This window comes from Anthonomus grandis, chromosome 10 (assembly GCF_022605725.1).
Source record: "Anthonomus grandis grandis chromosome 10, icAntGran1.3, whole genome shotgun sequence".
NCBI lineage: Eukaryota > Metazoa > Arthropoda > Insecta > Coleoptera > Curculionidae > Anthonomus > Anthonomus grandis.
In genome coordinates, this window is record NC_065555.1 from 11789690 (window position 1) to 11931419 (window position 141730).

The 141730-nt window shown below is 31.6% G+C and overlaps 7 protein-coding genes and 1 long non-coding RNA gene across 11 annotated transcripts; 7 read left to right on the forward strand and 1 right to left on the reverse strand.

The window, feature by feature from the left end:
• Positions 1–6770: 6770 nt before the first annotated feature.
• Positions 6771–8540, forward strand: LOC126741700 (polygalacturonase-like). Its single transcript, XM_050448229.1, has 4 exons — positions 6771–7139; positions 7549–7760; positions 7843–8185; positions 8250–8540. Exons 1-4 carry the CDS (start codon positions 7019–7021, stop codon positions 8510–8512), a joined length of 939 nt encoding a protein of 312 aa, XP_050304186.1. The 5' UTR covers positions 6771–7018; the 3' UTR covers positions 8513–8540.
• A 1744-nt stretch (positions 8541–10284) lies between these two features.
• On the forward strand, positions 10285–12041 carry LOC126741697 (polygalacturonase-like). The gene is made up of 4 exons (XM_050448227.1): positions 10285–10654; positions 11050–11261; positions 11344–11686; positions 11751–12041. Exons 1-4 carry the CDS (start codon positions 10285–10287, stop codon positions 12011–12013), a joined length of 1188 nt encoding a protein of 395 aa, XP_050304184.1. The 3' UTR covers positions 12014–12041.
• A 17333-nt stretch (positions 12042–29374) lies between these two features.
• Positions 29375–30933, forward strand: LOC126741696 (uncharacterized). The gene is made up of 4 exons (XM_050448226.1): positions 29375–29765; positions 29850–30061; positions 30190–30535; positions 30598–30933. The coding sequence occupies exons 1-4, from the start codon at positions 29399–29401 to the stop codon at positions 30858–30860; spliced, it is 1188 nt and encodes a 395-aa protein (XP_050304183.1). The 5' UTR covers positions 29375–29398; the 3' UTR covers positions 30861–30933.
• A 4657-nt stretch (positions 30934–35590) lies between these two features.
• LOC126741698 (uncharacterized) lies at positions 35591–44912 on the forward strand. Its single transcript, XM_050448228.1, has 4 exons — positions 35591–35979; positions 43857–44068; positions 44157–44502; positions 44586–44912. Exons 1-4 carry the CDS (start codon positions 35616–35618, stop codon positions 44846–44848), a joined length of 1185 nt encoding a protein of 394 aa, XP_050304185.1. The 5' UTR covers positions 35591–35615; the 3' UTR covers positions 44849–44912.
• A 7883-nt stretch (positions 44913–52795) lies between these two features.
• Positions 52796–53487, forward strand: LOC126741701 (uncharacterized). The gene is made up of 3 exons (XR_007662291.1): positions 52796–53192; positions 53261–53333; positions 53391–53487. It is a non-coding gene; the product is annotated as an uncharacterized LOC126741701 (long non-coding RNA).
• A 3335-nt stretch (positions 53488–56822) lies between these two features.
• Positions 56823–77252, reverse strand: LOC126741693 (transient receptor potential channel pyrexia-like). 2 transcript variants are annotated; one of them, XM_050448222.1, is made up of 7 exons: positions 77120–77252; positions 74612–74907; positions 62773–63019; positions 62012–62307; positions 61568–61796; positions 60940–61125; positions 56823–60884 (listed from the first exon to the last, which is right to left on the reverse strand). In XM_050448222.1, the coding sequence occupies exons 2-7, from the start codon at positions 74718–74720 to the stop codon at positions 59207–59209; spliced, it is 2745 nt and encodes a 914-aa protein (XP_050304179.1). In that variant the 5' UTR covers positions 74721–74907; positions 77120–77252; the 3' UTR covers positions 56823–59206. The 2 variants fall into 2 exon arrangements, with proteins under 2 accessions (XP_050304179.1, XP_050304178.1); XM_050448221.1 differs by having other exon boundaries at positions 62773–63073.
• Positions 77253–85403: 8151 nt separating this feature from the next.
• On the forward strand, positions 85404–117031 carry LOC126741389 (TWiK family of potassium channels protein 7-like). The gene is given in 8 exon segments (XM_050447784.1): positions 85404–85610; positions 93316–93486; positions 93687–93758; positions 93760–93790; positions 93913–94081; positions 103564–103745; positions 111354–111574; positions 116842–117031. Coding segments are annotated over 8 exon segments (1221 nt in total). The 3' UTR covers positions 117010–117031.
• Positions 117032–125792: 8761 nt separating this feature from the next.
• Positions 125793–135817, forward strand: LOC126740954 (cytochrome P450 4g15-like). Of its 3 annotated transcripts, none has more exons than XM_050447153.1 (7): positions 125793–125931; positions 126630–126857; positions 133873–134011; positions 134097–134338; positions 134391–135119; positions 135179–135370; positions 135434–135817. In XM_050447153.1, the coding sequence occupies exons 2-7, from the start codon at positions 126641–126643 to the stop codon at positions 135613–135615; spliced, it is 1701 nt and encodes a 566-aa protein (XP_050303110.1). In that variant the 5' UTR covers positions 125793–125931; positions 126630–126640; the 3' UTR covers positions 135616–135817. The 3 variants fall into 3 exon arrangements, with proteins under 3 accessions (XP_050303110.1, XP_050303111.1, XP_050303112.1); XM_050447154.1 differs by having other exon boundaries at positions 125844–125935; XM_050447155.1 differs by having other exon boundaries at positions 125895–125914.
• The last annotated feature ends 5913 nt before the right edge of the window (positions 135818–141730 follow it).

Below are 141730 nucleotides of genomic sequence, written 5' to 3' on the forward strand. Positions count from 1 at the left end.
ATTAACCGTTTATGGACAAGATATAGAGAAACAAATGATATTAGAGAACGGCATCAAGGCCCGTCGCGAATTACCACACCTGCCCAAGACCGTTTTATAACTTTGCAAGCTCAAAGAAATCCCACGGTAACAGCCTCTGTTTTGGTTCAGCAGCTCTCACGAGTGAAAATCAAATCAATTTTCTATCCTGGCCCTCTACCTCACCGGACCTTAATCCAATTGAGCATGTTTGGGATTGGTTAAAAAGGCAACTTTTTCAACGATTTGACTTTTTTCAATGCGCTCTGGAACTTCGTCTTGCTGTGACACATGTTTGGGAGGAGTTGCCCCAAGAATTAATTGATAATTTTATTTTAAGTATGCCTAGGCGATGCCAACGTGTTAGTAATAATAGAGGTGGGCCATCTGGCTACTAGTTTAATTTGTATTTGGTAAATTTTAATTTTTATAATTTTTTTTAATAAACAGTAATAAATGGGATTTTGTTCTTTATTTTTATTTGGGCCCTAAATTACGAGTAAATTATAATCTACAAAAAAAAGTTAATAATTATATTGTTATTTTATTCGAATAATGTAAAAAAATTATTGCAATAATTAACTTTTTTCCAATCTTCTCAAAAATATTAACATATTTGTATGTGTTCCCTAGACCATTTTGATGTGTGTATATTCATTTGGATCTTCGGTTCAGCCTTAAGAAGAAATAAAGAAGTAATACTGAATGGTTCCATAATCTATCAGCTTCTATCAAACACATGAATACTAATTAAGCCTCAATTTTAATTCAATTACGTGCTAATTTTCAATATCTTACCTTTTAGTGGTGATGCACCACCTTCATGACAAGCTAAAATGTAAAAACTAAAAATTTTGAAAACAAATTTTGAGCTCTGGAAGTTATATTATTGATATATAATATAACTTCTAAGATAATTTTGGGTATATCTGTAACAACATTCCGATAGCAATATCATGGCTTTCGTAGTAATTCAGGAAATCAGAAACTATCTGAACTCAGTTAATGGAAGCAATCAAAGTAAATATGTGGTCACTATATCAAATCCATCAATATTCTTATGCAATAGTACTCTTAAGAAAAGTCGAGCTTGTTACTTTTTTACATATAAATCAGTTAAATATACGCACTTCTTTTTAATTAGACTCCATTAGTATTAAATAGGGCTTTAGGTTCTCCTGCACGGTTACCTTTCAATAATTCAGAAACTTTTATTCTTAGAATGTATATTGTTTCTGTGAATTTGTGACTAAAGATTCTGTATAGATCAGATAGTGGTATTTTGTAAGTGTATTGGTCAAGTGTTGAAGAAAATTATTTGTTGTACATCTTTATTAATTATAATAATAATAATAATAAGACGTTTATTAGCCACCAATATAAAAAAAAGCATAATTACAGAAGGTAATACGATTATATACATGGAATTGAATATTAGAATATTAAACAAAGAGAGCATATTAAAAACAATAGGTTATATAAAGAATTTAGTTAACACAAGTAAGGCAACTAAAAAGCCATGCATTCAGACTTCCAGAAAAGAAGGAAACAACTTCCTGGATTCTGTTAAGGCTTATAATAGAAGAAGTGAGAGAAAAAAAAAACAATTTTTAAAGACAAACTAAAAAAAAGAAAAACAAATAGGTAGGCATATACTTATGAGTGGAAAAAGCAGTAGGGGGAAAAATGGATGAAATGGAATGAAAAAATTCTTCTTTTTTCTTTTTTTTTTAAACAGTTAATTTTTATATAATATATGTTAATAGAATATTTTACGTTGTATTCAGTTAGTTAGCATGTGCGTAGTATTTTAATAAATAAAGGCATTCAAGAAAAATTAAGTTTAATTTAAAAGAAGAAGCTTGGCTTTTAATTGAAAAGTTTTTTCAGTGGCAGTCAAATTAATTATTTTGAACTTATTAATCAAATTTGGTACGACATAAGAAAAGGATCGTTCTTTGCTATGGCTAGGAATTGTTAAAAGATTTTTACGTCTTATATTAAGATTATGCACATCAGTACGATAGGTAAGCTAAATTATTACATAAAATATGTAATATTCGTCTATTGTGCATATTTAGCCAACCTGCTTCTTTTAATTTATAAGAAATATGTTGCCGTCTTCTTATACCAAATATAAGTCTTAAGCAAGAGTTTTGAAGTTTTTGAATTCTACCTAAGTCGGAGTTATCGAGACATGGTCCATAAATTGTGTCGCAAAAATTTAACGGTGATAGTACTAAAGCATCACAGAGCAGTTTTTTGATACTTGACGATATATTGTTTTTAAGGCAGAATATCCATTTTTTAGTTTAAGGGTAACATGTTCTTTGAATCTAAGTTTATAGTTCATTACTAGTCCAAGATTTTTTGCAGAGTTTTTAAAACTTATTATATTGTTATTAAGGTATACATTTAAATTATTTAAAATATTAGTTCGATGATTGTCACTACAAAAAAGAATAGAGAAGATTATTATTTTACATATCTTAGAACCTGGTGTCCCCAAGATGCCCCATCAGTAGATTCAGGATAGTGGCATTCGTGGTGAAGAAACTATATCATATGAGTAGGCTTCCTGAGACCGATATTCCTATTTTAATTTTTCACCACAACAGCCAGAATGGGTAGATTTAAATTAGTCCATGTCGGCATTATAAATTTAATTGTGAGTCTAATTTTATTGTGGTGGTTATTCTAACCAACAAGATCATATTTAATTTTATCTTTAATGAAATGTTGTGTTCCATATGTAGCAACAATTTTTCGAAAGATGTGCTTAAATATTTAAAATCTTTTTAAATGTTATCCTCGAGGGAAAGTTTCTCAACACATGTACTACTTACTAAAAATAGTTTATTTTTCAAATAACAACTTGAGTTTTGCCATTGTTAGACGAAAAGGTAGAATATACTTTAATAACGTAATCCTAGATAAGTCTGAGAGTAAGCTTAAAGACAATTTTTTTTTTGAGTGGTTAATGTTTACCTAGAAAATAATATTATCGTATAATATTAATAGCAAGCTGTTTTAAAGGTGATTAGCGTTGTTGAGTTTATTTATTAGCCTTACATTTTATAAAAATTAGTAGTGCATAAATCAAGAGAAAAGAAATATTAAATAAAAATCTTCAATTTTTTTACCTAATAACATTTTTTTTAATAAAAAATATAATGAACAAACATTTCTCTTAGCACCATAGAACTTGGCATTAGTGATGCTTACACTGCTGAATGCAATATTGGAGCAAGCACTAGCTCCACAACGAATACTAAGAGCATATGAATATTTTCCATTCATTACGCCAGTTATACCTTGGTATTTGCTATTAGAAATTGGAACATTTTCAGTTGGATATCCGGTTGAACCTTGAGCAGAGTTGGAGAAGTCTTGCTGAATCATGATTCCATAGTTAGAAGGTCCTATCAAAGAAATCAATGTTAAATAAATGTAATCATTTATTCATTTATTTTAAATGTTTTCCCGTCAAAAGTGATGTTCTTATAAACGATATTTTTTACGTACCCAGTACCACCATCATTGAAGTTAAAATATGAAGACCATACATTCCATTATACAATTTGAAGTTCTGGAAAGTGATATTATTTATTTTAAATTTCTAAGTCGTGGAAATGAAACTAGCCCATATTAATTTGCGGTCAATGAATACAGTTTTTAATAATGTTAAGACTTTGATTGTAAATTCAAACAATTTCGATGTTTATTCTAGTAACAGAAACGGGCTATAATTTTTATGTGAAAAACAGATATGATAGAGGAAAAAGGTGATAATTTAGATGTAGACTTATTTTCCTTTCATTTTCTAACTAAAGAACTAGAATATATTTTTATAAAAATAAAACTAAAATCTTGTTCTATTGCTATTGGTAATATTTATCGCTTTTAAAATATAAACATAAGTCATCTTTTAAAAGGTTTTGACAACATTTTATCTGTAGTTGTTTCAAATTTTTATGTAGTATTATGTTTAGGAGACTTTAATGTTATTTTATTTATTTTAATAATGTTTTCCTAAACTGTTTTGACTGTTTTGATAATTTTGTATAGATCAACTAACGAATCAACTCGCATAACTCAAAATTTAAGCAAGTCTATAGATTCAATCTTTATTGATGATACCACATTAGTTATCATCCCCTGGAACACTCTCTGCCAATACAATTTTTGATCATATACCCGTTTTTAATGACTTAAATCTAAAATCTAACGAACCTACACCAACACTTGTTATCGTTGTTTTAAGAATTTTAAAGATCTTTTTTTTTAGATCTCTACAACTTACCCTAAATATATATTATTTATGAGAGTGACAAAAAATTAATTCTTTTTACTGATTTTTTAAACATAGTTATTGATATTTATGCTCCCTTTAAAAGATCTAGAATGACATTCTTTATGCTCTATTTAAAGGCTGTAATAAAAGAGCGAGATGAAGCCTTACAAAAATTTAAGTGCACCAAAGAACCTCAAGATTGGGACTGATAAAAGAAGCTGCGTAATTTTATAGTTTCTACGCTGCGATGCGAAAAAAGACGTTTCTCAATTTTATTTCTAGGCAGAAAAAAATTAGAAAAAACATGGTCAGCACTAAGGTCGTTAAATGTTCTAAACTTACATGATAGTAAGTTACCACCTAGTTTAACAAATCCAAATTTAATAACACAGCTTTTTTTAAATTTTTTAACAATAGATTCTGATGAAACTATAGAATTTTACAAAAACAACAAATTCAGCAGGGTGATAAAATTTTAACTTTATGTGTTCTATAGAAAATGTTCATAAAATATTTAAACATGAAAACTAATGCTTGTGGCACAGATAAAATCACGTCAACTATGTTAAAATATTGCAGTTCATTTATTGGTCCTTATATATTTAATAATATTTACAGTTACATAGAACAAAATTATTTTCCTCAAAGTTTAAAAACTGCAATAGGAATGCATTTACCAAAATCAAAAAAACCGGAGGCCTATGACTTGCGCATTATAGCAATTTTACCTGCCCTTCCTAAAATCAAAGAGAAAAATTTTATACAGCCAGATGTACTCATATTTAAATGATAATGGTATGATTTAAAAATTGCAAAACGGGTTTCGTTAAGGTTACTCCAGATTCTCCTCCTTATCTGTGATAATTAATTCTATAATTGAGGCCTTGGATCATGGCCTTAAAAGAATTCTTATACTCTTAGACTACTCCAGGGCGTTTGATTCAATAAATCATCAACTCTCATTGGCAAAGCTCGTATTTTTCAAATAGGTCGCAAAAAGTGTGTTCTATCAGGAGTATCTCAGGGCTCAATCCTTGGTCCCCTTTTCTTTATTATTAACGTCTGAACTTATCAGCTCTCTTCAACTCGGAAAAAGGCAAGCTTTTGCTGACGACACCCAGATTTACTATCACTTCTCTGGTAAAAGGCGAAATTATTAATCATGAACGAAACAACCGTAAAATTCCCTCTAAAAAGCACGTCCTTCAACTGAACCCCACTGAAAATTGAAAGTTATGATGTTTCAAAACAAATACAAATTTAAAAAAAATAAATTAAAATCAAAATAGACGACTAAATATTACCGTTTTTGTGAATCTGCTCGTAATCTATACTTGATTGTCAGCTTAATTTTTCCGATTATGTTAAGCAACTTCTACAAGGTTGTATACAGAGTGTCCTATAAATAACAGTAAATATTTAATGTAAAATTTAACACCAGATTCCTTTTGAAAAAAAAATTGGTTAGTTAGCAATTATTCTTCGTTTTTAACAACATTTTGACAATATTTTTTGTTTTATATGGAACATTTTAAAATTAATTTTTTTTTTAAATTATGTCATAGAGGGCGCCACCAGCAATATTTGATTTTTTTTATTCCGTAAATTTTTTAGGCTTTACATAATTTAATTTCTTATTAAGTTATTACCTAAAATTAGGTATTTTATTTATGGTAAACGCCTAATTATTGATAAGCGCACAAATTCAAAAAAAACATAGGTGCCAATAATTCGGAAAATTGGTCCCTTTTCTAGTTTTATCTAATCATAATAAATATGACTTTTTTTATTATAAATCTAATTTTATTTTTTGAAAATACTATCTTTGTTGCTTCAAAAAATTTACCTCAATATTAGAAAAAAATAATTAAAAAGCTTAAGAATCGGACTTAGAGATAGAACTTTCCTTAAAGTGCCAAACATTGTGTAGTTTACCTTAGTATTTGTAAAGTAAACGATGCTAATATAAAATAAAATATTATTAGACTTAAAAACTATTTTTTCTACTACCGTGCGTAAAGTATTTATTTTACACACTTCACGGGGCTTATAAAGTTTTACTTTTTACTCACTAGCGCCTAAAAAATTCTTTTTACCTTTTTTTAAAAGGTCTTTTCACTTTTTTAAATAAATAATTTGGTATTTTTGATTTTTCATTGGTAGTAGAAAAAAATGTGTTGTAATTGTAAAGAATTGACAATTTTCCCATTTAAAAAAAAGGATTATTTTACACACTTGTTGCATATATAACTATTCTTTAGGGTTAATGTACTATTTACTTATAAGTTAAGAAATGTAATTAAGCAATAGATTGCGTTATCGATTTAAAACTATTATATCTTTTCTTTAAATAAAGTCCAAAAAACAAGCTGATAAGTGGTACGTCTCAAGAGGCTTACCTAAAAGATATAAAAAGCGTCCCCACGCACAATTATTTTATCACACAGTTCACACACTATGTTCGCACACGATTTTAAAATCATTTTTGTAACTTTTATTGCTATTTTGGGTGCTTCAGCGCGCCCAAATCTAGAGCAAACTTTCTCACACACTAAAGTTGGGTATGCTATACTTAACGAAACCGTGGTACCAGCTCCAGATGGTTGCTCCGTCACTAATGTTAGTGAGGTAGCTTCTGCTATCTCCTCTTGCACCACCATTAATGTCGGTTCCTTTGAAGTACCTGTCGCCAACCAGCCTCTGATTATGAATTTACAAGCTGGAACTATAATCACATTTACTGGACAGCTTGTCTTTGCTAAGAATGAATTTAAAGGCTACTTGATTGAGATTATTGGTAACAACATAACGGTTGTGGGAACAAACAGTAAGTAAAGCAGTTCTTTTTACCTTAATAAATTATAAATAAGAAAATATAGCAAAAATTAATACTTTTGAAATGATCGTATTTCTTTTAAATTTTTGGCTGCCACAAAAAATTATATTAAAATTTCATCTTCACAAATGGTCTTTGTGCCTAAAAACTTTTCCATTAAATAAGAAGACGTTCTCTATGTTAGTAGAAATACAAACGTTTTTATTTGTTTTAAAACTTTGTGTTTTTTGATAAGTAAGTAATTTTATTCATTTTTTTTTTAAATATTTGGTCACTCTATAAACGTTTTGCTTATTATTACGGAGCGACTCTGAAAACATACAAAACGTCGTCGTATTTTATCCCTAGAGTGTACAACTTGTTCTTCAAATTCTCTATTAAAATTGTATTTATTTTCTAGCTCATCAATTCCACGGTCAAGGAGAATTATATTGGGATGGCAAAGGAGGTGCTGGTTCCACCAAGCCAACCTTTATGTACCTAAAAGGAACTAAGGGTTCATCATTTACAGGACTTAATCTTTTTAATTGCCCCATGAGATGTGTTGCTATCGATGGTTCCAATGATATCACCGTTTCTGGTTTCTTAATTGATAACCGTGCGGGAGCCCCAGTAAGCATAATTCGTTTTTCAATATACGATTATTTAGTATATTTTTTCCTGTTTATGACGTATGTATCCTATTCTAATTTAGGGCACTGCAGCTTCAGGCAAAGAGGGTCACAATACTGATGGGTTCGATGTCGCTAAAACTCAGTTCCTGACTTTAAAAGATAACGTAGTTCATAATCAAGATGATTGCATCGCCATCAATGACGGTGCTCACATGATTATTGACAATTTAAACTGTAATGGAAGTCATGGATTTGATATTGCTACTGGAATGTCCTCGAATTCGAGCAGAAATCAAGTTAATAATATAACTTTCCAAAACTCTCAGTTAGTCGATGGAATGTATGGCCTTCATATCCTAACTTGTAATGACGGCGGTACTGGATTCGTCAAAGACATTCACTACAAAAATATAACATTTAATGGTAAGTTTGCCTTGATAATTAAAGTTAGTATATTTGACTAGATTGTCTGCATATTCAATTTTAGGACCATCTGATTATGGTATCATGATTCAGCAAGACTTTTCAAATACCGCCCAAGGATCAACTGGAAATCCCACAGGAAATGTACCAGTTTCAAATGTAACCTACAAAGATATAACTGGCGTTATGAATGGAAAGTTTTCTAGTTCTCTTAGTCTTCGCTGCGCAACTGATTCGTGCACTGATATAACATTTGATAATGTTAGCATCACAAATGGAAGTGCCGCTAATGAATGTTGGAACTATACCATTAGCGGCTGGTGTTAAATTAATAAAATGCTTTGTAGTTGTATAACGTGTTTTATTTGTGTAACTATTTTGAAAATCTTAGGAGTATTGGCTAATTTTAAACTCGATAAAAATATGTAAATTTTCTTTAGAGAACTTGATATTCTTAAGATGAGTAATATTTTAAAATATTACAATAAAACCCTTTCAAAAATTTCAAAAATATTTGTTTAGTAAAAAAATGTTAATAAATCTTTAAAATATTGAGGTGCCAACTATAGGGACCAACAAATTACAAATTTTCGTAATATTGGTACTCTCCTTTTATTGTCCTTTTTTTCCAAAAAATTTAATTTAATTTATGTTTTTAACAAATACTATGCAAAATTATGATTTTTATTGACAAATGCAATCCTACAGTATCAGCATGGGGAATACATTTCAGAAAGCTTACAAACGATCATTATTTTGCAGTATTATCTGACGAAGAAAAACGAAAAACGTTAACTGGATTGTTTAAAGCCAAACTAACATGAGAAAAGTTCTCGTTCCAAGAGCAACTAAAAACGTGTATGACCAAGAGTATTTAACTGTAATGTTTATTTTTCCGGTGTAGAGCTACTCTTTCTAAAAGTTCCTAGACTTTCCTTAATTCCTATCAAAGCATTTTTTTAAGTTTAATATTTAAGAATATAAGTAATGTTCTTATGTAAATATTTATATGTTTTATGAACATAATTTTAATCTCTGTTATTCACCAAGGTAATGCTTTATTTTGATAATCAAATTTTTGTTAAATCAATTTTTTCAACTCAATTTCTTTGTTTTTTTTTTGATGCAAATAATTTAAAATTTTACTATAAATATATTTGGTACGATAAAATGTTTGTGTTTTAGATTCAAAATATGTACCTATTACTTTTCTTAAAAAAAGCTTGGTATAATAAAGAGTACCTAAAATAAGATTTTTATTTATGGTAAACGCCTAATTATTGTTAAGCGCACAAATTTAAAAAAAAAACATAGGTCCCAATAATTCAATAAATGTGCGTGCCAATATTAGGTTAAAAGGTGCCAATCATTGGGCAATTGGTCCCTTTTCTAGTTTTATCTAATTATAATAAATATGACTTTTTTTACTATAAATCTAATTTTATTTTCCCAACATAGTATCTTTGGCGATTCAAAAAATTTACCTCAATATTATAAAAAAATAATTAAAAGGCTTAAAAATCAGACTTAAAGATCGAACTTTCCTTAAAGTGCCAACCGTTGTGTAATTTACCCTAGTATTTATAAAGTAAACGATGCTAATATGAAAATAAAATATTAAAAATAACTTTTTCTACTACCGTGCGTAAAGTACTTACTTTACACACTTCACTGTGCTTATTAAGTTTTACTTTTTACTTACTAGTGTCTAAAAAATTCTTTTTACCTTTTTTTAAAAGGTATTTTCACTTTTTTAATTAAATAATTTGATATTTTTGAATTTTCCTATGTCAAGGTGGTAGAAAAAATGTTGTATGTGTTGTAATTGTGAAGAATTGACAATTTTCCCATTTATAAAAAATGATTATTTTACACACTTGTTGCATATATAACTATTCTTTAGGGTTAATTTATTATTTACTTATGAGTTAAGAAACGTAATTAAACAATAGATTGCGTTATCGATTTAAAACTATTATATCTTTTCTTTAAATAAAGTCCAAAAAACAAGTTTATAAGTGGTACGTCTCAAGAGGCTTACCTAAAAGATATAAAAAGCATCCCCACGCACAATTATTTTATCAAACAGTTCACACACTATGTTCGCACACGATTTTAAAATCATTTTTGTAACTTTTTTTGCCGTTTTGGGTGCTTCAGCGCGCCCAAATCTAGAGCAAACTTTCTCACACACTAAAGTTGGGTATGCTATACTTAACGAAACCGTGGTACCAGCTCCAGATGGTTGCTCCGTCACTAATGTTAGTGAGGTAGCTTCTGCTATCTCCTCTTGCACCACCATTAATGTCGGTTCCTTTGAAGTACCTGTCGCCAACCAGCCTCTGATTATGAATTTACAAGCTGGAACTATAATCACATTTACTGGACAGCTTGTCTTTGCTAAGAACGAATTTAAAGGCTACTTGATTGAGATTATTGGTAACAACATAACGGTTGTGGGAACAAACAGTAAGTAAAGCAGTTCTTTTTACCTTAATAAATTATAAATAAGAAAATATAGCAAAAATTTACACTTTTGAAATGATCGTATTTCTTTTAAATTTTTGGCTGCCACAAAAAATTGTATTAAAATTTCATCTTCACAAATGGTCTTTGTGCCTGAAAACTTTTCCATTAAATAAGAAGGCGTTCTGTATGTCAGTAGAAATACAAAAATTTTTATTTGTTTTAAAACTTTGTAAGTAATTTTATTCATTTTTTTTTTAAATATTTGGTCGCTCTATAAATTTTTTGCTTATTATTACGGAGCGACTCGGAAGACATACAAAACGTCGTCGTATTTTATCCCTAGAGTGTACAACTTGTTCTTCAAATTCTCTATTAAAATTGTATTTATTTTCTAGCTCATCAATTCCACGGTCAAGGAGAATTATATTGGGATGGCAAAGGAGGTGCTGGTTCCACCAAGCCAACCTTTATGTACCTAAAAGGAACTAAGGGTTCATCATTTACAGGACTTAATCTTTTTAATTGCCCCATGAGATGTGTTGCTATCGATGGTTCCAATGATATCACCGTTTCTGGTTTCTTAATTGATAACCGTGCGGGAGCCCCAGTAAGCATAATTCGTTTTTCAATATACGATTATTAAGTATATTTTTTCCTGTTTATGACGTATGTATCCTATTCTAATTTAGGGCACTGCAGCTTCAGGCAAAGAGGGTCACAATACTGATGGGTTCGATGTCGCTAAAACTCAGTTCCTGACTTTAAAAGATAATGTAGTTCATAATCAAGATGATTGCATCGCCATCAATGACGGTGCTCACATGATTATTGACAATTTAAACTGTAATGGCAGTCATGGATTTGATATTGCTACTGGAATGTCCTCGAATTCGAGCAGAAATCAAGTTAATAATATAACTTTCCAAAACTCTCAGTTAGTCGATGGAATGTATGGCCTTCATATCCTAACTTGTAATGACGGCGGTACCGGATTCGTCAAAGATATTCACTACAAAAATATAACATTTAATGGTGAGTTTGCCTTGATGATTAAAGTTAGTATATTTGACTAGATTGTCTGCATATTCAATTTTAGGACCATCTGATTATGGTATCATGATTCAGCAAGACTTTTCAAATACCGCCCAAGGATCAACTGGAAATCCCACAGGAAATGTACCAGTTTCAAATGTAACCTACAAAGATATAACTGGCGTTATGAATGGAAAGTTTTCTAGTTCTCTTAGTCTTCGCTGCGCAACTGATTCGTGCACTGATATAACATTTGATAATGTTAGCATCACAAATGGAAGTGCCGCTAATGAATGTTGGAACTATACTATTAGCGGCTGGTGTTAAATTAATAAAATGCTTTGTAATTGTATAACGTGTTTTATTTGTGTAACTATTTTGAAAACATTGGGAGTATTGGCTAATTTTAAACTTATGTAAATGTTCTTAAGAGAATTTAATATATTTAAGATGAAAAGGGTCGAAAGGCTTTGAGTCTCATTAAAACATTTTTTTTTTGGAAAATATGCAAATTTAACAATTCGTTTCAAATAATCAAGAGTTTAAATGGTCAAAGGTATTTCAATTGTCAAATCAGTGTAAATTTTCCTGACTAGTAAGATGTAGATATTAATACTCTCTTTTAAAAAAGTCGCTTAGTTGCAGCTTTTGACTCTGTGGTTTTAAAGTTTAAACTAAATCCTTATTATTTAATTGCTCATTACGCCCTTTAGTTGTATTTAATGCAGATCTAGAGTTTAGCGTATACTATGTTTTCATATAGTATATTTAAAGATGATAACATATTTTAAGAATCGGTGTATCTCTGTATGATGAAATTAACCTTCTGCTGTTTAGAGCATTGAATGGCGATGTAGAGTAAAAAATCAAGACTAGAGATGTAATCCCTTTGACTGGTCTGTAAACTTACTTTGTCATTTGAGAAAACCTAAGTCAACTTAAACTCTATCCTGGGGTTTAAGTGTTTTGTAATTCGAGAGTGATTTATTTAAAAAATAATCAATATACTAGTTTTTGAAAAAAATTTGCTGAATATAAAACAATTTACTTAATCGCGTTTTTAAGATAATTGATTTGAAATACGAGTTTCAGGACCTATTTCATCCAAGTTTATTACTCTCTATGCAGTTATTTGATAACTTGGAAATGGTTCATTTAAAATATTTTAAATTGTTGAACATATTTATGAAAAAAATTTGCTAAACAGGGTGTCCGGAAATAACGTTCGAATAATTTAAGGGCTCCCAATAATTTTACCCCTGAAAAAATTATTTGCGATGCCTCAAATCAGGCGTCTATTTGTTAGAAGTAACCCTTCAGCAAAAGTACCTGTTTTAAATTATTATTTGTGGCCTGAGTTGTCTATCAAAATCTTTTAATTTAGGCACTCGCTGACCGGTAGACACCTAACTTGATCGTGAAATATAGTGCTATTGAAGTGGACTAAGGTAGACTTATAGCATTGATTAAATCATAGCATTGATATAATATACAAATACTTAATCAAGGCTCATAAAGTAAAATGAGAAGAGGAGTAAATCAAATGTTTACCAGATGGCACCACTTTTAGGACGCGACTACAGCGCACCCTTCGGAACTATTTAAGGAACTAATATGAAAAATAGGTATGTGGCAAATGTGTATGTAGCAAAAATAGGTACTGAGTCATGTCAAGAAAGACTCGCGTATCCGCTATCCGCATTCTGCATAAGGCGGTAGATTTAAATTTAAAGTGTGCAGCTGCGGTACTCCACATTCATGACCATTCATGAGAAAATATGTGTATATTAGAGCAAAACGAGTTTTCAAATCTTTCTGAGCAGATTAAAAGACAATGTATTTTTTCTCACCTTCATTTATGCTTCATTTTCATAGTTCTCACTGTTTATCATCTGATATTTCCCTTTTGAAAATATATAGCGCTAATAATTTTTTGTTTTTATTTTCGGGCAGTAGGTCCGCTATAAAACAATTTTTTCTTTTTGTTTTTAAATTTATACTCATTTTTTTGTGTTATTAGCTAATTAAATCTACCATATATTATTAAGCATATTTAAGTAGAAAACTATTGTCTGCACAAGGGGGAAAATAACTTTTCTTACCTATTTTATTTTGTTCTGTGCTATTCCTTAAATTATTATTGCTTTGCAACCAGAAGCACACAAGGAATTATGAGACCACTGACAATTGCTCATATTAACATTAGGTCTTTGCATGCCCACTTTAATGAACTTAGGCAGTTAATCTTAGATTCAAATTATGATATTATTGGATTAACTGAGACCTGGCTTAAAAAGTCTTTTGTAAGTAAGTTTTTTGAAATTCCTGGAAGTGAATTTATTTTTTCGTTAATTAAATCTCCACTTGCAATAGAGCACTTTGGTTTAAACTATTGATTGAAGCAAAAAATATTGTTATAGGGGTTGTGTATAGGCCACCAACTTTTTCATGCATAAAGTTTTTAAATAATTTTGAGAATACTCCGATAAATCTTATTCCAGTACATGCATGATAATATTTATTGTGTTGGGGATTTTAATATAAATCTACTTAACAATGAAAATTCGGATGTAATTAAAATTAATGAGTTATTTAATGCATTGGGTTCGACTCAGGTAATTGAGGGACCAACGCGCATAACATCTTCCTCTGCTACATTAATTGACTCTGCCTTGACAACAAACAAAGATTCTGTAATAGCTAGTGGAACAACGTCCTGTGATGGAAGTGATCATAAACTTATTTATATAAAGACTGTGTTTTATTCAACTAAAAATACGCCTATTTTTAAGACAACACGCTGTTTCTAGTAATATCTAAGTATAAATCTGCGACAGTTTGACTCGGATCTTCGGTCTATACCCTGGAACAATATATATCATTTAACAGATGTTGATCAAAAAATTTCTTTTATAACCGACCACATAGTGGCGTTGCTTAATTTACATGCACCACCTATAAAATTTCGCATTACCAAGCCATACGCTCCATGGTTGACTGACGCAGTAAGAGCTATGATGCAGGATAGAGATAGAATGCTAGCAAAATACAAAAAAAAATAAAAGTATTGATGACTGGAATAGTTATAAACTCCTAAGAAATATGACCACTCTTGCAATACGTAATGAAAAAAAATCATATTTTAACTTACAATTAACTGCTACAAAAGATGTTTGGTCTTCAATAAAATTACTTAACCTAAAAAATAAACAAAATAGAAATAATATTTTTTATTAACTCTATTCCAAAAATTAATTTAAATAAAAATACTCTAAATTATTATAAAAGTGTTAAAAATAACTTATTTCAAACGAGTTTTGGGTTTTTGGCCGTGTCGGAGTATGATATTGTAAAGGTTATTAATAACATTAAAACTACTGCCACGGGCATTGATGAAATTAATATACTTACCATCCGACTATGCCTGCCTTTTCTACTACTTTATATTGTTCATGTCATAAACTTCTGTCTCGAAAATTCTGTGTTTTCTTCAATGTGGAAAAAAGCGAAAGTTAACCCTTTACCCAAGACGTTAAATCCTCTTATATTAAGCGATCTGAGACCAATAAGCATTCTTCCAACGCTATCAAAAATATTAGAAAAAGTAAGTAATGTAAATGCAGCTTTAGAAATATGTTAAAGACAACTCAATTTTACCAGTGACACAATTTAGGATTTAGATCAAACCACAGCTGTTGTACGGCATTGGCCTCTATAACTGATGATATTTTATCAGCATTTGATTCCAATAAACTAACATTACTGGTAATGCTTGACTATAGCAAGGCCTTTAATACTCTCAACCATGATCTTTTAATAAATATTTTGTCATTTGTTGGTTTAGGGGAGGGGGCATGCGCGTTGATTGCTAATTTTCTTCTTCTCTAAAATCTTAGAGATAGGTATCAAGCCGTTTCTTATAATGGCATAGATTCTGGTTTTTTAGAGATTTCTTCTGGCGTGCCTCAGGGCTCCATTTTTGGGCCAATCCTTTTTTCAATCTATGTATCAAACATGGCAAAAATATTCATATTATCTAAGCAGCACTATTATGCTGATGATACTCAAATATATCTCTCATTTGAACCAGGTGAAAGTTCACAAGCAGTGGCTGCCATTAATTATGACCTTGCGACGAGTTTTCTAAAAATCATTGCTTACAATTAAATTCTATGAAATCAGCATTTATGCTGTTTGGGGGCAAGGGTAGCCGTAAGAATTTTTTACAGTATTATAGGGACTTAATTCATCAATAACGAGCCTATAAAACACGTCGAGCACTGCACTCGGGTTTGATTCTGGATAGTGACCTGCAATTCATGCAGCACGTAAATTCATGTATTCAAAAAGGATTTTTAAACCTTAAAAATATTTATACACATCGTTACGTTTTAAATAGAAAAACAAAAATTCTACTGTGTGATTCGCTAGTCCTATCACAGCTTAATCATTGCGATGCAGTGTATGATCCATGCTTGAGAACTGGTGAAGAGAGCAGGATTCAGAAACTCCAAAATGCCTGCCTTAGATTAATATATGGCATAAGAAAGCGCAACCCCATAAAACACAAGCTTAAGGAAACCAGGTGGTTGGCTATGCACAATAGAAGGATTTTTCACGCATCTTCAATGTTTTTTTAAAATAATTAATTTAAGAGCTCCACCTTACTTATATAATAAAATAAAATTTTGCACAGATGTTCACAATATTAATACTCGGTATAAAGGAAGGCTAACACCTCCGCTTCACTCAACCGAAACTTATAAAAGATCATTTTCTTATCAAATTTCAAAAATTATAAATAGCTGCCAAACTAATACCGAGAACATTTTTAACTTATATTTTAAAAAAATACATTTTTAAGAAATTACTGGAGCAACAATAAAGCATAATTTAGTGGTTGTTTCGTTTTTTTTTACTTTCTTTTCTCTATTCCGATGATGACAACAAAAACAATTAATGCAATAGACTATATATTATGATATAACAGACTCTATCTTTTGCTTTGTGATGTGTTTTGTTAGTGGGGTTGAATTTGTTTCTTTTTCCTTGTGTAGGCGTATATGCTTTCAGATATTCTCTTTTTTTGTTGCTGGTTGATATACTCTTTATAATTTATAGCGTTTATATTATTCCTATTTTGAAACTTAGTATAGTATAGATAGTTAGGTTAGATGGAAGAACAGGCATTTAGATATATGAATCTTTGTGCGCTGAATCTCGCCTTTAAACTATTAATTTTGTAATTGTATTTTTTTTCCTAAATAAAAAGACCTTTATTATTATTATTATTATTATTATTATTATTATTATTATTATTATTATTATTATTATTATTATTATTAATATTATTATTATTATTATTATTATTATTATTATTATTATTATACTTTTTACATTGCTGCCCATAGGGATCTAAATCCAAATAAGGATCACTGACAAAATTAAATGATTGAGAGAAAAAACCGATAAAAATTTCAAAATATTAAAAGTCTCTGCGTCTGCTTCTGATCATAAAAGTAAAAACAAACGTTATGACATAACAAACAATAAGAGAAAATCTATAATGAAAAAAAAAACAAAATTTAAGCTTTTTAGGAATATAAACATCTTGGAACAATAAAACAATATTTATATTTTCTTAGATTTAAATATATTTAGATAAATTCATTAAAATGTTAACTAATTTTGTCTACCTAGGGATTCCATGTCCACAAATCCATTTATTTTATCAGTAAATGAACATTTTCCTATTTTGGACATAGTTCTCAATTTAATTTTTTTTATAATTCAATTTTAATTCGTGGACTTCCTTCCTCCACTGGGAAAATGTCGGGAATTTCTATTTGCTTGTCTTCATCTAGGTTAATTTATACACTAATTTGTATATTAGTAGTTGCCCACACGTCACAGAAATCACAGATTTTTAAATTTCCAATAAATCTATCCTTACAAGAAATCTTGAAGGGAGGACACTCATGTAAGTTTTAGAAAAATATCACTAATTATCGACTTTGCTGATAATTCTGTGCGACTTAGATGGGACACTGTACCAATTTCACTACATAAAGTTGAAATGCAAAGTAAGCATAATTACTCAAAGGCCCCTTCCAAAGTGTGTCACAAGATGTATTTATTGATGTTGCTCAAATTGAAAGAGAACATCTTTACTTAGTTAATAAAGAAGCTCATTTCAAGAACAAAAATCTTCAAAACTTACAAATACTACAGTTACAAATCTTAAAAGTTTTAATTCATCAAACATGTCTGCAGACCTTGCTTCAGATACTGAATCTGCATAGTACTTCAATATCCTTCACCTCTGATAAACATATGCCATAGTGACAAATACTCTTTTCTTGTGTTTCACATTTTCGTCTCTTCTGTTTAAACATAGTCCCAGACTGTACATGTATTTAGAACATTTTTCCAATTACTATCACCTCTTCAATCAATACTATCCAATATTCCCTTTCAATGTGGACGCATGAAGCCTATTCTTGAACGTCTTAAGTCTTAGTAATTCTTGAGTCCACGGGTGACCTGGTATGCTCTCATGTTCTATCGAATATCTTTTATTTCTAGGCTTTTTTATGAAGAATCTTAATAATCAGTGAATCTAGTAAATAATCTCTGGTTTTGAGGAATATCCTTATCCTCTCGTTTTTATGGTAAGGGGCTAACAAAACCTTACAAGATTACTGATTCTTATTTTTTTACAAAAAACACTATCAAAACTGAAGCTTTAAAAAAACCTATAGTATCTTATTTAATAGATTTACAATCTATTGGTTTGAAATGCTGCACAACCATTTGCGATCAGGATAGAAGAAATATAGCGGCCTTAAGGAAAGTAATTAGAGAATATTTCGATTATAAGCCAACTTCCTCCTAATTTGGTATAAATGGACAGTGCATCAAACAGGCTAGTAAAATTTCATTAATAATTTTTAAAATACTCAAGCTAAATTACTTGAGACATTTCAATAGTAAATGCTATGTTTTTTACAGTATTGTTTTATTTATTTTATTTACTGACCAATATAATGAAAATCATGTTATTTCCTTAAAGCAAAATAATAGATTAATATATAATTCCTTAAAGTATTATTTACAACCTTAATTGTAATCATAACTACTTTGATAATCAATACTTACTAATAATAAAGACTATGGATTATTAGGATAAAATACTTATAAGGATAATTAATTTTATTCCGGTTAGGATTTATTGTTGTATACACAATATACTGCCTTAATCTATTTTATTATGTTTCATATTCCATACTTACTGGATACGGGCCCGCTGGCTTGTGACATCTTTACCCTATTGTGACTAACCAAAAGCAACGTGTAGAAATTTAACAATAATGCAAACTTTTGAAGTTGCATGAAGAAATCTTTATTTTATTTTGTTAGAATGTATATTTTGTTTTTATTTGCATACGTTAAACAATATGAATAGTAATTTGTACATATGTACTTCTGGTATATTAAGTCATTATTAATTCATTTATTCACAATGAGAAGTCAGATTTATTTTAAAAAATAGGAACAATTTTTCTTTTTAATCAATTTTTTCTTTTGCACTCAATCCGAGGTGCATTTAAAATCTTTTCAAAATCATGTTTTTTATTTAAGCGTGTTTGTTACATGTTTCTTGTAATATTTATGAAAATGAAGAAAAAAGCAGGTAACTTTTTCTGAAAGTCCAGAAATTATTAGGATTTTCAGTTAAGATATGCTTTATACCTGCAACAATTCCATATTCGTACATGAGAGGTCTTATTTATACCATGCCTACAGCTTATAGTATTTAAATATATCTCTCACCACTCTTCAGTTGATGCATCAACTTCTGTAATTCTGTGACTGGCGATCAGGTTTAAATTTCCCGGCACCCGCCACCCAAGCTCAACAACAACAACGTCAATAGAGTTGTTAATGACATTTATGTCTGATCATTAGGCAACACGCATTTCTCTATTTTTGTATTCTGTGCTTTTTCTATAGTTAGCATGTAAGTAGGTATGCAGCTGATTATATGGTGGGAATCAGAATGACAAAACTATAGAGAAGTGGTGGTTGCATACAAACGGATCGAAATTCTCTCGCTTGATAACGAAAATCATTATAACTAACCTGAAAGTTTGACGTGCTTAATTGGACCAATCAAAATGGTAGAAAGGCGTGGCCAAATTAGGGCGCGAAAATCAAATTTCATTTAGTAATTTTGGTATTTAACTGCAATATCTAAGGCAAACTAATGATATTGATAGGATAAAATAAAACTCTTCAGCTTTATTTTACATGTCTAAATGAGTCTTCCTAATTTTCCTAAAAAATTATTACTTAAAATTATATACATAATATACAATAATTTAACATATAATAAACAGACATTATATAAATTGCATTAATCTAAAAATGTTTAAAAATAATTTTTTTTACATATATCTAAAGACATTATCATTAGGTTATTAATATCCCCATTTTACTGAGACAAATATAGATTCAATAGGTGATAATAATATATTATTAATAAATGTTTTTATTTGCAAAAATACAATACATAAAACATTTATAAGTGAAATATAACACTATAAACTATAAATGCAAATAAAAGACTAACAAGTTCAGATTTCTGCAGAGCAGATTATGGTCTCAACATTGTCACTTAAAAAATAAGATCATTTTATATACTATACAGGGTGTTTTTTATATATTACGCCAAAATTCAGGAACGTGTTCTTTGGACAAAAATTCGCAAAAAAGTTCCTATAAACATAGGTCCTAAACCGTTTAGATTTTGGGCTACTTTTAAGATTTTTATATGCTCCAGTGGCATGTGTGCGGGTTTTCCGCTGAATACTTTTATAAAGAAAAATGGTACGCCAACTGGTTTTTCTTGTATTAAAAAATATTTTTAAATTCCCCATTTTATTTGCAACATTTTTGATCCCTTGGACTTTGTCCGTTAGATGCAGGGTTTTCGCACAAAATATTAAAAACCATGAACATGTTGCTCAGATTTGATTAGACTTTCTTTATTCTAGTAATTATTCGTTTTTTTTAGTTTATTGAAATTTTAATAATAAATAATAAAATTTTTATTTATTTAAGTAATTATTATTTTTACAAAAGTTGTTCAAAGTGAGCTCCTCCAACATCAATACAAGCATCTAATCGACGTCGCATTGATTGGCGCACACGTTCCAAAAATTCCTGGTGTCTGTCGAATTATGTCACTAGACGTTATAATGCAATTACGCAATTCCTCCACATTATCAATTGGATTTCTATAAACCAGTGATTTAACGTGGCCCCACAAAAAAAAATCCAACGGATTTAAGTCGGGAGACCGTGGGGGCCAAGGGTGAATACTTCCCCGACCTATCAAACGATTTGGATACGTAATATCCAAATACTGCCGAGCCACTAATCTAAAATGGGCTGGAGCACCGTCATGTAAAAAAAAATATTTGCTGTCTCAGCTGAATGGGGACATCTTCTAGTATCGCTGGTAATTAATTTTCAAGAAATTCTTGATACACTTGTCCAGTCAACCTTGCTGGTAAAAAAAATGGACCGATGAGAAAGTTTTTAATAATGCCGACCCATACATTAAGTGAAAACTGGTACTGATGACGGTTTTCTGCCACAGCATGTGGGTTCTCATAATGCCATATGTGGTTATTGTGGAAGTTCATAATTGCGTCCCTCGAGAAATTAGCCTCATCGGTGAAAAGTATTTTTCTTATAAACGGTGCATCTTGCCTTGTGTTCTTGCATCCAACGACACAAAGCCGTTCTTTTCGGAAAATCGCCTGGCAAAAGTGCCTGCACCCGCTGAATATGATACGGGTATAAAAGGTTTCTTTTAAGAATATTCCAAACTGTAAAATTACTAATGTGTACTGTCTGAACAATTTTCCTAGTGCTTGTGGTGGGATCTTCCTCGAATTCATTGAGCACCTGTTCATCAACTTGACATATTATATACTACAAAGAAATTTTTAATAAAATAAAAAAAAAACTTTTTATAACGATCATAGAAAAAATAAATTTTAGTGATCAAAGTAGAAAAATTTTTTGTGCGAAAACCGTGCATCTAACGGACAACCAAGAAATTAAAAATACCCTGTATAGTTCAACTAGCAGACAATTAAGACAATGTTTTCGGATAATACTTCAAACCAACGACTAGTACTAACATCCATATACTAAACCTACAAATGATAAAAGAATGCATAATCTATATCACCTAAAAATAATTTAAAAACAAGACATGCCAGATCCAGATACAAAGAGCAAAAAAATTCATACATTAAATATAACACCTTAATCAAATATTCTATAAAAATTTATAATAATATTCTTTGTAATAAAAATCTGAATTTCACTCTGATCCATTATGAGTATGAGTGAAAGCTCTCTTAGACTCTAAATCAGCACTCTTAGGCTCCAAACCTCTGTCTTACCTTAGTGAACACGGGAAGTTATATGATATGAGCATGAAATAAAATAAAAAAAAAAAAACAGTGCAAACCTTCTAAACAAATTCGCTAAATGATTCATGTGCAAAATAATGAGTCTCAATAAAATTTACATGATTAATGTTTATCAGAACCATTTAAAATGTACATACTCTTACAGGATAAATATTTACATGAAAATTTTAATCTAGTTATAAGGTTGTGAAAAAAATGAGGGGGTCAGACAGTTTGAAATTATTATTTATAATGATCAAATTAAAAACTAAATAATTGAAAGGTGAAACGTCCTGATTGAATTCAACTCAATTGACAATACAAAAACATAATAGTAATAAATAAAATCACATTTTCTTACCTGTAACTTAGAATTTATTGCTGCAAACGAATTAAAACATTACTTTTGGTATTAAAAGAGACAGTTTTTAGGAAAAAAAAGACATACGATCAGAATCGTATGTCGAATAATTATGTTGTCATAACTTCACAATTTATAGTGTGCTAATAATTTAATGAAACTAATGCTGATGGACAAGCATCTGTTTACGCATCCTTACTAGTTGAATATTTGAAAGGGCAACTTCGTTTTACCTGAAGCCAAAATATCCATCATTATTTATTCTGATGGCTGTACTGTAGCTCAAAATAGAAATAGTGTGCTTGCTAATGCCCTCCTTTAATTATTAGATAAGTATGATGTGTTAATTACACAAAAGTGTTTAGAGAATACTCATATGGATTCTGACTCTATCCATAGGGCTCTTGAAATATGCTTGAAAAATAAGGAAATATATCTGCCTAGTGATTAATTGAAAATCATTAAGTTAGCACGTGAAAAATCCCTATTAGTTAACCCATCCTGTGGGCTATATTTTTTTCAAGAACTATGGCCATAAAGACTTTTTAAAGTATGCTTCGATTCGATGGCCTTCAAGAGTAAATATTGATAGGGCTATTATGACTAATATTACAGCATTACAAAATTATAATATATAGAATATTTTAGTTAAGTTGGCATTTTCTGAAAAAGACTTTCACCCACTTCCATTAAGGCCAAAAATGTTGATTTTAAGAATGTAATATTTCCATCTCTTTATTATTCGCCTATTCCAATTACTAAAAAAAGTATGATCATTTACAGAATATTAAGTTTATAACTCCTAAAGATTGTTGGAGTTTTTAAGAACAGTGATCTTATAAATAAAAAGATTGGTTAAAAAAAGGCTCTTATCGTTTCTGTTTAAATATAAAATTCTTACTCCTCACCAATTTGGATTCTTGAGTAACAAGTGCACAAATGATGCTATGTTTTCTCTTTATAATAATGTTTACACCAGTATAAATAATAATCATTCAACAGCAACAATTTTTTGTGATTTCTCCAAGGCTTTTGATTGTGTAAACCATAACATCTTAATTGACAAATTGAATCACTATGGGTTCAGAGGAACGTCCCTTGAGTGGTTTAAATCGTATCTCAGTTACAGAAATCAGCTTCTAAAGGTTGATAAGACGAAGTCTTCTTGCAAACCAATAGAATGTGGGCTACCTCAAGGTTCAGTCCTGGGCCCTATTTTGTTTCTGATTTTTATAAATGACATGACCAATCTTAACATCAGTGGCAAAATCTGTCTTTTTGCTGACGATACTAGCTTTACATGGAGCAATCCGGATGTTAGGGCACTACATGCTACTATTTCTAATGACTTAATTACCATTAAATCGAGGTGCGATTCTAATCTTTTGTGCCTAAATGTCTCAAAATCTAAAGTCTTATCATATAAAACTACTATTCAACCCTTTGTACTTAACAACACTAGTTTGGACGTTGTAGAATCTGTGAAGTTCTTGGGACTTAATGTTGACTACTCCCTAAAATGGGACTTGCATATTGATGCCTTATACAAAAAATTAAGTTCACCATGTTTTGCCTTAAGATCAGTTTCCAGGGAATTAAGTTTTCAAACATCAAGAACAGTTTATTATGCCCTTTTTGAGTCACATCTACGTTACGCCCCTTCCATTCTGGGGCACATGCGGTGTGACTCAATTTGAGCGCATCTTTAAACTCCAAAAGAGAGCAGTTCGGTATCTGCTTGGACTTATTAGCAGAGCTCACTGTCAAGAAATCTTTAAAAAATACAAGATACTTACTCTTCCCGCTTTATTCATATTGGAATCTATTTGCTTAGTACGCAAACATAAGTCAGAAATGCCATTCACTTCGCAACTCAGTGCATGATCTTTATCTGCAAACCCCTCGGTCCGAGTTAGTAAAAAGCTCTATTCTATACAGAGCCAAAAAGATGCATAATCATTTGCCTTTGGAAATGAAATCAATTGCTTCTTTTCCTCGATTTCATAATGGTTTGAAGGCATACTTTCTGGAAAAAGCTTTGTACGCAGTGGAGAAATTTTTTCTAGGATAACTTTTTGGGTATCACACAAACACTGGCTCTTTTTATATCTTAAAATAGAGAATATTTTAGTTTTTTTTTCTTTAGTAAATGAATTGCACTTTCAGATTTTGCTTATAAAAGAAATTTAATTTGTTGAGTGGGAAATTTTATTGACAATTCACATGAATAAAAAAGGGGATTTTACACACGTGTAATATATAAAAATTCTTCTACTACCGAAAAAAACAAATTAAAAATACCAAATCGTAATGTAATTTGGTATTTAGTGCGTAAAAAAAAAGCGTCAAAATTTTTTTTATAACTCATAAATAAAATGTTAACAAAAGTCAAATTACTTTTTTAGGCACTAGTGCGTAAAAAGTGCAACTTTATAAATCATGGGAAATGTGTAAAGTGAATACTTTACGCACGGGAGTAGAAAAAAATGTTACGTGTTTCTTAGAACAAAAATGAAATAGTTCTATTGTTCTCCTAAAAAATTTACAAATTGTTACTTACAAAATCCTGTGTTTTAACCCTCGATAATCATGAATCAATCACCCAATGATTAGTAAAGTATACAGCATACCCAACTTCAGAGAGTAGCAAAGTCTGCCCTATATTACGCATTTATATATACATTAGATTATGCGCCCTGAAGCACCCTAAATAGCAAATAAAGTTACAAATATGATTTTAAAATGGTGTGCGAACGTGAACTGTGTGATAAAATAATTGTGCGTAGAGACGTTATTATATCTTTTAGGAAAGCCTCTTGAGACGGACCTCTTATCAAAGTGAAATCTATATTGTTGTCCTGATTTCATAATTATATACTTATTTTGAGTATTACGTCACTATTTCAGTAAATATTTATTCTCATAAATAGATTTATTATATACCCAGGATTTGAGGTTTTCCCTATTGACATCTGAGCTCGTTTCTTCTTTCAGTATCGATACACGAAAATAGTCAACTAATTTATTTACAAAATTACATTTATAGGAATATTTATTTTCACTGTATTTATATACTACTATTTATTTCCAATTTAAATATCGCGCCTATATTCTAAACTTTACTGCACTGAACTGCTAATTCGGCGATGCAACTCTTTACATACTTGGCCGATTATGATTCCGGAAGATTCGCTGACATTTCACGCGTCTCCAGAGACGTCGTGCGGTGTGCCATTTGTGTCATTCCGGAATGATGAATAATCAGCTGGTATTCTGGGTGTTTCCAATAAGTATGGAAGAAAATTAAGTTGAAATGCGTGTGCGATTGTTCTAGGATCAATCTTATCCAATTTTATCCAAATTTATTACCCGCTGCAAAGGTTTAGTGTGTTGGAAATTGCTATTAGAGTCTCCGGAAATAATGTGTGGTTATATGGATCTCAATAATTTTACCGTAAAAAAAATATTTCAATGCCTGATTTCAGCCATAAATTGTGTGATTTTGAATAAATCGTGAATTTGCTGCAAACGCCTGCGAAATAAAGAAATAACTCTTTAAATATTTGAAATAAAATTAAAACGAATCCAATATCTGGTTAAACAAAAGAATTTACTTTAACTAAATCATTAATTATCAAAACGGAATTTTAGGCTTCTTTACCGCGCTTTCAGTTTTCATGTAAGTTACAATTTTCATAAAAACTGAAAAAGAAATGATGTTATAAATTGAATAAAAAACTAGTTAAGGTAAAGCCTACAAAACCAAATTTTTTACTTTTTATTAGAACATAAAAATTGATTTCACTTGAACAGAGTTTAATAATATCTATTATTAATATATATAGAATTTTCGCATTTTTATAATAATAATAAAAAAATCTACTAGAAACAGCTTTATCATTGGAAAAATGAACTTTACACGTTATTGTGCTGAATAATTACCTAATCATACATAATAGCTGTTATCAGTTTATTCTAAAAGCGTTTTTTTTTTTGTAAAACACAAAATAAATATGTATAAAGGAGCAAAATAAACGATTAAAACAAAAAATACCTTAATTGTAGGGGAGGATGGGGCAAGTGAGACACCTTAAGGCTCTGCGGCGTACAACTTACTTAAAGTTTTAGAAATAAAAAAAAACTTTCATCGTTTGTAACACGAGTTTGGTTTCAAACTAACATAAACTTAAAAATAAACTAAACATTAACTCTTTGGAAAAATATCAAACTTAAAACAAAAAAAGAAAAATGACTATCGTGCCCCAAGTTATAGGAGTAAGTGAGTCACCCACATGGGGCAAGTGAGCCCGAATGCTAACTAATCAACGACAATTGTCACAAACATAATTATTAGTACCTGGCTCATTATTGGAACAATTCTGATGTAACCAGGCACCACATTGCATGCACATTATCCATTCTTTATAACTAGTGTCTTCGTAGGTCTCATGACAGTAAATGCATAATGTGTTTTTCTCTTCGTCCGGCATTGTTTTTATGTTGTGTTGTTTCACTTCTGCTCTTGGCCTGGCACTTTGCTTCTTTTGCTTAGAAATTCCTTCTTTTAATTTTTTTCCATTACTAGTACTTGTCCCTGCTTTGTCGTCTAGTTTCTTTTTTACTTGCTTAGCTTTCACTGGTTTTAATTTTTCTTCCAATTGATCTTTGTGAGGAGAACTGTTTATTATTTTAGATCCTTCTATGCGCCTAGATTTGGATTTGACATTTTCTTTCTTTTAAGAGGGTTTTAGAACTGGGCTTAAAGTTGAAACTGAAACATAACTACATGATGGTTGCTCTTCTTCAAAAATGTTTACTAATTCTTTAGAAGTACTCTGGATATCATCTTTTCTCAACAAGACTTCATCACTTATTATGGGACCCTCGACGGGATTAATGTTTTCTGTCCTACATTCCTTTTGAAGAATGTTCTCGGCTGGCGCAAAGTCACTGTCTTGAAACACATCTGGATTATATGGGTAGATTCCTGTTTTTTCAAAACCGTTAATAATATTTATTGGTATAAAAGCCTTAATAAGCGCATTTTTAATAATAGGAGCCGTATCATATTCTGTGATTCTAGAGCCTGGATGATTTGTAAGCCGGTGATCCATTTCTCCTGGCAGACGTCCAGCGGTTGCAACTTATCTGATGTGTGAGGAGGTAAGGTTATAATAGAAACTCCTGATTTTCTAGCCAGGTTTACTAAATTAATGGACTTATGACTTAAATGTCATGTCCATCTAGTATTAGTAGACCTGTACAATCTGTTATTGTTTTGGTGCAGCCTATAAAATAATTTAAAAATTTGATAAATAGGTCAGCATCCATCCAGCCTGATGGAGCAGGAAATCCTACTGCTCCAGGAAATGAACCGCTCAAAAAACCAGGATTCATTCGAACACGAGGAAAGACCATAAATGGTGGAATAAACGTACTTGTAGCGCTGACACAAGCTAATAAAAATGTGGTTTTTCCTCTCTCTAAAGGAGCTAATCTTCCCACTTACTTTCTTCCCTTTTCAGCTAAAATTTTTCCCGGTTTTTGAACACAGGTAATCCCCGTCTCATCACTGTTAAAAATCCCATGCGGCGGAAAATTAAACTTGTCCAAGGTCTTTTTTAAGTTCTGAAAAAATCCTGTTACTCTTGCAATACTGGTTGCTTCAGGTCTTCGAATGGAGAGGATCTTCTGACGATTTAAAAATGAGCTCACCCAGTCTTTTCCTGCAAGTTTTCGATCTTTATTAAAAGGATGGCTTATTTGATTGGCTTCAGCAAATTGAAATGCAATCCTTCGAAGATCTGTGGTCGAAAGTCCATAAAACAGTTTTTCCAACAAAATTATGTGTTCACATAATTCCTTTTCCATTGTTTCAGTGAATTCGGGTTTGAACCTGCCGTGGTTTACAAGTGGAGTGAGCTGTCGACGCTTTAATCGTGATAGTTAGGTGGTTCTCGAAATACTAAAAACCACACTAGCTTTTTTAATTGACATCTCTTTATTTTGAATCACTTCTAAGGCACCACGAATGGCATCTTCTGAGGATGATCCTTTTTGGGTTTTGCGTAAGATTCTAAGCATAACGCGGTATTAAGCAAATATAAGGTTATGGTATGCACTTTATACACTATTAAGAAAATGCCCTTAAATTGGGAAAAATCCTTATTGATTTCGCTTAAAATATTATAAAACTACACGCAAAATTTAAAACACATACACAATACGCGCTAATAGACATGTACACTACACTGATCATTGTCGTGCTATGATGCTAGTTGCTCGACATATTTCTAGAAACGCTCTTGCCCCCTATGATTAACTTGCCCGACTCTCCCCTATTTAAAATCATACAGAAGTACTTTTAATGTAACATATGACTTAAAAGTGCTAGAGGTTCATCCTAAGAGCCTCGGATTAATAGACCTTCGATGGTTGGTATTGTATAGAAATAAATATGAGTCTATCCACGTTCAACCATGCCTATAGATGTTTTGAAATTCCAGGTGCATAATTTTATAATGTATAATATTTCATTAGTTTTTCACTTTTAAACTTTTTAATGACTAATCAACGTAAAGACTAAGCATGTTCTTTAAATAATACAAAAAAACATCAGTGCTTTAGAAACTAGAATCGCTTGAATTAGTTTTGGATCTTTTTCGATATTTTCTGCTAATAACAGGAAACATTAATCTCAATCAAACGCAATCTAAAAAAAATCATCTTGTAGTACAAAATGTTATTTACATAGCAGTTTTTAGATATAACTTAAGTAGCTATTCGAAAATACACTTGAAATGTTAACTATAAATTGCAAACGAAGTAGCTTTGCAATTCATTACAGTAATCAACTTTAAAATGTTTAGTTGTAAACTGATCTTCGTAGCCTTTGCTCTTTGCATTTTGGGTGCCTCAACGCGCCCAAATCTTAAGCAAACCTTTTCACACGATAAGATTGGGTTTGCTATTCTTAACGAAACCGTTGCACCAGCTCCAGATGGCTGCTCCATAACTAGTGTTAGCCAGGTATCTACTGTTGTTGCTTCCTGTACTACCATCAATGTTGGTTCTTTTACGGTTCCTGCTGCCAATCAGCCTTTGATCATGAACTTAAAAACTGGCACCACCATTACATTTACTGGTCAACTTACATTCGCTAAACATGCTTTTAGTGGATATCTAATTGAAATTATTGGTAGCAACGTAAAAGTAATAGGATCAAGCAGTAAGTATAATTTGTTATTTAGTTAATTTAATGTGGTACTTATTAGAAAAGGTTAGATATACTGATAATTTTTTATTCTTATAGCTCATCTTTTCCACGGCCAAGGTGAACAATATTGGGATGGTAAAGGAGGTGCTGGTACAACCAAGCCAACCTTTATGTATCTTAAAGGAACATCAGGCTCATCTTTTACTGGATTAAGTCTTAAAAATTGTCCAATGAGGTGTGTTGCTATTGACAATTCCAATGACATCACAGTTTCTGGATTCTTGATCGATAATCGTGCAGGAGCACCTGTAAGTTCTATTTAATACTATCTTATTTAAAAAAAAATACTAGTGCAGTTTAATAGCAGATTTTCACAAAAGATTTTTTAACAGCTAACAAAATTCAATAAAAATATAAAGGCCTAACATTTTTTTAGGGTACTGCTGCATCAGGAAAGGAAGGTCATAATACTGATGGATTTGATGTGGCGGCCACCCAATATTTGTCTCTCAAAAACAACGTGGTATATAACCAAGATGATTGCATCGCCATTAATAACGGAGCTCATATGGTTATTGATTCTCTAAATTGCGATGGAAGCCATGGCTTTGACATTGCTACTGGAATGTCTACCACTGATACATCCAAAAATATAGTCAATAATATCACTTTCCAGAACTCCAAATTGTATAATGGGATGTACGGTCTTCACATTTTAACTTGCAATGATGGTGGTACTGGATATGTAAAAAATATCGTTTACAAAAACATCACTTTTAGCGGTAAAATATTTAAAATAAGCAAATAAATAAAAAAACATAATCAACATTAATTTCTTTGATAGGAGCTTCTGACTATGGAATCATGATTCAGCAAGACTTCTCCAATTCTGCTCAAGGCTCAACCGGAAATCCAACTGGAAATGTTCCAATTTCTAATGTGAAATACCAAAGCGTTACTGGCGTAATGAATGGACAATATTCATATGCTCTTAGTATTCGTTGTGCAACTAGTTCCTGTTCCGATATTGCATTCAGCAGTGTAAGCATCACAAATGCTAAGTCAGCCAACGAATGCAGGAACTACACCATAAGCGGATGGTGCTAATAGAAATGTTTAATGATTATATAATTGGATTTAGAAATGTGGATCAGATAATAAAATTCATTATTTTACTTTATTACTTTTTCTTTATCGATCAGTGCACTCCTAATTTTATGAATTGTATGGTTAAGAAGTAAACACTACTTAGCATTGTTATAATAAAACCAAAAAGAGTTAAGAAGTTTAAATTACTATACGTGCTAAGAAGCTTTCTTATAAGATAAAATATTTTAAATAAATAAATAAAATTTTAGAAAAAAATTTGCTATATACTTAACATATTAATTCCATACCACAGTGAATGGGGAAGTATGAATATAAATGCAAATTGAAAGCAAGTACTGGAAATAATAGATAACTTCTATCTATTAATAGTAAATGATAGGTCAACTATAAGAGTCAAGCCACCTAAAGGTAAACCTTGCCCCTGGAACATTATAAATATTTAAAAAAATGGCCGATCCTATGGCATAAAATAAAATAATGCACCATGGCAATAGTGATCAGTACCGTACCAAAAATAGTATGCATCGCGGTTATAAAATTAAACGAATACCAATAAGTAAATGTAAAAAAGCACGTTGGAATAAATATTACCTTCTTATTAAAAATAATACCAATACCCTATGAGATTCTTCAAGCTCCTATAAAGACTTATCTAAAGGAATTTATCACTCAACTGAATTATATATACCAAACACAACAGAAAAAAATACCTACACATAAAATTAGAAATCCATGGTGGCATCAATATTGTTAAATTAAGTTTGCTAAACGGAAAAAAATTATCCAATTACATCGTGAGAATCCAACAATAGAAAATTTTATAACTATGCAACATGTGATTGTTAAGACGAAGATTCTTGAAAAATAAAACAAAATTTCATAATACAGAATCCAACATCAAAGATGTGACCAAGTTTAAAGGTCTTCTAGAAAACATCTTAAAAAAAATTGAAATATGTAATATAAGCCCAAACTTCCCCTTGGAAATGGGAATGAACAGGATGCCAAAACAAGAATTTTTTCTGGAAATGAAGCTGCCTTAATGGACAAAAAATTGAGCATTCGGTATAAATGAGAAAATCAAAAAACCGCATGATTAAATGGATTTTAATCATGAACATCCTTTATGATTAAAAACCTGCCTTAACAACCAAAAAAAACTCTTTTAGGAGAAAATGTAATGCCAGAATATTGAAAAAATAGCGAATTTACTCCATTTGTAAACCAAATAAAAGTTCTTTGTACGCATGAAGCTACAGACCAATAACCTATTCCTCCAGTATGTTAAAACCCTTTGAAATAAAAGTAAAAATAGATTAAGATGGTTTTGTAAAAACCATCAGAAACCAGAAGAAAATGAAATTTACTTAGAGATTGGGTTTAGGAAAAAGAAAGGGGTCTTGGATACTCTAGCTTACTTAACATCATATGTTAACATGATAAGTATTTAATTAAAAAAAATACAAATATATTATCACTGTTAAATCTATCTATGATCATGTCAACTATATGTAAAAGAAAATTCCAAATACTAACTTCTAGAAAATAGAAACCTTTATATTATTGACAAGCTGCAGGCAAATTGATAGGTCCTCTAATTCCTAGTTATAAGAAATATATTATATTTCTAGACTATAAGTCTTCCTCAGGGTTTTCCAATTAGCACATGCCTCTTTATAATAATTTTTCTGGAAATATTCCATTTATCTCTTAATGAAATGGAAATATTAGTTCATGCTGATGACCTGGTGTTTTTTGTCATAGGAAACAATCAGAGATGGCCTGTTATAAATAATTAACTGACTCAGTTTAAACGACCTTAGTATGACACTCTCTAACTGCAAGTCAATTCACTTTGTGTAGGGAAATATGAGAAATGATTCCCCTTTCATAACTATAAACCACATTAATATTACATACAAACATCAAATTAAATACTAAGAAGTATACCTCGATAAAAACTTATAACAAGTATATAAATATATTACATACGGAGAAGGATTTAAATGTGATCACATTTTTTTGTAGAATTCGGTTAGGTCCGTATTCTGTTACACTAGAAACAGTTTTTGGAAGATTTGCGCTTTCGAACTTGAATTATGTAAGTTTTCTTTTGAAACCGATTTAACTAATAAATACACCAAAGATTGATTCAGTGTTACACCAAGGACTTAGGAGTTATTTTGGGGTACGACCAACTGCAATACCAGTATTAGCAGAAGCAGGATTTATTAACTTGAAGTAAAAAAAAAAGTGACTTGCTGGGAGGTTTATATCTACTCATACCTGTTCTTAGGGGTACCAAAGAACATAAAGTATACAATCCGATTTATTGGAAAGCTTTAGATATACCATATTTGGTACAAGCTATGCATTATTTTGGTCCTTTTGACAATAAAATAAAGAAAAAATAATTTTGTATGCTTTGAAATAGAAAAAGAAATACAAATTAAAGGTATTTCCTGAATTAACCTCACTCTTTGAAAAAATGAACAGCAAATCAAAATTTCTAGTTAGTAACGCCACTCATATTTAGTTATAGAGAATTATTAATAAAGCCGATATTTGTACTGCGAAAATTAAGGAGGGTATCTGTTATGCTTTACACTCTAATATGCTCCAAGTTCTAATCCTAACCTATTCTAAAAGTGCAATAGAAAAACTTAATAGGAAAGAAATAGATCCAGAAAACAATGAAATTAACCTAAAGGTTAAGAGAATACTGATACAAGCCAATGAGATATTGAACTCAAATTATAATATAGCATGGATCCCTGGAAACTGCAGCTTGTCAGATGATGAATCTGCTGATGCTTTACCTAATATTGGTAGAGGACTTAATATCCCAAAAATGTTTCTCAATGATGTGTCTAATAAAGTTCCTCTTACCCTTTTTTTTGCGTAGATGTCCGACATCTCATATTCGACGTGCCTTTTATGTCCTGGTACCCAGACCATACTGATGTAGTTCCGAGTCGCCAGGTCATTGAGCCTGCTGTGGCATTCCAGTAGGAAAATTGTTGTATGTTTAGTGTCATAGAGTTCTGTATTCTAGGCCCCACTATTCCAACCCCAACTTTTTTAATTTTTGATCCATCCGTGCATCATATTTGCGATCGATTCCGTAACCACCTTGGGCTTGCGTACTGATGCACCCAGGGCTATTTCCTTGGATACCAAGGCCTTTTCGATTAACCTACCCATAGTAGATATTTTTCAAAAAAACTTATCGAAAATACTGAATGATCAGGCTTAAGAAAACTAAGAACTACCCATAAAAATCGGAAGAATCTACAAAACTTTAGAAATGTAGCTGAATAGCACACGTTTTATTTTAGGTTTAGTTTCTAGATCAACATTTCTATAAATCAAGTAGTTCAACTAAAGCTGAATTTGAAATATGACTATAAATTGCAAGGATATTACATTTGTAATATCAATCTTACTATATAATTTATATATATAATTTATATGTATATAATCAATATACATATAAATTATTTCTTTATGAACTTCAATAATGCATGTATCTCTTGTGATACAAGGGTTGTATAATCGTCTCTGTCAGACCAAGAAGCCATATTATCTGCAATTAATTTAAAAATTCCAATTTCTAATCACCTAAGAAAGCGAAGGTTATATAACAAATCAAGTTTTTCAAGATAAAGATGATTGCAATAAAATTAACTTTAATGGAGTTTATAGGTTATCTAATTCTCTAAATGAATTTAATGTTAAACTCGTTAGTTTATTTGACCAGTATTTTCCATTGAAAATCATATCATATCCATTGAAATTTCCATTGAAAATCATATATAATCAACAATGAGGCATATCAGGTGTTTGCATATTCTTAGGAGCATATTCTTATATAACCCCTCAGAATATGTGATGAATTTATACTGCGAAATATAGCACAAAAGAAATTTGGCGCATAGTGAATGACTTGAAAAGTCAATAACTTTTATTGCACAATTGCTAAGAATTGAGAAGAAAATATACCTATATTCTGATACTGATCTTTTTTCAATTTTGAGTCTTAGAGTTATGCACTGTAGAGTTATGGGAAAACATGAATGTTTCTTTTGGCAGAAGAATTTTGCCTAATAGTTAGTGCACGGCTTTGGTAAAACCTCTTTTTAGTGAAACTAATGATCCTTCCTGTTTTGACCGATCTCAATGCTTCAAACTCTATCAAAAATAATCGGAAAATTGTCAAAATTAAAAACTTCATTTGATAAAAGACACAATTTATTCAATAGCAAGTTTGGTTTTCGAGACGGAAATAGTAATAAGATCTAGCGTCTATCAGTATTAATGAATCCTTTACGTTATTTACGGATGACACTATTATTCGGTTGCAATAAATAATGATTTTAAATTTACTCTAATATATTTAAATTTATTAAATATAATGAACATAAAATTACTAAAGTAAGTACTATTATTAAGCTAACACCTTTTCAATAATTTTTTATATGTATGATTTTAATCTTATACGTCATACCTGCAAAGGTTAAGATTTTATTGAAATACACATATTTATAATTTGTTTATCTAATAAGATTGCAAATCCAAAAAAAAGATTTACTCAAAATTTAAAAAAATCGATTATGTTATCGTTAACTTTGATGATTTTTTTTTATAAGAACAGTAATTTTTAACAAAAAAAAATACCTTAGACAAGTGGTACTTATTTTAAAAGGTATAAAATGCATCTTTGAAATTTTATTGTATCACGTAACTCGCACAATGTGTAGCTGTAAGATAATTTTTGTAACTTTGTTTACGATTTTGGGTGCTTCAGCACGCCCAAATCTAAAGGAAACCTTTTCACATGCAAAAGTTGGATATGCTGTCCTTAACGAAACCGTAGCACCAGCACCAGATGGTTGTTCCATCACTAGTGTCAGCGACGTGTCCTCTGTTATCTCATCCTGTACCACCATTAATGTCGGATCTTTTGAGGTGCCTGCTGCCAACCAGCCCCTGATAATGAATTTAAAATCTGGTACTACAATTACATTTACTGGACAACTTGTGTTTGCTAAGCACGAATTTAGTGGCTATTTGATTGAGATTATTGGCAGCAACGTAAAGGTTGTGGGATCAAGTAGTAAGTACAACCATTTATCCTATCCTAATAAATTATACGTAAGAAAATATATCAAAATAAATATTCTTTGGAGGACTTTGGAGGATATTTATAAGAATAATTTAAAAAAAGTATAATTGACCATAGTGATCGTTTATCAATCAAATCTTTGGCTGCTATCATCGCCAAACTTATCCAAAGTTATTGATCCGATCTTATTGCCATTTCTAGCCTATCTATTAGCAGTAGATATTCTATTGCTAATTTCGTCTTACTAATTTTGATCATATTTTTTAATGCTGCTCTTATAAATTGGCCCTATTGAAGTAGTGCCAAAATTTTCATATATAATTTGCTTAAATTGGCAACGTTGCGCTTGATCGCTAAACCTGTTGTGATTTTATTTCTCTTATAAAATTGCTATAGAATTATTTTTGTGACTGCTGAGCATTATTCCGAGCTTGTTGGTGAGTGTTTTTCACTGTCTCAACAACGCATATGCCAAAAACACTAAAAACATTTATTTAAAACTCGCCACACCCGTACCTAGTGTCAACTTTGTACCCTAACCTGAACCAGGAGGTTTTCACATTGACCAGTGCGAAAGTTTGCCAGAGAGCATTAAAAATATAGTAAAGAAACTGAAAGTAAGCTATGAGTAATGCAGAGGCTTCTTCCATTTAGAGTGCGGTGGTGTCTCCAAGGTCCTATAACCAATGGCTTCATCTAACACTTTTTTGCCTGGTGTTGTAAATATTCATACTCTAGCAATCAATATAAAGATCGACGCATCAGAAATAACCAAATCGTGGAAATCGCCGTATCTACAAGTACCTTATCTAGCGTTAAATATGAATTAATTTAATTTTTTTTTGGTCGCTTTATCAGTAATAGACTGACATAAGGTCTAAAAAATTAATATGCTTATCATCCAGTTCTGGAGGCCACCACCCTTGGGTCTCTTCATTATTTGAAAACCCTAACCTTCTGAGGTAGCAGAAGGTTTCTAGGTCATACTGTTCTTGTCTAATATTATTATACGTAGTACTTACGTAGTACTACATATAATAATATTAGACCACAAGACCAGCTACTTACAAGCTGTACCATGCTATAAATGGCATACCGGCAAACAAAAGTTTATATGGAATTAACTGAACTGGCTGAGATGTATAATCATAGCACAATTGAAATTGGAATGCAGACTTAATGCCAAGAAAAATATTAAACCCAAGTTCATACTCAATCAACTTACCAGACCAAGCGAAATGGGATCAAAAATGGATAGAGCAAGAGAAAGCGAATATCCAAATTTTGGGTAAAAGTTGGAATATACCGTACTAACTTAGGGACATAATTATCTATCTGCCTTGAGAAACATTCGTCGATCTTTCAAGTGGAAGTATATGTCATTGAAATCTGTGCAAGACTGCTTAACCAAATGCAACTTTAAAATAGAACCATCAAAATCTACAGCGATAATCAGGTGGCTCTAAAAGCGCTAGATCCTCTACCATACTCATCTAGAACAATATGGAGCTGCAAAAATGATCTTATCCTACTTAGGGACAAAAAAACAAAATTACCCATCCATTGATACAGCGACATGCTGGGCGACTTGCAGGAACTTAGGCAGCTGATAAGCCTCTAGAATCCAACGTGACAGGGCCAGAACCAGCATTAGACATTGCCTACAATACGGCAAAATATTCAATTCAATTAAAAAAATCACAGCCCTCGGGTATAACAAAGCAAAGCGGTTCTAGGAGAGATTAGCAGGACACAACCATTTGAAGGCTTTCATAGCGGGCGCAACCAAGAAGGTAACAGATACTATAAGGGAACAAAAACTCACAGGAAGTACCTAAATGGGAATATTTACCGGTCACTACAGACTGCGTCACCGCATATCTGCGGTAAGGTTTGGCAATATCTGCCTTACCTAACCAAAGACGGAAGACATTAAGACTTCTTCCAACCAAATTATCGAACACCTAAAAAGGGGGGAATTGATTGGGGAAGTAAAAACCTCTAGGAGTGAGGCACAGTAGACCTATAGACCTAGGGTCGCAGTGGAGGGACACAAGGTACCTCAACCACAACAAACATTATTCAACAACACAAACATTATAACTTTGTTTAATGCTGAATATTTGGCACATTCAAACAATTTTGAATATACCCGACCATATTTAACAGCTGGACAATTAGAAACAATACACCCAACAAATGTTGGGTGTATTGTTTTACTGTTAAGGGGGTGACAAGAGCCCCCAAAATTTTAAATGGAATGGGGGATCAAGTGATTTTTATGTGGATTCTAACCCTAAAGTTTTAAATCGTTACTATTTGCCTAGTCGATATAGGGGCTAATAAAAGTTACAAAAAAAATGTAAAAAGTATAATTTTAAATAAAGGGCTTAAAGATAAAACCAATCAAGTAAATGTTCAAAATGTTGGCTTTCGACTTCCATACAATAATACAGGTTTTGTTCAAACCTTTCCCGTACATTTTGCAAAATTTCTGTGGTGATTTGACGACATTCATCAATTATTCTTTGTCGCAAATGGTCTAGCGATGTTGGCTGACTAGCATAAATTTTAGTTTTTAAATGGCCCCATAAAAAAAATCTTACGGGCTTAAGTCCGGGGAACGAGGAGGCCATTCAATAGCTCCTCTTTTTCCAATCCATTGTCCTGAAAACGTTTGGTCCAAATATTGATGAACCCTTGCAGCATAGTGGGGTGGCGCCCCATTTTGCTGAAATACTAGACGATTTTCCAAGTACTCGTTGTTATTTTCTAGTCTCTTCACAAATGCTAGATGAATTGTATTTTCTAATAACTCCAGATATATGTCTCCTGTTAAATTGCCAGGTAAAAAAAGGGGCCTACGATATGTTTACCAAAAATGCCAGCCCAAACATTTAATTTTTCAGGATGTTGTGTATGCACCTCACGAAATATTCTGGGATTTGAATCAGCCCAATAGCGACAGTTGTGACGATTCACAGTACCGTTTAGGAAAAAGGAGCATTCGTCAGAAAAACATACATTAAATACAAAGTGTGGATCATTGGCGGCTTGTTCAGATATAGTTTCACAAAATTGTACTCGCCTATCAAAATCGTCTTCGTTTGATTCTTGTACGAGATGCATTTTGTACGGATGAAACTTGTTTTTATTTAATATCTTCTGAATGCTGCTTCTCTTAATACCAGACACGGTTGATAACTTCCTTGTGCTCAGTGTAGGATCTTGCACAATATGGCCTAAAATAGCTACTTCTGAAGCTTCATTCACCACTGGATTATCCATTTCGCGCTTTTTATTAGCCACAGACCCAGTTTCCCTAAATTTTTGAACCAATTCCAAAATGTACTTGCGATGGACCTGTCGATTAGGGTGTTGTAGTGTGTTAAAGAGCTGGGCAGATCTATTAGCATTTTCATTGTTCGCAAAGAAAAGAGAAATTATTTCAACTCTTTCAGCAATTGAGCAATCAAGTGAATAAACCATTATCACACTCAATGTTGTAACTAACTAACTTTAAAGAGCTATTTGTTTGACACACTATGATCTGACAGCAGTAATTGACAACCACTATTAAACTTCAAAAGGTTGCTATAATAACAGTCTCAACAATAACCAAGAGTTCCCTTGCAGAATTGGCATAGATACCTACGGGTATTAAAAAAAACAACAGAAAGTACGGTTCACAATGTAGGAGAACAAATTTTTTTATATTTATTTAACTGCTAAATTTACAAGCATTTTAATTTATAAAAAATGTTGACATGTTTTTGTAACTTTTATTAGCCCCTGTATCGACTAGGCAAATAGTAACGATTTAAAACTTTAGGGTTATAATCCACATAAAAATACCTTCAAAATAAGGTATGACTTGACCATCCGTTCCATTTAAAATTTTGGGAGCCCTTGTCACCCCCGTTAGGGCTTTGCCCTCAGGGGGGCGAAACTAGCAAAAAAATGGTTCCCCCTTAAATCAAAAATTGACGGGTCCGAGGATTTTTTCGCAAATGTTCTGAGGGACCCAAAATAGACTCTGTTTGGTTTTCAAATGGCCACCCTGTATATGGAACATTGTGAGAGTGTAGGAGCCAAAATCTAAATATCGTCCAGAAATATTACACAACAAATGCGCCAACCTTTGCGCCTAAATTCTCTAATAACTGGCTTAGTTGTTTTTGTAAAAATATATGGGGCTAATTGGGGAAAGACCAATAGGTAAACACGTGAAGTCATATAAGAAATTTTCAAATTTAAATCTTAATTATTTCATAAATGATTTGTGCACTAGCACTTGGTAGTATGCATTTTTTAAATCGATTGTAGCCATAAAGCTGTTGTCTAATTAACTTTAATAGTCTTCGATAGTCCTCTAACTTAAAGTGAGGAGGGTCAAAAAATTTACTAAGCTTTTTTAAATTTAAAATAAACCTTTTTTGTCGATTAGTTCTGTCCACCAAAAAGTAAATTGACAAAAATTGCTTAGGACTATCAGTACACATAATAAACACTTTATGATTAAGTAAGTCAATAACGTCCAAGCTAACAGCAGAAACTGAGGGCATCTTCAAAGAACATTGAGGTAGCTCCCATGATTTTTTGATAAATTGTATTTTTATCCCTATTATCTACTCCAGCACTCTTTTATTACTAGTTATTTGTGACCAATTAAGGAAATAAAAAACTCTTTTATTTTCAAAAGTAGATTTGCTTACCGCCGCTGCCATGTTCCGTGTTGTATACAGTTCCCTTGGTTCAAATTTCTCTTCGAGCGAGTTGGCCCTTCCTGCCCCTCTCTGAAATGGGCCTCTCCAGTTTAAAGAACCTTTTTAAGAAGTCTTTTGTCTCGTTTGCTGATATATTCAAGAAGATGATTTTGCTTTACATAGGTTTAATTATTTACTCGACTTCTCAGCTGTCTTAGCTATTTTGATCTTTTTCTAACATCTTCTCCAAAATGATATTTATCAATCTTTTAATTATCTGCAATTTCTTTGGCCTGAGTATTTAAGATTGTGGACACTGATCTTTTCTTTTCATTGGATATTTTTGGAAGGAGATCTAATAGAGACACAACATGATTTCTTTCCTTGCGTCTTTATTAAAAAGTAAAAAATTCATCTCCATTGCTAATGCTGAAAGGCTTTAACCTAGTTGAGTTTACCAACCTACAACGTTTTGATCAGCCTTTCTCGAAAAATATGACAAATTGAGATTTAGATCCTCATTTACTATTGGAGGACTTTTATAACTTGTTGGAAAACGATACTTCTTGATAATAATTCATATCATTTCAAATCCCAGATTGTTATGCAAAATAAAATGCCACCTTCTGGCTCTTCCATCATGTACAAGAAAGGACTTTTTGACGCACCTTTGGGAATCCAAATCTAAACAATTTACCAGTTCATGGTCAGTCAGGTCAATAACATCTTCATCCTTTGCGGGAAGTATCATCAAAATAACAAGAGACAGATGGTCTGGTATTTTTTTTGAGTTTCGCCAGTTAGACGCTGTAATTGACTATCAGGAAAGTCAAATAGCATAACATGTAAGAATATATACGGGGTGTTTCAGAACTATGGGATCAAACTTCTGGAGGTTGTTCAGTGCAACAGAAGAATCCATTTGAGTATAGGAACCCATGTCCGGAAATGCGTCACTACGCCATTACGGCCCTAAGACGCGTTAAAATTTATAAAAATCATTAATTACCTAAATAGGATCTGCGGCATTTATTTTTACCTTTTGTACATGATACCATAACAACAATTAATTAAAATCAACGCTTATCAATGTCAATTCTCAATGTCATGTTTAAAAATTTTATAGCTTACAATTTTTAAACATTAATTGCTAATGGAAAACTTTACCAATCAAGAATTGGCGGATATGCATTTGGCATACGGAGCAACAAACTGCAATGCACAAGCAGCATCGCGATTGTCATGAACGTTATCCCGAACGACAGCATCCTGGATACAAAAAGTTTATTGCGGTTCATCGGCGGCTCGCTGAGACAGGCATGTTTAAGAGCAAGATGCAGGATACTAGTGTTGCTCGAACCGTAAGAATGGTCGAATTTGAAGAAGAGGTGCTTCAGCGAGTTGCCGATGAACCATCAAATAGCACACGTGACGTCGCTGAGAATATGAGTACGAGTAACGCTTCTGTCTGGCGGGTACTACACGAACAACAACTCCATCCTTACCACTTCCAGAAAGTTCAAGGTATGACGGCAGCCGATTATCATCCTAGAGTTCAATTTTGTCGATGGCTTCTGGATCACATCATTGCCCAACCAAATTTTTTATGATATGTTTTGTGGACCGATGAAGCCTCTTTCACAAGAGACGGTATTTTTAATAGTAGGAATAGCCATGTTTGGGACGAAGAAAATCCTTATGCAATTTTTTCAAGAAAACATCAGAATCGTTGGTCTGTCAACGTATGGGTAGGCATTGTGGATAATTATTTAATTGGGCCATACCTTCTACCGGAACAGGACCTATTTATTTGCGTTTCTTGGAGGAAGTTCTCCCAGAACTCCTTTAAAATGTTCCACTAAACGTTAGACAGCAAATGTGGTTTCAGCATGATGGAGCGCCGGCTCACTTTGCTGTACAAGTACGCGAGTATTTGGCTCAGCGGTTTTTGGTTCGATTTTTTCTTGTGGGGACATGTAAAGTCTTTAGTTTACGAAACTCCAGTAGAACCAGAGCTATAGACTTAATTGGACGAATAACAACAGCATTTAAAATCATTCAAAACGAGGATCAAATTTTTAGTGTAGTCCGCCGAAATCATATGCGGCGTTTAAATCGGTGTATTCAGGTTGGAAGAAGACATTTTGAACAATTGTGGTGATGGTATCATATACAAAAGGTAAAATGCATCAGATCCTATTTAGGTAAATAATATTTTTTCTAAATTTAAACGCGTCTTAGGGCCGTAGTGGCGTAGTGACACATTTCCGGTCATGAGTTCCTATACTCAAATGGATTCTACTGTTGCACTGAACAACCCCTAGAAGTTTGATCCCATAATTCTGAAACACCCTGTATAGTACTTTCCTTATAGAAATTTCGAGATCTGGACTTATAAGGCGGGCTTAAGGATCGATATTATGCTTGTGTGGAACATCCACGTCGTCGTAGCTCTTGACGAATTGCGGATCTAGAGCTAGATCTTAATGACGAAGAGCTTTGTCGACGCCTTGTATTATAGGAGAAGTTAAAGCTTCAGGATTTTATTAGGGATTTTATATCGCCTGAAAACTTTCGATCCCAGCATGACGTCTACTTGATCTAGACCGAGTTGACCTTTTGCTTTTAGTAAATATTTAGTCTGATAATGCCTGCTCGAGCCACTTAATAAGAGCCTCCAAATCTCTTCAAGTATCCGTTTCTTATAAAGTTTTCTAAAAACCTAGTAAGATTCCTTAAATAGTTTCAGTTCAATAAAAAAAAGTATATGTCTTACCCGTACCGCATAAAAAAGCAGGATGACTGACAAAATGACGGCTGATAATACAGGGGACTGGAATGTTTTTTCTTCTTTAAAATCTGTCCCAATGCACAAGAAGCACTACTACTTTTAACAAGTATAAGAGATCTTAAGAACAAGGCGCCAAAGTATAATTAACTTTTCTGTTGTGGATAGTTGTTGTTCTTGTGATTAGTTCGCAAGGATACACTTAAGAGGGCTGGTGAGGGTAGCGATATACATGGGAAATGAATATGAACCTCTTTTTTATTAAAAGATTGAACTTTTGAGTAAGGACGTAAATCCCGATATTTTCGAATATCTCTGCAAAAAAACTTATGCCACAACGCTTAACCATTAATATTATTTTCATTGTTTTCCAGCTCATCAATTCCATGGTCATGGAGAATTATATTGGGATGGTAAAGGAGGCGCTGGTTCCACTAAGCCAGTCTTTATGTATCTAAAGGGAACCAGCGGTTCATCATTTACTGGACTCCATCTTTATAATTGCCCAATAAGATGTGTTGCTATTGATAGTTCTAATGATATCAGCGTTTCTGGTTTCCTAATAGACAATCGTGCGGGAGCACCAGTAAGCACAGTTTTTTTCTTAAGTTTAATATAAAATTAATAAGCATAATTTTTCTTGTTTTAAAATAATATGTCTCTTTTTAATTTAGGGTACTGCTGCTTCAGGAAAAGAGGGTCACAACACTGATGGTTTCGACATAGCAAATACTCAATATCTCACTTTAAAAAATAATGTGGTTTATAATCAAGATGATTGTGTTGCCATCAATAATGGTGCTCACATGCTAATTGATAGCGTAAACTGTGATGGAAGCCATGGTTTTGATATTGCTACTGGGATGTCCACCACAGATAAAACCAAAAATATTGTAAATAATATAACTTTCCAAAACTCTCAATTATACAATGGGATGTACGGTCTTCATATCCTAACCTGCAATGACGGCGGTACTGGATACGTCAGCAACATTAACTACAAGAATATAACCTTTAGTGGTAAGTAAGAGGGATCAATCATAGTATCTTTTTGTATATAATAAGATTCTTACTTTGCTTTACTATTTTTTTTTCTATATTAGGCCCTTCTGATTATAGTATTATGATTCAACAAGACTTTTCAAATGCCTCCCAAGGATCAACCAAAAATCCAACAGGAAACGTACCAATTTCAAACGTAAAATACCAAAGTATAACTGGTGTAATGAACGGAAAGTATTCTTCAGCTCTTACTATTCGTTGCGCGGTTGGAGCATGCTCCGGTATTGCATTTAACAGTGTTAGCATCACAAATGCAAAGTCTGCCAATGAGTGTATGAACTACAGTATTAGTGGCTGGTGTTAAATTTAAAAAAATGATGCTTTGGTAAAATTTTTATTTTGTAAATAAAAATAAAAAAATATATTTATTTCATGTGTTTTTCTCCAATTAAACAAGATATCGATTAAATTCATATTAAAAAAGTTTCGTGGCTCAGTGGTTCCAAGTGTTTTAATATTTTTTATCATTATCCAAAAAGTAGATCGGAGAAATGGTCAAATTACTGAAAGCAATAAAAGCCATGACTTCGATATGAGACCAGCGTTCCAAAAACTCCCATGGCAACATAGAAATCTTGATAGTTACCTTTGGCTAGCCTCTTCTGAAATTCCAGAGTTTATTGGCTAAAAACCTTAACGTTTAATATAGTACAGCTATCTCGCTCCTATCATTTACGAAGAAAATGACTACCAAAGCAAGTCAATCTCTTATAAAAAAATATAAATTTTAGATTTGGCAAGCGCTTTCGACCGTGTTGATGGCGGGGTTATTAAATGATTCTTAACAAGTTGCATTTTACTGTAAAAATGGAATGCTGTTGTGTATTAAATATTACTCAAGTATTAGGAAGCAAAACATGAAGTAAACGGTGATGACATATCATCTTTCGGATATTATCAAGAGCATTGGTTCTTTATTTTTCTATAATTAAAATAAGGATGTAACGTTATTTACTCTGTCTAGAAAAAACTGAAGTAAAAGTGGCATTGATAAAGCGATAAAAACCTTACTTAAGTATAATTTAAAACGAAATATAATTGAAATTAAGTTGTTGTGCAGGTATTCTCAGCAAGGGTCACTTAAGGTTTTTTCAAAATATAACTATGACGAAATATATGCATGACAGAATAGCTTTTGATAAACGAATAGGTTCACTCCGTTATCAGTGTAAAGATATTTATAGTCGCACTTGTTTAAAAATGAGTATCTGTGGCGCCATTTAAATGATTCAAAACAATAATACATTTTTTGCCACCAACTAATTTATACCTTATTTTATAATATTTACTTTTTTTTTAAGACTTAAAAAAAATTAAACACCAGTAGATTAAATAAATTTTAATACCATATTCCTAACGAAATACTGACGAAATGATTACTTAAAATATAGGTGGTAAAACCTAAATATTCAAAATGATAATAAGTTATTTTCAGCACATCATACTAATGTCATTTTATATTGTCATCTAAGATTGTTACCTACGTGTAGAAAAATTATTAGATATATCGTTTTTAAAAAATCATAGCAATATTAAAAAAAAAACATCGACTGGAGAGATATGAGTATAATGTGAGTAAAGTTGTATGTAACGTTGATTCGAAGAAGAGCAATCCAAAAAGTATACTTTTCGCCTAAAAACTGAAAACATTCCGGAACATATTGTAAGTGCATTTGTACTTCACAATATAGCTAAATATCTACAAGATCCATACCATGATTTTGATCGAATTAAGATGGAAGTTCAGCATCCCAATGAACTAATACCAGAGGGTAATCAAGCACAAATTCGAAATCAAGGTACACAGCGCAGAAATGAAGTTGCTGAGTTTTTATTTCGTAATGATAACTAACATACCTAATAATTTAAGTTATTATTATTATTATTATGATAATTATATATTAAATAGGTAACTTATGAAATGTTCAATAATAAACTAAGTATAAAAAAGTAACAACTAAATAAACTAATTATTTCAATTTTAAGTTTGTGACAAAATATCAAACTATAAAGGAAATAAATGGATACTACACCTCATATTAGATTTAAATTATAGGTTCATACGTAGATTTTATATTGCTGTTAATAATCAAACATGTCCCGCCTAATTAAATGGTCAACTAACTGCCCACCAGCTTTGGCAAAATTTACCAATGCAATCGCGACCCGTTCCTGAGCTTCGGCTGAAGACTGTTGAGCTCGAGAAGCAGAAATTTGGGCTTCGGCTGCTTCAATTTGTTTTCGTAGACAGGCCTTTTGTAGTTGAATAAGTGTCTCCTTCTTATCAGCTGCTTTAGAACCTTTAGGTGTCATGACTTTAACTTGTTTGGAGCCAGATTTAGAACTGAGGAAGTCATCTTCACTGTTTTGGAAGAAAACATCAATCTCATGGCTTACACCCGCCTGACATGCACCTGGTACTCTGTGTAGAAGTGGATTTTCTCCTATATTCTATAAGTCGTAGAATTTTTTTTGCCATTCCGTCAGTACAATTCTTTTATTTCCAGTTTTTTTCAAATCAACTATTTTGTTAACTTTTGTTTTCATGTCATTAAACTTTTTAAAAATTTGTTTTGTGTCTAGGTTTTTTCCCATTATTTTATTAAAACCAGTTGTTAATTTTTTTTAGTGCATCTTCTTTTTCGTTTTTAATTTTTGGTGTCATCTTTTTATCAAATAAAATTTGATAACTTTCAAGTAGAGTAACAAATATTACTTGTTCGTTTTTATCTTGTCCTAGCTCTTTTGTTGCATCGGAATCTGAACAATCACTCATTGTTAAACCAGTATTATAATCACTGAACTTTTAAAAAGTTTGAATCCGAACCGAATTACACGAACACACTTAATACTAATAGACGCACTGATAGAAAAACGAGTTTTGACAAGTGTCTTGTCAATTTTGAGAAATTTGACACGCGCTTACTTCGACACTAGTAGATATTTTTCTCTTAAGTAGTAGGTACTTCTGTTGGGCCGTACAGTGTAGTATTTAATTCATAGGCGAAGTAGATACTTTTATGTAAAAGCAAATGCTACAAAGTAAATACTTTTTAGCGAAGCATTAGCATCTACTACTTTTTATGCATTCCACCCATTATCCTATTTACTGACAGTAAATACTATTGCTCGTTTGTCTGCGCTGACACAACTTTTTCACGAATTGGCAGCTCACCAATAGTATTAATCTAAATTAAAAAAAGGCGTATTCCCTGAAGAATTTTACATTCAACAGTTCTATCTGAACTAACAGCATCATTAGAAACCACTTTGTGAACTCTATTTTTTAAATATGATTCAAAAAGTCGTTCCCATGATACCAATATTAAACATTAAAAAAAATCGTGTGAAATGGTAGCACATGCTTTGGCCAGGTCTATAAAAAACAGAAACTTTTCATGTCTTGATTACGTAGTTCTGAAATTATAGTCATCAGTTCAAAGGTTGCATCTTCCGTATTTTTTTGGGTAGAAAGCCGAATTGATATATAGGGAGGATAGGGAGATATGAATGATCAAACCATAAACCTATTGTAATTACAAAAATGATAATCCAGCTTTATAATTAAAGTAAAATTTATTCTAAAAATATGTCTGAGAGGAGTTTAAAGACCTGATGCAATCGTTATTAAAACAATTAAATTTATATGAGTTAAAAAATTAATAAACAATATAAAGTGGTTTTCGAAAATGACTGTAATTAAAAAAATCTTTCAAGTATTTTTGAAATGTTTGCTTATCATATAAGGAAAGGCATCTTATGTTGTAATAAATAATTTTCAAATCATTTAAGTACCTCAGCACTCCAAAATATTATTGCGTCAATTATAATAGACCTATATAAAAAGCCAGCCCATCCTTAAGGCAATCAATCGAAAATATGAGTTAACTGAAGAAAAATCTTGGACTACAAGAACCATCTAAATTTCTTAGATTTTTTCTTCAATAATAAAAAATCGCACAATAAATACACCAAGTCGACTGGACGGCATGTCATTGGTGAAGGCGCTGGGTACACAAGGACAATATCACTAGAAAAAAAGGTCAAAAATTGATCTTCCCGAAAAGCTCTTCATTGAAGCATATCCCAGGTATGCTCACCAGGGTTCAAATCGAGAGATTGACCAGGCCTGTCTGAAACTCTAATATTTTGGTCTTCTTGGAAACTCTCGTCATCAATAGCATTGCATGAATTATACAGGATTTCACAAAGCGTGGATCTTTATAGCTCCAGAACTCTCAAAAGACATTATTTAATTTTTTTTTTGATTGATAACCATAAAAAAAACCAAGGGAAACAAGTACAAGTACAAAAGGCCAGCAGGGAGTGTAACCATAAAAGAACAATAATTCAATTCTAATACTCTCCAGAAAATGTTAGTTTAAGGTAATTTTTTTTGACATAATTAGAAATGTTGAAATAATTACATAATATTATATAACTTTACATAATTTTTTGTTGATCATTCAATCAGGGGACAATGTTGAAAGGGTTTATTCGATTTTGTTCAATTTGGGCTTGTTTAAAAGTGAAATGTAAATACTTTTAAATATTGTATCTATATTAGTAAAATTGGTAGAAGGCGTAATTTGAAATAAAAACTGTTACTTTGATTTTTCCACAAAAATTTAAATGGCACGGTATAATTTTGATAGCAGGAAAAATAGATTAAATTTACTAAAAAAAAACCTGTAAACCGATGTCGGCTGTCTTTTTTTACTTTTCGAGTTATTACCGAAATAAAAATTTTTAACGGTTAGTATGTGTACGTCACTTGACATTAATAATAACTGGGTTTCTTTTGTTTGTTCAGCACCTTTCTTTGCAGTATATCAGACTTATCCAAGTTATGTAAAAATAACACAATTTCTGAACTTATTATAATAAAAAATAATTTAATCTAATTATTAGAATATTACGTAAATCTAGATAACAATGGAAAATCATGGAAATAAATCTATAATAATAATATCATAAATATTGTGCATTAGTCTAATTTAAATTACCTATTGCGGTTGTATTTTTATTGTTAAAATGACTTACACCAGTGCCAAGGCTTATAACATGCTTGCTGTATATTTTCAGTGTTTTAAGAATACTCCACAATAAAAGCATCACGTGAATATGCTGCAAAATAGCCTAAACGAAGGCATTACGGTAACGGCAAAAAAGTATTTTGACAACTAGCAATAAGTTTGAGGACAACGAGAAATGTACATCCTTTCGTACAATGTTATAAATGTTCTTGCATACGTTGACGCTACGGTACAGCTTTCTTTAATCACAAGAGAAATTTCGCTTTATTTAGGGATTATTTATCTTTCGCTATTCCGAATTTTAAAAGAATTTTGACTTCATCCATATCATGTATATGACATCTAAAAACGACCAAAGCCTGGAAAAATAGGAAAAGTATTTCCAGTTCCTGGAATACATAAAGAAAAATTCTTATAAGAGCTTTAAAGAATTTTTTTTCCAACTCTTGGAAAACATACAAAATAACGTTGAAAATCTGGAAAAATTCAAATTTTTTTTATAATACCTCAAGAAAACAGAAAATTACGTCATGCATAAAAGAGTTTCTATAAGATCTTGGAAGGAAAAGTCCTAATACTCCTGATAAGACAGTTACATTTTTTTTTCTAATTTCTGGAAGACGTATAATTCTCGTCAAAAGCCAGGAAAACGGGAGAAAATATTTATAATTTCTGGTATGGTCAAAAAAAATCCTCCTAAAAGCCTGAAAACAGGAAAAAATATTTCCAATTCCCGATATACGTAAAATATCATATCAAGTACTTTCCCTCTAGTAGTAGTAGCATATGCGTTGACGCGTGCCAATTGTTGCCGAATTACGGGCATCGATACGAGCAGCAGCAATTACGAGCATCGGCATCGACACTGTTTTAGAGAATTATTATACCTTATTTAGCATAAAATAACGTTCAAATTCGAATCACCTTATCACACAAAAAACAAACTAATCACAGTCCAAACTTACTTTACCAAAAGAAAAGTTTATTTTCTTTACTCGAAATTGAAACAGCTGTTATCATTTGTAAGGAAAAATTGAGAACTGTATTTTACAAAATGGTGAACACCTTGAGCATTTGTAAAGTTTTTGTTCTTGTTCTTTGGTGATAACCTGTTACCCTTTAAATAAGCTTTTAATTAATTAATATTAGCATGTTTAAATTAAATTATCTTTTTATTGTAATAACTTAAAAATGTTTAGAAATTTTTACATAATATGAATTAGCCCTATGCCTAGAACTGCGAAGAAAGGTGCCAAATAAAAAAGAGAAAATCAATAATTATTATTAATTGCAAGTGCCATACCGGTAGAAAGGGTCAAAAACTTTTATTGCGGTAATGACTCAAAAAGTAAAAAAGGTATTTGACTGCGGTTTTTCTAATAATTTAATCTGTTTTTCGATTCTGCTATCAAAATTAAACCGCGTCATTCAAATTTCTGTGAAAAAATCATATTAACAGTTTTTAATTCAAATGACGACTCCTACCAATTTCACTAAAAACTTTCGTGAGTTAAATTCAGATATCGACGAACGCTCTTTTAAAAAACATTTATTGATACAAAAGGGCCTTAAAACTAGGTGAACAAAAATATGAACAGCAACGGTATTAGCAGAAGGTTTGACACAATATTAATGTTAACGATATATTTCCAGCGATTTCTTAAATAATATAAAAATAGTCCTAAGCTAAGCATTTTATAATGTAATATAAGCAATTAATTGTGGTTTGAGGATATGTCTCCTCCACCCTCAGTTCTGTCAACGTCCTCGTTGAAAAGTCTCTGCAGGATTCTCAAAGGGATGGCCTTCTTTCTTCCTTGTTTTTGCCAATGGTAGATGATCAATGCTAAGCAGCATAAAAGGATGATTGATATTGTCGTAAGAACATAATTGTGTATTGGAACATGTTATGCTAGGTCATGGAAATGTATTGGTTTGAACTGGCGTCTAGCCCCGGGTATGCAACTAATGATCTTTCTTTTTTGACATGCGCTTGGTGAAGTTAGTCATAAGTTAGTTAGGTTAGAATACTGTTTGGCAAGTTGTGTGTTGTTTTAAAGTGTCGTTTTTTCGTTAGTATTGTAAAACTTTATTAATTTTGGGTAAAATTATACAACTACATTAAAAAAGACTAAAAGTTAAATGTAGTGGATAATATAAAATAAGAAATACCGGAAATACCTTTCAAGTTGGTGAAATTTTAACTTTTATGTTTATTTTTACTTTTATTTGTCAGTATAAATCCACCTTTTGTTAATTTATTTGCTATTATATGGAAGTGCATTTAAGACAATAAAAAAAATGTAGGGGCAACATACGTGTGTGCAGTGCAGCAAAAAATACAGTAACATTAGCAATCTAAGAAAGCATGTCATCAAGTTTCATCCTAATAATGATGATTATCTAGCTTCCCTGGAAATTCGACAAAATAAACATTATAATTTTGCTTGTGACCAGTGTAAAAAACATTTTACGCATTTAAGAAATTTAAAATTCCACATCAGAACACATAGAAGCTCAAATAACACTTCAGCTCCAGATATTACACACCCCAATATCTCGACCACTACCAATGCAAATCAGTGTACTTTGTGCAGTGACTTTTGTGCTAATAGGAAGACCGTTATAGAACATTATAGAGACTTTCATAACATTCCTATTGAACATAAAAAATTTACGTTTCAAAGTGAGAAAGAATTTATTACTTGGAAGCTTACCTTTGAAAATGTCACAAACTGTAAATATGTGGTTAACTATCAGAAATGTTTTAAATCACATGTAGCTACAAGTTTTATTTGCCATCGTTGAGGAAGATATGTTCCAGAAGGCAAAAATATTCGGCACTTAAAGATACTAGGAAGTAAGAAAATAAATGCACTCTGCCCAGCAAGCATAAAAATAAAAAAGCTTAATAATGGCACTTGAGAAGTGACCATTATGGACAAACATGTGGGACATCAGAATGACATCGGCCACTTCAATTTGTCTAAAACAGAAAGAGAGAATTTAGCAGTAAAAATTTCTTCTAAAGTCCCATTTGAAGATATTTTAGACGAAATTAGAGATTCAATCACTGACTCAGAACTAAAACGTCTGCATCTGCTCACAAAGAAAGATCTATATAACATAGAAGCCTGTTTCAATTTGTGCTCCTCATCAGTTAGACATAAAAACGACATAATAAGTGCAGAGTCCTGGATCAATGATATGCAAAGTAATTGAGATGCAGTTCTGTTTTATAAGCCCCAAGGTTCGGAAAGTGAAGAATGGCCAATGTTTAAAAAATGAGGATTTTGTTTTGATTATCATGACTGCTGCACAATGTGAAATGCTTAAAATTTATGGGACCGATTGCATCTGTATAGATGGAACTCATGGGATGAATAACTATGACTTCGAACTTATAACTCTCCTTGTTGTTGATGATATTCGTCAGGGATTTCCTTGCAGTTTTCTTGTGTCAAATAGGTCTGATAAACAAGTTTTAAAAATATTTTTTCACTTTGTAAAATGTCGCCTTGGTACTGCACTTTGCCCAAATGTCTTCATGTCAGATATGGCAGAAGCTTTCTTCAATGCATGGATTGAAATAATGTCTCCACCAAAATTCAGGTAAGCCAAAAAGTTATTATAATTGTGTCACGGGTTGTGTCACTATTTAATAGTACCATTAATTTTAGATTATACTGTTCATGGCACGTTGACCAGGCGTGGCGTAAGAATTTATCAAAAATCAACACCAAAGAAAAGCAAGTATGTTTTGCCAAACTTGAAAAATCATAACATTATTAACATTGTTTTAATTTTTAGGCTTTTATTTATAAGAATTTAAGAGCTGTCTTAGAAGAAAGGGATGTCACAACTTTTAATATTTTAATTAACAAGTTATATACTATGTTACTTGAAGACCCTGATACAATGGAATTTGCCAACTATTTTAATAAGTATTACATGTGCTGTGTAGAATGTTGGGCACACTGCCACCGACTTGGTGCGGGTTTAAATACAAACATGCACTTAGAACGTATGCACAAAATACTAAAATATACTTATTTAAAAGGGAAGAAAGTCAAGCGATTGGGTAAGGCAATCAACGCAATAATGCGATTTGTAAGAGACAAATGCATTGACAGGTTAATAGTTCTTAACAAGGGGAAGCTGAGCAGTAAGCTGCAAATAATTTGGTCCAGGCACAAACAAAGTTTAAAATTGAGGGAAGATTTAGTAGTCGAGTGTGAAAATGAATGGATCATTGCCTCAGAAACAACAGCAGAATTATATGTTATCCAGAAGGTTCAACGAGATTGTAAATGCCAACTACTGTGCAATGAATGTAAAACTTGCATCCATCAGTTTTGCTGTTCTTGTCTTAACTCGTCAGTTAAATACAACATGTGCAAACATATTCATCTTTTGATCAGATATATTTTTCAATGTGTAACTGACTCACTGGAGCATCCTCAAGAACTTGGTAAGTAATTTTGATGATTATTTTCGATGAATTTATTAATAATATTTTATACGATATAAACATGATTTTTTTTTGTATAGCATTATGCTTCATATCCTTAAATGACGACAATTAGGAAAAAAATAGGTATACATTTTAAATCAAAAAACATAGGTAATGGTCTTTAAATGTGTGTGGCTTACTATTAAAAATGAAAGTAATATTTGTATTATTTTCTATTGGATTAGGTAGTTGGGATATACCTATTATTATTTTGACTAGGGGCTCAGTTTTTTAGCTATAAATGCAAGAATAAATTTAGTTTGACCTTGTTTTAATGTATCAGTAGATAAAGATGTCGGCGAGAGTAATCTAATCATAGTGGAAGAGACAATGAAAGAGAAACTGCATACATTGGAAGCAAAAGCGCATTTAACGGAACTGTCAACAAGCACAAAGTTAAAAACTACATCCTTTGAATCTAAAAAACGAAGGGTAGCAAGTTTATTGGAAGAACTGCAACACGTTGTTTCTTTTACTACATCAGATGAAAATGAAGAGCTTGATGCTATAGAAAAAGCACTAGTTCCAATCAAGCATACGTTAAGAGCCCTGAAAAACAGCAAATGCATTCCAAGAGCTAAAAACAAAAAACCACAGTAACCACACAACAAAAATATCAGGAAGCAACGATTTTTCTCAACACGAAAAAAGCCTAAGCCCAAAAATAGAAAAGTAAGACTTGAGACAGCTTTAAATGAAACAGCGCTTCACTTAATTTTTTCTCTTTAATAAAGCAGGTAAGATTTTTTTTAAATAAAAATCTGTAATATTTTTTTGTTATACGGATGTTTTCCAATATTAGAGATATTAAAAAAAAATTCCTTTACAAAAGTATTCTATAAACTCGAGTGTAAACACTCTCTAAAATTGACGAAAAACGCTATAACAAACAAAAATTACCAAAAATTGTTTTTTGCTTGACGCATTGAAATTTAATTTATTTGCAGATTTTCTTGTCAAGGACATGAAGAGTGCAAATCGTGATGCCCAATTTTTTTTTATTGTTTTTTTATCAATAAATGAGATATTTTCAACTTTGTTCTATTTATTTATTTTTTTTTAATTAATTTTTTTTTATTATTTTTAAAAATAAACATAACTAAGAAAAACAAATAATTTTAACTATTTTCTACGTAAAAACATAAAAAAATGACTATCCACCGTCCGTCAACAATAAAATTAGCGTCAGGATCAATAGTTGCATACCCGGGGCTAGACGCCAGTTTGGTTTGATGACATCTTCTTGGATTTTCTTAGGATCTTGAAGATGTCTGATTTTTAGATTGATTGAAATATTGGTGTTTGGGACTTTTATAATTTTTGGAATTATGACTGAAATATTGTTGATGGCTAATGAGTATTTGTGTTGATTCTGGGGTAGTAATCTTACAGGACTTTACGGGAAAGCTATTTTGTTTTACATGCGAATTATGGTTATTATTATTATTATTAGTAAATTGGTTATTATGAACATTAGACAGATTTGAAAAATTTACCTGTGATTCAATCATATTATAGTTAATTACATACGTACATGCATCATCAAGGGTATTAGGGCGTTGTAACATTAACATCCTTTTTAATGTCTGAGGCGAATTGGCTGTCATAATTAAAACCGAAGTTTTTTCTATTTAATTAATTAAAATTATTTTCGCATTTACATCTGAGACTTCGCAATGTAATTTAGAAAACATTCTTTGTACAAAGGATTTGAGTCTATCTACAAATTGTAATATGCTTTCATTTTTATTGATCTTAGACTATTGTAATTGTTGGTGTAAAATTTGATAAGTTAACCGAACTTTAGCCTTAGGGCCTCTTTAATTGAAAGTCATGAATCTAAATCTGGTCTAGAAAGTAAAAAGTCTCGAGCCTTGTCAATTAACTTTGACTTAATGGCTGCTAAAACATTTTTATTTTGTTCAATACCATCATTTGTAAAATAAAATTGGTAAAACTCATCTATAGATATTATAAAACTTTCCAAATGGTTTTGAATTCCAGAGAAGGTTGGTAAGAGAGAAGTATGGAATCTTATGTTTTCCATTTTAATATTTAAATTAGGCTTGGATAAATTAGAATCTAAAGTTAAGTTATCTTATAGGTTACTTACGCTATCTAAATTATTTTGATCGGAAATATTTTGACTACTTAAATTAGAAATGTTAGAATTTTCGTTTTCAACTACTAAGCCTAAAGATGCCCTATTTCGTATTAATATGTTTTTTAATTTTTGCGACGGATATGGACTAGACATTAAATAATGGCAATTCAAACAAAAACTTACAGTACAATCAAGGGATGACCCATAGAGCTTGCACAGTAGAGGTTCACGACCAAAGGAGTCCCTATAAAGGCGTGGCTTGAATCATTCTGATCCAGATCAGATGTTTGGGAAGGCAGTGGCCTTGGATCAGCTAGGTCCCTGACAACACGGTAGGCGGCTTAGCAGTTTCTCGGCTTGGTCTTCTCCAAAAGGATCGCAGTACCAAGGGTTGCGGTACTTGGGGTTGGTCGATGTCTTCAGATTCTTAATGGATAGTGATTTGACAATCACTTTTACACAACGGTGCACCGATAAAGGGGAAAATTGCACTATCCTGTACGCAGCGCCAGTTAAATTCAGATATCAATGAACGGTCTTTTAAAAAACATTTATTAATACAAAAGGTCCTTAAAACTAGGTGAACAAAAATATGAACAGCAACGGTATTAGCCGAGCCTTTGACACAATATTATTGTTAACGCTATAGGTATTACCAGCGATTTCTTAAATATAAAAATAGTCCTAAGCTAAGCATTTTATAATGTAATATAAACAATTAATTCTGGTTTAAGGATATGTCTAGCATACTACTGGATACGATGTTTAAAACTACTTACGTTTCACTTTTGAGCAAGCCCAAATTCGCAAGTTATAACTATTACATTGTCACTACCTTCCTTACTTTATGACGGTCGGTACGCCAATGAGTCTTTGACCAAATTGGCCAAAATATCCCAAGGTTTCTAATTATGTAAAAAAAGGGTACTTTAAGCGGACATTTTTCGCGGAAAATTAGTATTGATTTATTGAACTTTCAACTGCGCCCCCTAGTCAAATTTCAAACTTCCAAAAAAAACTTCCAATGAAGTTAGATTAAGAGTTTCCGAGATATAGTAATCCATGCTTACAGGAATACACTGTATAAATTTAATTAAGCTGTTAAATTACTAGAGCCCATGCTACTCTAGCCATCTTTCTTAAGGCCGTTACACAACAGCTCGAGAACGACAACGGAAAGAAAGTTAAAAGACATTATTTTCAGTATACGGAGGTGCAATGGCTTCCCGCTAACGAGAACATAAAGAATCCCTGGAACAGTAACGAGAAAGTTGGCCCAGTTTCATCTTTTTTGTTCCTGATTCCTTCCCGAAACCAATAAAAATGATTTTGCATTTCTAATGTGATAAATCCCGAGAAATAATTAATGACATAACGGAAGCCTATGGCTCTGAACATCCACCCATGTAAATTTATAAACTATAACACCAGATACCATTAGAACCATACTGAAATATTGTTTGTAATTAAAATATTGGGAATCACTATTTATAGGACTTTCCACCAATAGCTCTCAGGATTTTTGGAAAACTTCATCTGTTATAGAAATGGGTACCAAGGGGCAGTCCAGTCATTTTTAGTTGGTGTTTTTAAATATATGCGCTGAAATATTTCTCATAGAAACTCACATGTTTCTAAAATGATTCTGGAAACAATGGAGTATCCTAACCTAACAAAATATTCTATAATGATGCTCCATGGGCTAAATATTTTATAGTCATTGCTAAACATAGCTGTGCTATCATAGCATTTTTACTGTTTGTTGGGTGTAAATTAAAAGAATCAAAAATAGTAAACTAATTTAATTAAACAATTACACTACTAAACACGATCACTTACTAACACTCAAACTATTTTTTTTATTATAACTATTGAGTTGGGTTGGGTTAAACACTTACCAGCCTTTACACTCTTAAATTTTATATATCAAATGAGAGATCCTTGCCAATTAATTAATAAAAGTTTTTAATTAAAAAAATATATATAAACAGATGTTGCATGTTAAAATACAAACATTGAACAATAGAAAATTCACTTACAACTTCAAGTAAGTAAGTTTTCCAAGAAATTCCAAGTGAAAACCGCAATTTATTCCTTCCACTAACTTTGTTAATAACTGCCGACTTTTACCTAAACTTTATGGACTTTTGTCCAGTATGGCAATACTGCTGTATATTCTCGTACAAAGTTGACATATTGCAGAGTTTTCGCATAGCAATGTCTTGAATAAAAAAATTACGTCATTTTGTAAGAAATTTGTTGCAAAATCGTTGGGTTTTAAATTGCTCAACCACCGTTCTAAAGTATCATCATCATCTACATAATTAATTTAGAGACCATATTCAAAATATATACCAGAAAGTTTATAAAACCCAAGATGTTTATTTTTTAGAGTAAGTATTAAAAAAACTAAGGGTGTTTTGGCAAAAAGGAACCAAAAACAAGAAAAAATATCCATGGATAATACAAAAATTTCTATTATGGGCGTTTAGTTATCTATAATTACGTTTCGTTTGATTGTACATTTATAAAGAATTTTCTTTTTTGTTTCCATTTGCGGGCAATTATGCCGTGGCCTTTAATATCTCAAACATAAAATTACGAAAGCAAAAAACAATTTAATTTTCCTTGATAAGTTAATAACAAAATATTTTATTAAAATTTTAAGATAAAATGCAACAAAATTATAAATATAACCTAAAGTCGTCACAATACAGATATTCTGCTGTCATCACTTCGAATAATAATAATCTGATTATATATATTCCCAAGTCAAGACTAGTCTCCATTTAGGAAAATTAATATTAATTTTCTAATAATTATTAAAACTATTTAAATTTTAAATAAGGGACACATTTTTCAACACATCACATCCATAGCTAAGACTATCAATATATAACATTGGGTTTTACTATTCGGGGCATATGTTGTTATAAAATCAGTTGAACTAGGATCGTTCAAGTATATTATTGAAAATATGTAGATATATTCAAAATCTATATATGAAAATTACAAATCATTCAGTAAATCATTAGTGCCATTACTAACTTTTAGAACTTGCTCCATAAGCACTTGATTAGTTTTTAGAATATTTTGTACGTTTACAATTTCAACACTTAAATTCATAAGCTGCTTTTTCAAATCAGCAATTTCTACTTGAATTTGGTTATTTTCAACCATATTTTCTTGACTACTTATTAAAATTTCTGCAGGTTCTTCTTTTTTACACATATATCCACACCTTTTTCTTCGTTTCTGTTGCTTCCTAAGAATCCCATAAGCTTCTTGTAGTAAATGATGAGAAAGTAATTTACTCCGGCTATAAACTTTAGCTTTGAAAGAGGAATATTCCTCATCAGAAGATATTAATATATCCCATTTAAAGCATTTTACTAAGAATTTTTGAGGAATATGATCAGCAAGCAAAGACTTTTCTATGCAGTTGACTAGCTGTACGACCTTAGTAAGTTTGGTGAGCCTCGCAGAGGTTTTCAAGGATTTAATGTCATTCACTGCAATACCAATTAATAAATTGAGCATAATAATACTAACGCAAAAAACAAATGTTGCATATATTACTTCTGATGATCCTTTTAACATATAAATACTTTCTTCTTTACTAGGCTTAGTAATAAGCTCAAGGTTCATCTCTCCTACAGCCATTACGGAAACAGTTAGAAGCCCAATATATATATTGGAAAATACTTCCGATTGTGGAAAAAGGACACAAAAAGTAACTGTAAAACCTATCAGAAGTGAAAAGAAAACTAAGAGAATTTTTGCAAATTCTCTTTGCACGGAGATATACATAGCAACATAGGTGCCAAAAAAAGGAAATTGTCCCAACATGAACATGAGGTTAACCCAGCTCAGGAGAATAGCGAAAGCACTTACGTGATTTTGCCATATATAAGTCCGACCAGTGTAAACAAAAGATATTAGAAACACTGTGATGATACATAACCAGTCAAGAATATTCTCTATGTAGGAAAAGTAATCAAAAAAAGAAGAATATCCATGAAAGCCACATATTTTTCGAAACATTACACCGAAAGCTAAGACTACCAATATATACCATTGGGTTTCAATGATCTGGGGATTATTTACTGTAAAACGAGCTAAAATAGAATGGTTTAAGCATAACTCTTTATCTTGAAGATAAGAAGAAACCGTAACGTTTTTGCTAAAATTGTAGCAGTACCTGGCTAAACCCGTTACAACATACGATGACATCATTGTTACAAACAAAAAACACCAAAGAGCCTTTAAGATAAAATATTTTTTAACTTTATCCCATTTAAGATAGATAAAAGCGCGACAAACTGGGTGCAAAAGTAGATCTTTATGACCTTCATCAATTAAAGTTGCTAAAAATAAGGCTTCTCTTGGATACGCATGGCGTATTATGGGACAAAAGTCTATTTGGAATTCGAATTCTTTGCTGCAAGAATCGTGATCTTTGTTTAATAATATAATACAAGAATCTAGTTTTTTTCGTATAGTATCTACAGATGTCGGAGTTTTTTGACAAATATACTTTAAAGCCGTTTTTCCTTCTTTGCATTTAGCGGTCACATCTGCTTCGTTCATAATAAGGACATCTACACATTCTGGTAATTGGTTTTGGGCAGCCAAGTGTAAAGCAGTCAAGTTATCTTTATCTTTTGCATTAACATCTGCTCCATATCTAAAATGTTAAAAATTGTAAAAACAGTATAAGTATTAAGTACATAACAACCAACTTTATAAAGGTATCAACGATTTCACATGAACAGTTTTTTTGAGTAGATTTTCGAGTTAATGTTAAGTGTAATGGGGTTCTCCTATCCATGTCTTCAGAATTCACATTTATACCTTCCTTTCCTAGAAGATGTTTTATGGAGGAAATACAATGAGCTTTAGCTGCCAAGTGAAGAGGAGTACGATTTCTAAAAATATGAATAAAGATAAGTTACGGAGTGGTAAAAAGTTCCAAAAAATTTAATAACAATAAGGCAGATTAGAATGTTAGGTTCTATAGGGCGATATAAAAAGAACTGCAGGTTTTTTGAATGAGTAACAATATGAATTAGGAAAGCAACAATATTTCTCGTCTGTTCAGAGAATAGAGATAACAAACAGATATATATACAGATAATATTTTTAAAAAACATTCCAGCAATACTTACTGAAGGTAAATGTTAACTGAACATGTCTAGAACTTTAGTTCTGCACTACTCAGGGATTTTACAAAATGAAAAAACTACGGTAATAGCAAATGGTAAGTGAATTAGAACTATTATTCGAGGAAGCCAGAAAAAAATGGACACAAATTATTTTAATACTGAAATAATCCTATATATATAGTGAAATTCACATTCACTAACTTACTTATGATCCAACATTATGATGCCACCAAATTCCAGCAATATTTTCACACAATCTGGAAATGAACTTCGAGCAGCTAAGTGCAATGCTGTTTGCTGATTTTTCTTTGTTTGCAAATTAATGTTTGCTGTATGATATGAAAGTAACATTCGAAGACATTCAGACTTTCCTAAACTTGCAGCTAAATGAATCGGTGATAGGCCTGAGATGTTTAGTTGGCTTACGTCAGCACCTATAAGTAATATTCATAATTCAGATGAAATTTTGATTTTATTGGAAGAAAATGAAGTAAAAATTTGAATAATATAAGCAGAGTATTAATAAATTTGGAAAGCGCAGTTTCTAAGCGCTCATTATAAATAAAATTTACAATAAAAAGACCATGAACTCTAACTAGATCAATATCAGGTTAAATGTGTGTCCATTCAGAAAATTTATGTTACTCACCATTTTTACATAAGACGTCCAGACATTTTATCGCATTGGCTCTAACAGCACAGTGTAGAACTCCTTCCAAAATACAGCTGTCATTGGTAAGAGCCCTAATATCAGCTCCATGTTCTAAGAGTATTGATACAGACTCTGGATAGCCACCAAGAACTGCACAATGGAGAGGAGAGTAGCATTTATATATTGTGTTTACAGAGTGACCTTGGTTGGATAGAAGATGATCAAGTGCATCTGTGCAGCCACTAAAGGCTGCTAAGTGAATCGAACTAAGGCCATAGGTTTGTTCATAGAAGCTAAAAAAGTAGTTAGTTAATTTGAAAACCTAAATCCTACTGTAGTTTATTTATTTACTTTTGCACGAAAACTGGGTTTCCAGAATAGTACAATATAAGATCGTAAGGAATCAGATAGATTTTTGTCTTTATTTAAAGAATATTTTTTATAATACTTAAAAATATGCAAAATCTTAGAATCTAAATTTCTGATCTGAGAATCTGTATTAATAAAGAAAACGATATAACTAAAATATTGATTAATCAAGTGTAGAACTAGAGAAACTGAAACATCTAAAAAGCAATTATATATCGTGCAATTCATCATATACCAAAACTCTACTGAAAGCCTTTATCAACATATTAATCTGTTTGAAGGAGCTCAGCAATGATCCTTTAAGATACAGAAGCAGATCACGATACCAATTTATAGGAAAAATGATTTTTTACGGCTTTAAAGTTATAACAAATATGTACAATATTTACCTTATATCAGCTCCAGCATTCAACAACTGTGGGAACAAATCTTCTCGTTTTAAAAATGACGCCCATAACAACCAGATATTTTGTTCTAACTTATCAGAGGCTTTTAACTTGTCTGCCAACTTTTCTTTAGTAATAGTCAGCCAATAAATTTCTGAAAATTCATCTAGACCAACTTGTACTGATATCAGTCTTCTTAGATCTTCCAGGCATGTCTTAATTGCATCATAGCTTAAGTAGGTATGGTTGACTGTAAACAAACTCTCGGAAATATTAGTTGAATTATCGGTTAAAGATGATATAGCTAAAACAGATTGATAATAAATAAATATTTTACAGCGCAATATTTAATTAAATTCATATTTTCGATTTAAAAGTAAATGTTAGAATCCGAATTCAAATAACTATAAATCATCAAGCTTAATAAATTATAGTTTTTATATGCAAGTATCGAAAATATATTTTTTTACATTAGAGTCATTAAGGGTAAGTGTGCGCAGTGGGAAAGTGTGCGCATGTCATATATCTTTACGAAAATAGTAGGGAGCGGAGTTCCGTTACCAATGTTACCATGCAAATCAGTACGGCTAAATCACCTTTAAGAAGCAGATGTGCGGTCAGTTATCACCGTCTTCTTTTTCAGCCACGTGCAAAATATAAATTTTAACCTATTTCTTAAAATTTTTGGGCAATTTTGTTTTTGTGTTATAGGTTGTGTATAAAGATAAATCCGGTAAGTTTTAATTTAGTGTATAGAAGGTTCCATAGAAAATTATTTACCTCCATTGGATTTTTATATGTTTTTCTTATTTTTCAAATTTTTATAGTATATTTTTTTGTTGTTGTCTGGGGTAAGTGTACGTAGGGTATACGCGCATAAGTATACGCGCGCACACGTGCCCCGTCACTTCCATTTACTTATATTTCTTTATTTTTTAGCAAAATGCCCCGAAATTACCAAAGAAAAAAAACAAAAAAAGCGTTAGTGACTCAAACCCAAATAGACGAAGCATGAAACCTGATTGGTCAAGGTGTTAGCCAAAGAAGAGCCGCAGAGAAGAAGAGCCGAGAGTTGGAATTAGTGAGTCAGCTTTAAGAAAAAGACTGGCCTTAAAGTCTGTTGCAGTTTCGCTAGACCGCTTTAGACCGACATTTACTGACGAGCAAGAGCGCGAAATCGCTGAGTATTGCTTAGCTATGGAAAATATGTTTTATGGTATTACGATTCACACCTTACGCAGATTAGTTTTTCAATATGCCGAAATTAACAATATTCGTAATCGATTTAACAAAGTTTCTAAGATGGCAGGAAGGATGAAAGGTGAACTTCTTGATGCAGGGCCAACTGGCTGTGTTGGTATGGTATCCGACTCAGGATATATAAACACAGACTTGTTTAGGCAGTGGCTGTATCACTTTAAGGGTCATGCCCGTCCCCAAAAAGAACCGCCAGTTTTATTAATATTGGACAACCATTCATCGCACATCAACCTAGAGGCATCCAATTATTGCAGACAATTGGGAATTGAAATTCTTACACTTGCTCCACACACCAGCCATAAGATCCAACCCCTAGACAGAAGTTTTTTTGGTCCTCTAAAAGCTAAATATTCTGTAGAAAGTGAGCGCTGGATGAATCAACATCCTGGAAGAGCAATAACGCAGTACCAGGGAGCTGGCCTTTTTAACGAGGCCTAGAAACAAGTAGCAACAGTTGGGAATGCTGCATCTGGTTTTTCTGTCACTGGGATATTACCGTTTAATGACGGCATTTTCCAAGAACATGACTTTTTGCCCGCTTCGGTAACTGATGTTGAAAATATTCGTCAGCAAGAGGAGATAACCACCAACGCTGAAGAATTAAATGAAACAACCGAACTTCCTGCGACCAATGAGGAGAAGGTAGATGACCATGTAGATCATTATTAGCCCTTTTCCAAAAGCATCAGTTTCGCAAAAGAGAAAAAGAAAGGCCCAAAAATCTGAAATTGTCACATCAAGTCCTTTTAAAGAAGACTTAACCAAAAATGGACGAAGAAAAAAGTAATAGAAAGAAAAAAATAATGAATTTGCGCAGTGTTTCTCCCCAAGCGGGACCGTCTACCCTAAAAAAAAGAGATGTAAAAAAGAAAATTTTAATTGAAAATATAAAATAATATTTTTGCCCACTTTGCAGTGAAAAATTTGAAGAGCCTCCGAGTGAAAATTTGATTCAGTGTTCCAAGTGTTCGGAGTGGTGGCATGAAGCATGCACATCGTACGAAACTGGAATTTTTGTGTGCGATTTGTGTCAATAAACTCGTGCGTACACTTATACCTAAAGCTACGAACACTTACCCTTATTCGCGGACAAGTGTGCGCAAACTGCCTTAAAAATTTTTTTTTGTATTATCTGAGAAAAGTTTAAGTTTAACTGTATATTATGTTTATGTATTTATTAGGCATACCTAAACGTAATAAATATTCTTTTTATACAATTTTGACTTTTACATTTTTTATTTTATGCGATAAAAAACACAAAACTGCACACACTTTCCCCAATCGACTCTAAATATGATTTAGTTGTCATTAATGAAAATCATCTATGCACCATCAACGTGGATTGTAGAAAATATGTTTTCAAAATAATTGAGAATGAAGGAGATTAGCACTTTATTAATGAACATTAATCCTTTAATGATCCCGATAAATCTTCTGATATAACGGTAGTGATATTTGATTGCATAATTTAAGATTTAATAAAGGTATGTTATTGGGCCACAAAAACTATGCCAACAGCATCCATAAAGGTTCTACGTCCCAACTCGAACTGATAGGACATAAAAGAATCCGTACAATCTGTGAGGCTAACTTAATATCTGACTCACATGATTTTCGGTTATAACTTTGATTCTGCTTTCGAAGTTGCGTATCTAAGCAAAGAAGAGTGGAACAACAGCAACCGTAGGATTCGTAGATTTGATTCTAATAATATCTTATGCAACCATGAAAGCACTTGCTAAGCCTAGGGTTACAGCGAAACTGTCTAATGGAACTGTTAAGATAAAATACCAAAGTTACTGAAAAAAAAGCGCGAAAGCTAAGCGCTAGCGCTAATGCGAGAGTTAAGCAGATCTAACATGTTTATGAAATGTTTCCATAAATGAAAAAAATACCAGAGAGCTTTTAACATTCAGAAGGGATAAACTGAGAACAATTATAAGATATTAAACAAGATATATGTCAATTAAGTGACATCTTAATATAACTAGAAATGGTGTGTAAAATGGAGACCTGATCTATCGTCTTCGTATTACTATGTAATGATATTTACTTCGATTACATCTTATTTTATTATTGCAGTTTCACGATATATTTTCATCTGTAAGAGTTTGATTCTAGATCCTGATACTGGGTATTAGAAGTTCCATTCTTATATTTAAAGCAGGTGCCCTGATTGCGGTGCCTTAATTAATCAGCTCATTTTTGTGCTGTTCTTTGGACATCAGAATCATTTTGGTTATACATACTGAAATTTTCAGTAATTCTTTATCAAACTACCGCATAGAAATAATCGACTAATAAAAGCCTAGATTCACAGTATATACGTAATTATGCTTGTTTATTAATTTCTCTTTGAAAATATTAAAACACTAAAAATACCTCAGAATCTAAATAGTTTCGAACTTTACACCAGTTGAAAGGAACATGTTGATTTTGAAAATATGCCAGCGATTATGATGGTATATCAAACATCAAACATTTCCTCACGTTGGTCCGGATTAACTGCAAATATACACAAGCGCTATATAATTTAATTCGCGCTTAAAATATGCCTTTGAATGTTTTACTATAAAGATGGACGGAAACTGTTTTTTTTTAGAAGTAATAATTTATTGATTTATATAAATATTGTACCTCGACTATTTGTTAGACACTTACTTACATTATATTCTAAGGGCAATTTTCAAAATAATGCACCAAATAAAGCCTTTTATGGCTTTAAGTACGGCCCTGCCCTATCATAAATCGAAGCGAATTAGACGCTTTATTAACTGCGTATATGGAGCCATATTGAGTTAGGCGCTGTAGTAAAGGCAGGACCGTAGGAAGATCAATGTATCTCTGTTTATATCTAGTTATTAACTGATTAATCAAGAGAGGAAGTTACTTTGAACTTTGAGGATTAAGGATGAATTTTTGTCTGATCGCAGAGAATCTTATTTGTTCTTTATATTTTACTTGTCTACCCAAAATCCAGTTTGTTACACACTTTAAACTGGTTCAAAAGTGAGAACAGCGCTGCACCTTATATGAGCTATAATTTCTTGTATTAAAATCATTTCTGCCGTTTTTTAAATCTTTATTCTTGTAGAAGTCTCGCCACATAGCCTTCACTTCACTGATTTATAAAATATTAATCCATTTTTAAGTGATTTTGAGTAAATCAATACTGGGATTATGAGCATTCAGATGGTCCAAGAATTCATTTAGATTCCTTTTTCTATGGTTTCAAACTGAAATCCTGATAGCACAGATTATTTCCAGTAAGCATCTACGAATGTTAAAAGAATGATACTGATATGTTTCTTTTTTGATTTATATTGCTTTTTTATTATGTTCTAACCTGTTGTCATATTTCGCAATCATAAATTCACAAGGAGAGGGAATTTTATGAATTCCGGATTTTAACGTAAAATAGGCAACAGTGGTAAAAGTCGTAACAATTGACATTTGAAAGTAAACAAGTTATTGTTGAAACATATGCTAAATATTATGATAAAACGACATTCAGGCGTTAAAGATCTTTGGATCACAGAATGTTTAACTTAGACTTATGCCATTACTCATTGCTACGTCACTGGCCTTATCAAAAAATTTACCATTGGCTATTATATAAAAAATAATTTCTTATTTGGCAGAGAAGTTATACCAGACAAATAGACAGAAAAAGTTATACCAGATACATTCAACCCCAAATTCGACGAGATAAAGAGATAACGATCTTTTAGATGTCACTATTCTTAAATTGGCAACTGAGACCCTCGATCATAACAAAACAAACATTACAAAAAGATCATGACAAGCATCCTTACTATAGATTGGATAGACATCCCTGAGGGACAAGGAAGGAAATATATGGCTAAACAGTCCTAAGGCAACTTAAGAGGTAAAAGGGAGGATCTGGGTAAACTGATAGAGTAGATATGACAAATCTTTTGAATTAAGGTATATTAGGCAAGAAAAATCACAATGATTTAACTAATAAAATATGATAATAATGAAAGGTATAAATAATATATATAAACTTCTAAAAAAGAAAAAAATATAATTTCGATATGATATGCACTTAATTTTCAAGTGTAATAGATTTTCTAAAAATAAGTTCTGTTATGTTTTCAATATAAATATAAGTAGCAAATAGTTTATATTAAAGTGCACTTTGATTGAAAAGCATCTGTCGGCAATAAAGTTTTATTCAAAGAGCATATTTACTCGCGGATGGATCACGAGCTACGTAAAGCAAATTGAGATAATTCAGTTAATTATAATTCAGAATTAAATATAAAACATACTTGAAACTTTTAATTAAAACTTTTTATTTAACCATTTATTTATAGAAACAAAAATATATTTAATTTTCTTGGGGACCGTAGTTATTGCATTTTTATTAATTGAAGCATACAATTAAATAGTAGTAATTTTACTTAGTTCTCAATTCGTATTTTTTTTTGTCGCATTAGGAACTCATCAAAAGGGGTTATAATATTACACTAGTGGACATAATACTGTATAACTTTAAAGTTTTGATCTGTTTTACGTAACTATTACTTCTATATATATATACTAACTATATAAAAATTACAAACTGAGCAAACACTCTTTTCTCGCTTATGTAAAAAGATTGCCAATATCGATCCTATTGTAGCATTTTTACCGCTTGTTTAAGTGTGAGTTAAAACATTCGATAGACAAAAATAGGCAACTGATTTATAACACATGTACACACTAAATACAATGGCTTAAGACTAATAGAAATATTCATTGACACTGTATTTATTTCTTACAACTTATTTTGATTTAAAAGTCGCGCCAAAATTCACCACTATTATTAGGTAGATTATTGTTCTGGAACATTCGCCAACCTTCTACGTGTCCCCTGAGATGTCACGAGGTGTGCTCGTTCTATCTTTGTCGCACCTTCGGGTCTAGATAGCCAACGAGATTATTCCCGATACCGGAGAACAGCTGCTATACTCGCGGCTGTTAAGATCATTCCGCTATATTATTAAAATCACTAAACTTAAGTCAAATATAGTGAGTTTCTTTTATAATTTTTTCAAGGGATCAAATATACCCTAAACCACCTCGCACTAAATGTTCTACAAATTATGTCAGACTTTAGAGTGACTTAAAAAAGAAAACCTAAAGCCAGATTTATGCCAGGGATGATGTTAAAGTAGATATGTATTTATAAATAAGTATTTATATATATATTACGATTTTACTTAGAAAAAAAATACTAAGACTTAATAAATTTAAAAAAAAAACAATTTTCAATAAGAATGGATGAATCCCAATTTACAAAAACTTGTTTAGGAAAAAATAGCTTACACGTTAAACTGATTAATAATAAACTAAGAGTTGACATTAAACTTAGTGAAAAACAATATTTCCAGTCTCAAAAAATATAAATTCAACTTCAGAATCAAAATTTTGGGACTGTATAAACAAAATCTGTTTTATATAAACGATATACCACGCTTAGGAAACTCGATGATTATTATAAACCCACGTTTCAAATTACTAAAATCATGACAAATGTATAAATTAAGAAGTCTTTGGGTTAGTCGGTCCTAACGTCGTTAATAGATAAATTTTTTAATACCCGTAAATTAGATATTATCAAACCGTTACATAACAGTAGTGATGGGCAGATAGTATCAAAATATATTACCTTTTTTATAGACCTGTTTTCCTTTTCTCAATTGTTTTAAAAATATTTCAGCGTTATATATTATCGAATTTCCAATTGGGCTTTAGAGAAGAAAGAAAAATCTTACACAGGGTGCAATTCAATTTCAACCATACGCACATCAAAATGGTCTGGGAGACAAGGAATAAGCTCGTTATACTTTTAGACGAAAAAATGCGTATCCAAGATAAATTGTTTTTATTATTTTAGACATTTCTTTTAATATAATTTATCACATATATCACAATGATATATTTTGTCATTAATAAATAAATAGTTAAAACTCTTCAAGACTGTATGTAATATATACAGTACAAATGATTACTGCCAGTGTAGTGAAAATGTATTTTAATTATGCCTGCAACAAAATCAATACGCAAAGGCAACATCATAATCGTGAAATACGTTTACAAGCTGTTGCTATAATACAAGCTGGTGTGAACATTTGTGACGTCGCAGAAGCTGTAAATTCAACCAAGGGCACTATAGGAAGGTTGTTGTAGAGATTTCAAGAGACTGATGATATTGGTCCAACAAGAGCGACATAACCTATACGTGCTAGGTTTATTTAGCTTCAGGCAATTACGAAAGCTCAATATTACTGCCAATCAGTTAGGAAGTGCGCTTCAAAATTGTCATAGGGATTGGTGTCAATGCTCAAACAATAAGGAATAGATTAACAATTTTAACAATGTTTTTAAACAGTTGTCATCAAACCTTCCGTTAGAACTCCAGTACTATCCAGCAAGGAGATTAGGATGAGCCAAAGAACATCAGAATAAGTATGCATTCTTTTTTACCGATGAATCAAGGTTTGGTTTAGGTCCTGATTCAAAAAGGCTGAGGACGTCTAGCTTGCAAATAATAGTGAAACTTGTTTGTGCCTAATTGTGGATCTTTCCACATGCTTCTGATACTGTTTGCCATGAAACACTTCTTAAAAATCTTGTAACCTGTGGATTAAGAGGGAAGATATTTGTTAAAAAGCTATTAAACAAATAGGAAGCAGCGTGTATCAATTGATGGATGTTTAAGCAATAAAAGAAACGTTACGTTTATTGAACCACAAGGAACTATTATAAGTTCTTTGCTTTTTGAGATTTATGTAAATGATATGCTTCATTCAAAACTAAAATAGATGATTGCCAGTTGATGACACTGCTTTAATATATAAGGCAAAATATTATCACATTAAAAAGTCAAGTTAAATATGTCTAATTAAAAAACTGGTTTTTAATAAAACGAATTAATGCTAAACGTAAAAAAAAACAAAATATTCGATTTTTTCAAGCTATAAACAGTTTCTCCCGGAACTTGGCAATATCAAAGATGCAAATAAAATATCTATTAAATACCTTAGTTTAAAAAAAGACAATTTATTTAGATAGGGCTTATATATGTAAATGCAATAGTTGAGAACACTTCTTCGAAGGTTTATGTATCTTAAATATTTAAGTATAATTCAGTTCAGAGATCTATTATAATCTTTGATGTGCCGCGAATAGTCCGTGTGCCGGTGTTGCTTGTATTGTCATATGACATGCATGTTTAAATCGCAAAATTTTATCACCTCAATCACAGCCACTCAAGCGTGAAAAGTTGCACAGGTCCGGCCTTAAAATTTATTTGTATTTAAAACTTTATTATTCGGGATTTTTGGGTTTAGTTTTATTAAGTTAGAAATTCAGGATAGTTGATAGCAAGAATATATTTAATTTAATTATAAGATTTAAGTACGTAAAATCAGTTTAACCAAAAATTTTAATTTAATAAGTTTAGTTTTTAGCGCCATCAGTGGGATGTTTATAACAAGTAACGAGAGAATAGGTGGTATGAATTACTTAGGCCTATGTATTCTGTGGATTAAAGCATTAAAGATTTACTTTTTGACACAAAAGGGTAAAATGTTTTGGTTTATCTTCAAATTTTATAATTTTCTTTTTTTTGAGTATTGAGATTTATTTTTATTTTGTGGTTATTATTAACAGGAATTTTGGCTGCCACATTCAATGTCCTTTATTATTGTTTTTTTTTAAATTAATACATATTATTATATATATTATTATAATAATATACTCATGAAAACCCCCATCTCTATATTTAGTACCAACATCTTTGGATATAAAGTAATTTTGTAGTTTTGTAGTAGAAAAGTGGAAGTATATTTTTTAAATAAACTTTTACATTAAAAATCATGTCTGTAAAAGACACAAGTTTTACTTATAAAAAAAACACACTTTGCATCCTGAATTTTATATCAACTATTTTAAAGGCGATAGACCCATACTTAAAGATCTCTTTAAAAAACACTACGAAAGTAATACAAAAACGGCCCAAAAATTTATCTGGGTACGGCCCCGTAATCCTCAAAATCTGTGGGACAGAGAGAGATACACAAACACTTCCACAACTTAAAGATGGAATCGCCAGATCGCAGGTGTTTTATCTTTGTTTAATAGACTAGCTAAAAAGAGGTGACAGTCTGGGAGTGTCGCAAGTGTTTAACATGATTTGTAAAATGCTTGCATTTTAGTCCGCGGTCAATTTTTTGATATTATTTTCTTTTTTAAAATTGACATTTTCGAAAGAAAAATAAAAAATAGTGTACAATATGGGATTTTACGTATATTCAAAATGATTTCATAGATAAGTTAGATAAAATTTTGACATTTAAACATGTATATCATGCGGCAGTAAATACGACATAGACGCATGGACTATTTAGTGCGGCATCTGCGACACATCAAAGATTCTAATAAATCTCTGAACTGGACTTTAATTGAATATCTTATATATTGTCCTTAGTGCATCTAAGGAAAGAGTGCATTTATAGATTTTTGCAAGTCATTTAACCTTTCGTATTCTTATGTGGAGGAGGATGGCCAAAAAACACTAAAGAAAACTTAAAACAAATTAAAAGTGGCTTTTAAAAATATTTCTTTATAGAGATAGAATATCCCATAAACAATATTTTTTCCGAAAGTAAAATATTAAATTTGCGTCAGCTGTATTATCTGGAAATTATATAAAAAGTATGAAAAAGGGAAGGATAAAATTAAATATTATTGACAATACTTCTTAAAAATTCTTTAGTATGTTCAACAGCAGCTCATAAACCAAAAATGTACTAATCTCCGAGATTATATAAGATTATATCAGAAATAATGCTATAAAATGGATATTTTTAAAGGTAGAGTTAAAATCTAATAGAAAGGTAATACCTACTTTGACCTAAAACCGTCAAACTACCGACTTACCGATTAAAACTTTATTATCAAACTGTTACCATGTTTACACACAATCGTTAATGCGCATTAGTGAAATGCGAATTAAGACAAAACGCGTGTGTAGACACCCATAAACCGTTTTCTAATTTGCATTGCTTTAAAACGTTTTAAATATGTGGATGATCTCGTTGTAATCCGCATTAAGGTTCCCTGTATACGTTTCCGTGAAAAAATTTTCACTTTGATTTGCTAGTTTGATATTGCAGTTGTGGTGTGCCTTATCGTGTTCTCGCAAAATTTAGAGAATTATATTCTTTTATTAGATATATTTTCAGTAAATCTCCTCAATCTAAATAATTTATCAATAAATTATTTAGGTTGGCAATAAAAAACATCTGGTTAACGTCAACGTTAAAACCTTTTCTTAAAACCGTTGTGTAAACACATGCCAAAGCGTTTTTGCTCTAACTTGCATTAATGTCACGTGTAAACTTAGTACGTGACAGATAAGACACACTCCCGTGCGTGTGTCAAATATCAAATCACACTAAAGTGACATTTTTTTATGGTTTATCAAAACTTTTATAGCTGTTGAATGTAACACCATTGTCAAATAAACGGTTTGATTATTAGGTTCTCAGTTCTTGTCACCAAAAAAATTATCATATGGTCGTAGTGATGTGATTTTAGGGTTTTTGTAGATCCAGATTTAGTCCCATTCTCATATATCTTAATTCGTTTTAACCTTGTCTGAGGCACTATATCTATAAGATGTATTGTAATTGAGGGGTTAATTTGTTATCCCTGATGATGGACATGTTATATGTCCGAAACATGTCGGATTAATAATTTAAAAAAAAAATTTAGTGGAGGATGACCGAAGTATTTTTAGTTACCCATTGAAACTTCACTGCAAGAATGGACACAATGGACTACTTCTTCAAATTCTTGTTCGGTTTTTATTATTATTGTAACTATCGCGAATACGCCAGATGTTCCCTGGTATTCCGAAAACAACTCGCAACATCTCTGAACACACATAGATAGTTGTATTCGCTAATTTTAAGCTCTCGCCGCTAGGAGGCCAGTTCAAATTTGAATATGGGCGCGACTTTTAAATCAAACTTATAGAAAATAAATACAGTTAGATAAATGTTTAAATAAATCAGTTGCCTATTTTTATGCACGAGGGTTTTAATTCACACCTTAACTAACAGTAAAAACGCTGCATTATTATTGCATCGAAAAAATATCATTATGGTCCTATCATATCCTATATTTCAGTACTTTGCTGTTCTTTACAAATGATAATGTGACAGGATCGTACTTAAAACGAGAACGACGACTTTTTAAAAACAAAAATTTTTGATCCACTGAAAAGCTATATTTTTATTGTTTTTGTTATTTTTATACTCATTTATTTATTTTTTTAAGGTTTATTTATTTAGTTTAAGCAAAATTCTAGTGTAATGATTTCAAATAACTGTTTCCTTAAAGTCGAATAAAAAAAACTAAAAGAATATCTAAAATAAAGTATATCGTATAAAGAATATTTTTCATTAGTTGATGTTATTGTTACATTGAATTTGTAGTACGAGTATATTATACTTTTTTGTCTGTTTGCAACAACTAAAAATATTTTAGGTAATAGAATACTTACTTTGCACAGAACCTTCTAAATCGTCATAATTTTTGTAGTTCTTAAGTACGGCATCACAATCCGAAGTCTTTTTCCAATAGTTCACAATGAGTGAGAATACTTTTTTCATTGTTTAATGATTATTGATAGAGTTTAACTGCCAAAACATTCATTGCTGAGTTGCATTTTTTGCGTATATTTCAAGGAGACTGGTATTAAATGAAGTGGTTCATTTATGCTTCTTGTAAAAAAAATTATTATGGTTTTTCCATGGCTTTACACTGCTCATCAGTTAAATACTACTTATTGGTACCAACCTAAAAATAAAATCTCATTAATATAAAAATTAAAATTATAATTATTTAAAAAAATTAAAAAATTGAACTGTTCACTAAAACAACACCCAAAATTTAATTAATATGCTACTTGGAACAGAATGGAAAAATTTCAATTTGATACTTAAGAGGAACCGAGAAAACACCATCAAAAGCAATAATAATCATTCAAATGTTGATTTTTTGAAAACAATTTTTGAGCAGTTTATTTTTTTGTGAAGATAAAATCTTAAATACGCCAATTTATTTGCTAGTCTCGTAACAAATTGGGAGAAGATCACAAGAAGATAAATTATATATTATACCTTGCAGTCTATGCACGCGGTAAAATAATAAGATCTCTCAAACTGGTCCAGGAGACAAGGAAAAAAACCATTTTATTTTAAAACGAAAATTTGCTTCCAAGACAAACTGTATTTATTATTTACTGGACATTGCTTTGAACACACCTAATTATATTCATCAGATTAAGTTATTCTTGTTGATATAAAATAAATAATTTAAATTATTAAAAGAATTTAAATGGCCCGCGCAAGCCTCTGATTTAAATTGTATCGAGCAGGTCTGACATATGTGGAAAAGGCAGGTTTTAAATCAAGGAATAGTGTTTCAGACAAGGAAGAAGTTGCTGAACTGTATACAAGAGTAATGGCTAGAAATTGAGTAAAATGACGTTAAAAATTTAGCATGTCAAACAGATGTTCGACTGTTAATAACAACAGGGGTGCTCAAGAACTTTTTCTTTTTTATTAACTTTCCTTTAAATTTCGTTATCTCGAGTTTTCAACATTCTACTATTTTTTTATGAAAATTATAAAGATGAATTTCGGTGTTCTTGATAAATTATTGTTTAGCAGTTTTTCTTAAAAAAAAATAAGATGTGTTTAATTTCAATATTTTTTCAAATCTTCATTTAATTTCTTACCTTTCAATACCTTTGTCCCCTAGATATATTAATGTGTATGCAGTGCATCCCAAAAGTTATGTCTAAATTCGTTTAAAATTCAGGGGTGTGTTCGAAGAAAAAACGGTCGGACCCGTCGATTTTTATTTCAAGTTGCGCATTTTTGTACGTGAAGTTTGTATATACAATTTTATAGTTTGTATATATAATTTGTGGATAGTAAGGAGAAGGCCCATCAAATGGCCTGCTAGGTCGCCTGACCTAACACTAATGGACTTTTTTTTGTGGGGATACCTTAAGTCGAAGGTATTTGTTAACAGACCAAATAATCTAGACGACTTGAAAGAGAGAATTCGCAGAGAAGTGCGCGCCATAACTCCGGAAATGATTGAAAATGTGCAACGAGAATTTATTGATCGCCTTGGATATTGTCAAGCCGTGAATGGCAACCATTTTAAACATTTAACTTAATTTTGGTTCTTTTTTTATTTGTTATATAAATCGTCTTTTTTTCGATAACTGTTGACTTTAGGTTTAGGACATGATGCATGAAACAAACGTAGAATTCCACGCGAAATTCAAGAATGAAATAAAAAAAAGGTGCTTTCATTTGAAAAAATTAAGTTGATAGTCGTAATTTATTTTTGAGCAACCCTGTATATACAAACTTCACGTACGAAAATGGGCATTTTAAATGAATTTAAACATAACTTTTGGGATGCACTGTATATTAAGAGCGTTCCTAATCATAAGAAACTAATGAATCTATTAATTTAAATACCTATGGGAGTTACTAATGAGAGTTGTTCCATGAATATTAAAAACATCAAGAATAAAAATTATAAAAAATATTAGGCCTGGAAAACCTTGTTGCATCCAAATAAACCTAAAGTAAATACATACAATAAATATTATAAGAACATACATATCAGTTATGCTTATTTAGCCTGTAAAAACTAAGTAATCAAAACATTGTTTAGATTTTTTTTAAATACTTAAATTCTTTCATATTTAATTCTTAGAAAATGTTGGTTTTCTTCTTGCAAGTAAATTTTGATATACTTAAAAAAAAATATATTAAGTTTAAATTTTTTAACCTTTGGAACAGATTTAAGTCTACATTCTTAATTATTAATATTTTTTCTTTTATAAAATTAATTAAAAAAAAACAACTTCGTTTTTTTAAGCTAAATGTTTCACTTTTTTAGTCAAATATAAGAAAGAACCTCTAGATATATGCTAGTCATACATTATAGTATTATTACCACTATAATATTATTTATGTCTTACCTTATAAAAGCGTATTAAGGACGTGCAAAGGTTTCACAATATTTCCGCCTAAGTACACTACAATATATTATTAAGCAAAGAACAAACTGGTATGTTTCGCATCTTAATCTTGTAGAATCTTTTAGAAAAATTTTAATATTTATTTTACAGTACACTAACAAGGTCAATAATGATATACATCAAACAGGTTTTTAACGAAACGATTGAACTATGTTTTTTTTTACTATAAAATGGAATTAATCTATCATTTAAATGATTTGATGCAACTTTTGAATATGTACGTACTTATAATTAGGCCAATAATTAACTTTTGGATTTTAAAGCTAAAATTAATAATGAGTAAAATATGGAGAGTTAACAAAACCATTTGGAATTTTATACAGAAGAGAAAGGTCATTTACCTTTCTTCGATGTTAGGCTCTCTGAATATTCAATTTATTGCCAACAAACAAATCCCTAGAAGTTAAATAATAATTATTGATCCTGTTTTTGAAAGTCTTTTCATTGTGCTTATTTTCATTTTAGCACGACGTTTCGGTTGGAAAGTATGTCTAAAGATTATTAAGTGTAAGCTAATCATAATAAATATTTATATGTTAGAGGTGTGTGTAGAGGTGTATGACGTCTGGTCATACATAAAGTGCTTCAAATCTTGCATTGTCCTAATAGTAAAGTCTCTAGATGTTGGGAATATTACTAATGGTCTGACTAAAGATTTCTTGGTTTTGCATGATGCAAGTTGCTTCCAGGAATCTTTTCTTTCAACGCTGCCTCTTGCATAAAATATTTGCTTTTGTTCAATGTATGCGGTTGCCATTAGACCAAACGTGTTCTGGAAAATCTGGAAAGTTTGCCTGTTCGGGTCCACTTTCGATGTTTTTTTGTTGATCACCCAGTGCTTTATTTCATCTATATAAGAGTATCCACATTCAAGAGGGATTTAGTCTACACAGTTCTTGGTGTCTAATAGGCATTCTGGGTCTTCGATACCAAACCTCGTATTATTCTGTATTCTCGGTTATCTTCGAATTGAAGGCAGTTTTGATGTTGAATTCTCTGGCAATTCCCTTAGCTTTCTTCGTTCCCTTCATGGTCAGATATAAAATCTCAAAATTTAATTTGATCTAATTAGTCTTTATGTGACATTATTAGTAATGTTTGGAAAATTTTCGTTATCATTTTTGATACTTTTATTTCCAAAATGCAAAAAATTGGTCAAGTCTTTACACTCGTCATTAATATATAATTTATGAGGAGACATCTATACAATAGTTTGCATTAAAAGTAAAAACTGGGTAAGCTATTCGAAACAAAAGGAGACACACACAGATAATTACGTACTATTTACCTCACATACCATAATATTATTCTAATACATATAAATAATTATATAAACAAGAGTCTTTCATAAAATTAAATTAATTTGAAAAGCTAGAGGTGTTTACCTCAAATAAATTTTCACATCACAATAACACTAACAAAGACAGTCTCTCTCTTGAATGTTTGTTTGAACTCTTTGAGAGAAACGGAGTAATTCTTTGAACCCATGTCTTGCTTAGTTCCTTAGCTTAAGTCCAGCTTAAAGTTCATTTGTAATATTAAACAGGATGACGCTGGTTTAAAGGAGGACGTTCATGATAAGTTAGATGTGCCCTAAAGTTTTTAAAAATGCTAAAATTGCATTTTGTCAATTAGTGTTTTTTAATAGGTCTATCTTCATCCGTTTTTAAAGTATTGAGGCTTAAAGAGTTACATTGGCAGTTAATATTATTTAACGAAATTCATTAATATTACATACAGGTAATGCAACTGATCACTTTATATGTTAAAGCCATTGAAATTTGATATTTTGAGCGTCGATAATTTATAAACAGTTGCATACAATTCTTTTTTAATTACGATTTTTAAATTCTCCGAGCTATACCTTCATTGGCTATCTTGAGTTTCTTGAAAAATACGGGCATTGTTCAAACAACCAATTTCTAAAAAATATTTAATACAAACGATCCTCAAAAATCTATAATTATAAAACCTTTCTTTATTTCACTGATCTTTTATCTTAAATTAAAAAAAAAACTATTAAAGTGTATTGGTATAGATTAGACAAAAAATAGAACAGTCATTAAGAGTTTAATTGTTAAGTACCTATATTTGTAGAGCTAAGTACATTTTTAAATATAATATAGAGCCCATTTATTCAAGGAAAGACCTCTAGGCCTAAGGGCCTAATATTTTCTGTTTTGTTTTTATTGAAATTTTGCGTGTGCGAATCCTGCGACGTCAGATGGGCCAGTTCAGTTTATCGTGGAGTTTCGTACAGCATTTACGGCCTATGCGTGCTTTTTCAATTTATTTGTGCCAGTGTTGAGAGTTCTTATTGTTTATATAGTATAAAAGGTAATTTAATATATCAAGTTAAGGTTTTTACGATGATTAAGCTTTCAATACCTCTGTTTATTATCAAAATGATTGCAGTTTTGTTAAGAAGTTATAGCATTATATAGGTATTTAGGTTTTAACATTGGTATAATATTTTTATATACCAGACTTTATTTACTTAATATCTTTCTGTTTTTATTTTTTTATTATATGCAATTATATTTCCTTTTAAATATTTGTACATATTTTTTAAAAATGAAGAAATGTGAGTTTATATAATATAAAAAATTAAAATCTTCAAAGTAATAAAGGAGATTCTCCATAAATACTTTAAAATTGATTGTCGAGTGCTTTCGCGATTTATGTCAAGACTTACCAATGACCAAAAAAACAAACTTCTACGACTATATAATAAAAAGTAACATACAGCGAAAGTCAGGAGGAACGCATCAAACTCCAGGTGAGTATTGTACACGTGAATATAATTAAAAAAACCATATCTTTTTAGGCGATTCCCATTTGTTTTCAAAATATAGCGTAATTATAAACAAACATTTTCTACGTTAACATGGTTTTAATTATAGCGTTTTTATAATAAATGTTCAAAAACTACCGCAATTAATCTCTAGACACATTCTTTTTCGTCTATGAAGGACTCTTGTTGCTTTTCTAAGTGATTCATATCTTTCTTTGACCAACGTAGCTGCATTCCTTATGCATCGAATTAGGGCCTCTCGAGTGTCGACTTTCACTTTATACACCCCATTTTAAACCAGCCCACAAAAAATAGTACAGTGATGTGAGGTCTGGAGATCTTGGATAACAACTTATAGGACCAACGCGACCAATCCATATAAGGAACAGAAGTTCTAGCATTGCCATTACAAAAGCCACAACCAAAAACCATATTTCTAATATATAACTATATATAATTTCTAATATAAAACCATATATTCTAAATTTGAATAGATGTATGGCATTTTATATGATTTTAATCGAATAAACACGAAAATCAACGCGTTAAGCCCAAAATAACTCCAATTCATAAGTTGAAATCACGGGTAGACTGGTAAGTTTTTTCAGGGAAGCTAAAATCTTATCGTCGATGCAATTTAGATTTTTAGAAGGAAAAGGGACCATCGATGCTATAGAGTGGCAAACCTCAGAGATCGCCAAAGATCTCGACGATCATGAGAAGGTGATAGTTGTTTTCATGGAAGGCTTACTAAGCTTTACTAAGGCTTTCGACACAGTGTTTCACCAAAAGCTACTTGATGTTCTTGAATATTGTGTTGGAAGCCTTTAAAAGTTATTTATTCTTAAGAAAACAATATACTAAAGTAAATAACAATATAAGTTCTCCAGAAACAATTAAAATGGGTTTTCTTCAAGGGATAATGAAACTTATTCTTTTCATTATCTATATAAATTCATTACTTGACATAAAAGTAGGTAAGAATATAGTATCATATGTTGATGATGCTAGAATAGTATTTAAAGGTAGAACTTGGGAATAAGTAGAGAATAAGGCTAAGAGTGGCCTAAGTCAAATTATATATTGGTTGCAAACCTTTAACCTTTCTTTGAATACTACAAAACTATATTGCTTTTACACCAATTAACCTAAACAGACCTGATTATAACAAAATATACTTGAATATGGATGAATCAATTCGACGTGTAAAAAGATAAAATATTTTGGAATTATCATTGATAAGGACTTGAAATGGGGAGGTCATATAATTTTTGTTGCGATCAAAATAAGAAAATTTGTTTATAAAGCTTTAGTTAAGTCACTATTAAGATATGGCATAGGGAGGAATGTATGAATGTATGTATATAAGTTAAAGCGTTTACAAACAGTCCAAAATGATATCCTTAAAGTAATATTTAAGAGAACTAAGCTTTTTCCTACAAGAGTTTTATACAACAAAAATATACTTAACATCAATCAATCACGTCGTAACTGTCTGCTCCCTTATGTATAAAAAAGAAAAAATTGTTTGAAATACCACATGAAGAACTAACAACAGTGTACTTAATGAGTACGTCAAAAGACTTTACATTTAAAATTTCTAACTTACCTGGCACCCAAGTTCTTTAATCTGTTATCTACAAACATAAAGAACCTAAAAAAATGTGAAATTATTTGATAACCTCTGTAAGTATTATATTTTTACACATATAGACAGATTTGAGATTTTTCTTTAGGAATCTTCTTTTTTTGTTCCTTTCTTTTTTTTTCTCTCGAAATAGCTTAGTATTAGTTTAACTAAGTGCAAATAGATGTTTAGTCATCTAAGCACCTAATAAAAAAATTGATAGGATTTAAATAATTTTAAGTTAAGATGTATGAAAAAACATGTAATTTTCAATCATATAAAATATTTGATTTGAAATGAGAATCGGATAAGAACATATGAGTTTTTTTAGATTATTTTCACTTTTACAATATTCACTTGAAGTTAAGTACATTCCTCCTGACTCATCCTTTATAATAAAGCAATATATCAAAATATCAATATGGTCCAATTACAAAAAGTCTAAAGAGATCCATATTCAACGGTAAGATACAACTTGCTGTTGATATTAACTAGATTGTCAGTCTTTAATAATATTACTTTCTCTCTTCTAGAGAAAAAGAAGTCACATAAAATATAGTTTTATAAGACGCGTACAAAATTGACCTTCAAATTTTATTAGTCAGAAGAATCTCTACTATCTCGATCGTCTGAAAGAGTTAGAAAATCAGAAACTTTTAGAAAAAAGACAAAGAATCTTATGGAACATATACTTTTAAAATGCTAGAATAAGGACACAGCAACTTTTTCTGTGAATATAGATCGTTCACACATTATTGCAAAATAAGTTCACACAACTAAATGGCAACCAGTGCCTTATTCAATAATCAGAGATCATAATATTATCGAAACAATATCTGTTAACCTCATCTTTAGATGAGAGCTCGTTAAAACACACCACTCATTTCTCAACTTCCATTTTTAAGATCCATTATCTTTTGCAGGAATTTTGTGCTTTAATGATCTTCGTTCATCGTCACATATAAAATCAATATACTGCAGGTAAAAAATAATTCAACTATACTCGTAGTTGCGCTCATCTATATCTTGTTTTATTGTAAATACATGTTGAAAAAAAATAACACATTCAATGTGCTTTTAAGCTAACAAACAAGAATATTTTTACCACATGGTACTTAAACATAGATTTGGAATGTATTTAGATTTTTCTCTGTTGCAGTCACACTACAATTAGGTTCCAGAGCCATCCATATTTAAGTACGCGATCTCATATTAAATATGAGAATTATCATTAATGCGTCTGCATAAAGCGTTTGCATAAAACGCGCACTGATGCTACTTATTATTATATTCGTTATTTATGATAGATGATTGCATTCATTAAAATGGTTTTGTACTGTCACATGAATTACATTAACGTAGATGCTTATTAAAGTTAAATAGAAACAATACTCAACATCCATGGGGTTCGTCTACAGCCACTTTTCTTGGGCCAGAATACATACGTGATGAACTATAGTATAATCAATGGGAGTCGTTGTAGGGGTTCTATAGTATCAATGGGAGATCAGTAGTTGAAAATTACTGAAGCCAGGTTTAGCATCTGATTGGTGGCTTATGAAGTTAATTTTAAATAATATTTTGGTGAACATAGGTTTTTTTTGAAATTTAGCTTAAAATTTTAGATTGCTCTTTAGCGTTGATTAATTCAAAATGAGTTTTTTGAATATCTGAAGAAAATTCGTTAAAACTAATTTATTTTTTAAGACTTGTTCCCAAATGGCACCTTATAACATGCATTGAAATTAAAACTTTTCCAACAAAAGTCTAAAATGCCTGGAATAACATGTAGGAAACTAGTTTAGAAGAACAGGAATATAGAAAGTGTTCCAATAATCCAGAAGAAATAAACAATTACCTCAAATGCTGGGATTAAAATTGACAATTACTTCAGAAGTCTGAATGACTTTAATTACCTTGAAGAAATGACGTTGAATAAGACCATAAAATGGGTGAAATAAGTGTTATAGCTTAAATACCTAAAATAATATAAACAGCTGGAACATATAATCTGCATATAACTTCTAAGAGAGAAGAGCAAATTTATAATTTCAATTGCTTTGTATAAATCGCTTGAAATGTCTGGACTTATATGGAAAATGTTCCCAAGTGTCTGAAACAGTCATACTTTTTACAATTAAAATTATTTCTTAATTATTTTAGGAAAATTGGGGAAAAGGGAAAGAAAGTCACTGATTTTTTAATTACCTCGAGTCATTACGATGCATTTGCTTTGCGCAATTTAAGGCATAGTGCTATATCTTTTGGACAGTCCTTCTGATTACTTCCAGACAGGCATTTGAAGTAGTTTCACCCAGTTAGTCATATGATTTTTACAGTTTAAGTAATTACAGTTAAAAGGTTCTTTGTATGTGTACTAACTTATGAAATCTGTTACCGATAAAAATAAAGTATTTAAAATTCTTTCGCATGCAATATTAACTTTTCTTGAAAAATCTTTAGAAATTACTATTTTTCTAAGCATTTTGAAAAGGATGACTCTTAAACCCACTTTGCGTAACAAAAAAATGTTTCTTTGCCTATCAAACATATTTTTACAAGTTGGTGATGAGTCGCTAAAATAACTTTCTACCAACATGGAATAGCCTCGATTTTGGAAATATACCTTGATCCTCAACAGTTGATCGTGGCTCACGCCATTGGTCAATTTGTGTCAGTTATTGGGTTTCTTGTAAATTCTCGAGTTTATACAGGCTTGTCATAATTTTTCAGGTTTTTTCTTATTGCCTAAGACTATTCAGTTTATCCATTTTATTCTTAAAACATACTTCCAAAAACTCTTCGTACCAGTGGACGAACTTGGTCTATATATACAGTAACTATTAAACAAAAAGTTTTAGCTGGTTAAATTAAGCTTCTAAGATAATAAATGTTCCATTACTGTTGAGCTATTAATATTATTTTATTAATTGTCAGTCAAGTTAAAGTGAATTTTATTGTAAAGACAAAAATTTAGGCAGGCCAGGATCAGCTTATTTCTTAATTTGAAAAACGATATTGGCCTTTGCGATATATTATCTGGAAACAGCCATGGCGTCACTGATAAAATGAAATTTATGAGAAACAGGATGGCAATTTGGACAAGAATGTGTTTGGTGTATTCCCTTTTATTTATTAGATTTATAGCATTACGAAACTAAGCATTTTGTTAATATATTGATTAAAATAAACTGAGAGATTTGAATAAAATTAATTCTAAAAATATAGTGGGTAAAAGTAGAGGTTAAAAAACTTGTAATAACAGTGTAGTAATATAAAATTAATAGTTTATGAATTATTTAATCAATTAAGATATATTGTAGGCTGATAAAAATTTCAATGTTATTCCAATATTGCCTTACTCATTCGTGTTTATTGTACTTTTTTTCCGATTTTTTTCAAGATTTCTTCCTTATAGCACTTTCATCATTTAGTTTATAGGTATTTTCGGCAAGATTACTTTAAGATTTCGAAGATTCTTGTGAATCTAAATCATGCCTACTTTAAAAAAGAATGCTTTATTTTATGTTTAAAATTCATTGTTACATGGCATTTATAATCTTGGCACTTTATTTACCCAACATTTGGTGATTTATTTTCGACAGTGAAATCCGCCTTTCAAAATATTTAATTAAGAACACCTTTATTTTTAACGAGAATTCTTCCAATAACATTACAACTTTTTTTTTTTAATTTTTTAGAATGGCCTACTAAATCGAGTAATTTTAATCGAACCACCAGCCTCTGACAAACAATTCCAGGTGTTATAGTGTAGGATCGTCTATTTTTATCAAATCTGAATCATGACCAAAATACAAGAAAATGAAGATCGACGCGCAACGTCGCCTTTGATTGCCGGCGTCGTCGGAGAGACGCGGGTCTGCATTAGTTCCTCAATGGACTTAAAAAGTCGCGTTCGCGGTTTATGGCGTCGGCTTCATCTTAAGGCTTTTTGTCAACATATTGGTCTACTGGTGGCCTTAGCAAGTTATACACTTCTTGGAGGACTGGTAAGCAAGAGTTCAATTTATTTTTTTACATATGACAAAATGAAAATATTATTTCACGTTTGAAGAAAAACAAGTATGAATAAATTCCTACAGCATAAGTTTTGTAGTAAAAAGTTCAGCAGTTCTTTCAGTAAAATCAGATCAACGTCTTATAAAATATAGTTTCTCATTTTCTCGGTTTGCAAGGGCACTGATGATGTAAGAGCATGGCTTTTTCCAAGTGTTTCCTATTCTCAGAGATACCTATTTCTTCATTTGTATGGTCGATAACATATTCAAAGTTTTATTTGCATAAAGGTTCTGTTTATTTAAATTTAATAAATTCAACGGTGCTTTAACCCAATTTTATAACTCAAAAAAAATTATTTTCACAAATAAGTCAAAAAATTATAAATTCAATTAACTAGGAAGGGAACTTGGTATTATTGAACTATTTAAAAATGATATGGCACGCTTAAATAACGTTAAATTTCGATATTCCACCGGATTCTCGAATGCACTTTTTAACACTTCGACGATTTTTGCCTACAACCTTTCGTAATTTTTCTTGCGTTATCCCCCTGCAAGCTTCAGCAATGGCATTGCGAAGCTGTTCTCCCCTTTTAAGCCTCTTTGACCCCTTTTAAAGCTCCTTAATTACCCATAAGCACGACCCTGGAACTAATTTGGCATATGTACAAAAAGGGTCTGTCGAGCCCTATTAAATAATTTTTTTTTAAAGTCTTCTTTTATTAAGGGAATATCCAATCAATCTTTTGCATGACATGCAACTCGCTTAAATTCGTTATAACTGCTGTAACGTTTCCTTCTTGTAAATATAGGTCTTAATGTTATTTAGTAGTCGTAGGTTTATTGTTTAAGGCTTCCAGTTTCTAAGTCTTCTGCATCATCCAAATTTTAGTTCCATTGATTTATAGGTGTGGCATTATGTGGTTTCTATGTTTTTTTCTGGTCAATGCTTTTGTATTTATTGCAGAATGCTATTTATATTTCTTTGAGCTTTCTTTAAAGTCCTTCAAACGTCATTTTTTTATGAAGGAAATAATGGTGGTTTTAAGAGCATTCCCGACAATGCTTCTTTATTGCCACTTACATCTGAGACATAATTAAGCGTTTGAATCTGAAGACTGCTGAGTACAATGGCGACAAATGCTTTGCTTTTAGTATTATTAATTCTAACCGAATCTATCATCATTATCAGCTGCTTCTCATTAGAAATAATTTGGTCTGAGTTTGATTGAGTTGAAGAATCCAATAAGACGTTCATTTCTCATTCTCAATTAATGATTCATAAATTGTGAGAATGAATCTTGACTCCACTCCTATTATTACCATGAGAAATACTTTCCATAGATAACCCAGGGCCAGCTAAGTAATTTATTTTTCGATTGATCAAGTTCGACTGAACAATATGTATGTCGAAATATTGAGGCGAATTATCACAAAGTTGTCTTTTCTACTATTATTTTAAATCATAAAACCTCATTGGCAAAAATATATAATATTGACTTTTTTGCTGTAAAAGAAATGCTTTTTATAATAGTACTAATACTAGTTAATAGCTATCATGATAGTAATTGGTTTGTAATGCCAGTTTTTTTAAAGTGCATGCATATAAATGGGCATATTGGTAATTATATGGTTAGCCGCAATACCTAAATTCACTTTATTTTGCGATTGTATTGTATTCAAAGGGTTCGAAAATAATAGCAACTTAGGCCATGACGCATAAAAAACGTCTAATTACATTGTCATTTATATTTTTAAAGAAATTAAAAATATCATAAAAAATATTTCCTGAAAGTGGTTCCTAATGAATTTTTAATGATGCTATATTCAATAGATTAATATAACTATTGAATCCACTCTTTTGATATTGATCATGATAATTTTTCTTGCGGTGATTTTGTGGTTCTACAGGGAAAAAATAAGATGAACCAATGGGTGCCGTAAGGTTACTTTGAGAGTTACCTAATCTACATCTAATAAAAGAGTACTAAAAAATCTATGGTAATATATACTGTTTCTATATAGACATATTCGAGTATTCGTATATTGTCAATTCAGTTGCCCATATTTTTTTTATTTTATGTACAACAGTCTTCGCTAATAAATAAATACTATAAGAATATACCCGATATTCAAAAAAGAACCTAAAAATAGTCTTTTATAAATTAGAGTATCCTTCTTATGTAATATCTCTTTCTCAACTTTTTAAAATACCTCTTTATGCAATTAAATAGATACTATTATAAAAAATACACCCATGTTAAATTAGATATAGCATCTAATCAAATTGATTTTGTTTAAAAGCGCTAAACCCAGCTTGCCTAACTGTTTATTTTTGTCAGCATTTGGTTAATATAGGTTAGATTGATGTAATTTACCTTGGTTTTTGGCAAATCTCTTGAGCAAATTGACCTCCTTGTACTTCTCCATATTTTGATTTTTGTAATTATTTAGTTGCTTTAATGAAATCTTATTTCCGAGTTCGTAAACAATTTCTCGAATATAAAGGCTTTAAGTCTCATTTATAACATTAACGATCCTGTCAATTTACTGTCCTGGCAAACTTTAACTTTTTGCAAATAATTTTAAATTGCTTACAAAACTAGATACAGAAGATGACTGTGGTAAAAATAATTGAGGAAACTGATGTGGTAGTTAACTATAATGGTAACCTAATTTTTTGGTATCAAGAACGAACTCTAGTTATTATAGGTTTTATTGATAGATTTTATGCGAACTTCTCTATGACAAAACATATTTTACTTAAATCCCTTTTTAACATGTGTCGGAATTATATTAATAATAATTAACATGCACCGTGCGATATTTTTGTTGACAGTTTAATATCATCAGTATCAGTATCACATCAGTATCATCGATCCATTATAGAATATTTTAATTAGATAGGCCTTAGAGAGTTTTTTTACCTATTAGAAAAAAATGACTTTTTATAGAGTCGGGTTTTCAGTTTGAGCTATATCTGGAGGGCAAACATCTTCCTAATCCATTGAAGGAAAAAGGATAATGCCTGTTTTAATTCCTTTAATAAAATTACTAGTGATTGTATTTGTTTAAAATACCAACGTGTTGTTGAATACTCGTAAAGTTGTGTCAAATATCTCAAAGTCTTCATTTCGCTGGAGCAAAATATTAAATTTGGTGTAAAAGTTTTTAGTCAATAGATAATTATTTAGTTACTTCTTCTTTTGATGCCGTCTTCTCAGTGAAGGTTGGCGACCACATTTCTGAATGCGTCCCTATCTCGCGCCACATGGAATAGTTCTTTAACATCCATTCTTATCCACTCTCTTATATTACGAAGCCAGGATTTTCTTTTTCCTTCTTCCTCTCTATGCTTCCCTGCATTATTGCAGTTTTATAGTATGTATTTCAGCTTTGTGTGCTGTTTGACAGATTTTTATGTCCAATGCGCCTTAGTACTTCTTCATTCGTTATTTTATATGTTCGGGGTATCTTTAGCATAAGCCTATGTATATCCACATCTCGAACGATTCAACAAATGAACTTTTTAACAGTTTGGGCCTTTAAGGTTCAGTTTTCCCACTTATGCAGCAACAACGATCTGCATAAGTGGGAAACTGAACACATAACACATAACAATACATAAATCTTATTTTAATTTGGTGCTTAAGTTCTATTTGTGAACATTTAAGATTAAGCCATAAATGTCTTCCGCACCATTTGTATCTTGATTTCTTCGTCTGGATCTAGTAGATCATTAATGACTGTTCCTAGATATTTATATTATTGGACCCACTATACTTGTTTGCCATTTAGTGTAATAGGAGGGTGATTATTAGGGTTTCTACTTCTTACCATAAATTTCGTTGTGTTTCCTAATCACTCTTTGAAGCCAAACTGCCTCCTATTTAGTTGTCCTTCAAATTTGCGGTATATTCTCTGTTGAATACTCTTTAAGATAATTTCTAAGTTGTGACTCATCAGGCCAATCATCCTATATTCGTCTCATGATTTGGGATTGAAAACATTTTTTTTGGTAAGTGAAATAAACACTGATTTAAGTCACTCTCTTGGAGCATCCCCGGTTTCATAGATTCTATTTATGTATTTTATAAGACTGGTCAAGTTGCTATCGTTTAATACTTTCTATATTTCTTTTGTCAAGTCCTACAGCTTTGTTGTTTTTTGCTGTCTTAGTGACATATTATATATAGTGATGTAAGGATGATCCCTAAATGATCCCCTCGTCCATCTTCCTCCCTTTAATCCTCTCGTTCCACTGCAAACAGGTTTGTCATGTTCATTCCAGGTTCGCTTCTTGCGTCAGCTGAATTTCTCCCTGTATGTTTCTTGTGACCATTGGTGCGTTCGTTTTTTACCCCCTGTAAGTTGTTTTAATTTTTTATCTATACCAAAGGCATCGTGCTTGTTATTTAGTTCCCCCATTTACCGTCAGAGTATTTTTTTTGCCATCAAACTTGGTTATTAGTTTAATAATGATCTTTTCTTCAAATTTCATTACTTTACTTTTGTGGATAACTTACTTCTTCACTAAAATATGCACCTTTTTTATTTATTCCATTGTTATGCAGACGAAATTTGTTAAACTGGGTGGACAGTGAGCAGCTAAGCGGGCTGTACTCTCCTTTAGTGTGTTCTGAATTTCCCTCCTTCTGCAAACACCAACGGCACCCCGGGCTTTTCGCAGCACCTCGAGTGTGGAGATGGTGTCTTAAGCGCCAGAGCACTAGCTGTATTTCGTATCTCTTTAAGTGCAGAAAATGTCTGATGAGATGGGTAGAGAGTCCAGCTATGTTTGTATCTTATGCCGAGTGTTTTCATCGATCTCCTGACAATCTTGCAACTAAGCAGACTGCAGATGTGATGCGACAGCTACACATTTGGCTTAGCCGATTATAGATTCGGGGACTATTGACAATTTGACGAATCGCAGCCTAGCAAGGGAGTTAACAGTATTTTTCAAGTAGCCATGCATTAAGATAAGCTGAATTCTTTAGCCCTCCTTCACACTTCAGTCCTCTTTTACAGTTTCTCTACAATATTTATACATTCCAGTACAAGCTTAGAGCTCACATTTTCGGCTGTAATAGGGCAAGTATGCCTATACAACTGTGTACAATGCAACACTCCTCAATTTGAACTTTTCTGTATAGATTTTAAAACAGAGAATACTTCAGCTTGGAAAACAGCAGCTCTGCTAGTGTATAAAGCCACACCACAGGACCCTACACTAGCTCGGTCGTTAATTCTGGAACCGTTTGTGTGTCAGATGGTGTTTGTGTTTCTGTGCCCACTGTTTACTAATGCGGGCCTATTAGAGCCCCACCACTCCTCTCTGCCTCCTTTATAGATCACAAAGCATTTATAGTCGCAGATGCTACAAAGTTACTTACTCCCCAATCCCGTAAGGCCTGCAACCATATTTTATCATTTCTAGTTTCAACTTTACTAAGGAGTCAATCGCGAAGCCTATACGCAATCCTTATGGCCTCAAATTATATTGCAAGGTCCGAAGTACGAAGTTTTAGTAGTCTGACGAGCCATAGCTAGGGCCTTTCATATAGATTCAGTGATGTTTGAGGATAGATAAGTAAATACAGTAAATAAGCAATTGCAGTGCCTATTTTTTAGCAAATAGCCCTAGGTGCTACCGAAACCAAGCCTCCTGCAGGTCCAAAACATCCAGGTAGTCTTCCTCATCCAAAACTCTGCTTTATCCAACTAAATGAGTTTGAAATCCAGTTTGATATCTAGAAATCGTACTGTAGCATTGTGGTACGCTATTTAGATCATTGATTAGGCCATGGACTATTAGATACTACAGAAGTAGAGACAGTACGTTCATGCAGATCAACCTCCACCTTCCTCACGAAGTGGTGTATGTCCCTGGACTTACCAATCTGATTATTGCGCATGCAAAGAAACTATGTTTTAAATTTATTTTTAAGTCCTTTATTGCTTAAAATATTATTTTCCGAGATTTATAGAGAACGTTTATTAATCCACATATACATATGTTTACAAAGCTGTAAAAAAACATCATTGTAACAAGAAATTCCATACAAAATGCGGATTAAAAGGTATAATTTCAGCTTCTCAACGCAGTTGAGGGCTGTTGTAGCGTATAAAGTTGAATAATTTATCCAAAAAAAGTATCTAATAGTAAGTACCCAAAGAAAAATAAATAAATAGTACACAAAAATCGAGGAAACACATTTAAAACATTTTCACATAAATAAAATAAAAAAGAGAATATACAAAAATAAAAACCTATACCAAATCCAAAATTCATATTTTTAAATTCATTGCTCTGTTTTTAAATAACATTCTGGAGCTTAGATTTCATGCATTTTCGGAAGCCGTTTGTCGTTGTAGCAAAATACCACATAATGTAACTCTCTCCTCGATGACATATTAAGCCACTCAAGATCTTTCAACTTGTGCGAAACTCCATATGGCCTGCGAATACCAAAAATAAACCTTATACATTCATTTTGCAACTTTTGTATACGCTTTTTATCTCTGTTGTCTAAACAAAGGCCATACACAGTATCACAAAAGTTAAAATGAGAAGAATGAGATAGTTGCACAGCATTCGCTAGAGTTAAGGCGCTGCGCTGCGGCTATAAAGTTTTCAACATTGAATAGGCTTTCTGCAATTTTGATGTCACATGATATGAGAATCTTAATCCTACATTAATGTACAAACCGAGATTTTTGCAAATATCTTGAAATACGATAGGCTCGTTATTAATTTGTATCTTTAAATTTTGCAATAGGTGCTGCTTTAAATTTTGTTTGGTAAATAACATCGTAACAAATTTCTTAGGGTTTAACTGTAAGCTATGTTTTACAGATAAGTTATATAGACTTGACAAGTCTTCATTTAAACAGTCACCAGCATTGCCCGGATTCGACGAATCAAAAGATAACATCAACTAAGTATCATCAGCATAACTATGTTGTTTAGTATACTTTAAACATTTAAACAAAACGCACGTATAAACCAAAAAAAGAAGAGGATAATATCATTTATATCGACTATTATAGTAGCTTTCTGACATTGTTTAACCATTAGCTTTTTTAACTAATTTAAATTAAACTGGATCAGAAACCATTCCATGAGTTTCTTAAACATAAAAAATATTTTCAATATTTTCAACATTAATCTGATACATAATTTCAATATCTTCGATATCAGTTCATCCTCTAGAATTGCAGATTCATCAGCAGTAACGTAATATTTCATGATCTTTGCTATAACGACCACAGAAGCTGCTGAAGGTCCATAATTATGAAATATTTACTTTAGATTTTTTGGATCGTAAAATGAATAAATACGTCTTATTCATTATTATAATTAATATAATTCAAAATTATAGTCATAATTGAGATTCGGTTAATTAGTGAAATAATTTTATTTATGAAGAAGTTTGTACATAATTGAAAACGTGTGTCAGATGTTCTTTATAATGGCGAAGCAGGTTTTAACCCCAGCAAAACGCTTCCGACCGATTGTAAGGAAGCAAACGGACCAAAATGCTCAAGTTTATTTGAATACCTTATATAAATCATACTTAAATAATAAAAATCGAGCCCATTTAACATAATACAAAACTTTAAAATATTTTTAATAAAACACATCACAGAACATCCAAAAAGAACTAATTTTATTTTTAATGTTTGCTTGTAGGTATTCAGAAAATTGGAATATTCGGCCGAAATCTTAAAAATAAATTTTTATAAAGATTTATTAATAAAAAAAAGGCAAAACTTAATCGAAACTATAGTTAATAACACCGATGTGACAAATCTGGATTACCTTATAGAGCATGAGTTGGATGTTTACGATAAAGCTTTAGAGGTAAAAGTTTATATTAATTATGTTATACTTTAATTGTTAAAAATAGAGAGCAAGACCTATTTCTTTTCTTTTTGCAATTTTCATTAGACTGATCACTTTTTTAAATAAATAGAAGTAATATCAATAATAAAAAAATATATATTTTGTAAAACAAATTTGTGGAAAAATTATATAGCTAAGGCCCATGATTTTTATTTTAGGCATCCTTTAAAAATGGAATATTCCTTAATCCAAATGCCGAAATGGCTAAATGGACCACTCTAAAATCAGTATTTTTTCTGTTCAACCGTTTTAACAACCATAGGTAAGTGTTATTTTTAAATAAACCTTATTACCTTAACGTCACAGAGGCTATTTATAGTTTACTACTAAGAAAAGTTTTAAAACACTTAATTTTAATAGCCAATATTCCAATATTATTTTTAGGGTATGGAAATATCGTACCGATGACTACTGAGGGAAAATCGTTTTGTATAGTGTTTGCCTTAGTTGGAATACCACTGACATTGACCGTAATTGCTGATTGGGGCAGATTATTTGCGTCCACTTTGTCTGCTGTGATTAAAAAAATTCCACCCTTACCAAAAAGTTTAAGGTAAAATTTAACATTAATTGATGAGTTTTCAAACATTTTATGATTTATTTATGATAAGGACTGAATAAAATTATGAAGAAAATCTTTAAATAGTTTATAGACTTAATCTATCTCGGTGAAATTGGGTGCACTAAAGAGTTTCAGATCCCTGCGGTTTTAAAAAACCTCCTCAGTTATTTCCTCTATACTGGGGTTACCAACAGATGGAGTGGTCACGTGTTCGTTCTGCGCGGAGGTGTGGCCTAGAGCCTCGATAGTTCATGACTTGAGGTTTTATTTAATTTTATTAGTCGAGCGGCTTTATCTATGATCGTTTTGGTTGAATTTTCTGCTATTCGAATATTTGAATCTTCGCATATTGAAAAGTTGAGATTGTGTTTATTTTTTTGTTAATTTGTTAATTCGTTTGTTAACAAATTAACATATTAACATATTGGATTATTTAATAATCAATGAAATATCAAATTAACATATTAAATGAATATATTGGATTTTCCATTCATCAAAAAGAAAAGCAAAAATGTTGTTTTTTTAAATAGTCTTACCTAGGTAAAAAATTATTTTAATTTTTACATAATTATAAACATATGTGTAAAAAATTTATTAAAATAAATGTAGTACTTTGTTCCTTTTTTAAATAAGGAACAAATATATAGTTATATACAATCTATAAATTTAAATCTCACAGGCCTACCAGCGCAGCCCCTAACTTATTATTCCTTCTTTCATTTTAAAACACATATTTAAAAAAAGATAAAAGCTACTTAAGTAATTCTTAAAACCAGATTATGGTCATAAAATTATATTTTATAATGGCCGGGTTCATCAGAAAAAAGCGCTCCCTGAGCGCTCGATTGTTGCTCAGGTATGACAGTTTTTATTGGTCCTTACTATTATATGCAAAACTTCCAGCGCTCGGTTCTGATAAACCTGGCCAATTACACCCTAAATGTTTGACCTGACACGATTACTTAAAAGGATTACCTATCCCTTTTCGGTAAACCCCAACATATTAACATAACTTTGCATAACAAAATACTTAAAGGGGATTATTATATCATTACCTGGCACAACCTCAAAATCGGTTTGGACCCATTTTACAGGTGACCGTATTATATTTAAAAAAGCTGCTTACAAAGCAAAGCTGTACGGTAAAATAATTTAAAATAAGTAGGCATAATTCTCCTCGTCTAAATCTGCCAAGGTTGCATCGATGGGCGGGCCTATATTTCGCGCACATCATTTACTCAATCTGTTCGGTAATCCGACTATAGTGCTATCTAGGAATGATCAACTAGTCGAGAAAGTGGTGAACTTCCTATAATTTTTTAAGGTACATATAAAAGATTACTATTTTGAATAAGACTGCCTGGTGCATACTTACTAAACTGTCTTATAATTCCAGTACGTTTATTTTATGTACTAATTATTTTAAGCCATCCCTAGACTACGAAACTATCAGGGAAATATTTTAGACAACATTAGATGATATCTGCAAACTCAAAATAATTGCCCCTTTTTCGTTATGGGAGATTTTAATTTAAGAGTGGGTGAGTTGGCACCTGTCGGTTGAGCAAGGACCAAAGAGTGAATAGTAATGGCAAAGTTTTCTTGAAATCTATTAATTCTTATGCTTTTATTAAACGGGCTCTCCTGTACTGACCCTCCTGCTGAGTTTACTTTTTCCTATCATAATGAAAATAGTATGATAAATTTTTGTTTAGTAAATTTACTTACCTTAAACACTATCAAGGTTTTTTCCATTATTTCCATAACTTCCCTGTCTCACCATTTCCCAAGTATACTAGAACTAAGCATTGTCACGGATACCTAATATTGATAATTTCAGCGCTTTTCTGAAATGGGATAAGACGAAAATTGCTGACACAGATCTTTTTTTTTGATGAGGTAATGCTTGCTTCTAAAATTAACCACATCTTTGATAATTTTAAAAACGCGATTTATGAGGTTTCCGTCACGCAAAACTCAATATCCGCATAATCTACTTAAAAAAAGTAATCCAGGGTTTGATCAGGAGTGTATGGTATTAAGAAAACACTAATTGTTTAACACTTGCCTTAAAGAATGCAAAAAAAAAGTTTAACATTTACCTTAAAGAATGCCGACTTTACATTATTTTATGGCACCTTCAATCCTACTCTTGATTTTCCAGTTCTGTAGGGGAGTTGACTTCAACGCTAACAAAATGTAAATTAAACAAAACCCCAGGACTTGGTATGATTTCTTATGCATTTTTAAAGTCACTTCCAAATAACTGGTTTGTGCTATGTTCAATAAAATTCTTGAAGAGCGGGTTTTAAGCTGTTTAAAAAAGTGACTGTCAGGATCTTTGACTTCTTGTATACAGGTCCGATAAGGACTTAAAAAAAGAAAGGTAATAGTTGCTTTTATAGATCTTAAGTGCGCCTTCGATTCCATTCCTGAAGACTTGGAAAAGGCTTTTTGAATTGAGGGTTAGCTCAGATTTTTTGCAGAATCTAAGAACTATGTTTTTATGAGTCCACCTCAGTTAAAGTAAAGTCAGAGAATGGAAACACATCAAGTATGGTAAGTTCTGATATTGATAATTTTTTACCAGTAATGGCTTTCGGGGTAGAAATATTGAACGATCATAATGTTACTCTTCAGCTTTCTGCAGACGACTTGGTTCTTCTATCTGACAGCTAAATCGAGATGCAACGAGTGCCTTTACTCTTAGAAATCTATTTGACATATATATTGACCGCTTGATGTGGCCACGAAGTTCTGTTACCTAGGTGTTGCTTTCTCAAGCACGTCACTTTTTAAAAAGATGGGTAAAAAATCTGTTACTAAAGCTAATCAAAAGAGTGGTGTAACATTAGCTACTTTATTATCTGTAAATATTGGATCATGGAGGAGTTTCAAAATTATTTTTAATGCCTGAGGAGTGCTTTTTTTTACAAATTTGTTTTTTTGCATTCTTAGCGCCATCTGAATGTCGAGAAGTAGAAGCTTTTTAGCATTCCGTAAATCGGCACGGCGATTGTATGAGAACCACAAAACATAAATATATATAGAAGTGGTGGTTGCATACAAACTGATCTGATGAATTCTCCTGACAAATCTGCTAGCGTCCTCTCGCTTGGCAGCGGAAACCATTGTAACTATGAGAGTTTAATGTAATCGATTGGACCAATCAAAATGGTTGCAAGGCGTGGCCAAATTAAGGCGGGAAAATTTAAATTTCATTTAATAAGAAATCTAATAATTTTATTATTTAATCGCAACATCTAAAGCAAGAGATTAGGTGTTTGCATCGGATATTAATCAGGATAAAATCAAATTCTTCAGCTTTATTTTACATATCTAAATGAGATAATGTACTCTAATAATCAGTTAACAATAGTGTATACATATCACCAATTTCACAATGAAAATAAAACAATGTTTTTCTTTAATAGATTTATTAATTAATTTTCCAGAAAAATTATTACTTAAAATTATCTACATAATATACAATAATTCATTATAACAGATATTATATAAATTAGAATTCATCTAAAAATGTTTAAAAATATATTGTTAATACTGAACTATGGCAATTCACAGGTTAGAAAATATTGTGAAGATTTTTGTGTTATTTTGTTGTCATACATTTAAAGATAATTCATATTTTATAAAAATTTTGAATAATCTTCTTTGTAAAAAAAATCTAAATTTTACTGCTAAATGAATTATCTTTGTTTCATATATATTTCATTCTGTTTCTCAAAAAGAAATTAAACATATTCCAAATACTAATTAAAACTTCTATAACAGAGTATTATCTAAAAAAACAATGTATCTAACTGCAATACCAAATAAATTCTTTGAAAATGAAAAGAAACTATAGTATAGGGTATATGACATACATAGTATATATTTGTTGGTGTCCCATAATACTAACAACATTGAAACTACATATAATATTGAAAAAAAAACTTAATTGAAACACAAAAAAGCCTATAGAAAATAATATTTTTATTATTTTCTATATTCTATATTAACTTAAAAAAAAAAACAAGTTATAACAACAACATTCACTCTGATCAATTCTGGGTGCTCAGCTCTTTTAGTTTCTATACCTATGTCTCGTCTTAGTGAACACAGGAAGTGGTATAATATGAGCATAAAATAAAACGAAAATTCATATGAAAAATAATGACAAAACCAATTTTTTAATAAATATGTATTGTAGTGTAAACCCAGCAGTATCAGCGTTATTAAAATTTGTTGAAGAGAACTGATCAGAACACATTTTATAGCTCAAAGTCTTCATAAAATTTATATTGCATATATCTCTCCATGTTTTTTCTTGTATAATGGGTACCGAAGGAAATTAAAAAACCTTTTATTACTATGTTTATCGGAACCACTTAAAATATACCTACTCTTAAATGAAGGATATTCACAGGAAAATTTTAATCAATTTTTGAGTTGTGGAAAATGAGAGGCCAGACATTTTGTATTATGTATTTATAAAAATCAAGTTAAAAATTAAATATTTGAAAGGTGAAACATCTTGATTGAAACCAACTGAATTTGATTTTATTACCGACTAAAGATTGTCACAAATACAAAGAAATTACAGTAATAAATAAAATCACATTTTCTTATAACGGACACTTAGAATTGCTGCAAATCATCAAATAAAACATTACTCCCAATATCGAAAAAGAACTTTTTAGGAAAAAAAGTTATTGATTTAAAATAGCATCCTTAAAACAATCCTAACCAATCCAGTCAATGTCAATAACGTCATTTCTGTCAGCTCCTGTCAATTTTGCCAAACAAGATGGCCGACATAGAATTCCGCTTTTCACCATACAAGCATACATTGTTAATATAGTTAACAATAATTTTGCTGTCGCATAGAGGCCAGCAGAATCTGTAAATCGAACACTTTAGGTAACCCGCAAAATTTGAAATGTTGAGGTGCGTACGATTATCCAACTCTTCCTTACCTAGTGCTGTCGTAAAACCGATTCTGTTTTAGATGATTTTCGTTTATTTTAAAGCAAATAAATATAATATAAAACATATCACAAAATTATAATTGAATGCTTACAGCAGAAGATTATTGTTTCATTTTCCCTAAAACATCTGCTCTGTACCACTATATGAATAACTTCAATACGCATAATTGACATAAGCCACTCGTAATTTGTCCCACTCATAGCGGTGCTGCGCCAACTGCATTTAGTTCTAGATTAAATGCCCAATATAGACCTGTCTATACCACGCTGCGTTACTCGTATTTTGTCCACTATCTTCTTAGTTGAAGTAAGTTTATGACCGAGATATTAATATGAAGTCACCTATTCAATTTCACTACCCATCATCGGAATTTTTCCACTCGTCACAAGATTGGTTACAAATTGGCTTTTTAAAATATTGATCTTCAATCCAGCCATCTTTACGGTTAGTTGAAGTCTTTCCAACATTTGCGTGGCTTTGTCGATGTTGTCCGATATTAAAAATGACTCAGATCTTCTCCATTTATGTTTACGTCTATGTTGTCGCAATTTATTTATTAACACACGTATTCCAGCAAAGTCGTAAATAACTTTGGCGATATTGAGTCACTCTGCCGGACACCGCGTTTTATATTAAATTTGTTTGTATCTTCGTGGAGTCTTACACATGCAGTTGCTGTTTCATAGATATTTTCAATCATTGCGTTGTATCGATGGTCAAATCGACAATGAGATGTAAAAACATTAGTAGAAGTTAACATAAGTCAAAGAATGTTTTATTGGCTGAATATAATTGAAGATGGTGAAAGCTGGTGATGATAGTGTAAGCAATATATTTTAGCAAAAAATCCATAAGGCTCAACCAAACAAAAAACGATGCAAATGTGTACTATTTAACAAAATATCATTGGCATATCAAGACCTTTTTTACTAGCTTTTCTTGTTACTATGGATTACTTTAGTAAGTTGCCCAAAGTTTATTGCAATATGAACTGGTTAATTGGGAAAATATATTCTGATAAAAACAAAGTGCTCCACTCACTTTTTCAGTTCGCCAAGGACACTGAAACATATACTACTCTTTACATCTTATATCTAATGAAATTGCTAAAAAGACTCATTGGCCAATTATTATACACTTCCCATTAAAACTGTTTACAATCTAGTTTTTTTGGAAAATCTTTGTTTACAAGTATATTGCAAAAAGTCTTGACTGAAAACTCTAAATTAAAATCTTAGATCTTAACATATATATATCTATGTTTGCCATGCCCTGTAAAAACATATTTTTTATTGCAGGTAACGTTTGGTAATTTTTTCCAAATGCCTTTAACATTTCTAAATATTAATTTAACGAAAGATAAATTATTTAAAACTGAACATGAATAAATTATTGGTTTGCCATTAGCAAGGAAATTTATCACAAAATAGAAAGATATTTGTAATGTGGTATTTATTTTTAAGGTGATGAATGGCGTGAAATTTTGTTCAAGTGGTAATAACTAGGGATATTAAAAGTTTTTACATAAATTATTATGCTTACGTGTTTAACCGGTGTGGAAATTTAGCAGTAAACATACTATTGATGATACGTGATTAGATAAAGTTACCTTTATTTTCACTTGTGGATGAATATTTTTGAAATATGACAATGACACAGTATATTTTTGAACTAATGTATGGTTTTATAATATCACAGGAAACTGGGAATTTTGAAAATGTAGAAACAAACTTACAAAATTTTTCATCAGATCTCAAACAGCTACATTTAAAACGTTAATATTAAAAAAAAAACAATACAGAACAGTAATTTTATTAAAGAGAAAAATCGAAATTAAGACTAGTTAGACACACGAAATCAAAATTCGGTAGCTTCATAAATTCATCTACTATTTAGAATTCCTAAATATTCCTTTTATTGGCTATTTTCACCAATGTCCTGAGTGGTCTTATTTTTCGTTTATGGCTCATCTATTTTTCTATGTCAGTTAAATCATATCGAAAAACTTAATTTATTTAGATTTGCTTCCTTAACACGTTAACTGCCATGTGTACCATATATGGACACAGTCAATTTTTATTCAGCACCATGTGTACCACCAGTGGATACAGAACTTCTTACCTTCCAAGCCATGTGTACATGGGGCGGCCACATTAAGCGTCAATTGAAATGTATGTATGAATTGGTCTGCCGTAGGAAATAGTTTGTTTGAGAATGGCTCGGGAATATTTTTGTTTTTCGAAATAATGTGTCACGAAATATTGACGTTTTTAAATGATACGTTTATTTTTTTAATGGGCAGTAATTTAACACGTAAAATTGTTATTTATAATTATAAAATAAACAAACTAGGTAATTTTAAAAACAAAATACTTCAAAACTAAAAGATTATTTTATATTTTTAAAAACATGTTTTTGGAAAAAACAGTCCATACCAATAAACATATTTTCGTCACAATATAGACACGTAGGAAACTCTTTTGGTATTTTTTACAGCATAATTACGCCCCTGTTCTTGTGAGTTTTTTTCGTAGCAATACCTGCCTCTTTTTAGCTTTTTCTCGTTATCTGTCTTTTCGGAAACTTTGTGCTCTTTTAAGGGATTCATTGGGATTGGCGGTACTGCCGTTTCCAAAAGTTGCATGGCAAGATTTTCTTTGAAAGTTGTTATTGAAATTTTTTTCTCGTTAATTTTATTGTACAAGTTTAAGGCATTTACGACCGAGGTACCTGTGATAAATTCAAAGGCCAATTTTCTGTACCATTTAATTGACTTTCTAAGAGAATTTGAATAAGCTGACATTTGGTCTGACATATCAACAAATGATTTGGCCTTATTATAGTCGATTATTGCAGAAAGTTTGAGCCTAGGACCCTCTCTATGGTGTACTTCCTTTAGTTCATCTGTCTGTTTTGCGGATAAGAAGAGCACGTCCCTCTTGCCATGCCACTTCATAACAACAACTTTATTTTTATTCTGTTTTGCAACAATTTCCCCTTTTTTAATTTTTTGCATTAACTACAGACTTTGGTAGGTTTCTTCTGTTTTTACGAATCGTTCCAACTAGATAAGTTGATCTATTTTGCAAGTTTTTCGCAAGAGGAATAGACGTGTACCAATTGTCTGCAAAAAGGGTCCGGCCACTATCAAGCAATGGTTGCAACATTTCCATAATAATAGATTCCGCAACCGATTGTCCATGTATTTTCTCTTTATCACAATATACTTTCAGGCTGTAAGTAAATCCTCCAACTAGACAAACTTTATAAACTTTAATGCCGAACTTATGTCGTTTTCCTTTTATATACTGTCGAAAAGAATAATTTACCTCGGAAAGGTATCATCGTTTCATCGATGCAAAGAGACTCTTCTGGAATAATGCAGAAAGAAGCATTCTTGTTCAGCATATCAACAAGGCATTGGATTTTATGAAGCCGGTCATTGGGAGCACAATCTTCATTATTTGCCAAATGAAACATACGTAAAAGCAGCTCAAATCAATTCCGCGGCAAATATTTTGATATTTCGTTTTTATATAATGGATGTTTGCGCAATGATCTTTTAGTGATGGTTTTTTATCCAATCCCATCCAAATTAAAATAGCAATAAATGTTATAACTAGTATCCACCCATGCATTTAGGCGAGAATATTGGCCAATATTTTCATTCGTTATGGCAAGAATAATTTGCTGTTCCGCGTATCTATTTGTTTCGACAACGCTCTTATTAATAACATCGTCGGATACAAGTAATTCAAAAAAATAAAGTTCATCCTTACCGCGCATTTGGGTCTGCAAGGCTAGTGAAATTCCAATATTCATTGGTAGAGTAAATGTCGAAAAATTTCCTGAAGCTTGTCTCCACTCCGGTCTTTCATCATTGCCTGAAGAATCTATATGTCTATATCTAACTGAGCAGATGTTGAAGGCTCGGAAGTATCTAAAAAAATGGAGGGTAGTGTATAAGAAGATAATTATTACTAGGAAGAGAAAATATGCATTTTAGACGTAAAATTTGATAAGATTTAACTGAAGAAGGCAACAACCATAAAATGCACGTGGTATTTGCGCTTCTAGTGAAAACCGTACAACTGCTGCCATCTCTCCAGACGAATCAACATTGACCTTGTACGTGTCCAGATAAGGTACACATGGTACACGACATCAAAAAATAAAACCTGTACAATCAGGTGCCATGTGCACCATATATGAACACAGCTTTTTTAAACTAAAAAAAGCAAAAATTACATACATTTTTACACATGCGTTCGTTTTGATGCACACAGGCACTGTTTTTAATAAAAAAGTTACGTGGCCCGTAGGACCCGGTAATTTTTTTTTCTAATTGGGACTGGCAGTTAACGTGTTAACATGCCAGCTCAATAAAAAAGAAACATACACATATAAAAACGTATATATTTTGGTCACTTTGCAGCTAATAAAGAGCTAGAAATCATAATAAAAACTGAATACTGTTGTTTTAGAAATGCTATGGTAGCTAGGCGAACTTCTTCCTATGCCCTAACAGCAGTCTGTTTTTTATTTTGCTACCTGGCAATAGGGGCTGCCATTTTTGTTTTATGGGAGGAAGACTGGAGTTTCTTTGACGGATTTTATTTTTGCTTTATTACGATGACTACAATTGGATTTGGTGATCTCGTTCCAAGTAAGTATACAGAACATCATTTTAGTATCGTGATCTTACAATTATTTATTATACAGTATAAATTAACTTATTATTAGCAAAACTTATTATACAGTAAAAAGTGTAAATAAATAGATGCGAAAAAATTCAGGGGCTGTTTCTTGGGTAAATTTTAAGAAAAAAAGAACATATGAACGTATGTTCTAAAAGGCGTAACTTTTGAGATACCAGGTGGTAAAGATTAAAGAAAAATATAGGTTTTTTTACTATACCTGTGAAACCCCTGTAGATATTTTAGTAATTTTTGGTACGCATTTTCTATGCATTAAAAGGCATTTTCTGAGGCTCAATATTTTTTTTAATTTGTATCAGTGTCCGGTACCGGATATTGAGAGAGATCTTAAGAATTCGAATCATTAATTCATGTGCCGTAATTCAAAATTCTGCCGGAATTTTTTATCAGATTCGTCGACAAATGCGGCGACGTATAGACTCTTGCATAATGGCAGAAGGTGGTCATTTTCAGAACAGAACTTTTTTAATTATTTAATTTTTTTTTCTTTCATTTGGTTTAAAACAAAAATTAAAATCACATCGAAACATTAATAATAAACACGTAATACATTTAGGTAGATGGTTTTTATTTTTTAATCGAATACGTAACCTCGAACAAAAGAAAGTCCAGAGATCAAATTTGCTTTGAAATAAATGAGAATTATAAAAATAAAAAAAGTGGCGTACCATATTATTCATCAAAAATATTTAGTTTAAACCTTACACGAACGTCACTGGTACAAATTTAAAAAAATAGTAAGCCTCAGAAAATGCCTTTTGATGCATAGAAAATGCATTCCAAGTTATTTTTAAAATATCTACAGGGGTTTTACAGGAATTATAGAAAAACATATATTTTTCTTCAATCTTTACCACCCAGTATCTCAAAAGTTACGCCTTTTAAGATATACGTTCATCTAAAGATTTTTTTCTTAAAATTTACCCAAGAATCAGCCCCTGATTTTTTTCGCATCTATTTATTTACACCCTGTATATGAGTATAAATAAGATTAAATTTAACAATTTAATGCTAACATGGTGAAAGTTTATTGTAAAGTCAATTTTATTTGACTGTTTCTGAGCCTGAAAATAAAATAAATAGAACTGTAGAAAAAATGAGCAATTGCAAGGCACCAAATTTAATTTCTAACTATTCCGGGTTGTTATATTGGGTTCCGTGTTTCTAATGTTTTAATGTTCGTTAAATAAAATGGTAAGAATGAGCTGATGAAGCTGATCCACCAGAATAAATAAAACGAGGCACAAAAACGTAAAATTGATACAATAATAAAGTAGTTGTTGACAATGCCTTAGTATATTTCTTATTTAAAATTTCAAACTGACGAAAAGTGCTAAGGAATGTTATATAAATTGTTATTGCGAGTATTTCGACTAACAGTAACACTATTTAGAAATGGGTCAGATACAAAACAGCAGTAATCAAATTGTGAAAATATTAGTGATTCACACAATATACATTTTAATTTTTTTTTACAGAATAATCCTATTACTATATAGCATTTTTAGGTTAGGAAAAGCTTGTTTAATTATAGAGTTAACCGGCTCAACAAATATTAATATGTTTTTGATTACTATTCTCACAGATTTTGCCACAATGTATGCAAAATTACGACTGCAAATTTTCGACTACAGCAAAATTTCACCATGTTGGCATTGAATTGTTTAATTTCATCCCATTTATACTCATATACATATATACATATAAGGTAAATGAATATGCATATGCCGTTGGATATTTTATATTATTTATTATAAAAACATGCAGTGGTTATTATAAGGAGAAGGGAGAGAGTCTTGTGGAACTTCTGATTTTACAGGTAAGAGTACTTACTGACTTTGCCCTATTTAATATTTGCATTCTGTTGCTAAGGTAAAACTCAAAAAATCTACTGCCTCTTTATTAAGTCAATAGCAGTGCAACTTGGTAGAAATAAGCTTGAAATGACAGATTGTGTCAAAATCATCCACCTTTCGAGTAATTTTAATAGAAGCCATGATTTGCAATGATGCAGTACCATTTTTTTCAAGACTGGACTGGATTTTAGGTTATATATTATTTCATCGTCGAATATTTTAATATACCAACTTCTCCATGACCCTTAAAACTAATCTAAGCCTCCTGCCTCGGCATAGGGTTGGCTGTTTTCAGAAATGGCTCTATTATAGAAGATCCAGACTGACGAAAGTAGCTTGGTCTCAATTTACATTAATAATATGGGGAAATATAAATGGTTAACCATCATACGTATTACATCTAATCTAAAAACGTTTGACCTAAAGAAGTTAAAAGCTAATATACCTTCCCCAATCGGCGCAAAATTATTAGCGATTGGTGAAGGTTCAGTGATGTATTTATCTGTTATTTCATTTTAATTAACTGTATAGAAAACGGAAGAAAGAGTTTTTCTGATTTACATCTCGTAAGTGACCTGGAATATTAAGTTGCTTGTAATTAAGTAACAGGCTACGTCAACATGCTGACTTTTCAACTGAGACCAAGTCTGCGGCATTATTCTTTTGAGTTTCATCAACAGCCAGTAATCACTGATTGCTAGATCTGCAGAATACGTTTATTGCTTTAAGAGTGCTGGAGATCTTCCTTCTTAGAGTGTCTATCCGTTCTCGATATGGGCAAATATGTTGACTATTCGAACTTTGTTAACAGTAGCAAGGAACAGTTGTTGTTAAATTGACGTTCTTAAATTTTTAACCATAAAATTGTTCTTCTACCTACTCCTCTCCATATACCGTGCCTGGAGTAGTCGCAGTTATCATTTATGTTCGTGCCCAAGTATGTATATTTCTTGACTTTGTCTAAAGGGGTTCTGTCTACGAATATAATACTGCGAGTGTTTTGGTTTTTATCATTCTTGTTGATTATCATGACCTTTGTTTTGTTGGTGTTTATTTTCTCATCATATTGTCAACTGTACGATATAACAATATGCATTAGTTGTCCGCGAAAATAAGGGTAGCATGATCATACCTTATGTTATTCAATCGTTTTTTATTTAATAGTGTCCCAGCTTCAATACCTTGTAGAGGTCCTCTGAAGATGTATTCTGAGTACAGATTAAAAATTTCAGAAGATAGTATGTATTCCTGCTCTTTTGTTCTCTCTAACAAGACATCTGATTCTAGTGGAGAGTTATGAAAATTTCCATCATTTTCGTGTGCCGCATTTTCTCACATCGTTTCTATATTGTACTATAAATTATCTTCAGGAAAATTTTTAACAGGTGAAACTGAAATATTGAAAATTTGGATGAAATCCTGATAAAAAATTTTGAAATCCCCGAATACTTTTGTAATCCACTTTAGATCCTCCCCTTTGATCAACTTTACTATTTCAGCAGGAATTCCATCGGGATATAACCCTTTTCATCTTAAGCATTTTTCAGGGCTGCCCGCAACTCCATCTCTAAGATTAGAGGACCATCTATTTTATCAATATTAGATGGCACCGTTTAACACCGATAACTCGGCCCAGGTTATTCGTAAGTGAATTAACTGTTCTTCTTTAAACTGCTGCCGCTAATTTCTTAAGCTCCTTATGCAGATTAAAGTTCCTTATCAGATTTGGCTTGACATTCCTTGATTTCTAGACATATTTTCATTTTTTTTTCTTTGGCTGTTTTTATTTTCGCCCTTATTTTTTTTGTTCTTTCTGATTTTTTCATTCTCTGTACGTTCATGTTATTTCTTGTTTTATCTTTAAATAACCTCCTTCTTTCTATCAGTTCCATGATATCTGCCATCATCGAAGGTTTCTTAATATGTTTGTTAAGTACTTTCTCTTGACCTTATGTATACCTTCTTGAAGAAGTTTGAAGTCTTTTCCATCTCCATCGTTTTCCTGCTCTCCAGTCTCTGTCAAAAGTTGTAACAGTTTAAAATCACTGTTACAAAATTTTGTACTTTCCTTAATAAAAAGCGTGACATTTATCATCTATCATCGTGATTATTGTGTCTGAGGTTCCTCCAAGTATTCCATTGGTTCGTGATCATTGTTTTTCCTGTTTCTTGCAGTGTCCATTTGCTAAAAGTGTATTATGCTAATCTACGAGTTTTCTTGTCAGTTTACCTTACCATAGGGTATCTCCCAGAGGTAATTTCAAGAATATTTTCATTATTTTATCTCTTATTGCGGTATCTTGTTCTTGTTCTGTTCAGTTGATGGCTCTGCTACGAGGCAATTTGCCAGCACAATTTGGAGATTCGGGAAAACCGTCGGGTATGTACTCTGTTCCCCAAATCGACACTTTCACTATATTAAATTATCAATCACAATCAAAACTTTTCAATGCACGATATCGCCTCCCCCACGACGCTAATAGGTAGGTAGCTAACCGGTAACGTGAATAGGATCGGCTACCACCGGCAAGGGGTTGGGAAGGGTCTGGGAAAGAGATTTGAAGGATAGGAAGGACGAACAACCACGTGTTGATGGGATGAAGGATAACGCGGAAGTGGGATAGAAACTTTCACAAAATTTAATTCTGAAATGCACGTTGTACTAACGGCAAGGGGTAGGAAAGGGTCAAAGAAAGGAATCCGTAGGATAGGAAAGCACGAGAACAACCATGTGTTGACTGGGTGAAGGATGACGCGAAAGTCGGATCTTGTTTGTTATATTCTTCAAGATATTTGTGAGGTTAAGAGACAAGGGCTAATTTTTGACGCACATTTTGGCTTCATTTACACATTAGCGTAGTTGCGGAACAGCGAATTCTATAAGAATCTTAAGGGTATTTTAAACGCCGCGCTTGACGGCAACGCAACCAATTAGTTCTTTGCTAGCTATAATTTTATTGACTTAAGGGTAAGTTTTGTTTAGTTATAGTATTATTGTTAGAATCTGATGAGAAGGCTTTGTTAGATTAATTTTTTATTGTAATGACCCTTAGAATTTCGGTCTCTAGTGCGTGCTTATTGCGTTGAACTTGGAATTTGTTTTTTAACCAAGGTTTCTTGATTATCACAGTTGTTGGAAAATTTTTTTTCTCCTAAATCCTCCCTGTTCTAAAAGTTCAAGCCCAAGTGTTGACCTCTCCTAAGGACCACATTCTAATGTTAGCGTTTAGTCAAACAACACTATACGGAGCCGAGATAGCATAGCTATAGTAAGCTTTCAGCAACGAAATATCATTTGTATGACCGAGTCCCGTGCTAACGGTCAACTCCGTTGAAGAACGTCGGACCAAGTAAGATCTAACTGTTATAAGAAAACTTCAGGAAACCTATTGAAACTCATAGTTTTTTATTATAAGTTATTGTAACCGTTGTTTTTTTTTTCTAGGAATTTTAAGAGCTTTGCATCTTTTTTAAAATCCGACAACTCTTTTAATATTCTGTTATTGTTTTATTAATAAGTGACCAAGCACTTGAAGATGGAGCCATTAACAACTTGTCCCGAGTTGGACGCAGCGGCTTAAAACCTAATCTTATTATTGAGTTAGCCTTAAAACCACTTCTACCTAAGTCGTGTTGCCAAGTGTTAAGTCGTGATTTAGTCTTTTGAAATCGTATCTTCCTATATGTTTTTTTTTTATTTTCTGCAGCCTGATTTCGATTCTTCCTATCAACAGGTTATGATAAGATTATACATCTGCTCCTAGATAGGTTTTTTGTGACCCTCGTATTCGAGTATCACCATGCTCATTTCTCTCGCTCAATCCAAAATCTTCAATGTGTTCTTCAGTTTTTCCTCTTCCAAGCTTGGCATTGAAATCACTCATAATGATATTTATATCTTGCTGTGGCAGGATTTTGATATCTGATGTTTGCTTATAGAACTGGTCTACGCCCTCGTCTTAGTCTATAGTAGGAGCTTAAATTTAAATGAGATTGACACTTATGAGCCTTTCATTAATTTGAAGAAGAGCTATTTTTTTATGATATAACAGAAAGTTGGTACCACACATTACAATTTGTATGTGCAGTATAAAGCCAATACCATGCTGGAAGGTGTTTATTAGCTCCTGTACCAGGCTATCTCATCTCGATAATGCGCAGTTTAGGTCGTTTCATCTCTCAAATTGTGATTTGCAGTTTTCCAGGCTGCGCGAGTGTTTGCACATTCCGTGTATCAAATATTATGTAACTTTCTCTTTTTGTACCATCCTTTATTACTATTAACCAAAACATTCCCTCCTGGAGATTTGAAATTTTGTCTTGACCATATCAATCATTATAATACTAGGGAAAATGAGTCTGCTGTGGGTATTTATTAATCTTGTTATTTATTAACTATTTCACCCGTGGAAGAGAGGCCGACTGATTTATTTTAATATTCAACTAATATTCGTCTGTATAATAATATGCCATAAGAAACATAATAATATGTATAAAGCATTAAGTGAGATTTTTGACTAAGTATATTTTCCATTTAAAGCTCCTCAAATTTTAAAGATTTACACAACCTGTCAGGTCATATTTGCCTAATATCCTGCATTTTCTGATATCCCTGAAAAACGATACGACGGAATTGGAAAAACTTCCTATAAAGTTACTTTCGAGATCTTTCACTAAATATTAAAATAAAAACTATTTATTCTCCAAATGCAAAAAAATTAATTATCAGGGGAATCATGTTTTTTTAATAAGCTTTTTGCAGCAAACTGTATTGAAAACCTTGCTCAGGTTAAAAAAAAATTACAATTATATGTAGATGAACCATACTTGATTACAGAGTTTACAAATCGATCCATATAAGTATGATAATAGATGGCTATGCTGTCATCGACGTTAAAAAGCGAACAATAAGTGAATGATTCAGCTGATGCTGGCAACAATTGACAAAATAGAGTGTAAGCTAATATATTTATAGCAACTCATAATTCTACCATGAGTTCCTTATATATAAATCCCACGCATAAAAACTAACTAAAAAAATCATAAATTACAAGTATGTATGTTAAAATAATACTATAAGTATGTTAAACTTTGAGCAAAATAATAATTTAATATTAACTATTGCACCTAAACCATAATGGCCTATATGATCATATCCCTTATACTACATCCTTTTCAAAGTATATCCTTTTTATCAATTACTTCGGTAGTATTTTGTTTTGTCCCTTAAAATAACATATTTATTTTTTTGCTCAAATAAGTTTGAAGAATTTCATAGTGTCTGACTTGTGACCCTTTCCATAACAAAGTAGATGGAATAATCCAATAAGCCGTTGTCCCCTTCACAAAATGAAATTTTCTACACGACTTGTATAATGTGAGAACAGATTGTTGATCTGGATGTTTTAGATGGTGTACACGATAAATAACCGTAAATATTTGTCATGATGAGTGAATACCATTTTTGTTTTTTTATATTTATATTTTACATATATTATAAACAAAATAAATCAACAGAGCAATATTTTCAATAAACATATAAATCTTCTCCATAGTGTCCCTTGATATGAAGTTATCAGTTTTAAGAAAACTATTAATTAATTTCTAAAATGCTACTGATTTACTGTAAAATGACTCATTATTGATACAAAAAAAACACTTTTTTTCCGTATATTAAGTTTTGTCTTATTCTTTTTCTAGAACAACCAAAATACATGCTTTTTTGCACACTCTATATTCTGGTGGGCTTAGCCTTGACTTCTACAATTATAGAGCTGGTACGTAGACAATACGCTCAATCTTGGAGACAACTTCAAGCCCTACGCGGTCCTTTAGCAGAGAATTTAAGAAAGCTTGCTGAAAATGCACCTGGGTTAGACGTATTGTCCTTTCAGCAAGACTTAATGAAAGTTTTGACTGTCGTAAGTATATAATCTACAACCTAACAAGTTTCTCGATTTTTACCTTTATTTGTACTTTCTACGATAAAATTACAACACTTTCAAAGTCGATATAGGTAATTCTAGTAGATGCATTACAATGCTATCAGGAAAGTGGCTAACAATAATAGTTTAGCATACTTGTACTTACTAAAACAAACATTCATTGATATAATTATTGCTTAATAAATATACTGGGAAATCCGCTAACGTTAAATGACCTACATTCTCTAACTAAAATTATATCACTAGCACTAATTGATCTAACCCAGATGCAAAAGTTCTTGATTTTTTGATTAATATTAGCATGCAATTGAATTCCAGAGTTATCATTAGTTCGTTTTGCACTTCGAACAAACTACATATTTTAGTATTTTATATTGACTGCAACTAAGTGCGTTTTTATTTAAATAGTTTTGTCATGCGAATTACTTTAACATATGTTATGCTTTTTAATTAAAATAAAACCTATACTCAATATACGTTCTATTTACACACAGTCGCTGTTCGCAGACCAGAATACTCGTCGTCCATGTAGTTTATCTCAGTCCGCGTGTTTCGATGCTACAGAAAACGATGCTGAAGTATGATCATACGATGGAGTATATCATCCAGCATAGTTGATTGTCGTGTCAATAATATCCAGCATAGTTGATTAAATCATCGAATATTTTGTCGGCAAATATGGATTCCAGAATGTTAAGGAAAAATAGTATACTTTACATAATTGAAGTTTCTTGTTCTCGATGCATGTTACTGCTTTTCCAGAAAATTAAAGTCGAAAAAAAATTGAAGTTGTGGACAATAAGCATCATGTTTTCCTTTAGTAGGTCATTTAATTTTCTTTATGCAATTAAATTAATTTCTTCTGGGCAGTTGGAATGTATTTCAAAAAATTTAACTAACTTCTAAAGAGAGAATCTTATCAAAAGAATTGGATTGATACAGTCATATTGAGACTGACCTAACTCGATTTTATAGGCAAAGACTTTCAACAAAAATACGTAAATATTATATATAATAGATTTTTTTAAATATTTTCTAGACAATTGAAGTATTTCTTCCGGGTTCTTTTCACTGTTTTTTTTTCTAGTTAATTTGAATCGCTTTCTCGACGTTGAATAAGATTGTTGAGTCTACTGATATCTGAAATATTTTTTTTAAATAAATATATTCAACTAAATGCTTTATAGGCATTTAAAATAATGCTAATTATTTCATAAAACATCGAGCAAATAAAGTAATTTCTTCCGAAGTCCTGAAATAAAATACTACTTAATGTAAGTAAGTTGTTTAACTTTTTAGTCCAGACAGTTTATACCTAGCAGATGCCATGTTCCATTTCTAAGTCCTTTATGTTTTAATTAGATACTGGTGTTGTTAGAGCAAGAGTAATTTTTTTCATTGATTTAAATAATATATAAGGTAATCAATGTATAGTTGAAATCTTTCCTTTTAGGTAATTAGATAAGTGTAAAAGTCATTTTGAACCATTTTCTCTACTATTCTAAATAATTCCAATGATATCATATTATTTTTGGAGTATTTATTTCAGCCAACCAAACTAATTTTTTCTAGACAGCTGAAGTTATTATGGTATTTCTTTTAGGCACTTAAATTCATTTTATTTCTGACATTCAATAGAATTCTTTTAATTCATTGAAGCCATGGCGTAAAAATAATGCCATATTCTTGTTTTTTACTTAGTTCTAGGTTACTAAGCAATGCAATTTCTTTTAAGAAGTTATAATGATATTCCTTCGTATTTTGGATGGTCAATTAAGTTCTTATATTTCATATAGATGAATGAAATAGCGATGATATTTTTTCTGAGCTATTTGTGTCTTCCTTATTTCTGAGTTATTAAGTGATTTCTTTCGGGTACTTAAAGTTTTTGTACTGTATCGTTGTTTTCCGTTCATCAAGGTGCGAATTAAAACACTTGATGCACAAAAATAGTGAACTAATTCTATTTATGTCGATTTAAAAGTCGCGCCAATTTTCCGAGTGGAACAACGGTGCAAGCTCCTTATATACTCGGAAAACATGGTTCCGGATATAATACTCGGAGGATTCCGGAAGAACTGGGTCTACAGAGATGTCGTACGATAGGTCCGCTTGGGTCACTATAGATTCGGAATTAGGTCTAGTAGAGGATATGGCTTAACCCATTTGAAGAAGTTGTCCATCATGACTACGACATTCTTATTCCCTGCTTCTGATTTGGGTAACAGACCAGCAACGGGAATAGCAGTGCTTTCAAAGGGACTTTCCATGTTGTACTGATGCATCGCAGTCTTATGTTTAATGCATATGCTGCACTAGTTAATGCGTTTTCTGCACCAGTCCCTTATGTCTGCCGCGCTATTGACCCAGTAAAATATTTCTTTTACATTTCCCAGGGTCCAAGATGGCATGAATTTCCTCTAGCAACTCCGAAATCCGATATTTAGGAACAACGATTTGCTTTCTTTCCTCTTTGCCGTCGTGGTCAACTATTTTCTCCCGCAAGAGTCCATCTTCCAAAATTAGGGACGAACATAATGGATGACTTCATATTGAATACTTTTACTTTTCCCAAGTTGGCTTTTTTCATTCCTTTTTCGAGGTGAGTACTATCTGAATATGGAAATACCCTCTTGGTTTCTTGCAAGATTTCCATTTTGCCAAATCATCGACGTAATTCTTAAAACAACTTAGCATCTTTTAGACAACAATGTTTGCAGCTCCTCGCGTTTCTACAACAGCGTATTCTTGATACGGCTTGCTGCACACAGGTTGACGATCATCACTTCCATCACTAGCATAGAGAGAGTGAAACTTCTACCTTCTGTGCAGAAGATACAGAAGTATTTTTTATGTGACCTGCCTTGCCACATTTCCGACACTCCAACTTCCGGTTCTGGCGACTACCTTTTTAACTTATCTTACGTGATTATGAATCTAACTTAAGCGATTCCTCAAAGTTGTCCTCTCCTGGAAATACTTGTCGGACACGAATCTGACTCTTGTTCATGTCCTTAGTAGCTTCGAAAAAGAGCCCGACTTAGTGCATCTACTAACTTAGGTGGATGCACAAGTAGTAAATCATCATTTCACCAACGCGGAATATATTTAAAAATGCTTAAATTGCTAAACGTTCTACGATTCTTTTCGGAACATCTAGACATGCCAGTTGAATCAAACGTGCAATTTTAGCAACAAATTCTTGCAAGAACTCTTTTGACTTTCTGCAGCGATTTTTTAGTTGCCAGCATGATTGACTATAATGCATTTCCAAATATGTCAGTAGGAGATAGTAAATTTCTTGTTCTTCTGGGGATATTTTTTGCAGGATGGGCTCTGCATCTCCTCTCAAGGCCAACGTAAGGGCAGTTGCCTTCTCCCAAGATGACCAACCGTTTGCTTTTGCAGCCGCCTTAAAATGACATTGCTAAATATTCCATGATGTAGTACAATAAAATTGGAGCGGTTTAAGGTGCACCAGCCCAACAAATTTCGTATTACCACAAACTTAATTCTTATTTAGATACGACTTCTAAAGATCTACAGGGCAGCTTATCGATAGTGGTGACGTCCACGTGATTCCGTTTTAAATCTGGATCCTATCCTTCACTATAAGAGAATTTGCTTTTTCAGTATAGCGTGGCAGAATTTTCAATCAATTCATTTTTTTCAACCTTCTTCCATCTTTTCAGAATTTTTCAACAGTTTATCCTCCAAGTTTAGTAGAATTTTTTAGAAAATTTACTTCCAAATTGACGAAATTTTGTACCAACTTATCTTCGAAACCTTGCATTATTTGACCGATATCGCTTGTACTAGGAAAGACAAAATTGTCCGGGTCACCGCCTTCCTCATGTGTTACGAAACTGCTTCCGCAACTTTTCATTTCTTGTCCTATTGCAATCCTTTTCTTTAGCTTAGCAACTTTTAAATCGACCAGCTTTGGCATTTTTACACACTTTAGTCCAATTTTTTTAGTTCACTATTTTTTTATTTTTCACCAATGTCTGATTTATTTACAAATGTACACTGCTAAACACGCTCACTTATAACTACTAGAAATATTTATTTACACCAGCTTTATTTACTAACTATTTTTGTACAATTTAAATATCAAAAAGCCATAATATTCCGAATTGAACTTAAACTGACCTCCCAGTGACGACGTGGCTCCTTATATACTCGGCAGAACACTGGCCCGAAGTTTCGCTATCCTTCCCTGCGTTTTCATATGTGTCGTGCGGTGTGCCCGATTGTGTCATTTTAGAATAAAGAAGAATACCTGTTACATCCTGGGTATATACGTATATATGTATATGATGGATATATATGTGTATATAGTGGGTAAATACCTAATGGATTTCATGAATCACCACATGATTCTGGATCGTTGGATAAATTCCTTAGTTGGAGAGGCTTGAAAGAAAGAAAAAGAGAGAGAATACTTGGTACTGGCGCTGTTGTCAATATCGTTACAGCACAGGATTATTTTTAATAATTTTCCTCGGATTTTGATCTTGCTTTCATGACATCATATTATGTTATTTGACGTCTATAAATAGAATTTCCTCTAATAATGACGAAATGATTAGTTCATTTTTTTTAGTTTTAAAGACGACTTTAATAATTAAAATTATGGAATTTTTATTATGATTTTAATTCACTGGCTGGAAATAAGTAGTAAAAAATTAATACATTCTATGTCCTTATTTTTAGTTCTCTGTAAAGGCATGGTTATGATGTGCGAATAAATTAAGCATAATCAAAATACTTGACTTATGACTTGACTTGCCAAAAAACTTTTGTATAAACATTTATTTATTTTTATTTTATTTTCTTCCATTTCATTGCTCAATTTACAAACTCAAAAACATATTTAAGTATAAATTAAGCGTTCGGTAAATGCCAAATCTTATTTATGGATTGCTACAATTGGCCAGTAACAAAACACTTTCTGAAGTTAATTGTAAAGTCGAGAGTCGTAATTCACCCTCAATTTGACACGAGCCAATGAGCTTTCGTAATAATAGAGTCGTAAATAACAAAAATAAAACTGTTATAATAGCGGCGGGTGTTTACGTTTTCAGATTGCGGGAACTCTAAATATTTATTCAAGTAAAATTATATTACTTCACGCACACAGGGTAACAATTAGATCTATTAAATCATTAGACTTTGATGAGCTAGAAAAGTTTTAAAAGCTCATTGTGGATAGTAATTGCTATAAACAATTTTTTTTTCAGGTTTCGATGCCAAAACGAATAGGCAGTCGCAGAGATAAAAAATCTAAAGAAAAAGCTGAAAGGGAATGGGAGGAAGCCCTGCAAGCCGTTATCCAGGATATGACCACTAAAGCTGCCAATAAAGAGTCCCCAGTTTTGCAAATTGTTATTTACGAAAGCTCTGTATAATAAAGTGTTATGCTTTTACGTGTTTACGCTGCTTTATTATATCCTTAGAGGGCATTGGTGTCGTTTCCCTAATAAGACTTCATCTATATTTTTTGTCATGAGACGAGGGTTGTATGACATTACTATCTGCTTTAACAAATTTAAAGGAGGTATTTTATTACTAAATTATTTTACGAATGTTTTTTGTATAAAGCATCAATATTAAATAGATTTTAGAAGCCATGGTTTTTAAACTTTTATTGCTATAAGTGTGTTACAAAGATAGGGTAATTTAACCCTTTCAAGACGGATTTTTTTTTCTTCCTGAAAAGCATAATTTACTTATTGATTTCATATTTCAAAAGTAAAAGGTTCTTAGATATGTTTGTAATTTTTTCACATTTTTTTTCAAACGCGTTAATTTTTTTTAGTGTGGGACATATCGTCCTATCAGTCCATTCCGTTGTTCCATGTCCCACCAGCTCTGAAATAAAAGACATACATAAGTAGAACAAATAGTTTTTATCGAAATATTGCATAATTTCACATATGGAAAGGGGTAAAACAGTCATTGCATAGAGGCACACTACATACCCTGCAAACAGTTCTTGTGCATTTCTCCACCTTGTTTTGTGAACATCTTATACACCTTCTCCGTTTCTGCTCGATAATCGGCATATGATCGCCAACATTCACCATAGTTTTTTATCGCTTTGATGGTCTTCCGGTAGTTGAACGCTTCTTCACACCGGCTTTGCTTTTCCCTTGGTCAATTAGGCTTTCGGCTAGGGCTATCAAGAATTCCAAAAATGGTATCTTCTTACGTCTAACTTATATATCTTAAATAATAAATGAGTTTACGGCTGTTATCATTAATAATTTGTAGAAAACTTTTTTCCACCACTTGGTAGACTTGCGGTCGAATTCATAAAGGCCAGCTAAATGATCGGTCAAATCGACGCCTCCCACATACTTGTTGTAAAGGGAGATTAGCTCAGGACATTCGACAGCAAGTTTTTGGCCGTTTTCGGTCAACAAATGTACGCTGATTATCATGACAGTTACTAATTGCCAATACTTTTTTGTTAACCTGCCATCTAGTAAATGTTATCCCGTCATTCGTGCATAAAAATTTTGCTTCACTTTTTTCTAATTTATGCTGACTCTCTTGCACTTCGATATGTATACTTAAAACAGCTCTAGAAGCTCATCCACATAATAAATCTTCGAGCAATCTTCTGGTTTCTCTGGACTATTGAAGTATAATTTGGATATTAGTAGTTTATAATGGTCACGTGATATTGCATTTTTTATTGCAGTATTACCCATGGAGGTATGCTTTGACCAATTGCAACTCAAATTCATAATTGCACGTGTTGAAAAGTTGAGTTTCGGTTGACAATATATTTATTTATTAAGATTAGTATTGTAAAATGCTGTATGTACGCTAACCGTATGTTAATTTAATGTGTTAACATTTGTTATGTCAAGGATTGTCATTTTGTACATGTAGTTAACGATAGAAAACAAAGACAACGTATTTCCTTTCTTTCAACTTTCCACGTTCCACATTCTAAAAGCTAAAAGGCAGCCTATTGGTCTATCGTGTCAAATGCTTTAGAATAGTCAAGGTATTTGGTAATAAAGGTTAGTTATGAAATATTCATAAATTTGTCTAGACATAACAACCCAACCCAACCCAACCCAACCCAGGTTAGTAAAATTTGAGTTGCAAGTTTTGCTAGTGGAATCGCACTTTTCCACCCAAGTAAAAAATAATTTTGTCCAAAACAGGAATTTATTATATGAACTGGAAATATATCAATATGTACATTAGAATACTTAAGCATTCTAAGCGAATTATCGATATCATCGGACTCATCTTTTTAATTTATGCAAAGTTTTGTTGACTCAGTGTCAGTTTATTTAAACGAAAAATTATTACTTACACTATGAACATATTTGAATTAAATATGAATTAAATTTGAATAGTAAAAATTTAATTTGCTATAAGAAATATAATTAACAATTAAGAAAAAAAAATTCGTAATAAGTTTTAATTGCCTTAGGATCGGATATATGTATGAAGTGGTAAATCTTTTTTGGTAGTGTACATCTAAGTTTTGCAGTGTTGACCAAGCGTTATGATTATTATTTTGAAAACTCATAAAGTTCATTTTTCATTTGTTTATGCAAACAGTACGACAGTTTTCTGAAAAATTAACCGATTTATGAGAAAACTGAAAGTTTATAATTTTCGCCAATTTTATGCCTTATATGAGTTTTAATTCTTTAAACCATCGCTAGTAATTAAAAAAATATACAAAGCTTTTAAACTTTCAACTTTTCATCATTTTTCTTTTAACTTGCCGACATATCCCAAAGTTACCAGGAATAAATTCAAATTTACCACTATTTTTTTAACCGTAGTTCCTTAGTGTATGAGTTGGAAGGTAATTACCGAACACTCAAATTTTGTAGGACGAAGAGAGAAATATATTATAGACCATTTAGGAATTCCGTTAAGGTCTAATTTTTATAAAAAACAGTCACAAATAGGCCAAAAAGAGTGGTGTATACTTAGGTTTAGTTTTTAGCAATTTTCAAATTATTAATCTCTTTTTAATTTTTTTCGTAGTAAGTAAACTCAATGAATTTTTCAATAATAAAACTGACTTAATGGTTGTAAGTAAATTTTTGAAAGTCATAAAGTTTGATGTTATAACTAAAAACCACAGGAAATAAAATTTGACAAACATATCTAATACTGCAAATCTAAATAATAAAATTATGTTAAAGTTAAGACATTTATTTTTATAAAATTAATGACTTCCTTATTTATTTTTTTTTTAAGCCTTGAAGACTATTTCGCAAATGCTCTTACTACTATGTTTCTTATTATTGCAAAAAATAATGGATGTATTATGGCGAACTCAAAATAACTCGTCTTAAACCTTGAGTTTTTATTATTAATGATAAAAATAAAATTAAAACTTCTAATATCACAATATACTCGTCTTTTTTTGTTTTTTGACCCAAAAAATAGTAAAAAAATAATTTGTACTATATGTTAAAAATTGAATCAAAAAGGGGAAAATTTGCTTTTTTTTAAAGAAAATAGATTAAAAGTGCAAACTTCGTAAAATCATTATCAAAATCGACTTATAAGACTCAAAATAAGCCCGTCAAGGAAAAAAACTGGAAAAATTCAGTTCTATCATTAATATGTATTATCTGGTGAATTTTTTTACCAGACCTTCTTTTTGATATTAGAAGTCATCCCTTATAAAAGTCCCCATTAATCCAAGTGAAGCTTTTTTTTTATACGGAGGGTCCATTTTATGGAAATTATTGCTGATGATTAAATAAATTATCCTAAAACTTATGAATTCGGTGTAGCTTTATGAAGATAATAATGGGTCAGAAATTCTTAGATATACAGATCAAACGTATGCGCAGGCTGCTTCTACTATTAAGTATTACTTCTTCTGTTAAAGTTCATGATACGAAAATTGCCATAGATTCATGCACTATTGCAATTTTAACTTAAAAGTGCAATAAAAAAAATTGAAATTCTCGCATGTGTGAAATCGAGATGTTACATATGATGCTATTTTTAATTATTATTGGTTTGAACGTTACTGTTGTTTTCCATGGTTATAATAATCCACATAACATCACGAAAGGAATGGATCAGCAATGACGAATAATAAACACTGATACATGCACAGCAATTATGTTTGATCCATCAATGACTCCGCAAACAATTTAAGAGAAATTTCTCTCGAATGTCAGCTGAAGTCAGCTTCAGCCTGTAGCTGAAGCACATTTATATCGTGTTTATTATTAACTTAAGAAATGGCTTGGTAAGAATTTGGATTGAGGATGGACAATGATTAATGATTATTTACAGCCAACACAAACACTATTGCCACCTGCTTCTGATGTTTCATTAAATACAATATTTTGTAATTGTACGAAAGATTATGGAGCTAACTGCGAATGTAGGAAACTTCTCCCATTTGCAGCTTCTGCTATGGACAATCATGTCTAAATAAAAAGAAGATGAATTTTTTGTGCTTTAATACTTGGCGAAGACCTGGATGATAACGCATCATGTCACCCTAATAACAAAGTAAAAAAGTCCCATTTACTTTATTTTTCTATTGTAGTTTCGGGGATTAGGCTTATTGGGAAAACCACATTAAAAAAAATGCATCTGATACTTATCTTACAATTATTTCAGTGATCAACCTTGAAAGTAAAATTTCTTTCAAAAAGAACCCCTACGAAAAAAATGCATAGGATCTTTTTTATGGAAAATTGCTACAGAAAAAAAGGTAATAGCTTATTTTATCGTAGGATTAATAGTTTCGACGATGTTTGTAATAAAAGTATTTTTTGTGAGCATAAAATTGTCACTTGAATTCATAAGGACTTTTAAAGGATGATTTCTAATGTAGAAAAGAAGCCCTGGTAAAAAATTCTGCCAGATGAAAATTTTACAGCAGATTGTTCTTCTTTTCATCTAATAGCCCTGGATATCATTATAAATAAAAGCTACTTCTGGAAAAAGAAATCTATATTTTGGGGGAAAATTTAGGAAAGCCTAAAACAGAAATAAATAATTATTTCTAAATATATTTTTTTCTGGTATAATAAGTATGAAAACAAATATAGTCTTAGTTCCAAGATTTTACCATTTTTACTTTTGAGCTTTTACTTTTGAGTAAAATAAATACTCCATTAAATAGCATTTACATTAATGAGATTAAATACAGAAAAATTTAAAAATTATTACTTCAGTCAATGTCAATTTCGCATGATACTGTAACGTTCTACTTATAATAATATACATTTGTGGAATATCCAATTTGAACATGTTTTAATTAAATATATCAAGGATATCTAAATTAAATAGTAATGCATACGAAAATAATTAATATTAAGATTAATAATAGATGCTAAATGCTTAATAAGTATTATCTCAAAATTATATTGGTTGAATAAAAATTATATATTAAAATAATTATTTAATTTTTTTGAATTATAAAGAAGAAGAGAAGTTTTAACAAAAGAATAAATTTATAAATTTTAAATATAAGAACATTAAGATAACTAATAAAAAATTACATTTTGATCAAATTTAACTTGCTAATTTTAAAAGTTCGAAATTGGAAAATCTTTCAAGAAATAATTAGAAGTTAGAAAACGAAAATTCTTATGCTTCTGATCATTTAGAAAGAAACAAAGATTTTATTTAAATCTGAAAGTAATCTAAAATATCATTCAAAAAATACTTCACGTTCCAGGAAACACCTAATGACCCAGGCGTTTCATTGACTTTACATAAGACTCCTTGAAATATCTTGTAAGGCTCTGGAAAGTAAATTGTTTGGTTTGGAAAAATATAGTTTTTGGAAAAATTTAATGAAATTTTAATTATTTTTAATTTTTTTGACTTTTATAATTGTATTTAAAGAACATTAACGTATAAGACATAACGAAAATATACATTTATTCAGTTTTTAGATGCGATGCATCTCATTATATCGAAGAAATGTAATATAAATAATAAATTTTGGTTAATATTATTTTTATTATTATAATAGTGTAATGTAGTGAGCCTGATTAAGATTAATTAGGAGTGGAATGAAAAACTAAATAAAATTTAAAAAATAGTAAAAACCATATTTAACATTTAAGCTATTTTTAGACATTAGTATTCTCTGCAGGGTCGATTTAATATACGGAATGCGCTGAATAATTAAAAGCTTTTGTTTCAGTTTGTTTATAGTATACAGTGTGGTGACTTTAACTGGAATAAATTCAGTTAAAACTAATCAAAATTTATCTCACAAAATTCCTGAGACCACTTTTTTTAAACTCTCATTGAAAAGAGCCCTTTTTCTTGATTAGATTGCTCTATTTACTTTTGTGATTATCTAAAGGAGAAATACAAAAAAAAAACATTAAATTATTAAAAGTTTTATTTTAAGCGTTTAATGTATAAGATGCTCAAAATGAGCACCATTTACTTGTTGGCAAAGCCTAAGACGATAATAAAATTAGTTTCTGACATTTTCTAACACTTCTGGAGATATTTGTCGGATTTCTTGCCTAATACGTTCTTTGAGTTCGTCTAGATTTCCTGGTTTGCTCATATAAATTTGACTTTTCAAATGTCCCCACAGAAAAAAATCAAGTGAGATGAGATCGGGAGAACGTGCCGGCCACTCGATTGCACCCCTTCTACCAATCCATCTGTTTGGAAAATTGTCATCTAAATACTGGCGTACATTACGGGCATAATGTGGGGGAGCACCATCTTGTTGCATCCAGATTCTTTCATCATACAAATCTGGATCGAACTGACTCGGATATAAGGCACGTAAGACTGGAACTAGTTCATGTTCAAGAAATTCTAGATATCTTTCCCCAGTTAAAGTATCATTGAAGAATATGGGCCCTATAACTTGCCTGCCAATTATGCCAGCCCAAACATTAGTTTTCTGGGGATATTGTGTATTAGTTTCCCTTACCCAGTATGGGTTTTCGTTAGACCAGTAGCCACTGTTCTGCATATTAACATGGCCATTTAGGGTGAATGTAGCCTCATCAAAAAAAAGGATCCACTCCGAAGATATGCGATTTTCATCAATGGCTTTCATCATTAATTCACAGAACTGAACTCTGTGATCTGGATCGTCTTCCAATAACTCTTAAACGGGTTGCATTTTATAAGGTCGTTTGTTTGTACTTTTTAAAATTCTTAGCACAGATTTATGATGAATAGAGTTTTCACGAGCTACTCCTCTGGCTGCAGTTACCGGATTTTCTTCCATCGCTAACAATACATTTAATTGGGTGTTTTTATCAATTTTAGAAGACCTTTGTCTTGAAACATCCCTCACGTGCCCAACATCTCGAAATCTGCTTTCGATTTTACTAACCGTACCCTGGTTAATAGGTGGCAAATCTGGATATTTCTGTCTGAATAAGTGGACAACCTCTAGCTAAGTACGACTTCTGTCCCCATAACCAATCATCATTAAGATTTCAATCTTGTGGGATTCGGATAAATAAGGCATTTTTTCAATATAAGTTAACTTATTTAACAACTGGTTGAAATTCACTTTAACAGTGACACTACAACAATGTCAGGAAATGTCTCGATACCAATAAAATAAACAAACACGCCAAAAATTTACCAACACAAAATATTTCGAGACTTTTAATAATTTAATGGTTTTTTTTTTCGTATTTCTTCTTTAGATAATCACAAAAGTAAATAGGGCAATTTAATCAGGAAAAAGGGCTCTTTTCAATGAGAGTTTATAAAAAGTGGCTTTTCATTTGAAAAAGAAAAGTTTGGGTTAATTTGGACCCCCCCTGTAGGTGAAAAAATACAAAAACTATCTTGAAATGTGAAAAAAAAATAAAGCAAAATCGACGGGTCTCAGGAATTTTGCGAGATAAAATTTGAATAGTTTAAATTTATTCCAGTTAAAGTCACCACACTGTATATTTCATAAATATTAATGAATGGATTACAAAACCTAAGCAAATCTATAAATATAAAACAAATTGGAAAAACCCTATTTTTAAAGCATTATTTTCCGGATGTCTTTCCGAAAAATTATATTGGCGATTTTTCTCAAATTTCTAGGTCTAAAAGCTCTCTATGGGTAGCATCTCTGATAGGGAAGTTTATAAGATTGACCATCGCAGAGTGATTTATTTAGCCAAAAACTGTTTAAAAAATTTACCTTGTAGTACTTAAACGGTTTGTGCAGAAAACCTGCAAAAACATAAAAATATCTATTTATAAAAGAATACAAAAAAATAAATATAGAAGAAAACTAAAAATTCTACATGAAATACATTTTTAGGGTTTCTTTATTTTTAAAAAGTCGATTTAAACGTAGAAAACTGAGCCTTTTATTGATTTTTAAACGGAATTTGTAATAAATTATGAATATCCTTTGATTGGGATGAGCAAATGGGGAGCAAAAACTCAAATAATGGCAAAAAATCGATAATTTAACATTTTTAAACATGAATTAAAGCACTCGTCCTTGAATATTAAAATCAATAAAAACATGGTACCAACAATATAATGACACGTGTGTCTTATAGACTTTACAGGAAACTTCTTCTTGGAATATCTTGTAAATATATTTTTGGGTAAAATAATAAAAAATAATCCTATTTTGTTCTCAATTAAAAGCAGCGCAAACCTTAAGCATGTCATAAATATTTGGCAATAATTAATTTCTTTTAAATTAAATGGGTATTTATTGATAAGTATAAAAATACATGAAGATGTAAGGTGTTCTATTTAAAATATAAAAGATGTGATAATTTTTAGCTAAAATCGAAAGTTGTTTACGTAAAAAAAATGGCTGAATAAGAAAGTATAGGAAACAACCACAGCATAATGACATTTTTAAATTTAATTATTGGAAATTTAGTTCTTGTAAAATTGAATATGGTGAAATAATTATGAAATACTTAAGAAAAAAAAGTAATGAAATAATGTATAGTTTTTAGTATTATATTAATATCTTTTTAAAAGACAATTTGGTACTTTACTTAGGTTTGCCTGAAAATACCTTCTCAAAAAAAAATTTAATATTTTCGATTCTGCTAATTTTCTAAAACTTAATTTACATAACGCCAATTTTAATTTGCCATACAATTCCAAATTACAATTTAAAAATAAAAAAAAAGTAAGCTTTCCTATGTTTTACGTTTACTCCCAATCCATATTCATAACTTGACCCCTGCTTATTGTTTTGTGTCTATTCATCGACCGTCATTTAAACGTTTAAGAGTGACGAGTACCACACTACTATATAAAATCACCGCCACTCTTTTTTTTGTATGTACTTTAGTGACAGGTGTGTGAGCTTACAACAATAAAGTTAAGTAGTGCTGAAGGCAGGTACCACTTTTATAAATCTTTTTTTACGTTAATTTAAAACATTTTACAATTTCATTTACAAAAATTAAGAATTTAGAATAAAAATATGCAGGGTATCGACATCACTGGCGTCCCCTAAACAGTAAATTTTCGACAATTTTAAAAAGTTGTATATGAAATTAAAAATTATTATTGTTAAACCTCAAAAGGGAATTAAAATATATCTGTAAATGTCTTTTGTTCCTATTTAAAAAAAATACTCACCGTTTAGTATTTTTCACTGGTGAGCAAATGACAGTAATTTAATCATAATATTATTAAACGCCAATTTTAATACTCTCTTTATAACTCTAAACTTAAAAAATATACCAAGTGTTTTCAAATAAAAATTGATGATCAGTTCTTTCTATTCACATCTTAATAACATTGATACTAACTGAAATTCACTAAAGTTATATAAAAATTACATCTAACGTTTAAGCAAAATATTTACAACGCTAAAAATGTGATAAATTTATAATATGATTACACCAATAATTTTATTGATTTTGCGACATAAAATCACAGGCTTACTTAGTTTTATCAAGTATATGCCTCTAAGTGGGACATTTTTCAAATCAATAATTTTAATTCCCAGTGGTCTTATTCCATTATGTATTTTACACAACGAGCTATCTTTAAAACCCTGTAGACTAATTATAACTTATTTTATTAGACTAAACCACCATGTCATCAGCTACCTTAAGCTCGGTAGCGTCTCCCACGCCAGGAATCTTCTCCCCTACGAATATGTTTTATTTTTTGCTTGTGCCAGCCCTAACTCTCTTCTACATCTACTGGAAAGTATCCAGGCGTCATATGATTGAGCTGGCAGACAAAATTCCCGGACCTCCTGGATTGCCCATTATCGGAAACGCTTTGGAATTTATTGGCAGTCCTAATGGTAAGTAGCTTTAATTTTTTAGGATTTCATACACTGCTAAAGAAAGGGTGCAGTTATTATTTGTATAAAGTTGCATATTGCGTCCGAAGAGGGAAAAAAATACGTTAATTCTTTATACGCAAATAAACAAAATCCCCATCAAATGTGTTTAAAAAATTCGAAAATATGTAAAAGTAAAACTAATTCATTGCCAACTTTCCTTCCAGTTCCAAATAATATTATTCAGTTTTTTAGTTCTTATTCCCAAAATAATGCAGATAGTTATAAGCACACTTTATATTACACCCAAAATTCCTGATAGAAATAGCCGGTTCTCGTTTCGATTAACTTTTATTGTTATTTTTTTAACTCACATTATAAACTGTTGCATTGAGTCAAATTATTTTACAGACCAATGAAAATATCAATTGGTAAGCTTCTTTCTAAAATGAAACTCCAACCACATTTAACGTCTGCGTATAATAAATATCTTACTCACAATTTCTAAGATTTTTGACAATCAAAGTACAATCAAATATGAGTGTCATCAGCAAATGCCTGCATTTTGCAATATATTAAACTTAATATATCAGATGTACTATAAATTATCAAAAATATTGAACTTTAAGGGATTTATTCTATTGTGTCAAACGCCTTAGAAAAATCTAATTCGAAAATACTATTCGTATTCTTATCCCAAACTCTAATTATATCATCTGTAACATTAGACAATGCGACTGAATTAATAAAATGTTTCCTAACCCACTCTATATGATAGGGATTAATTCGTTTAGCGTAAAATATTCATATATCTACTTTAGTTTTGAAACAAATGATTCCAGAGAGGCTCAATTTTAGATCAATGAATATTTAAAAATGCTACCTACATTATCAAAATGCCTTAATTTAAATTAAATCTACTTGAATATAAACTCTTTGAAAATAAAAATCAAAAAATAATTTCTAAAATCTAATTTTGATGTCTATATTGATGGTACAAAACTGGCATATGTTGAGTCTGCTAAAAATTTGGAAATCCTATTGGACGATCAATCGGGATTTAAAGAATACTTAAAGAAGATTTTTCAAGATAATTTTTTGGCACTTAAACTCTTTGAAATAATAGACCTATCTTAAACGTTGAGTTAAGAAAACAATTACCTGAATTTCTTATACTATCCTATACTGTATTTTGTTTTTAAATTCGGCAAATGCTTGGCTGTGCGCTGTACGCATACAGAATACTCCGTATGAATTATTATGCTTTTAATAAAATACATTTATTATTATTATTTATTATATTCATACTGATTAGCTATACATCCTCGATACAGATTTCAGAAACCTGAATAAAATTCTAATATTAAATATATATTTATGAATCCAGATAATAAATCAGGAGTTTTTTTATTGATCTTAATATTCGTGGAAGAGAGCTCTAATTTATATTTAAGAATGATTTGAATGCCCATTTTTCCATTATATGGGCTTCTACCACTTTTCCATTAGGGTCTGAATTGCCCTTAAATGTTCTTTTGATGGTCCATATTGATCATCCCATATAGAAGATAAACGTAATTTATAAATAAGAGTGGATCGAAAGCTCAATGTTCTGGGTCTAAACGACTTTGCAGGAAAAAAGAAATCTCTAAAAAAATGGATAAAAAAGTTTAATTGTTGTTTTTTTTTGTCTATTTCATATTTTGATTTATATTTTCACTGTGCTCTGAATTACTTGATGTAGCCTTACTATATTACACTCTTATTATATAATACTTCGGTTTGATGAGTTGCCCCACATTAAAAATGGATTAAACGTATAATTTTTTTTCTATACTTATTTTTATTTGAAGTTTTTTCTCCAAAAGTTCTCCAAAGTAATGTTAATCATTTTGAAACCCACAAAGGTACTGCGGAAAATGTTTGAACAGTTTTTTGCCCTAAAAATCCAAATCCCACTAGTCAATTTTAAAATCCTTCCTTTCACAGCTGCTACCCATAAAGGGCTTTGTTACCTGAAAATTTCAGAAAAATGGCCGTAATCAATTTTCCGGAAAAGCATGCACAATATCAGTTTGTTTTCTATTTATAAAGGGTGTTTTTTTTAGAGGTTTGGATTTTAAGTTGTCAAAACTGTTTCTGGTGATTGTCAATTTGACAGTTGGTGGTGTATTCGTGTTCAGTACAGTTTGAATCACAATAAATAGACTTACTCCAGAACAACGCTTTCAAATTGTGCAAATATATTTTGAAAATCATAGTTCAATTCGCGAAACTTACCGTGCGCTGCGTCCATTTTACGGTCGACATAATCGGCCATCCGAGCAAGTTATTCGAAAAACCATGGATCGTTTTCGTACCACGCATACTCTAGTTGATAATACGCATCCACAAAGATGCCATACAGTGCGCACAGAAGAAGTTATTGCTGCTGTGGAGCATAGTGTTGAAGAGGACCCGAATGAGTCGATTCGCCATCGTGCACAACAATAATTGGGGCTGTGCCCATCCACTTTGTGGAAGATTTTGTGGCAAGATCTTAGCTTGCGAGCTTACATCCAACTTGTGCAAGAACTGAAACCGCGTAACCATTATGCGCGCCGTACGTTCGGTGAATGAGCGGAAAACAGTATTCAGCTTGACCCATTTTTTCAATCCAAAATTTTGTTCAGCGATGAGGCTCATTTTTGGTTGAACGGCTTTGTCAATAAGCAAAATTGCCGAATTTGGAGTGAAGAAAATCCGGAAGCTTTTGTTGAGACGCCCTTACATCCATTAAAAGTCACAGTTTGGTGCGCTTTATGGTCAGGAGGAATCACTGGCCCATATTTTTTTAAAGATGATAACGACCAGAATGTTACAGTCAATGGAGAACGTTATAGAGCCATGATTACCGATTTTTTTGTTCCTCAGTTGAACCGACTTGATATGGCAGAGCTTTGGTTTCAACAAGATGGTGCAACATGCCACACAGCGCGTGACACTATCAATTTATTGCGGGAAACATTTACAGTTATTGCCGAGATACGGCCCCAGATGCTTAAAACAGTGGTCGAAAATTGGACTTCCCGATTACGCTACATTCGAACCAGCCGTGGCGCTCATATACCCGAAATCATTTTTAAGCACTAATCGCATATCAATATCTTTTAAATAAAACCAATACCATGTCAATAAATTTCTTTTTATAGTTTTATTTCACTTCAAATTTGTATACCTCTCAAAAAAACACCCTTTATAAGTTTGTTTAGGTTTCTAATTTTCTATTATATGAAAAGTACAAAAAATATACAAAATAACACGCACATGCATGTATTGTTGTTTAAATTTTTAATATAATTTGAATATTCATATTTGAAATTAATAAATCAATTGGGAGCACATAGTTCAGTATTAATGCTTCATTATACATTTAAAACCTACATATTGGTTTGCTTGCTGATTAATATTAATTTTTCGTTTTCATCGTAAAATCATTTTATAAGCTTGCAGGATGTAAAAATAATATTTATTTCATAATTTAACGCTAATGTAAGATTGTTTATGTGACTAAATTAAATTACATAAAGAACTCTGCTATAGTTAAGTATATATCGTATTAAATGACATTCTACAAAGAGAATACATATAACATTAACCTTCTTTTGCAAAAATGCAATTACATACACGCAAACATAGTAATAGCACATTTAGTATAAGGCAAACTAGTTCAAGTCCCATTGTATTATGCAATTTATTTCTTAGACGGCGATGAATCTTTCTGAAAATTATGTCGCCAAGAGCTTAAAAAAATATCATTGCAATAATTTACCATTAATGGTTGCTTTCTATTTACAATTTATAACTTGCTGTTTTTTTTTGAGTATTAAAATACTAAAAAGTTTTCCATAATGGTTTTATTTTTTTGTTGCATAATGAGTCCTTAAATGGAAAATTTCATATACGTTATAAGATATTCCATGGTTTACTATAACAAGAATATTAATAGAATTTAAATGAAAAAAATCATTGATGGAATAATTTAAATTAATGGAAATTTTTTAGGCAAAGGTTAAATATTTATTGGTTACAGAAACCTAAAACTGTAGTAAATTCAATTAGTGAATTATATTTAGTCCATCCTTCATATTTCTCAGATATTTTGTACTTAAGTTCATTTAAATTTAGACGTATATACTATTTCAAGAATACTGCGTTCTTCCTATACTTCCAATATACGATGATTGTACGTATTTACGTGCGACCTTTCTTTAATGATCGCTTTTCCTTAATAAATTCTAATAAGGATGATTATATGAATTAGAAAATAAATATATGACCACCGAATTACCAGTAAACCATATCTGGCCAACATACCAGTGGAAAGATTTTTTTATGATAGTAAGTAGATTATTATAAGCATAAATTATAGCTAACTTCATTCTTCACACACGTCTTCACATATTACTTTTTTATATTTTTATTTTATTTGTGGAAACGACTGCTTTAAATGAATGGCTCCGCCGAACAACGTTGCAAGTGACAAAAACTAATTTTTTCAGAAATTCAAAAAAACACTGATTGTTCAATGAAATTAATTTCTAATTTACAATTTCTTATTATAAACGAGGCTTTGCTATTGAGTGAAATCACCTATAAAAGAAAATATTATTATACTATCGTATCTTACTGAGATATTGACATTTTAAAAGTATTTTTTCGGGTACAACGTTGTTCTTTGAACAAGACGTATAATACTGAGTTAAATGGGACTGATTCAATAATGTAAGTAGGTAGTTTTCAAATATGATATTTAATAATAATGAATACAAAAAACTTAAATTTTCTTATTGTTCAACCTTAATATTTTCATAAAAAGGCACATATTCTGGCGGGATGTATTTCCACATATCCAACAAGTCCTTTTTCTTTGCCACTTTGATCGGGAGTCTATCCTTGTATAAAGGTGGAACCGAGAAACTTTTACTGGGGGCATACTTCTCTTCCCTGGCCCCTTTACTTTTTTTGCTAATGAGTGCGTCCATGTTTGAAGGACGTTGTGTGATTTCCTTCCACGCAATGTTATAGGATCATCCTTTGTAATTTGGTACCATACATGGCTAGTTACACTGAATTTCTTTTTTTCCAGTGAATCTAATAAAATGTCGGTGTTTTTGAAGTCTGCTGTATCCATAACACAGACAGTAAAACGATTGGGTGGTCCCTTGGCATTAGCTATGACTTCCACCCATTGGTGAGGAACATACACTTTTTTACCCTTTTTTGCTTGTTTAATTAGAGCAAAGTCCCTGTCATAGGGTAGAAAACTATGACCCGTCGTCATAAACTTTTGCTCAACGGTAGTGAAATATTCATTCAAGAGCAGGTGCTGCAAAACAGCTATAATCCGCCAGTTGTTGTTCTGACCTACGCATCTGTCAGACCAAAGCTTAAGAATTCTCACTTGGCCTGGCTTCAACTTTGTAAAGTTAAGCTCAACATATTTTAAAATGCATGATGCTATTTCCGCAGCACCTCGCTTGGCAGTGGTCTCATCCCAGAAAAACATATAAGCCATGTTTCTCCCCTGGTCATGTATAGCCAAATTGTAGCACGATACACATCTCGTGAGAGTGTTACTATGCGTGAGGTTTGGGCAAAATAAAACTTGTTGTAGGTCTACACAAAGCACAGCATTTTCAGAGCTTAACATGGCAGTCTCTTTATCTTCAGCAAGCGCCTTGTAAGCAGAGTCAGCCCTCATATGATGAAGTTTGCTTTGATTTTCAATAATTTTTTTTCTCTCTTCAGTGGCAGCTGCAATGAGCTGAATGTGCAGCTGATCACAATAAGTACATGTATCGGACCTAGGCAGACCAAATCTTAGGTTGAACTCACTTTTTAAAAACATCACGGTACATGTGAAGTTTTGCAGTACTGTCGGTGTATTTAATGCAGATTTTATTTAAATTTGATTCAAACATTCCTTGTTGCTCATATTTCTGGAGTAGTAGTTTTCTTGACGAGGAAAAGAAGAAATATGCTGTTTGATCTGTTCTTTTGTTTCATCAGGGATCCTAGTATGATTTCTATGTGCGCCTCTGCCATCGGTCAAGGGCGTGGTGAACTTTATTTTGTCAACAAGAATCTGTAGGCGTCAAGTGTAACCTTCATTATGTGGCAAAGTGTCTTTTGGCATTACGCGAAGGGTAGCATCTTTCTTTGGGACATAATATTGAACTGAACAATGTTTAGTAGAGATGTTTCCATTCACTCGACGGTGATTTATATCCCCTACCTTGATGCAAGAAGCAAGAAACCTTGTTTGTTGATTATAGTCCATACTGTAGAAGTCCCTAAATAATTTTAGCATTTCTTCATGGGCAACCAATCCACACTTATATTGACACTTGCATATTCTACTCTAAAACAGCAAAATAACTAACCTGTAAAACTGTAACGCACATCGAAAATGTTGTGACTTACCTCTTCAGGTGGTAATTTTCCAGGCACTGGCCGCTTTCTTTTGGATATGTATGGATTTCCAGAATCCCTTAAACGCTTACGACACTTATCTTTCCACTTACTAACTTTAATTTTCCTCTTTTTACCATTATTTAAGCGCTTTTGATCACCAGGCGAAGCAACAAAACACTCTCCGCGCCGGACATTTTGTCGGTTGCAACGTTGTTCCGAGCGCGTCAACCTGTTTTCGAAGTCATTTAACGTGCTGCCATCTAAACCACGTTCATATAAAACTGATACCAAAAACTGCCATGCGGCAGAAAATGTCGTCTACAACGTTATTTTTTGAAAATCTCAATATCGCAATTAATGTCGCTTACAACGTTGTTCGGCGGAGTGTTTCGAAGGCAAGATGGTCTTTTTTTTAATAGATCTTTTTCCCACAACTTATGAGTCGTGGAATCTTATACATTCGACCTCTCCCGACTTCGCACTCAAAACCTGAGTTGAATGTTGTGAATTAGTAATAAGCCTCAAAAAAATGGAAGACACCATATATTCAATGAATCAAAGAATAATATTTTTTTTGCAGATATATTCAATAACTTTTACCAAAGATCCTTTGAGTTCGGAAGAACCGTTAAGGTATGGGCCGGACCCAGGCTTCTAATTTTCTTAACTGATCCACGAGATGTTGAGGTTATTCTTAGCAGTCATGTACACATTGATAAGTAAGTTCCTTATGTATATTTCTTGTATATGATAATCACAGTTTATTAAAATTAAATAATGTAATTGATACATAATGTGTCTTAGATCACCAGAATACAGATTCTTTAAACCATGGTTGGGCGATGGTCTTCTTATCTCTACTGGTCAAAAATGGCGCGCCCACAGAAAACTGATCGCTCCCACATTCCATTTGAATGTGTTGAAATCCTTTATCGACCTCTTCAACAAAAACAGCAGAGAAACCGTTAAGAAACTTGAAAAAGAACTTGGAAAGGAGTTTGACTGTCATGACTACATGTCCGAAGCAACTGTAGAAATTCTCTTGGGTAAGATAATGACATTTTATTTCATACTTGTCTTAATATATAATTTTTTTAGAAACTGCTATGGGTGTAAGCAAAAAGACCCAAGATCAGAGCGGTTATGACTACGCTATGGCAGTAATGAAGTTGTGCGACATTCTTCACATGCGTCATACTAAAGTTTGGTTCAGACCAGACATCATCTTCAACCTTACCAACACCGCGAAATATCAAAAGAAACTGATCAACGTGATCCATAGTTTAACTCGTAAGGTCATTCAAAAGAAAAAGGCCGACTTTGAACAAGGTATTCGCGGTTCAACGGCTGAAGTACCAGAAGAACTTAAAACTCAAAAATACGAGAAGAATATTTCTACTAAAGCTACTACACTCGAAGGAACTTCTTACGGACAGTCTGTTGGCTTAAAAGACGACTTGGACGTAGATGATGACGTAGGTGAAAAGAAACGTATGGCCTTCTTAGACTTGATGATCGAGGCATCACAAAACGGAGTCGTAATTAACGATGAAGAAATCAAAGAGCAAGTGGACACTATTATGTTTGAAGGACACGACACCACAGCTGCTGGCTCAAGTTTCTTCCTCTGTCAGATGGCCGCTCATCCTGACATTCAAGAAAAAGTTATTCAAGAAGTTGACGAAATCTTCCAAGGATCTGATAGACCTGCTACTTTCGCCGATACATTAGAAATGAAATATTTAGAGAGATGTCTTTTGGAGACCTTAAGAATGTTCCCTCCAGTTCCAATTATTGCACGTCAACTGCAGCAAGATGTAAAATTAGGTGAGAGATTGTTATTTTATTAAAACTAAGATTATTAATAATTGTTTAAAATATCTTAGCATCCAACCCAGACCATGTACTACCAGCTGGTGCTACCATCGTTATTGGTACGTTTAAAGTACATCGTCTAGAGGAGATCTATGGACCCAATCCTGATAAGTTTGATCCCGATAATTTCTTGCCAGAAAAGGCTGCCAATAGGCATTATTATGGATTTATTCCATTCAGTGCTGGACCAAGAAGTTGCGTAGGTAAGTTACAGAATAAACTATTTGAAATTTAAATAAACTTGTTTAAACGTAACATTCTATTAGGTCGTAAATATGCTATGTTGAAACTGAAGATTCTTCTCTCCACTATTATGCGAAACTTCAGAGTCAAATCCAATCTCAAAGAAGCAGACTACAAACTACAGGGTGATATTATTTTAAAGAGATCAGATGGGTTTAAAATTATGCTAGAAAAGAGGAAGCCCACGGTTACAGCCAAAGCCTAAATTTACTTTAATCTAATAATATTTATTTATCCTGTTGTATATTGTGTGTAAAATAATAAGAGCAAAGTGAGTTCTTTTAATTAATTTTTGTGTAATCATTATCGACAAAGACTTTTTAATTTGTCTTTTGCTCTATTTCCTAAATATATACAAGCCGTAGTTTTTAAGAGAGCATCAATGAACCAATAAAGTTCCAAAAATATGTCCAGTGTTTTTATTAAGTATTTATAAATTATTGAAAAGGGGCAATTATAGAATTATGCGTATATTTTCAACCAAATATTTAAAAAGGGATTTACTCGTACATCAACATATGTATTAAAAGTGGTTTGGTCATATTATGTGACTTGCTACAGATCTCATTTCATTGCAGCTATTGATATATAGGGTGTCCCATTTAAGAGGGATACAAGCTAATATCATGGTTATTTGTTGAGCGATCTTTTTTTATTTTTAGTAGGAGATTTTTAGTAGGAGCCTGTATGGCTTTAAGGAGCAGATTTTGCCCAGGCGAAAAAATGTAATACTTCATAATGTAATACTTCATAGACGTACGTTTTTAGGGGGTTTGATATTTTTTATTTAAGAGTTAACTACCTTTACGGCACTATTTATTTCAAATCTATTAAATTATATTGAATCTTCCTCATCCAAGATACATTTTTAAGTACATACTTACGACGCTACTGGATAAACAACTGGTTTATATCGACATAATAATCGTTTTAGGTTTTAAGATAGCTTTTTTAGTTTTCAATTCCGATCTCTAGATCTGGTGCTATCTGTGAAATGCTATCAAAAAAGTTTATAAAACCCGTCCACGAATATTAGAAGAAATGAAAACCCGAATAAGACAAGCATGTAACCAAATTTCTAGATAAGAATTGCGAAAAGTTTGCTTAAGAAATAGGAAAATTCATAAAGAATTGATTATAAATTATGGTGGTTTGATCGAAGATGTTGACTTTTAGTTGTTTTTTAGCCAGCGACGTGGAAAGTATGTACTTACAAAAATAATAAAAATAAAAATGTTTTATTTTAACGACACATCGTGCATCATATTTATCAAAATGAGAACTTACGTATTCTGGGTAGGAAGAATTCAATGTAATTTAACAGACTTGAAAAAATCAGTGTCCTAAAGGTAGTTTAGTCTTAAATTGTCTAAAGTCGAAAATTCATCTATAAGGTATCGTATTTCTTACCCCGGGCAAAATATGGGCCTTATAGCCATACTAGTCTCCTACCAAAAATTAAAAAGATCGCTCAACAAATAACCAAGATAATGGCTTGTATCCATTTTAAGTGGAACAGTCTGTGGATCTTTGTCCATTCACTATGCTTTTGTTTTTGGCTAGAAGTATTGATAGGCACCTGAAGAATGGTATAAGTAAAAGCAGATGATTCCAAAAAAATATACCTCTCAAGATTGGAAGATTAATTTTGGTTTCTATAGGTATCTGCTAAGTACTACAAGAGACCAAGTGGCTGCATGTTAAGAAAATGATGAAGCTGGTCTTAGAAAGCCTAGTAAAAAGTATACTAACATATTCACTGCTAATTACTCAAAAACCTTCCAAAATGTACAGTACAATGTCGTCTTGTTTTCTGATCTGTCAGAAAAATTAGGACTGTAATGACCACCAGCTTCTCCTTAAAAAGTTTCGATTTTATAGGTCCAATAATACTGCCCTACTAAGGCAAGTTGTCTTAACTGCAAAAAATGGTTTTTAAGGTTAAGACGGTTTTGCACGTAATCAACACAAACGCGAAAGTCCTATGTGTATTTAAAATACCCGAAATAGTACTATTCATTTTGGCCTAACTGCAAGGATTCCTAAAACGAATTTTCTTAAATAGATTTTAAAAAAAGTTTATGATTTTACCGATTTTAGAGACTCAAAATGCCAATTCAAGAAAAGTTAATGTCTTGGAAATTGCTGCAAATAATTTTTTTACTTTTACTGATTACACTTCAAAGCAGAAGCTACAGAATCTTAATGACCGCGTTTATTTAAAAAGTATAATTCAAATAAATTTCGAAAGAGATTGTAAATTTTTATATTATAAAGAAAAATTTTGTGATGAACTTAAGCAGTTGGACAATATATTTTTGGCTAACTTTTGCAAATATGAGCTAACCACGCCAAAACAAATAAATGCTCCTAAGGGAATTAATTTAATTAGAAAAAACAATTTAATCGGTAAATTAAAGGATCATATACCACCAAACAGGCTTTTATTTTGGGAAAATCTACCGATTTCAATAATTGATGATTCTGGGGACATGAACCGAAAATGCCAAAAATACCGAAAAAGGACGAAAATGTAAATGAAACCAAAACTACTATTTAGCAGTTAGGACAATTTGCCTAAGCAGAGCAGAATAGTAGTGTCACCTTATTAAAGTATAGGTATATATCAGATTATGAAACATGCAAAAGTTTAATGGATGGCTGTTATTAAATACGGAGAAGACTAAGCGATTTGTAATTGGCTTAAGGGACCTGGAGAATGTTAATGATGTGAACCCTTTTAAGAAACTGAGCACGTCCTTATTTGCATTTCATACTTTATCCGAATGTCATACATTGTTCTAGACTGCAGAGGAAGATAATTTAGATTATGGCAAAGTTAACTCAGATTTAGGAATAATTGCAGACATTTAAGGCATCACTTTCTTAACTCATAAATAAATAAATAAAAACGCCTTTCTTTCAAACTAAGTATAGGAAAATGAGATGAATCAGATTTCGCCAAATTTTATTTATAAAGAGAGCAAGCAAAAGGTAGTTTTTTTCTATTGAAAATATTTAATCATTTTAGTTCGAAAAGTTTATGACTGACATGGTCATGGCGTCCAATCTGCTAAATCAAACGTATGCAAGAATTGTGCACTTTTGAAAGTTTATTTTTAGTTAATAGATATAGGCAAGGATTATACAGGGTGTTTCAGAACTATGGGATCAATTTCTAGCGGTTGTTCAGTGCAACAGTAGAATCCATTTGAGTATAGGAACCCATGTCCGGAAATGCGTCACTACGCCACTACGGCCCTAAGACGCGTTAAAATTTATAAAAAACATTAATTACCTAAATAGGATCTGCTGCATTTATTTTTACCTTTTGTACATGATACCATAACAACAATTGTTTAAAATCAACGCTTATCAATGTCAATTCTCAATGTCATGTTTAAGAATTTTATACCTTCCAATTTTTAAATATTTATTGCTAATGGAAAACATTACCAATCAAGAATTGGCGGATATGCATTTGGCATTCGGAGCAACAAACTGCAATGCACGAGCAGCATCGCGGTTGTATCATGAACGTTATCCCGAACGACAGCATCCTGGATACAAAAAGTTTATTGCGGTTCATCGGCGGCTCGCTGAGACAGGCATGTTTAAGACCAAGTGCATGATACTGGTGTTGCTCGAACCGTAAGAACGGTCGAATTTGAAGAAGAGGTGCTTCAGCGAGTTGCCGATGAACCATCAAATAGCACACGTGACGTGGCTAAGAATATGAATACAAGTAACGCTTCCCTCTGGCAGGTACTACACGAGCAACAACTCCATCCCTACTACTTCCAGAAAGTTCAAGGTATGACTGCAGCCGATTATCATCCTAGAGTTAAATTTTGTCGATGGCTTCTGGATCACATCATTGCACAACCAAATTTTGTACGATATGTTTTGTGGACCGATGAAGCCTCTTTCACAAGAGACGGTATTTTTAATAGTAGGAAGAGCCATGTTTGGGAGGAAGAAAATCCTTATGCAATTTTTCCAAGAAAACATCAGAATCGTTGGTCTGTCAACGTATGGGCAGGCATTGTTGATGATTATTTAATTGGGCCATACCTTCTACAGGAACGGTTAACAGGACCTATTTATCTGCGTTTCTTGGAGGAAGTTCTCCCAGAACTCCTTGAAAATGTTCCACTAAACGTTAGACAGCAAATGTGGTTTCAGCATGATGGACCGCCGGCTCACTTTGCTGTACAAGTACGCGAGTATTTGGCTCAGCGGTTTGGGGACCGTTGGATTGCCAGAGGTGGAGCAGTTTCTTGGCCTCCTAGGTCACCTGATTTAACGTCGCTCGATTTTTTCTTGTGGGGACATGTAAAATCATTAGTCTACGAAACTCCAGTAGAATCAGAGCTAGACTTAATTGAATGAATAACAGCGGCATTTGAAATCATTCAAAACGAGGATCAAATTTTTAGTGTAGTCCGCCGAAATCATGTGCTGCGTTTAAATCGGTGTATTGAGGTTGGAGAAGACATTTTAAACAATTGTTGTGATGGTATCATATACAAAAGGTAAAAATAAATGCATCAGGTCCTATTTAGGTAATTCTAACGCGTCTTAGGGCCGTAGTGACGTAGTGATACATTTCTGGACATGGGTTCTTATACTCAAATGGATTCTACTGTTGCACTGAACAACCCCTAGAAGTTTGATCCCATAGTTCTGAAACACCCTGTATACAAAATTATAATAGATAAGGTGGCACAAAACTAGTGCTTCGCAGATATTTTTTTTAGCTTAAAGTTAAAAATCTCTTTTCTTTTGTAAATATTGCGAAAATTATAATAGGCTTTCTAAAAAAGTCTAGATATATATGACTTCAAAATCCAAGCTTGTTATTAAAGATCACACACAGATGCTTATATTTCTCAATAACCGGTATTGCCACATCGTCCATTACTATGACGAAGCTTTGAGACACCTAATCCTTAACTGGTCCAAAGTAGATTGTGGATCATTTATTGGTATTTAGCTTCAATCATAATTAACCTCAGTTGCATCGGACCTGCCGAAAAAAAGCCAAATCTGCATATCGTCAGCGTATCTATGACTGTTTATATTACGAAAGCACACCGATATATCGGCGGTAAAAATAATAAAAAACAAAGGACTCAAAAGTGATTCTGGAAACGCCTCCCCTGAACCCTTCTATCCATATACAACTGCTTGGATTAAACCTCAACAACTGTGACCCACTGAGATCTGTCATCCAAATATTTGCAAACAAGCTAAATAGTTTTAAGCTTAAAACCATAGTAGACAAATTTTTTTGTACAGCCGTGCATAGTCCAGGGAATCGAAGGCTAAATTTCAATAACACCAACTTCGAAGTTTCACCCCTGTGTGCGCGCAAAAGACTCTCAATTCAGGAATCCAGATTACAACTAGGGTAATAAATTATTATCAGTGAAATAACTAAGGATTTACCAAAAAATAAGGGTTTCGAATATTTTAGATAGCACTGTTTGTAAACTAATTGTCCGCAGATCAAAGACATCTTCAGAGCCGTTAATTTTTGGAAGCGGCAAGACCTCATCTCACTGCGGAGGAAAAATGCTTTTTTTATGCAGGAATTAAAAGGGTCAACAAACACGGGCAGAACTGTTGGACAACACGGCTTCACCATTTCAAGGCTAATTCCGTCTTCAACAAAAACGTTAGGCCAACCCGATCCAATCTACAACACTGACCAGAAAACGTAATGTTCATTAACCAGTCTTGGTTCGAATTCCGCCGTTGTACTTTTGGTATTATGGTATTTAGAAATAATATTCACATCGATAGTGCTAGACTTTTGTCGTGCCGAATCTATATTGATATTGAGAAGTATTGGTTAATTAAATTAATTAAAGAGATCATCTCTGAGACATTGCAGTTTCATTCAGAACAATTTATAATAAAGAATTTGTTGCACATTTAGTCATATTTCATTCTGGATGCATGGTAAAATCCATGGATCTGAGACTCGACAAAGGAAAATGCCGATTCCTCCCTACTCAAAGCTGAACATGTATTCAACTGGTTCAAATTGTCTAGTAATTGAAATATATAAGGTTCCTCTTTACCACCTTCGTCAACAAAAAGAACATGTTAAATATGAAATTAAAAAAAAAACTTTCTATGACACAACCGAATACTTCAATACATTTTATTAAATATAATATATCAGTGTGTAATACTTAAGCCTATTTTACTGATGAAATAGCTAAGAGTTAATTTTCTATTAATTATAATGATCAATATGAGTAAATGCTTTATACCAACATTTAACACATACAAAAACAACATACGACAAC

Excerpts from the sequence above, each read along its gene's own strand:
- LOC126741697 (XM_050448227.1), top strand. The coding sequence starts at position 10,285 with ATGTTCGCACACGATTTTAAAATCATTTTTGTAACTTTTTTTGCCGTT. Across the intron at positions 11,262-11,343 it reads ATAACCGTGCGGGAGCCCCA|GGCACTGCAGCTTCAGGCAA; the intron begins GTAAGCATAATT and ends ATTCTAATTTAG. Across the intron at positions 11,687-11,750 it reads CAAAAATATAACATTTAATG|GACCATCTGATTATGGTATC; the intron begins GTGAGTTTGCCT and ends ATTCAATTTTAG.
- LOC126741693 (XM_050448221.1), bottom strand. The coding sequence starts at position 74,720 with ATGAAAAAAGTATTCTCACTCATTGTGAACTATTGGAAAAAGACTTCG. Across the intron at positions 61,797-62,011 it reads GGACGTCTTATGTAAAAATG|GTGCTGACGTAAGCCAACTA; the intron begins GTGAGTAACATA and ends TATTACTTATAG. Across the intron at positions 60,885-60,939 it reads ATCGTTGATACCTTTATAAA|ATATGGAGCAGATGTTAATG; the intron begins GTTGGTTGTTAT and ends TTAACATTTTAG.
- LOC126741696 (XM_050448226.1), top strand. The coding sequence starts at position 29,399 with ATGTTTAGTTGTAAACTGATCTTCGTAGCCTTTGCTCTTTGCATTTTG. Across the intron at positions 29,766-29,849 it reads AAAAGTAATAGGATCAAGCA|CTCATCTTTTCCACGGCCAA; the intron begins GTAAGTATAATT and ends TTATTCTTATAG. Across the intron at positions 30,536-30,597 it reads CAAAAACATCACTTTTAGCG|GAGCTTCTGACTATGGAATC; the intron begins GTAAAATATTTA and ends TTTCTTTGATAG.
- LOC126740954 (XM_050447153.1), top strand. The coding sequence starts at position 126,641 with ATGTCATCAGCTACCTTAAGCTCGGTAGCGTCTCCCACGCCAGGAATC. Across the intron at positions 134,339-134,390 it reads AACTGTAGAAATTCTCTTGG|AAACTGCTATGGGTGTAAGC; the intron begins GTAAGATAATGA and ends TAATTTTTTTAG. Across the intron at positions 135,120-135,178 it reads GCAGCAAGATGTAAAATTAG|CATCCAACCCAGACCATGTA; the intron begins GTGAGAGATTGT and ends AAAATATCTTAG.
- LOC126741698 (XM_050448228.1), top strand. The coding sequence starts at position 35,616 with ATGTGTAGCTGTAAGATAATTTTTGTAACTTTGTTTACGATTTTGGGT. Across the intron at positions 44,069-44,156 it reads ACAATCGTGCGGGAGCACCA|GGTACTGCTGCTTCAGGAAA; the intron begins GTAAGCACAGTT and ends TTTTTAATTTAG. Across the intron at positions 44,503-44,585 it reads CAAGAATATAACCTTTAGTG|GCCCTTCTGATTATAGTATT; the intron begins GTAAGTAAGAGG and ends TTTCTATATTAG.
- LOC126741700 (XM_050448229.1), top strand. The coding sequence starts at position 7,019 with ATGAATTTACAAGCTGGAACTATAATCACATTTACTGGACAGCTTGTC. Across the intron at positions 7,761-7,842 it reads ATAACCGTGCGGGAGCCCCA|GGCACTGCAGCTTCAGGCAA; the intron begins GTAAGCATAATT and ends ATTCTAATTTAG. Across the intron at positions 8,186-8,249 it reads CAAAAATATAACATTTAATG|GACCATCTGATTATGGTATC; the intron begins GTAAGTTTGCCT and ends ATTCAATTTTAG.